Genomic DNA, 144179 nt, shown 5'->3' with positions numbered 1-144179 from the left:
TGCTACTTCAGATGTCTACTTTTCTCAAGGCAGAAAATTTCTATGCTTTGGAGCAGACTTCCCTTTCCAAGAATAGTGTGATGACTCCATCATGCCATCTAGTGTTAGGAATCTGTGATGATGTCTTGAGAAAGCGTCACCACGCAGAAAGATTTAAGTATTCCAATTCACAATTCTACAGGCAATTTGAGCAACATGAGTAGCTCTTTTAAAAGAACACTGAGATTTATTGTGCATGTACACTTAGGTCAAAGACCGAGTTGCAAGTTTGTAGCTATGTCCTTTCAACTCAGATGTAACTGAAGAAATGACAGAGAAATACCTAAAATTCAAGGTGGTTAATATTTACAGAGGTAAAGGAGGAGAGTGACTCTGTTCTTACTCTCACCTCACCCCTGCTCCTCTGATACACCTACCACCACTGTTCCCACCATCACCAAGAAAAGCTGAGAATCAACCAGTTTCTTTAAAAGGTTACAAAAACAATTCGATTTGAAGATATCCCCAGAGTCACCTTACTTTTGCTCTGAGGATAGAAAAGCAAAAAAGGTGAGTCACAGATTTATTTTCTTCTGTGCTACAGACACAAATTAGTACTCAAAGGAAGCTGATGTCCTGTTGATAGCTCAGCTCCAGGCTCATCTGGAAATAACTAATACAGCTCCAAGTAGAACCCTATGTCAGCTCCACAAAAATACTTATTGAGTATCTGCATGCTGGGCTATTTTAAGTGTCAGAAAACTATACTAGGTATTAGGAAACAGTTGTCTAAAAAATATAACAAAGTCTCTCCAGGAACTTACAGACTAGTGTGGTTTTCTTAACTCAGTAAGATGTTTCTAATTCAAAACTATGCATCAAGTACCTTAAAATATGTCCTATCCTATCACTGGTCATTTGATACCTGAAAGCGTATCCTAAAGAAAAAAATACAAGAAACTCATCTCAGAAATAACAATAGTGACACATTGGAAACAACCTAAATGACCAAAAATAGAGTGTTAGTTAAAAACCGTTCGTGCAATGGAATATTATGCAGCCATTTAAAATAATGTGTCAAAGGATTTTTAATAGATTTTGCAAATATCTGTAATAAGAAAGGAAAAAAGAAGAAACAATAAAATGCAAAAGATCAGAAGCTCTTCTGCAAGTGGGGTGGGCAGTCATGGGTGATTTGACCTGTCAGGGTTTTGGTGACTCTCATGAACAATAGGCATGGCAAAATCCCAGGGCAAGCTTGAATGGTGGAGCTATCCAATTTGCAAGAGTCCCTAAAGAAAGCATCTAATACTTCGAGATATACAGACAACCAGGCTCCTTCACAGTCATTGGAAAGAAAGTTTGTACAGACAAGGTGTGGCTGTCCTTTATCAAACCTATTTCCCCAACTGAGGAAGACCTAGATGAGTCTGAAGTCTCTGAGAGCGCCCTCATATTAACAGCTTTCTGAAAACCAAGTATTGGGGTAACAGTAGACTTCCCTTCCCATTCCAGTTTTCTGGATATTTTATGTATTGAGTAGAAGGAAAGCAGAAGATACCACCCCAAAATAAGCCTCTCTGGATGATTTGGAGCTGGTTATTTTTAAGAAAGAGCAAACATAGAAAAAACACCCAACCTAAGAACTGAGTTAAAAACTACCCTTTTGTAACAATCACATTTATAAGGGACATCTTCATTTGCAAGGATGCCTCCCTCTCTGTGCCAGGAAGAAGCTGAGTAAATCTCTAGAAGCTCTTACCAGTGGAGAAGAAAGCGAATTCAAACTGCGTAACAACCACACCCCTACTGATTGTGCCTTTATGATAACCTCCCACAGCTGGCCTTCCCTTTGCCCCCAACACCTTTTGTCTTTAGCTTAAGAAGGTATTTAAGGTGGTAACTTGAGGTACTTAGAGGAGTTACTGAGTTTCCTAGACATCTCCCAAGTATACAGAAGACATACACGGCATGAAACTTCTGTTTGTTTTTCTCCCATCTGCCTTTTATTACAACGAGGTCTTAGCCAAGAACCTAGAAGGGTGAGGGGAAAATTATTTTTGTCCTCCATGCAGCAAGCAAGCAAGGCTTATATTCTGGTCTATGAGATGGATCGGTGGACCAGGAGCTTTAGAATGCCTTCTCCAGCTTCAACAGTCTATTGTAGTAGCCCTTCTGTGCTTACACTGGTGTGTTGTACCTGTCTGGGCCAAAGCACTGAAGAATGATCCCATGGGTGACAAAGCCAGCTATCACAAAGTCCAGACTAGCCATCAGCAGGGACCGTGAGTTAAACTAAGAAATAGACAAAGCTTGTCTCCTAAGCAGAAGTCAGTAGAGGGCTCCTTCTGTCTGTTCTTCCTACACATGGTTAGTAACTACAGCTTGACCCAGACTTCAACCACACCAAACCTGCCTCAGGGACAACAGAATATCCATCCACAACAGTCAGTTACTCAACAGCACATGTTAAGAATATGCTGTGTACCAAGCCATGCCTTTTCTGAGCTTCCAGTCCTCAGGGTAGAGGGGAAGAAGGGAGGATGACGGGCATGAACTGAATAAACAAATAAAAACGAGTAGCATGAGAGCCAGAGTGCGGTGAAGGGAGACTCTGGTTATGAGAAGCAGGGAGAGCTGGGCACATGAAGCCAGATTCAAAATTATGGTCTTTACTCTGTTATAAAGAAAACCACAGAACCAAAATGGAGTCACTTGTGCTAAGCCATGTCACCAGATGGGGGATTAATACCTGACCTAATTGCAGTTTCAACCTTCTCCAAAAAAGGTAATCTTAAAGGGTCACTCTGGAATTTCGTCAGCCTCAGTGACGTAATCCGCTTACTGACACCCTTTGTAACCCAAGACCTTGTCCCAAATTATTCCTTTTGTTTGTTTAAGACCTCCTTACTCGGCCTTTCAAAACCTGTCCCATTTGGGGTACTTGGGTGGTGCCGACGGTTAAGTAACCAAGTCTTGGTTCCAGCTCAGGTCATGATCTCAGGGTCGTGGGATTGAACCCGGAGTTGGGCTCTACACTCAGCAGAGAGTCTGCTTAGGATTCTCTTTCCCTTTGCCCCTCCCACTTGTGCTCTCTCTAAAATAAAGTAAAATAACATTAAAATAAAATAAATCTTAAAAAACCGGTCCCTTTCCATAGCCCTTTGGAGCTCCTTTCTATTGCTAGATGGGATGGAGCCTGATTCATGAATCACCAAATAAAGCCAATTCAATCTTCAAATTCACTAGGCTGAATTTTTGCTATTTAACAATTCCAAGAGTCAGAGGCTCTGGGGTCCATATAGAGCTCAGCTTCTGTCTTCTGCCTTGCTTCATGACAAACACATCGTCTTAGCAGTCACAGCTCCAATTATCTTTCTCTCCTTTGTAAAATTAAATGGTTTAATTAAATGAGCACTAGGTTTATTCCAGCCATGAACCTGTTCCTTTTACAAGCTCTGCAACTGACTACTGATTAAATCACTAGAATATTACGAAGATTCCCAAGGATTTGTTGTGCTCATGGAGTCATTAGCCTTTGTATACCCTTTCTTTTCAGAGCTTGACATATTCCCCATACAGGAGTTCCTACTGCAAAGCAAGTATTCGTAAACATCTCACAAAGCCAACTGATCAAGGGTAGTGAGACTTAATCACTATATTACCATTTGTTTCTTTAGTACGAAACACAATATAGTCAACTGCAAGAAAAGTTCCAGCAGCACAACCAATACACTCTAATGCTTTGTATACTAAAATATATTTGGGTTGATGCTATCAGTACTACACTTATCCATTTTCTTCTAGCTTTACCCTGTACTTCAGCAAAATAGGCTCAAATGAACAAAGAACATTCTTTAGAATTCTATGCTCCATGGTGTCATGTTTCTGCAACTAAGATGTTTAGTCTTCCTTTGGCTCTAACTCTAGTCTGTTATGCTTTTCTGGCACAGTTTTGAAGAGGGCTCAGTTTTGTTGTGCCCTCACAGTGGATTTCTAAATTCACATTCTAGTGTTTTATTAGCTGTGAAAGTCAAGAGCAGGGAGACTGCATATTAAATGGCAGCTCAGAAGAAAGCAATTAAACATTTTGCAAAACCAAGTGAGCATCACTACCCGTAATTATCACCTGTCTTGTTTGAAGACATTCTCGCCAACAAATTCAACTGAATCCTTTCAGGATGTTGCAAGTAATGGAAATGTATTATATGTAGACAATGGATTGAATTCAGTAAAATACACTAAATTTCTTTCTGCCTGCACAGCGATCTTATTATATCTCAAACAAGAAGTTGTGACTTGAGACTTGACTTTGAAGTGAAACAATTTCCCCGGATCTTTCAATTTTGTCTAAGTGGTTGGTATAACTCCACTGCTCTTATTGGAAGGGAGAGAAGGGCGGGTCTGCTCTGGGTAAAGAATCTGGAAGTTTAAGTTCAGAAAGCAGTGACTTTTTCAGTTGTCATGAAAAGTACATATATATTGAACAGAATGAAAATAGCATAAAAAGAAGCAAAAGTAATGCTATAAATATGAGAAACGGGTTTTTAAAATGAGGAGATAACAGAGCATTTTGGCTATTGAAGCCTAAACTTTTGTAGATTTCCCCCCTCTTTCATTAGTTGCAATTTTTTGTTTTTTACGTTTTTTAAATTTATTTTAAAAAGTAGGCATTTGTGGCCTTTCAGGGAAGCATGGAGGGGGAAGGCATCAGGTGGTGTAGTGACAGACCAAAGGTAGTGAAAACCACCACGCTGCCCACGGGAACCATGGTGTGGTGTATGGTGTGAATTCTCACATACATGAGCCAGCTCCAATGCCCACCTTGCCTCCCTTGATTTAGGCTCTGGGAGCCTTTTGTAAGTCTCTCAATGGTTCAGATTCTTCAGCTGGGGCACAGGTCGAATAGTACTTATGGCCTAGGGTTTTGTGAGGGTGGAGAGTGAACCAAGTAGCAATCTTCCCTGCAAATATGAGAGGATGACCAAGCAAAGTGAATATGCCCAAAGATGAGCTCTTTTTGGTCAAAGAAAAAGAATATTCCAATAATATACTGCTAGGCAGATTTTTTTTTCTGGATGGGTACTCAGGAAGCTGTTCATAATTCTTACCTCTGGAGATGAGAGGCCAGGAAAAGGGGTACAGAAATTTACTTACCATTCTGTTTTTTTTTAATACTCTTTTATTTTTTTATTAATTTTTTTAAAAATTTCTTTTCAGCGTAACAGTATTCATTGTTTTTGCACCACACCCAGTGCTCCATGCAATCGTGCCCTCTCTAATACGCACCACCTGGTTCCCCCAACCTCCCACCCCCCGCCCCTTCAAAACCCTCAGATTGTTTTTCAGAGTCCATAGTCTCTCATGGTTCACCTCCCCTTCCAATTTCCCTCAACTCCCTTCTCCTCTCCATCTCCCCTTGCCCTCCATGCTATTTGTTAATGCTCCACAAATAAGTGAAACCATATGATAATTGACTCTCTCTGCTTGACTTATTTCACTCAGCATAATCTCTTCCAGTCCTGTCCATGTTGCTACAAAAGTTGGGTATTCATCCTTTCTGATGGAGGCATAATACTCTATAGTGTATATGGACCACATCTTCCTTATCCATTCGTCCATTGAAGGACATCTTGGTTCTTTCCACAGTTTGGTGACCGTGGCCATTGCTGCTATAAACATTGGGGTACAGATGGCCCTTCTTTTCACTACATCTGTATCTTTGTTTTTATCACATGCATTGGAAAAAAAAAAACAGGGATTACCTAGGTATTGAGATAGTCAGTCATTCTCATTTTCTTCTTTATATTTGTCTGCATTTTAAAAAGAAAAGCACAGTTGCTGAAGCTTTTTAGAAAATAATAAAGAAATATGCCTCATAGCAATTAATTTTTTAAACCTTTTGCACAGTGAAAGAAACCATCATCAAAACAAAAAGGCAACCTACTGAATGGGAGAAGATATTTGCACTAAGCGATTAATAACCACAATATATAAAGAATTTCTACAACTCAACATAAAAGAACAAATACTTTGATTAAAAATGGGCAGAGGGCCTAAACAGACATTTCTTCAAAGAAGACATACAGATGGCCAATAGACACATGAAAAGATACTCAACATCACTCTCGCAGCTGACTGTATTAAGTTTCATACTAAAGAAACAAACAGAAATATAGTGATTGAGTCTCACTATTCTTGATTAGTTGTCTTTGTGAGATGCTTATGAATACTTACTTTGCAGTATAAGCTCCCATATATGGACTATGTCAAGCTCCTCAAAAAAAAGGCATATAAAGACTAATTGCTCCATGATCAGAAAGACAAGGCCACAGTACAGTAGATACCCAATAAACTTTACCAAATTGACTTCCAAGGCCCTGCCATGTACCCCACCACCATCTCGGAAGGAAGTCTAACTAAACTTGTGTAACTATGACTACTTATCTTGTTAGGTGCATAATATGCTCCAGAAGTGAAGATGAGGAAACAATAATGTCTTTAAGAATCAAGGAGAACCACTCAAGGTCAGTAGGTGACCACTGAGATGTGTATCAAAAAGTGAGGAGTTTCCCAAGGAAAATGGACATGAAAGGCATTCCACACAGTGAGGGTAACATAACCAAAGGCATGGGCTTAGAGCAAGTGCAGGATGTTATTCTAGAAAGAATATTCTGTCAGACAGCAAGCTCTCCAACGAAGCCTAGACTCAAGATTTTAAAACCTTATAAATGAGATTAAATCAAATTAAATATGGTAATAGATGCAAAACCACCTAACACGGTGCCCTACAGCACAGACTCAACAAATGTTGGTTTATTTCACTTTATCCTGTAGACCGGGACTGGGCAAATTTTTCCTGCAAGGGGCCAGATAAAAATTATAGGTTTTGCAGGCCATCAAGTTTCTGTTGCTACCAGTCAACACTGCTGTTGTACCATTTAAGCAGCCATTCCCAATAAACAGATGGATGTGAATGTGTTCTAATAGAATTTTATTTTTTTTTGTTATAGTGCCTTTTTATTTTTTTTAAGATTATTTATTTATTTATTTGACAGACAGAGATCACAAATAGGCAGAGAAGCAGGCAGAGAGAGAGGAGGAAGCAGGCTCCCTGCTGAGCAGAGAGCCCGATGTGGGGGCTCGATCCCAGGACCCTGGGATCATGACCCGAGCCGAAGGCAGAGGCTTTAACCCACTGAGCCACCCAGGCGCCCCTATTGTGCCTTTCTAAAACTAACTTTGCCCATCATCCATGGACATTAGGAGGGTAATTGTAGTTATGATCACTGGGTGTTGTATGTACGTGATGAATCACTAAATTCTATACCTGGAACTAATATTACACTGTATGTTATCTAATAGAATTTTATTTTATTAACAATTACAGGGGCTGGATTTGGCTTGCACACTACTATCTGCTGAGCTCTGCTGTCGATCAGTGTTTCCCAATGTTTGTATCAAAAAACCAAGCAAGAAAGCGCAGTATACATCATCATGATGATTCCCAGAAAGGAGCCATTTAATTTTTAGTACTCACTGATGGAGAAAATATGTAACACATGACTCATACATGTGCTCTCATGTTCAAGAAATTTCTATACATCTATGAAAAATAGTAGTACTTTACATATATATCATTTATTCAGCCTGGAGGTCATTGGAGTATCAAGTTTAGGGCTTTTGCAAAGACATGCAGCTTGTCACAGCTGTGATCAAATGGAAGAAGCAGCAGAATGCTCAATTTGTGCATTTAGAAGGGTAGGGTAGAGGAGAGACTGAGGAAGGGCACGATCGATATAAGGTTTTGCTTTCAGAGCATTTCCTGATACACAAGGGAATGCAGGAAACAAACAAGAGAGCGAATACCTCAGCAGTCCTTATAGCTAGGAGGTCATGTAAGTCAATGATTTCTGGGTCTATGAACTGGAAAGCCCCCAGAATTTGAATTTATAACACAAAGAATGAAGACGGAAGGAACCTAAGGGCACCTGGGTGGCTCAGTCAGTTAAGCCCCCACCTCTTGATTTTGGCTCAGGTCATGATCTCAGAGCAGTGAAATCAAGCCCCACATTGGGCTCTGTGCTTAGGACAGAGTCTCCTTGAGATTCTCTCTCTCCCTCTGCCCCTCCCCCTGCTCAAGCTTCCCAAATAAATAAACAAATAAATAATCTTAAAAAAGAGAGAGAGAGAGAGGAGGAGCCTTAAGATAGTAAGCCTGAGCTTCTCTGGCTTTAGGAAATCATACATCAAGGGAAGCAGAAACCAAGAGCCACCTGGTTCCATCTTCCACACCCAGAGAAAGTAACGATCATCTTTCCCATTTGATAATCACATACCTGAGGCTGCTAGCAGTCAGTTAACAGGTCTAAGGTCATGAAGGTGGGAAAACAAGAGGAATCTCTCAATACGGTACATGGCTTACTCTTCCTATTAAATCTGAATAGAGAGAAACTGAGGCAAAATCATATAGTGCTGGGGGTAGATAAGCCAGTGCTAATCTGAAGGAAAAAAAAGCCATCGCTGTTTAGTTGCCTTGGTCTAAAATAAACTCTCTTTTCTTGTTGTTGTTGGTTTGGGACAAATCCATGACCTTGAATTAGATGAGGACAGTGGATACACACGGAGGATAAGCAACTCACTGGGGCATACAGTCAATGTATGGGGGCGCCATCTGCCTCGGGAGCATGCGGTACTCTTATGCTAACAACCTCTGGAAGTGTCTGGGTTCCGTGTGACTTTGCAACCTTTTCTGTGCATGTTAGCTTAGTACTCGCAGGTATCAGATTCTCATCCACGCTACTCATGTCCCTTCAACATGCATCTGCATCTACAAATATATGACTGAATGAACATATAAAGAGGGGCGTCTGCAAGTCAGCAAGCCCCGTAAGCACTATTCTCGCAAATCCAAAGACAGAAGAACCTGTAGAACTCTACACAGCTGGAAAGAGTCTCCACTCCCAATGTCCCACTTCAACAGGATCCACTTCACATCCAGGCTCTGCTTGAAAATGAAGTCTTGGGGCACCTGGGTGGCTCAGTGGGTCAAAGCCTCTGCCTTCGGCTTAGGTCATGATCCCAGGGTGCTGGGATCAAGCCCCACATCAGGCTCTCTGCTCAGCAGGGAGGCTGCATCTGCCTCTCTCTCTCTGCCTGCCTCTCTGCCTACTTGTGATCTCTGTCAAATAAATAAAATCTTAAAAAAAAAAAAAGAAAGAAAGAAAGAAAAGAAAATGAACTCTTGTCCTGTTCTGTGCGTTACTACATGTGTTACAGTGGGGAGGACACAATAATGGTGAAAATATATCCAAGATGTTGGTGGGGTCTACATGTTTCTAACATAACCTGCTAAATTCTCTACCCATCTGAGAGCTGGTTGAATTCAAACAAGAGAAAACTGAAAGACTAATTGTGAAGGTTCTATTTAGACTCAATTCGGGTCTTTCCTGGTCCCAATTCCCTTGAACTTGAACCTGCACTCTGGACATCCACTCCATCCTGTTTCTACATGCACCACAGAGGGCGACTGACCTTCCCAGTTGCTCAGGATGCAGGACTTTGACTATTAAAACCAGGACTATCCCAGGCAAATCAGGACTGTTTGCCACACTGCCCATTTATTGAAGAAAAGGCTGGTAGAAATATGGCCACAGAGGTCCCTTCCCCAGGGAGCCTGATCCACAGAGCTCAGTCCCATTGCTGAGAAGGGAGCAGACTCACAGTGAAATGCTGAGATGAGAAAAGGAAAAAGTGCCTGGATTCCTGACAGTTTCCTGATTTCTGACTTTTTTCACAGGAGGACTGGCTGCATCTCTACCTCTAGTGACATAACAAATGCTTGCATAGCAAATTGTCTGGGTTTTATTTATGTATTATTTTGGTTTAAGTCAGTGGACGTAGGTTTCTGTTAGTCAGAACTAGAATAACCTTGGTAATTATAATATCCACCAGCAGCACTGTCCAATTAATTAAGAACTTTTTTTTTAAATCTCACGACCCACTGATGGTAGGTTAGTAGTACCGAGTTCGCGAACCAAAGGGAGAATTATTAATAGCTTCTGGAGCAGGAGCAAGGTCTATCCATTAATGCTTCAGAAAGAAAAGAACGAATGGAAAAGTGCCACCTTGTTTCCAATTTTCTTTGTTAATGAGCACATTTCATTCTTGGGCCAGCAATGACTGGTTCAGAGTCCCTGGTGCCACCAAAGCTCTCCTCTAAAGGTTATCTTGCTCTGTCGTGAAATCACAGTGCAGAGGAATGCTTAGATGTCCAGGCTTGAAAACAATCTGGAAATTACAACTACACAAAATGTTTTAGAAAGTCTTATCTCCTAAAATCTCAAGTCCAGTGCAGTGATTGGATGCAGGAGAAGACGACGACCATTTATGGGAAAGCTCAGGGTCTGTCTGAGCCCCGAGTCACCTCATACTCACCAGGGGGAAGGCTGGTTCTCCTCCTGGTCCCTGTTGCCTGCCTCGGTCTTTCCCCCATGAGGGTAGAAGAGTATGAGTCACAAAGAGACAAAGAGAAGGCCCAGGGTGGCTGAGCGAGCTCTCCCCTTGCTAGGATAAGGCACTAGGGAAATCAACACATTATGAAGCAGGAATCGTTCGTGAATCTCACCACTGGGCTGATACCAACCCAGTGCACAGCAGAACCATCCCCAGGTTTGACCTCCTGACTCGTTCCTCGGCTCTCTCCATTTCCCCTGGAGCCAAGTCCTCACAAAAGATGCAGACTATGATCAGACTATGCCTCTTGAGCTCAAACACTCTTGATTCCCCATCATAATCAGAATAAAATTCAAAGTCCTTACAATAGCTTATAAAGCCCTATGCCCTGGGGCCCCTACTCCCTGACCCCTACCACTCTGCCCCTGGCTCATGGAGCTTTAGCACCTGGCTTTGGTTGTCCTTGAACGTGCTGAACTCATCATTCTTCCAGGGCCTCTGCACGAGCTGTGCCTTCTGCCTGGAAGGCCGTCACCTCAATCTTCACAGACATTTTCAGTGAGGGCTCAACTCACCTGTCCCTTCCTCGGAGAGAACTTTCCCACCACCCTTATCTAAAACAAGCCACCTCTACCACAACCCAGTTACTCTCTTTCCCCTCTGCCTGCTTCTGGTTTACAGATAGCAGCATTTCCTGACTGCCTGTACAGAGACGTGTGTGTATCATCTACGACACAAACACACACACTTTTGGGGTCTGACCATACAAGGCACTGCCGTAACCCCAGTTCCCGCACACAGTAGGTCTGTGACTGAGGGAATGAATGAACACTTGGATGAACAAAGAAAACACACCTAAGTTCAAGGTCCGGCTCTTCCACTCCCAGGTTGTGTTACCTTTAACAAGTTACCCAGCTTCCCTGATCCCAATTTTCTTCACCTCTAAAGTGAGCATAATTACCTCCTCCTTCAAGAATTGTCAGGAGGATAAATTAAGATAATCCACCTAAATCCTCTAGAGAGTAGGCTAGAACTTTGTAGGTGCTCCACAAATGCCCTGTCCCCTCCCTCTCTCCTCCACCTTTCCAGGGATCCCAAATCAGAGTAAAGCAATGCTTTGCAAGTCAACAAGGTAGCCACTGGGTTTTGCGTCATGAATTCATGAATCCACCCAAGTACTGAAATTCTACCATTTATTTAATTAGAGTTCTGCATCCCTGCCTATTCCTATAAGAAATGCAGATATTCCTGGAAGAAAATATTTATAAGGTTATCTCCATCTTTTTTTTTAAGATTTTATTTATTTATTTGACAGAGATCACAAATAGGCAGAGAGGCAGGCAGAGAGAGAGGGAGAGAAGCAGGCTCCCCGCTGAGCAGAGAGCCCGATGTGGGGCTCAATCCCAGGATCCTGGGATCATGACCTGAGCTGAAAGCAAGGGGTTAACCCGCTGAGCCACCCAGGCGCCCTGGTTATCACCATCTTAATAAAAATAATTTTTCGAATGATTTTTCTTCATGACTAAAAGCACTGCAGAAGAAATAGAAACCAGAGACCAAAGATGCAGAAGAGAAGCTTCCTAGATGCCTAGAGGGTGTATCATCTACCATCTTAGCCTGAAATCTGAGTCACAGGTAATCATCAGAGATGACATAACTGGTTCTTGAACAGGAACAACGAAGAGATTTGTCTTCAACAAGGACATCCCTCGAGGTGGGCAGGTTTGCTGCTGCCTCACCGATGGGTGCTCCTGGTGGAAAATTCCTGAGTGGCCAAGCCAGACTCAAACTGCATTGTTTTATTGGCTACAGAAGTGATTGTATTAAGCTAATGATGATATCATTCCCAAAGACCTTATGCTTTGATTTAGCCAAGATGGCCCCATCCTGCTGTGATTCAGCTTCATACTGATGCCTTCTGTTCTGCTTTTACTCCTAGGGGCAGAAGCGGGAGGAAGAGGCCATAGTCAGCTACTTTCTTTCCTTCCACCATCCCTCCTACCAAGACGCACCAAAATAAGCTCACCTAAGCCCCTCGGGACATCACTGGAAACTTCGACATAGTCTGAACCTCGGATGTTGGTTCCGTCTCCCCTCATTTCCCTTCAGTGGCCCTGAAGTGTCTCACCAACCCTGTCTCTTCTGGCTTTATAGAGTCAGTAGCCTCGAAGTACCTGGGCTCCCTGGGTTATGGAGAATTTAGAATCTGGGAAAAGTCCCCAGACGCTATCACCTTGTGGGTCGGGTCTATGACCATTTCAAGAATGTTCCTTTTACTCATTTAACCTCCTTCAATGATATGTTTCCTTTCCCTACCTCCATCTGCCACCCTCAGTCCAGATAAGCTTTTGAAGTTGAAACGCTTTTAGAAAATAAATGAAATTCTATCATTTTATAAAATGTATTCAGTTTGGGCTCCAAGACATATTTTTAAGTCTATCATATCCAAGTATGCGCAGTCCTGGGTAGATCGTTACTGACCAACCTGGTTTGGCTGAGATGTTGTAGCTTACTTTTCCCTACATAACCCCTTGTGTAGTTTTAAGCCCACATTCCTAAAATAAATGGCTCTTGATTCAGTAAACAGACATAAATAAGACTGATCTTTGGATAAACACAAACTTTATTTTTATGGAAAGTGTTGTTCACTTTTTACACACCCATACCTGAAATCCAGCCAGGACAGTCTCTTCTCTTACAGAAATATGTGCTGCTGTTATTTCTTAGAGAAAGAATTCTAAATCAGGGAGCTCAGAGGAATGACCTAAAATCTCATCAGTGTCCTAAATTCTGTGCTAGTAATTTTGGAACCATAATTTTAGAACATGAGTTTGCGCTGAGAGCTAATAATACTACAGAACCTGTTGCTATCATTTCTAAGCCTAGATCAAAGGTTTTACAAGCAAAGAACATTAAATCTCTTTAAAAAATTAATCTACTATGCCATTTGCAGGACAACCCAGATTTATCTTTTGTTTTGAGGGGCCTTGTCCTCTCTGTGTACTAAAGGCAGAAGAAGCGAGGATGGACAGCAAAGTCTTGTTTAATAGCAGCTTACTTCAATGGTTAGAGAAAGATTTTCCACTAAAAATTTCCTGACCTGTGGCTTAATATAGTATAACAATCTTTCTTGCTGTTTAGACTTTGCTGATGAAGAGGAGAAGAAAACAGGAGACAGCTCCTGGGATCATCATTTATTTTAAACTCTTATGATACATCAGTGACAACTGTGCCCCATTGGTTGTTTTCTCTATTTTCAATTATTTCATCAGCAATTGAGTGTGTGCAAAAAGCCAAGCATTTTGCTAGGATCTGAGGGGCAATTTGACTCCATTCCTTCTCTCCACATAAGAGCTCTGTCTTAGGGCTCACTTGTTGTGACCAGTGCCCCAGTGAGAATGACGAAGTCATCATTATTTGCTTCTGGAACCCCTCCACCCTCCTCTCAGTGCTTTGCTCTCTCCAAAGACTCAGTTCCAAAGCATTGCTTAGAAAATAGTTCATATTTATATGAATAAATCCATCACTCATCCCTTTTCTCTTTATCTATAATTTGTCTTCCCTAATAGACTAAGAGTTTACCATTATGGAAGAAATAGAGTAATACGTGAGCATTGTATTTCAAGAATAACACTTTTTAAAGAAGACCCCAAGAGAGGATAAAATTTAGCTCAGATACCAAGCCTCCAGCAAAGAATTTTCAGGCTATGAGGCATCCATTTCCCTGGTCCCTTTCATCTCTTCTGGTTACAAGAAGTAGAAATATACTAATATCAACAAAGTAGCATTAATGAGTACACATCCTTCATGGACCAAGAGCAGGAAGTAAAGAACAGATGGCCATTCTGTGGCATCTTGACTGGAAACCGGAATGATCAAAGGTAGCATCGTTATCCATCCCTCTCTTTCTCTGACAGGGATGACAGGATGTCTAACTCCCGTTCCCCTGAGTTTAGTCCATCTTAGGTCCTCAACCAGCTTCTTCTGATGCACCTTGCACGTGGCTCCATGTGGCCAGCAGGCCTAACTCTGTACAGTTTCAGCCCTTCTACCCATCACCAACTATTATCAGTCTTAGTTCTTCAATCCAAGTATGAAGGAGGAATACAGGAAGAGAATAGTGAGCCAGAGTCTGGCTGGTCCAACTCATCTCTTCAAGTCAAGCTATAAAATTTGCTGACTAACCAATGTACAGACAGATACTGAATAAGGTATTCACTTCTAACCCAATTATCTGGACCCAGAAAGTATTAAGATACCAGAGTATGTAGGGCTGTCTACATGGGATCTGGACAGGACAGAATCTTCAAGAAATCTGGATAGGGACAGGGAAAAAAACATCCTTCCGTGGACCCAGCCTCTGTATCCCTAACCATGAAATATCTATAGGATGTTAGACACCAGGATAAGTCCCTCCTCACTTCCTCTTTTACAATTATTACAGATTTGTTGTTGTTGTTGTTTAAATCCATTTCACATCTGTTCACTTGCCTCCCACAACTCTTTTGTTCTCATTTACTTTAGGCTCTCAACCTTCAGAGCGTACTTAGTATTGAAACAAAGCAAAACCCACATGGATCATCTAGCAACCATGATTGCCCACTTCGGTGGCAATCATGAAAGAGGGTGCTCAGACAACCTCCATCTGTGGTTGGCTGTAACACTGAGTACCATTTAGACAAGTGGGCAAAGAGAATTGGGTGTCCCAAAATACCCTTCACAAAGGGTCAAGAGAGGAGCCCAGGGTCTCTGCATTGCCCTCTTTTCAGCTTGCAAGATTGGACTGACCCTGCCTCACAACAATATAATTTGGTTTCTTTTTCATACCTACATGATCTTTTAAAGTTTCCCTCCTCCCATATGTTAGCCCTTATCTCAGCTATAGGGGAAAAACAAATTCAATGCTGATAGCAAATTCTCCACCTGCACACAATACAGTGGCTGGAAAAACCATGCCATGGAAGATAGAAAATAAAATCTTCCCTGATATAAAGCTCCATTATAAACTCCATTATTCTACAAATTCAACTATCCTCTGGTTACATCACAAATGTCATGTAATATGATGTGTTTGATGGTGTGGAAAACTTGCAAAGTCAACATAATTTTTTTCCCCCTTCAGATAGGACTTTTTGACAGATAGGAGTCCCTTGAATATTAGAGGAATGCTGAACAAAGTAGAAGGAACTCCACCAAGTTCCTCCACCAAAAGCCACCCTGGTTCTATTATTGGATCTGCTTGCTGTTGACTAATCTTGTGACTTTGGACAAACTGCCTAACTCCTGCTGCAGCTCAGTTTCCTTGAAAGTCACGTGCCACGTTGCATGTTAAATCAAAGACTGCTGGTTTCCTGGAGTCATTCGTCTCCCCCTCCACCCTGCCCCTTTCTTGCTGGTGGAGCTCATCTCCCACAGTAGAGGCTAGAAATGACCCTCTCACTTCTGTAGCCTCCTCTGTAGTTAGGACATGAGCATGTAACCCGTCTTGGTCAAAGGAAACTCATCATTCTGCCTGGGATCTTCTGGGGAAGGTGCTCCTTACTACTGAAAATTAATTTCCCTTCTATATTTCTTTGGAAGCTCTCACGCCCAGAGCTGTGGTAGCCATCATGGCATAAGGACAAGGAAGATAAGAGGGTTAGATCTTAGAATCTGATCCATAGTGCCTCCTTTCAAGCTGCTGAATTACCAACCCTAGAACTTATTAAACAATTTGATCTCATTCTATTCTCAGCCATTTTCACTTGGGAATCCCATTATGTACAGCCAAAATACATTCTTGTTGAATAGATGCCTTGGTCTCTAAGACCCCTTCTAGCTTTAACAACATATGATCAGCTAAGAGACAAGGAAAGTTGTCCTCTTGATGGATAAACTACAGATCTTGATTTTAAGGATCAATAGTAAAGAAACTTTAGAAAGTGATACCAGGCCTAAAAACACCAAGTGCAGAGAGTGGTTGATATGTTGTGGCTTGAAGAGCACAGACATGAACACACCCCATCTCCACCCCAAACATCTCCCACTGTCTTTATACCCTGGTTGGGGAAGCAGCATCTATAAGTGCATATCCGTAATATTCTAACTGCCCATCATTTGCACACCCTTCCTATTTTAGGAATCTGCCTCCCACAATGGAAGCCCAAGGGAGGTTTACCCTCTTCCTATCCCTGACTGCTGGAGTAAGACAAGATGGCTAAGGCCTAGCCAGCTGAATGCTTCTACACAAAATTTCAAATCTTGGGAAGTGGTGGTGAAAGGTACCAAGGCAATACTAAAGCTACTGACCTCAGAGCCCTTGGCCTTGACAGGGAAATGAACCCATCTCAAGTGGGGGCTCCCCAACCAGACTATGTCTGTGGTGTGAACTTGAATAAGAATTCCAGACACCCAGTCTCCCTTGGTCCTGCCTGCATTTTAAGCCTGCTCCTTCCAAAAGCTTCTGGGAGCTATCCCCCATATATTTCAATAATACGGTCTCCTGGTTTCGGCTTTGTTTATCATAACCAAGAAACCCAACTGACAGAGAGTCAAAGTCTTGATTGTGAAGAAATGTATCTGCAAAACTCTAGATTTTGTACAAACCTGTGAAAATAGAATTTGGAGGAATAGCCGACGTGTTTGAAGGACATCTGGAACTTTCCATACCTCTGACCCTACCAAGAGAGGAGCATCAGCCTTCGGAGGCACTGAGGGAAGGAACTTTGACCATCCCTGAGAACAGCCTCCCCAGAGACTTTTGAATATTGTTAGTGGTCATTTATGATATCAGCAAACACTGTCATTTCTCATTGCCTTCCTTCAGCGACAATCATGATTGTCCCTCGAAAGTGTTTTTGACGTGTGCTCAGTGACGTGTGTGTTTGGGAACCAAACTGAGTAGAATATGACTTTTATTTTTATTTTAAAGATTTTATTTATTTATTTGACAGAAAGAGATCACATGTAGGCAGAGAGAGAGGGGGAAGCAGTCTCCCTGCTGAGCAGAGAGCCAGATGCAGGGCTCCATTCTAGGGCCCTGGGATCATGACCTGAGCTGAAGGCAGAGGCTTAACCCACTGAGCCACCCAGGCACCCCAGAATATGACTTTTATTAAGAGTGACACCTGTGGGGCGCCTGGGTGGCTCAGTGGGTTAAAGCCTCTGCCTTCGGCTCAGGTCATGATCCCAGGGTTCTGGGATCGAGCCCCGCATCGGGCTCTCTGCTCAGCGGGGAGCCTGCTTCCTCCTCTCTCTGCCTGCCTCTCTGCCTACTTGTGATCTCCGTCTGTCAAATAAATAAAATCTTTAAAAAAAAAAAAAAAAGAGTGACACCTGCAGTCAGTTGAGTGTCTGCCTTTGGCTCAGGTCATGATCCTGGGATCCTGGGACTGAGCCCCGTGTCAGGCTCCCTGCTCTGCAGGAAGTCTGTTTCTCCCTCTGTCAGCTGCTCCCCCTGTTTGTGCTCTGTCTGTCTGGCATATAAATAAAAACTTAAAAAAAAAAAAAGAGTGACACCTGCAGAATTAGCTGGGGACAGAAAAAGCCAACACCTTCTCCATTTGTGGTGGAGTAGTTTCCTTACCCCTAAAGACCAGAATTCCTGCTGCAATTATAAAAACAGATTACAAGATTAAATAAAACAAAAGGAAAGCATAAATGGGAGTTGTATCAAAACAAAGATAATAACTTCACTGTAGGCTAACATTGTTGCTAAAAAAATACAATGAACAAAATAAGAGAGAAAAATATTATCATTAGAGAGAAAACAGGAATCAGTACAGCTGAACTATAATATAGTGAAAGAAATATCAAAGATTCAAATCAATAAAAGAAATTGAAAGATCGGATTAAAATGAATAGTGAAAAGGAAAATAAGGTCACAAATAGAGATCAAAAAGGTAACCCCCCCCCAAAAAAGGTAACCCAAATCCAAACAGAAGCACTATATTTAAAAACTCTAATTCAAAATGAGAAAGTATACCAGTGGGTGCAAACCTCTAAAATGTGTGTGTTTTGTAAACAACTCCATTCTCAGTAAAGATAAGGAAACAGCAAACATCAAAACATTGTCTTTAGAGGAAGCTTTAGTCTCCTGAGTGGTGGTCAGGAACAGAGATCAAGAGGACAAGGAGCAAAGAGCAAAGTCCATCTATAACCTCTCGGGACAACTATCCTGTCCATTCTTCCCCAGTTAAGGTAACACTCTGTCTCAAACGGCGAGAAACAGCCCCAACAGTTAGGCAAGCATACAGCCCTCTTAATGTTTGCTTTTGCTGTCACCTTTCAGTGAGCCCCTACTGTATACATGTGAATGTGAAGCCAGTCACTTTCGTGTAAGTTCTCTTATGGGATTCCCTCAACAACCCTGGGGAGGATCAGGGATTCTCAAGCATTATGGTCACACCAGGGATTTGTTTCCTCTTGCCGCTGTCATAAATTACCACAAATATAGTGGCATAAGCAATACCATTTTTTTCCTTATACTCTGGAGGCCAAAAATCCAAAACGAGTCTTATAGGGCCAAAATCCAGGGGTTGGATATGCTGGTTCTTCCTTCTCGCCTTTTCCAGCTTCGAAAGACGGTCCTCATTCCTCTTTTCAGGACCCAGCATCAACATGTCTAACCTCTCTCTGCTCCCACCAGGACATTGTCTTCTCCGATGCCGAATTTTCTTCTTTCATCCCTTATAAGGGCCTTATAAGTGTATCGGGTCCATCCAGATAATCCAGGACAATCTCTCCATCTCCCAGTCTCTAACTTGGTACATTTATGTGGTTCCACTTTTCCTCAGCAGGGGACAACCACATGGTCTGGGGCTTAGCAGGTGGACATCTTTGGGGCCATCCTTCAGCCTCCCACACACCCATTGTGCCAGACTTTTTCGAGGGGTAGGTTGTTTAGTTCATAATCTTGTAACCTCACCACTCTGCCCTTTTTAGTGATTATATTAAAATGAGGTGAACAGTCAAGGTCAGGAGAAGCTGGGTGAGGGGCATACGTGAAGCCTAGTTTGGGTAACATTTCTGCATCTAAAATTAGGGAAAAACGAAAGGATGTGAAGGAAAAGAGCAACAACCAAGATTTTCCTGGGAGTTTTATGAAGAACAGAAGTCCTCAGGTCCCTCCCACGTGGACGGAACCCCATCTCTGAAGACAGAGCCTAAGGATCTGTGGTTGACACAAGCACGTGATCCGGTCTCACAAGAAGCTCTGAGAACTGCTCACTCAAGATCATGCCAGGACTCCTCAGAAGCCAACCTGGCATCTTTCAGAAATGTAAGTTCTCAGGCCTACCCCTGACCTACCAGTCAGAACCTCTCCTAGGCATGGAGTCTGGGAATCGTGTGTTTCTACATTTTCTCCAGGCGACTTTCTCACACAGCGTACTTGGATAAGCACCTGACTGCACGCTTTCGAACAGTGGGTTGTGACTCCTCTTATTAGCACTCACTTCCAGCCTGAGATCACTGAGGATCAGTAAATAAAATACTGAAAGTGAAAGGCACCTGGGTGGCTCAGTGGGTTAAAGCCTCTGCCTTCGGCTTGGGTCATGATCTCAGGGTCCTGGGATCGAACCTCCCATCAGGCTCTCTGCTCAGCGGGGAGCCTGCTTCCTCCTCTCTCTGTCTACTTGAGATCTCTGCCTATCAAATAAATAAACAAAATCTTAAAAAAAAATACTGAAAGTGAGGTAGCTACGAGGTGCCAAAGTTGGAAGAAAATTCCCCAATTTTCAGCAGAAACCCTCATCAAATTGTCCTTTAAGTCTGACAGTTCAATCTTCAAGTGTATAGCATGAGAAACTTTCCCAAAATTAAAATACATTATTCTGCATGAACAAATCATTAAGAGGAGCCAATCATGGGGCATGTGGGGGGTTCCGCTGGTTAAGTGTCTGACTTTGGGTTCGGCTCAAGTCATGATCTCAGGATCGTGAGACAGAGCCCGGTGTTGGTCTCGGCATTCTGCGTGGAGTCTGCTTAAGATTTTCTCTCTTCCTCTGCCCTTCTCCCCCCACTCATATTCTCTGTCTCTCTCTGAAATAAATAAGACCTTTTTAAAAAGATGAGCCAATTACGTTCATCAATCACACATGAATGATGTAACCTGCTACAACCAGACATGAATGAGACGCAGGATCATAGGTCTGACAGCCAGAGGGAAATCTGATATCACCGACCCAACCATATATGTCAAAACTATCAGCCCAAATAGTCCTTCCTGCAATTAATTATTCTACGATCTGCATAAGCACACTCACACTGCTCAGATATAACATCCCAGTGGTGAGATCCAGAAACCAGAAGAATCTTCTGGAGGGTTAGACAAGGATGCAGTTTATATGCATGCTGGAAGCAAGAGCTTGTTCCCACTCCAAACCCACTGCCTGCTTCTTCGGCCCAGCATACCGAAGGACCTAGAGAATAAAAAGGCACGTGATGATGCACCTCAAAGCAAAAAATGTGAACACAAAAAGGTGCTCTGAGAGACTGACTGGTGTAGCAGGTGCCACATCTGCTTGCCAGCTGGGAGCATACCGGCAGGGTCTGAGCCCCTCCTGGGTACCACTGTCCACCTTGGTCCCACGTGGGTGGAAAAGAATGACCCTGATGATTGGCAGCCAGGACCAGAAGTGAGGTGGGGCCCCAGGAAAGTGGGGACAGATATTTAAAAGCATCCAAAGGGGAGGAGTCAAAGTGGCGGGGAAGTAGCAGACTGAGACTATTTCAAGTAGCAGGAGATCAGCTAGACAGCTTATCTAAAGATTGCAAACACCTACAAATCCAACGGGAGATCGAAGAGAAGAAGAACAGCAATTCTATAAACAGAAAATCAACCACTTTCTGAAAGGTAGGACTGGCGGAGAAGTGAATCCATAGTGACGGGAAGATAGACCACGGCGGGGAGGGGCCGGCTCCCGGCGAGCGGCGGAGCAACGGAGCACAAAATCAGGACTTTTAAAAGTCTGTTCTGCTGAGGGACATAGCTCCAGAGGCTTAACTGGGGTGAAGCCCAGGCGGGGTCAGAGTGGCCTCAGGTCCCGCAGGGTCACAGAAGGATCGAGGGTGTCTGAGTGTGGCAGAGCTTACCGGTATTAGAACGGGGAAGCCGGCTACAGAGACAGAGCCGAGGAGTGACTTTCAGCTCGGGGTTACCTTGAACCGGTCGCAGGCTCAGTCAGCTCGGAGCGCGGCCGGAGGCCAGGGTGACGGGAGTCATTGGGCGCTGTTCGCTGAGGTTGCACTGAGGAGTGGGGCCCCGGGCTCTCGGCTCCTCCGGGCTGGAGACCGGGAGGCCGCCATCTTCATTCCCGCCCTCCGGAACTCTACGGAAAGCGCTCAGGGAACAAAAGCTCCCGAAAGCAAACCCAAGCGGTTTACTCAGCCCGGCCCCTGGTAAGGGCGGTGCAACTCCGCCTGGGGCAAAGACACTTGAGAATCACTACAACAGGCCCCTCCCGCAGAAGATCAACAAGAAACCCAGCCAGGACCAAGTTCACCTACCAAGGAGGGCAGTTTCAATACCAAGGAGAGCAGAGGAATCCAGAGGAGGAGAAAGCAAAGCACGGAACTCATGGCTTTCTCCCCATGATTCGTTAGCCTTGCGGTTAATTTAATTTTCTTTTCTTTTTCAATTTTTTTTTCTCTTCTTCTGCCAAATTTTTTTAACTTTTACCCTTTTCTTTTTTAACGTTTTTTAACTAGTTTATCTAATATATATATATTTTTTCTTTTTTATATTTTTTCTTTATTCATTTTCTTTTTTTAATTGTTTCTTTTTCTTTTTTTTTTTTTTTTTTGTCTTTCTGAACCTCTTTTTACCCCCTTTCTCCCCCCCTCACGATTTGGGATTGCTTCTGATTTGGTTAAAAACATTTTCCTGGGGTTGTTGCCACCCTTTTAGTATTTTACTTGCTCCTTCATATACTCTTATCTGGACAAAATGACAAGGCGGAAAAATTCATCACAAAAAAAAGAACAAGAGGCAGTACCGAAGGCTAGGGACCTAATCAATACAGACATTGGTAGTATATCAGATCTAGAGTTCAGAATGACGATTCTCAAGGTTCTAGCTGGGCTTGAAAAAGGCATGGAAGATATTAGAGAAACCCTCTTGGGAGATATAAAAGCCCTTTCTGGAGAAATAAAAGAACTAAAATCTAACCAAGTTGAAATCAAAAAAGCTATTAATGAGGTGCAATCAAAAATGGAGGCTCTCACTGCTAGGATAAATGAGGCAGAAGAAAGAATTAGCGATATAGAAGACCAAATGACAGAGAATAAAGAAGCTGAGCAAAAGAGGGACAAACAGCTACTGGACCACGAGGGCAGAATTCAAGAGATAAATGACACCATAAGATGAAACAACATTAGAATAATTGGGATTCCAGAAGAAGAAGAGAGAGGAGCAGAAGGTATATTGGAGAGAATTATTGGAGAGAATTTCCCCGATATGGCAAAGGGAACAAGCATCAAAATCCAGGAGGTGCAGAGAACCCCCCTCAAAATCAATAAGAATAGGTCCACACCCCCTCACCTAATACTAAAATTTACAAGTCTTAGTGACAAAGAGAAAATCCTGAAAGCAGCCCGGGAAAAGAAGTCTGTAACGTACAATGGTAAAAATATTAGATTGGCAGCAGACTTATCCACAGAGACCTGGCAGGCCAGAAAGAGCTGGCATGATATATTCAGAGCACTAAACGAGGAAAAACATGCAGCCAAGAATACTATATCCAGCTAGGCTATCATTGAAAAAGAAGGAGAGATTAAAAGCTTCCAGGACAAACAAAAACTGAAAGAATTTGCAAACACCAAACCAGCTCTACAGGAAATATTGAAAGGGGTCCTCTAAGCAAAGAGAGACCATAAAAGTAGTAGATCAGAAAGGAACAGAGACAATATACAATAACAGGCACCTTACAGGCAATACAATGACACTAAATTCATATCTCTCAATACTTACCCTGAATGTTAATGGGCTAAATGCCCCAATCAAAAGACACAGGGTATCAGAATGGATAAAAAAACAAAACCCGTCTATATGTTGCCTACAAGAACCTCATTTTAAACCCGAAGACACCTCCAGATTTAAAGTGAGGGGGTGGAAAAGATTTTACCATGCTAATGGACATCAGAAGAAAGCAGGAGTGGCAATCCTTATATCAGATCAATTAGATTTTAAGCCAAAGACTATAATAAGAGATGAGGAAGGACACTATATCATACTCAAAGGATCTGTCCAACAAGAAGATCTAACAATTTTAAATATCTATGCCCCTAACGTGGGAGCAGCCAACTATATAAACCAATTAATAACAAAATCAAAGAACCACATCAACAATAATACAATAATAGTAGGGGACTTTAACACTCGCCTCACGGAAATGGACGGATCATCCAAGCAAAAGATCAACAAGGAAATCAAGGCCTTAAATGACACACTGGACCAGATGGACATCACAGATATATTCAGAACATTTCATCCCAAAGCAACAGAATACACATTCTTCTCTAGTGCACATGGAACATTCTCCAGAATAGATCATATCCTCGGTCCTAAATCAGGTCTCAACTGGTATCAAAAGATTGGGATCATTCCCTGCATATTTTCAGACCACAATGCTCTGAAGCTAGAGCTCAATTACAAGAGGAAATTTGGAAAGAACCCTAATACATGGAGACTAAACAGCATCCTTCTAAAGAATGAATGGGTCAACCAGGAAATTAAAGAAGAATTGAAAAAATTCATGGAAACAAATGATAAGGAAAACACAACGGTTCAAAATCTGTGGGACACAACAAAGGCAGTCCTGAGAGGAAAATATATAGCGGTACAAGCCTTTCTCAAGAAACAAGAAAGGTCTCAGGTACACAACCTAACCCTACACCTAAAGGAGCTGGAGAAAGAACAAGAAAGAAACCCTAAACCCAGCAGGAGAAGAGAAATCATAAAGATCAGAGCAGAAATCAATGAAATAGAAACCAAAAAACAATAGAACAAATCAACAAAACTAGGAGCTGGTTCTTTGAAAGACTTAATAAGATCGATAAACCCCTGGCCAGACTTATCAAAAAGAAAAGAGAAAGGACCCAAATAAATAAAATCATGAATGAAAGAAGGAAGATCACAATCAACACCAAAGAAATACAAACAATTATAAGAACATACTATGAGCAACTCTATGCCAACAAATTTGACAATCTGGAAGAAATGGATGCATTCCTAGAGACCTATAAACTACCACAACTGAACCAGGCAGAAATAGAAAGCCTGAACAGACCCATAACCAGTAAGGAGATTGAAACAGTCATCAAAAATCTCCAAACAAACAAAGCCAGGGGCCAGATGGCTTCCCGGGGGAATTCTACCAAACATTTAAAGAAGAACTAATTCCTATTCTCCTGAAACTGTTCCAAAAAATAGAAATAGAAGGAAAACTTCCAAACTGATTTTATGAGGCCAGCATCACCTTGATCCCAAAACCAGACAAGGATCCCATCAAAAAAGAGAACTACAGACCAATATCCTTGATGAACACAGATGCAAAAATTCTCGCCAAAATACTAGCCAATAGGATTCAACAGTACATTAAAAGGATTATTCACCACGACCAAGTGGGATTTATTCCAGGGCTGCAAGATTGGTTCAACACCCGCAAATCAATCAATGTGATACAACACATTAATAAAAGAAAGAACAAGAACCATATGATACTCTCCATAGATGCTGAAAAAGCATTTGACAAAGTACAGCATCCCTTCCTGATCAAAACTCTTCAAAGTGTAGGGATAGACGGCACATACCTCAATATTATCAAAGCCATCTATGAAAAACCCACCACAAATATCATTCTCAATGGAGAAAAACTGAAACCTTTTCCGCTAAGGTCAGGAACACGGCAGGGATGTCCGTTATCACCACTGCTATTCAACATAGTACTAGAAGTCCTAGCCTCAGCAATCAGACAACAAAAGGAAATTAAAGGCATCCAAATCAGCAAAGAAGAAGTCAAACTATCACTCTTTGCAGATGATGTGATACTATATGTGGAAAACCCAACAGACTCCACTCCAAAACTGCTAGAACTTGTACAGGAATTCAGTAAAGTGTCAGGATACAAAATCAATGCACAGAAATCAGTTGCATTTCTCTACACCAACAACAAGACAGAAGAAAGAGAAATTAAGGAGTCAATCCCATTTACAATTGCACCCAAAACTATAAGATACCTAGGAATAAACCTAACCAAAGAGGCTAAGAATCTATACTCAGAAAACTATAAAGTACTCATGAAAGAAATTGAGGAAGACACAAAGAAATGGAAGAATGTTCCATGCTCCTGGATTGGAAGAATAAATATTGTGAAAATGTCTATGCTACCTAAAGCAATCTACACATTTAATGCAATTCCTATCAAAGTACCATCCATTTTTTTCAAAGAAATGGAACAAATAATCCTAAAATTTATATGGAACCAGAAAAGACCTCGAATAGCCAAAGGAATATTGAAAAAGAAAGCCAAAGTTGGTGGCATCACAATTCTGGACTTCAAGTTCTATTACAAAGCTGTCATCATCAAGACAGCATGGTACTGGCACAAAACAGACACACAGATCAATGGAACAGAATAGAGAGCCCAGAAATAGACCCTCAACTCTATGGTCAACTCATCTTCGACAAAGCAGGAAAGAATGTCCAATGGAACAAAGACAGCCTCTTCAATAAATGGTGTTGGGAAAACTGGACAGCCATATGCAGAAAAATGAAATTGGACCATTTCCTTACACCACACATGAAAATAGACTCAAAATGGATGAAGGACCTCAATGTGAGAAAGGAATCCATCACAATCCTTGAGGAGAACACAGGCAGCAACCTCTTCGACCTCAGCCGCAGCAACATCTTCCTAGGAACATCGCCAAAGGCAAGGGAAGTAAGGGCAAAAATGAACTATTGGGATTTTATCAAGATCAAAGGCTTTTGCACAGCAAAGGAAACAGTGAACAAAACCAAAAGACAACTGACAGAATGGGAGAAGATATTTGCAAATGACATATCAGATAAAGGGCTAGTGTCCAAAATCTATAAAGAACTTAGCAAACTCAACACCCAAAGAACAAATAACCCAATCAAGAAATGGGCAGAAGACATGAACAGACATTTCTGCAAAGAAGCCTTCCAGATGACCAACAGACACATGAAAAAGTGCTCCACATCACTCGGCATCAGGGAAATACAAATCAAAACCACAATGAGATATCACCTCACACCAGTCAGAATGGCTAAAATTAATAAGTCAGGAAATGACAGATGCTGGCAAGGATGCAGAGAAAGGGGAACCCTCCTACACTGTTGGTGGGAATGCAAGCTGGTGCAACCACTCTGGAAAACAGCATGGAGGTTCCTCAAAATGTTGAAAATAGAACTACCCTATGACCCAGCAATTGCACTACTGGGTATTTACCCTAAAGATACAAACATATTGATCTGAAGGGGCACATGCACCTGAATATTTATAGCAGCAATGTCTACAATAGCCAAACTATGGAAAGAACCTAGATGTCCATCAACAGACGAATGGATAAAGAAGATGTGGTATATATACACAATGGAATACTATGCAGCCATCAAAAGAAATGAAATCTTGCCATTTGCGACGATGTGGATGGAACTAGAGGGTATCATGCTAGCAAAATAAGTCAATCGGAGAAAGACAACTATCATATGATATCCCTGATATGAGGGAGAGGAGATGCAACATGGGGGGGTTAAGGGGGTAGGAGAAGAGTAAATGAAACAAGATGGGATTGGGAGGGAGACAAACCATAAGTGACTCTTAATCTCACAAAACAAACTGAGGGTTGATGGGGGGAGGGGGGTTGGGAGAGAGGGGTTGGGGTTATAGACATTGGGGAGGGTATGTGCTATGGTGAGTGCTGTGAAGTGTGTAAACCTGGTGATTCACAGACCTGTACCCCTGGGGATAAAAATATATGTTTATAAAAAATAAAATAAAATAAAATAAAATAAAATAAATAAAAGCATCCAAAGGAAGAAAGAAGTTTCCACCAGGACCTCAAGCAGAGTAGTTAGCTGGGGAGTGGGGTTCAAGAGGTGAGCCCATGAGCCACTCATACCCGCCACCTGCTTGCAGACGGCATCTGACTTAAAACGCACACATCAAGCCTCAGTTATGTTTTCCTGGACCCCTGAATGTGTCCAGCTGACTGCAAGGATGTTCACTAATGAGCCGATCCCCTATCACACTCGATGCAAAGACAGAACTCTAAATGGGCAGAAAGGCAGGCACAGGGGCCAAGCCCTGAGCGAGGCTTGGTGGGAGAAGAAAATCAGCATCTCCAGAGCCTAAAGAGCGTCCAGGGGTGAGCCCAGAGTCACCATGTGGACCTCAGTGCCAGGCTGTCCTCTTCCTCCAGATTCTAGAACTACATGGGAAGCTGACTGGCCACCCACTCCAAACACTTGCAAATACTAGAGATCTTTAAAAAACTTGCTGATTTCAGATCCTCATTTTTCGAGCCCATAAAACCTCAGGCTCTAAAGAAAATCTATTGATCTTTGAAAGAACAAAGGTGAATAAATTCCAGAAAGGATTCTAGGACCTGTTTGATGCTGGTTCAACAACTTTCTTCAAAACCACCTACAGCCTGATTTGAATTCATTTTAACGTGTTTTGTAAACCACTCAAGTCCTTAACATCTCTTGCTGAAGGATGGAGGCTAAGAGCCTCCATGCAGAATGCAAGGAGGAGGGAAACACACTCTCTCTGCTCTTTGAGCTGTCCTGATTTGCTGGCTGGCTTCCAGACCACAGGATGAAATCAGGACCTAAATTTGTCACTGACCTGTTTTCCCATCTCTGGTGTAGTCAGCTCATGTAAGTCCAGTGCTTGCCACTCATTTTTGTGTGAAACTCAGGCTTCACCTATTCTGTTTTTCATATCCGAATTTTGCCAATAGTAACCTAAACTTCTAGTTATCTTCAGAAGTGGGGAGCGGCACAATGGCATGGGGGCCAAAGACGCCCAGGACAGATCCAAGCCAAAAACACAAAATGTCCCCCCATGCATGAGCTCATACACGTGCTATTTCCAGATCCCTGCTGAGAACACAAAAGGCTAAGGAGAAATCAGGAAAATGACAGAGCTGACCTGATTCCATTCAGCATTTTTGAAAGCTGTTGCTCTGCACTGATTGAGAACAAATCTCACCCAGGCCCTGCCCAGCCCCTGGCATTGAGAGCTCTTTGGTGAGGTGTTCAATGCCTAGAATCCTAGAACAGGGCACACAAAAACAATACACACAGCTCCTGGCCCCCCAAAATGCCCAGTCCATTGGAGGAAAGATGCATGAGCGTTGACTATGGAGCAGAGCAAGTGCCTTGTTGGAGGGGAGCCCTGGCTGGTGGAGCAGAGACAACAGGCGTCCAACCCAGCAAGAGCCGAGAGGAAGGTTAGGGAGGGAAGGCTACTTGGAGGGAGTGAAAGGGACAGAAAAGGAGAGCAGTCCTATACCAGGAGGACACTGGTTGCCAAGCTTCAGTGAGCAGAAGACCCACCAGAGGGCTTCTGTTGAAATGCAGATTCCCAGCCACCCCCTCCAAGGGTATTGTCCACTGGGACCACAGTGGACCCCCAGAATCTGATTTTTCACAGCATTTCCGGGTGATTCTCTTGACACCTGGTCCTAGTCCCCATTTTGAGAATCATATTCCCTAAGCCAAGCAAAAGTCACGGCCAGTCTGGAAAGGCCCTGCTCCAGCGCCCCACGGAAAAGGCCTCGGGACTGACTCTGCCTATTTTTTCTGGTCTTTCAGCTGCCACCGGCTTGCACCCAGCTCCTGTTCTCCTGGGAACCCTCAGGCCCTCCTCTGCGGAAACAAGCTCTCTGGAAAGTACGCCCTCAACTCCCCAAGGTCAAGCGAAGTTCTTGAGTTACCGTGACCAGGAAGAATTCGCTTTCCATCCTGACATCCAAAGAACAAAAAATCTTGGTCTTTAATGAAAACATTGTGAAACATCCTCAGGGAGGCCGGGTTATTCACAGCAGAGTACGGGAACCTTTCCTAGGGAGCTGCTAGATTGTGTCTTGTGGGGGTGGCGGTGGGGGGAGCCCCCCCAGGGCCCTGCAAGCCAGTTCTTGAAGGGCTCACCCTATCCCACTCCTGCCTCTCATAGCAGATGCGTTCGGATCAGGGCTTCATCTCCCTGCAGTCCAGTGAGTTTTACGCTTCCCTCCCTATTTTCAGAAGATAAGGTGTGACAGCCTCTGATAAGGCCCCAGGGATTCTCACCAAAGGATTCTCTGAAGCATCCAGAAGAAGTTCTGAAGGGCTGATGGCGCCTGGAGCCTCCCGGAATGGACAGAGCTTGGTAAGACAATTCACAACCATCACACACCCTCTGACGGAAAAGTGCTCAGGACACACCCCTCGTCACTCGATTCCCCAACCAGACTGGTCTCATTTCTTCTGTCCCCTGAGGTCCCTTTTTGCATCGTGTCCCTCCAGGGCTGATGCATTCCCTGACTCAGATGTGTCCGCCTTCCCAGTCTCTCCCATCCTTTTGCTTACGTTCCCTACAGAACCCACTCAGAGCCTCCTTATAGGTGCCCGGGTGACCCACAGTCACCACAGGCTCGGAACCAGCCTCCTGACTCTAATCCCTCCCGCCAAGGTCTGCCAAACGTGGCTACTGTCTGGGGAACCCTCCACGCACCGGCCCCCCAACACCTCCGCGAAAGATCTTCTTCAACACGGGGTCCCCCTTCACCCCACGCAACAGCCAAACAGACCTTCACGCTGGATCCTTTCAAGGCTTTGAGTTGCGGCTGCTTTTAAACTTTGTTTTCTGAAATGTTCTAAGTACACGTGGTCAGCATTCAACCAATGCAAGAGGCGGGAGGGGAAAACCAGGTCTCCCTTTGCCAGTGACTCCCCTCTATGCACCCCTTCCCGGAGACAACAATGTTGCTGGTTTCAGAGCTCTTCACTGTGTCAGTGTCTGTGTGGATACACGCCGCCCCTCTTTTAAAATAAATAAGAGCACACTATAGACACTGTTCTGCACTTGGCTTTTGTTACCTGATGGTGTCGTAGGGATTGTTCTGCATCAATACATAGGATCAGATCGCCTTCATCCTGTTCAGCAGCGGTAGAATATTGCATCATAAAATTTATCATAATTTATGTCAGCAGTACTCGAGTACACAATTTGATGAGTGCAGACTTTAGGTACTAAAAACTATGCTAACCTATACATCTAGCTCTACTTAGAGGCACGCTGACACCAGAACTTCTGTGTCTCTCCCTTGCAGGGGCCCTTCCTTGAACTGTTTTTCCCAAAAAGGGAACCGTGAAATTACATATATATGGCAAGACCCATGAAATCTGGAACAGCACCTGGATGTGGCATAAATGGCCTATGAGAGCAGAGGCCAAGTGTGTACTTTACATTTCGAAGACTGTCACTGCATTCCAAACTCAAGTCCAAATTCACGTTCTCACCATCTCCCACAACGCCCTGGGCTTCTCCTAACACCTCGGGTAGGCTGCAACGCTTTGCACCTTGTTTCCTATACTCGGGTGCTTGCCCCTTCTTCTTCGTGGGGCTGCAAGCACCCTGAAGTCAGCACTCAAGTCCTCCATCTTCTCTGCCCAGCACCCATCGTAGGGCCTTTGCCCAGTGGACACTCAAAAATGTGTTCCATCTGTGTCAAGTCCTTTTCAGATGCAATGGTTATATAATCAGTCAACAAAATGCCGATTAGGTGAATATTAATATCCTGCCTCACCTTAAATACAATTTAATTTTAGATTGTTCCCCTGAGATACCAGCCCCGCCAACTCTGTAGATCTAATGACTGTGCTCTTTCTCATCATTAACGTCATGTAAAAAATAGTACAGAGTGGTGGCTTAAGGCCAAAGACCTACAAAATATTATCTAACATGTTCTTCCCACTCTGTTATTAATATTAAGCCACTGATAGTGCAGTCCAAATAGAACCTTGCAAAGAAATTTAATTTGCAAATATGAAGAAGAAAAGCTTATTGAGGCCACCACATGCTGGCTGCCTCATTCTTATTATCTTCTATTACTTTGCCACGGAGGCACATTTCATTTGTTAGACATAGTTGGTTCTTGACAAAACAGCAGTGGGAATTAGAAAGCTCTTCAAGTTATTTGCAGTGTCTGCTGATAAGTTTGGAGCCATTCAAGTTCAGGTGCCCAGAATATGTGGGCATTCAACGGGATGGGAGGCATCTTCTCTCATTTAAAGCGATATTAAGCTTGGCAATATTGGAATCTGTGCTGAAGGCCTCATTTTCTCTTGATCTAATAAAAGCTTATATTAGAGGACCCCCAAATTCAGTGTTAGCATTACTGTACATTACTCTGAACCTCTTTGACTATCATTAGATCTTTACTTGATTCCGACCCAGCTAGTCCCTCTGTGTTTCCTGTATCTCTGCTTCTTCATTAACCCCGGTATCCTATAACTATGATATGCCTCATCATCCCCTGGGAAGCTTATTAAAAACACAGACCACTAGTCCCACCCCTACCCTGTGTGACTCAATGATTTCTCTAGCCAAAGTTTAGTCCCTACCACATAGCCTTGACGTCACCAGAAATTCAGACTCTCGGGCCCCACCGCAGCCCCACTGAGTTAGACCCTGCCCTATTAACAAGATCCCCACCAGATTCATACGTGCCCTAAACTAGAGAGAAGCACTGAGCTGTACCCCCTTCCTTCCCCTCTTTTCTGTTTGTCTCCTTGACTCCATCCCCTCTCATCTAGTCAAAGACATTATTCCTTAAATCACATCTTTATTTTCTTCTGTCATCACCATATGAGACTCGGGGAACATCACAGTGAATGAGTCGAAGATGCTACCATTGTAGAGTTGATGTTCTCTTCTGGAGGACAGGTAATGAGTGAGAGCAACAACTGAAATAAAATAGGGAATGACTGGGATAGGTTAAGAAAGAAAGCAACACAGCAGAATGAGAATGAGGCAGGAATCCCCATTCCTACTTTACAGATGAGCTAATAAAAGTCAGAGGTGCCCAAGGCAGGACAGAGTCACACAGCCAGTAAATGGCAGGTCTCTCTAAAACCAGAGTCCACTGTTTTGACATCTCTGCAAATATGGCGTCATGGAAAACCAAGTGGGATTCCTCCATACCCCCCTTGTTGCTCTCTTTTCCCAGGATTTCTGACCCCTCTCCTCCCAATTCCACAGGGGGGAGGAAAAAAACTAACCTTTCACCCCAACCTCAGAAGGTCCAACTGTCCCTTATTCCTATGAATAAGGAAATGAATCATTTTGTCATCATTTTAGAATCCCATCATCTTCTCTCTGGGAAAACAAAAACAAAAACTAACACCTGCTTCTCTGTATCTACAGGTCACTGATAGTTTCTCCTTGAATCTTTCCCCAGAAGTGGCACAGGTAATAAACTAAAACACACACCTAGCTTACAGAACAGATCTCAAATCTTCTCTCTTCTCTCAAGACATGTGGCTGATGCAAGTCAACGTTCGGCAAACACCTGCCCAAAGAGCAGGGCTCAGTTTTCACAGGTACTACCCTAAAATATCCTCATCCAACTCTGATTCTGAAATGTTGTCATCTGTAATACAACAGAAATATTCAGGTTCTACAACATTTTAACAAACCACAAATACCATGCATTCGTTCCAAGAGAATCTTTTACAACTTTGCCTGTATTTAAATGTGACAACTACAAACAAATTTCATTTTGTACAAATACTTATAAGAAAATTTGGAGCTGGGATTGCCTGGGTGGCTCAGTTGGTTGAGCATCTGCCTTCCGTTCAGGTCATGATCCCAGGGTCCTGAGAACCAGCCCCATGTCAGGCTCCCTGCTCAGCGGAGAGCCTTCTTCTCCCTCTCTCTCTCTGCTCCTCCCTGTCCCACTTATTCTCTCCCTTCCCCTGTCTCTCTCAAATAAAATCTTTTAAAAAAGAAAGAAAAGACAATTTAGTGCTTGTTGAACCAGGTAATGGGAAAAGATTTTGTCTTCAACAATAATAATGAACTTTTTAAAAATTTGCCTTTGAAAAAAAGTGCCTTGGCACCATTAGTTTAATGCAAAGTAAAAGAAAAGCATTAAATACGTGCTTGCAACATTTTTTCCACCTTTCCCCCTTTGTGTGTGATGCCATATGGTATTCAAATTTGACCATGATTACTCTTAATCATGAGTATTGCCAATAACTGGCTTATAAAACCAGACATAAGCCATGCAGTAAAAGGCTTTTCCTACAGACAAAGGCTAACTGAGGAATGAGCCCATGAAGATCTTTCTCTTCCTCTGGGTTTTGCTGTGTGGGAATGTGAGACCTGAGCCCACCTATTGAGAATGAGACTGACACATTAAACCAATATTGTTGGCTAAAAAATGGACCCAAAATTTTTTTTAATTATTTTTATTAACATATAATGTACTATTTGCCCCAAGGGTACAGGTCTATGAATCATCAGGTTTACACACTTCACAGCACTCACCATAGCACATACCCTCCCCAACCACCCTCTCAACACCCGCCGGCCCCTGGCAATCCTCAGTTTGTTTTGTGAGATTAAGAGTCTCTTATGGTTTGTCTCCCTCCCGATCCCATCTTCTTTCATTTTTTTCCTTCCCTACCCCCCAAAACTCCCACCCTGTCTCTTAAATTCCTCATATCAGGGAGTTCATATGACAATTGTCTTTCTCTGATTGACTTATTTTTCTCAGCTTAATACCCTCTAGTTCCATCCACGTCACTGCAAATGGCAAGATTTCATTTCTTTTGATGGCTGCATAGTATTCCATTGTGTGTGTGTGTGTGTGTGTGTGTGTGTGTGTGTATATACACACACACATTTTATATACATTATAAAATATATATATTATCAAATATAAATATATTATTAAATATATATATATTTCATTCAGTGGTGTGTGTGTGTGTGTATAAAATGTGTGTGTGTATATATATACATATATACATATACTCTGTGTGTGTGTATATATATATATATACCACTCTTCTTTATCCATTCATCTATTGATGGACATCTAGGTTCTTTCTATAGTTTGGCTATTGTGGACACTGCTGCTATAAACATTGGGGTGTACGTGCCCCTTCAGATCACTATGTTTGTATCTTCAGGGTAAATACCCAGTAATGCAATTGCTGGGTCACAGGGTAGCTCTATTTTCAACTCTTTGAGGAACCTCCATGCTGTTTTCCAAAGTGGCTGCACCAGCTTGCATTCCCACTAACAGCGTAGGAGGGTTCCCCTTTCTCCGCATCCTCACCAATATCTATCATTTCCTTACTTGTTAATTTTAGCCATTCTGACTGGTGTGAGGTGGTATCTCATTGTGGTTTTGATTTGTATTTCCCTGATGCCGAGTGATGTGGAGCAATTTTTCATTTGTCTGTTGGCCATCTGGATGTCTTCTTTGCAGAAATGTCTGTTCATATCCTCTGCTCATTTCTTGATTAGATTATTTGTTCTTTTGGTGTTGAGTTTGATAAGTTCTTTATAGATTTTGGGTAACTGCCCTTTATCTGTCATTTGCAAATATCTTCTCCTGTTCTGTTGGCTATCTTTTGGTTTTATTGACTATTTCCTTTGCTGTGCAAAAGCTTTTGATCTCTATGAAGTCCCAATAGTTCATTTTTGCTCTTGCTTCACTTGCCTATGGCAATCTTTCTAGGAAGAAGGTGCTGCGGCTGAGGTCAAAGAGGTTGCTGCCTATGTTCTCCTCAAGGATTTTGATGGCTTCCTGTCTCACATTGAGGTCTTTCATCCATTTTGAGTCTATTTCTATGTGTGGTATAAGGAAATGGTCCAGTTTCATTCTTACGCATATGGCTGTCCAATTTTCCCAACACCATTTGTTGAAGAGATTGTCTTTTTTCCATTGGACGTTCTTTCTTGCTTTGTCAAAGATTAGTTGACCATAGAGTTGAGGGTCCATTTCTGGGCTCTGTATTCTATTCTGTTGATCTATGTGTCTGTTTTTGTGCCAGTACCATACTGTCTTGATGATGACAGTTTTGGAATAGAGCTTCAAGTCTAGAATTGTGATGCCACCAACTTTGGCTTTCTTTTTCAATATTCCTTTGGCTATTCAAGGTCTTTTCTGGTTCCATATAAATTTTAGGATTATTTGTTCCATTTCTTTGAAAAAAAAATTGATGGTGTTTTGACAGGGATTACATTAAACGTGTAGATTGCTTTAGATAGCATAGACATTTTCACATTTGTTCTTCCAATCCAGGAGCATGGAACATTTTTCCATTTCTTTGTGTCTTCCTCAATTTCTTTCATGAGTACTTTATAGTTTTCTGAGTACAGATTCTTTGCCTTTTTGGTTAGATTTATTCCTAGGTATCTTGTGGTTTGGGGGGCAATTGTAAATGGGATCAACTCCTTAATTTCTCTTTCTTCTGTCTTCTTCTGTGTAGAGAAATGCAACTGATTTCTGTGCATTGATTTTGTATCCTGACACTTTACTGAATTCCTGTACATGTTCTAACAGATTTGGAGTGGAGTCATTTGGGTTTTCCACATAAAGTATCATATCATCTGGAAAGAGTGAGAGTTTGACTTCTTCTTTGCCAATTTGCATGCCTTTTATTTTTTTTGTTGTCTGATTACCAAGGCTAGGATTTCTAGTACTATGTTGAATAGCAGTGGTGATAGTAGATATCCCTGCTGTGTTCCTGACCTTAGGGGGAAAGCTCTCAGTTTTTCCCCATTGAGAATGATATTCACTGTGAGTTTTTCATAGATAGCTTTGATGATATTGAGGAATGTGCCCTCTATCCCTACACTTTGAAAAGTTTTGATCAAGAAAGGATGCTGTACTTTGTCAAATGCTTTTTAAGCATCTAATGAGAGTATCATATGGTTCTTGTTCTTTATTTTATTAATATATTATATCACATTGATTGATTTGCAGATGTTGAACCAACCTTGAAGCCCAGGACTCAATCCCACTTGATCGTGGTGAATAATCCCTTTAATGTACTGTTGGATCCTATCGGCTAGTATTTTGAGGAGAATTTTTGCATCTGTGTTCATCAAGGATATTGGTCTGTATTTCTTTTTTTTTTAAGATTTTATTTGTTTATTTGACAGAGAGAGATCACAAGTAGGCAGAAAGGCAGGCAGAGAGAGAGAGAGGGAAGCAGGCTCCCTGATGAGCAGAGAGCCCGATGTGGGACTCGATCCCAGGACCCTGAGATCAAGACCTGAGCCGAAGGCAGAGGCTTAAACCACTGAGCCACCCAGGCGCCCTGTATTTCTCCTTTTTGATGGGATCTTTTTCTGGTTTTGGGATCAAGGTAATGTTGGCCTCATAAAATGAGTTTGGAAGTTTTCCTTCCATTTCTATTTTTTGGAACAGTTTCAGAAGAATAGGTATTAATTCTTCTTTGTTTGGTAGAATTCCCCTGGGAAGCCATCTGGCCTTGGGCTCTGGTTTTTTTGGGAGATTTTTGATGACTGCTTCAATTTCCTTACTGGTTATGGGTCTGTTCAGGTTTTCTCTTTCTTCCTGGTTCAGTTTTGGTAGTTTATATGTCTCTAGGAATGCATCTATTTCTTCCAGATTGTCAAATTTGGTGGCATATAGTTGCTTATAATATGTTCTTATAATTGTTTGTATTTCTTTGGTGTTGATTGTGATCTTCCTTCTTTCATTCATGGTTTTATTTATTTGGGTCCTTTCTCTTTTCTTTTTGATAAGTCTGACCAGGGGTTTATCAATCTTATTAATTCTTTCAAAGAACCAGCTTCTAGTTTTGTTGATTTGTTCTACTGTTCTTTTGGTTTCTATTTCATTGAGTTCTGATCTGATTGGTATTATTTCTCTTCTCCTGCTGGGTTTAGACTTTCTTTGTTGTTCTTTTTCTAGCTCCTTTAGGTGTAGGGTTAGGTTGTGTACTTGACCTTTTTTGTTTTTTGAGAAAGGCTTGTATCGCTATATACTTTCCTCTCAGGACCATCTTTGCTGTGTCCCACAGATTTTGAACAGTTGTGTTTTCATTTTCATTTGTTTACATAAATTTTTTTTAAATTATTCCTTAGTTTCCTGGTTGACCCATCCATTCTTTAATAGGATGCTCTTTAACCTCCATGTATTTGAGTTCTTTCCAGTTTTCCTCTTGTGATTGAGTTCTAACTTCAGAGCATCGTGGTCTGAAATATGCAGGGAATGATCCCAATCTTTTGGTACCAGTTGAGACCTGATTTGTGACCCAGGATGTGATCTGTTTTAGAGAATGTTCCATGTGCACTAGAGAAGACTGTATATTCTGTTGCTTTGGGATAGAATGTTCTGAATACAGGAGCCAGAATTTCTAAAACAAACTGAGAGCCTATGCTATCTGAGGACCACTGGCTACCACATTGCATCAAACCTAATATGCACCCATTGTAAGACATGCCATTATTTTACGCAGCACTAAGGAAAACCTCTATACCTGTGACATAATACTTTAGGTTTTTCAAATCTGTTATTGAAATAGTTCTTTTAGACTTATTTGGGTTTACATTTTCATTCTGTCTCCTTTTTAGACATAATAATAGGGCACATGGAAACAAATTTAAGATCAACTCAACACTTCACACTTAGTCTGACTCTCCTTAGATCTAGGATATGTCATCCTTTTCTGTGCCAGTAAGTCCACTGGTGATGGGTTTTTTTTTTAAAGGAATGGTCCAGTGTTCTCTTTAGGACATTCCTCAAACCCAGTGGCACCCATTCTTCAAACATCAATATGCATATCAAGCAATGACCATGTTGAAATTACAGCCTGGCCACCAGTGATTGTAAGACACATTGAAATATTACAATATAGAAAATGTGGAATACAGTGTATGTGCTATTCTTGTCCTTCTTGTTTCCATGGACTCTACCGATCAACCAGTGAACATGACCAGCAAGAGGCCACCCTACCTCCTGCTATCACAGGGCTAAGTGCAGCTTCGGAATCAGGTCCAACAACTGGAGAGAGGGGGCCAAAAAGAGGGTCTGAGTTGCAGGATCCTATAAGGCAAGAGTGATTGTTGAATGATGAATCATTGGTGAAACTTTATGCTGTATCAGAAAGCAATTCTTCAAGGCCATGGCAACTGGCTGGCAATTGGGATTATAGCCACATTATAATTCTTCGTCTGACACATCCAACCTGACTGAATAGTGTCTGACATTATTTGCCAAAATACAAAGAGGAATTCAGCATCAATGGTTTAGAATACAATGTTTTTAAGTTAGTGTAGTAAGTGATGGTCTATGTCCAGAGTCATTTAAAAAAAAAATGTGTTTGGGCGCCTGGGTGGCTCAGTGGGTTGGGCCGCTGCCTTCGGCTCAGGTCATGATCTCAGGGTCCTGGGATCGAGTCCCGCATCGGGCTCTCTGCTCAGTAGGGAGCCTGCTCCCTCCTCTCTCTCTGCCTGCCTCTCTCTCTACTTGTGATCTCTCTCTGTCAAATAAATAAATAAATAAAATCTTTAAAAAAAAATGTGTTTATCACAGAGTATGAGGGGGAGCTTGGAAGCAATCTTCATAAGTTAGAATACAATTTAAGAATAAATATATTCAAGATAATAATACATTTGCAAGGAAAGAGAGACTCATCTTGAAATTAAATGCCCTCTAAAATCAGTTGTGTACAGTGAATGAGTCCTCAGGATGAAGTGGGCACTTTGAATATCATCATTTCCTAAAGGAGAACGGGAGAATGCTGAGGCTTGCAAATGTTAGGGAACTTGTACAAGGTCTCTCATGCGGAAATGGCAGAGCTAAGATGGGTTAGACCTGGTCTTTTAATCGACTAAGCCTAGTTGCTTTCCCTTACACCTCACTGTCCATTGTCACTAATTTACAAGGTGATAAAATAAAACCTGGGGTCCCAACTGAGCCTTTAATGAAGATCAGAGGGGTGCTTTGTTCAACTCTCACCCAGATAGTAGAGTCCTCTGCATTGATTTAGACATGTAGCTTACTCAGATTTTGGAATTCCTCATGTGAATTGGTGCCGCGGACTGTCAGCGGTGAGTCTGCGGGGGGATCCTTGGATAAGCAGGTATGGGGTGGATTCGGCGCGACAGACAGAGAGGCGCACTCAAGGCGTGTATCAGCTGCTGCGATTTATTGCGGTGAGTATCAATTTTTATATGCATTGTACATGGAACATTGGCACAGGATCAAATATGATGTTTCTTACTCAGAATAGCCTAACATTTGGTTACGTATTAGCCTAAAGTTAGCCTAAACAATAGCTATTCAGCCTGAGGTTATACTTGCTGGACATGCGGTTTTGACTAGTTTCCTATTGCCTATTTAGTCCCTTCAGCGGGGCGAACCGACCTAACGGATATTGATTAATTGTACCTTTGTCCATCTATTTAGGGAACTATATTTTACTTTCCTTCCCTTATGAGTAACCCACAGCGTGAGGCTTGAATCATATATTCCTGTGTAAGGAATTAGTGCATTAGTGGGTTGCAATTTATAAGGACCTGTATACGTGCCAGGCGTCCATCATTTTCCCTCAATCTTTACTTGCAATGTGTGATTTCCCCGACGTACTTTTAATCCTAAATGTTTATAATAATCTTCATCCTTATCGTGTTTACTTTTAGTCTCACTTTGTGTGGATCTTTTATTCCTATTTCTTGTAAGTCTTCCTAGTTCTAACTTTTGTAAGGCGTCTAAAATTTCCCCAAAAGACCCCGAAGAATTCTTAAGCATAATGATTAAAGCTTGACCTAGATCAGAGTCTTTGTTTGTAACAGTTCTGTTGTTTGAGAGCGATTGCCAAGAAACAATAAGCCTAAAGCAATGGTGATAAGAAACACCCAGGTGCTGAATGCGGCCCAGCAGGTCCCCAGGAGTGGAACACAGCTTCTTGGGAGCTTCTGCGACCCAATACCAGAGGGCTTAGCCACTTCAGGCATGTACCCCTGGACTAGCAGCCATTGAAGCGATTTGCTTGCCATGCTGCACAGTCGCTGGTGCGGGTGCGGCAAATTGGGATATATGAGAAATGGTTGGAGGACCCATAATTTACACATTGAGGGAAGAATTGACAACATTTAAATATTTTCTTGAGATTTACACCAACTCTTTTGTTGCCATTGACAACAATGGACAGTACCTGGTTGTATGGAAGTATAAAGAGAAAGAGAAAGAGACAGGGAAAGAATGAATGATGACAGTGAGGACAGACACATGGATATAACCCATCATTGGACTTTTTGGAGAGCTTCATCATTTTTCTCAGTAGCCATATTCAGGGCTGCCAATAGGCATAAAGTGAGGCAACCTATAAAAGATGGAATAATATCTTCTTTTCAGCAGTTTAGGACTGGTATATATGATATGCCTTACATAGTATCTGACATTCATTCAGTCTTGGTTTTTTACTCTTCATATTAACTGAGCACATACTATGTTTCAAGAATGTCTCTAAGTACCAAGGATACAGCAGTAAATGATGAAACAAAATAAGACACATACCGTACTCTGATGAAGTTCATAGTTTTGTGAGGAAAACTACATTACATAAAGAATTAACTGTGAAGACTATACTCAAACAGAGCAACTAACTGAAAAGAGCTCCCAATGGCCAATTCTGGAGCAGCAGGAACAAGAAAACAGTCCTCAGTAATAATCCAAAGTATAAAATAAATATTCGTGAATCCATACAGATAGAAATGAATGAATGAGTAAATGGGGGAGAAGAGAGAAATCCCCCATGCCTAAGATTCCTAAATACGAGCACCTGGGTGGCTTAGTTGGTGAAGCAACCAACTCTTGATTTTGGCTCAGGTCATGATCTCAGGGTTTTGGGACCAAGCCACCATTGGGCTCTGTGTGGAGTCTGCTTGTCCCTCTCCCTCTGTTCCTCCCCCTCCCACCTCTCCCCTCTAAAATAAATAAATACACAGCACATTACCTCTGTGATCTTCCTAAAAAAAAATCATTCCAGTCTAATAATGAGGAAAACTTCAGATAAATTCCAATTAAGGGACATTCTACAAAATTCTTGATCAGTACTCCTCAAGACTGCCAAGGTCCTCAAAAAGAAGGAATATTAGAGAAACTGATTCAGCCAAGAAGTTAAGGAGACATGACGGGTAAATTTATTTGGTGTCCCTGGGTAGGATCCCATGACAGAGAGAAGATTAGGTCAAATTTAAGGAGATCGGAATGAAGTATTGATTTTCACTAGAAATAATTTATCAATATTGGTTTATCAACTATAACACATGGGCTATATTAATATAACATGCAAATAATAGTAAAATGGGTGCTGGATATACAGGAAGGTACTATCTTTACAACTTTCCCGAAATATAAAAACTGTTGTAAAAATAAAGTTTATTTTAAGGAAACATTTGTAAAAAAAAAAAAAAAAATCCAGAATGTGCTTGTTCTAAACTCTAATAATCATTCTTTTGAAAGTTTTTAAAAAACTGCTCTTAGTGACAGACCTCTGGCAGTAGGAGAGCAGGAAACTGCTAGATTTGACTTCTGAGTTCTGTTTTTGCACATTTATAAATGGTTTTCCTGAGGCAGTGTTGGAAGAGCTGAATTCAGGCTCATTAAAGAGTAGCTAATATTTTAATTCTAAGACTTGCTTATTAAAAAAAAAATTAAAGAAAGAAAAAGAAGAAAGGGGAAAAAAAAAGGATCTCCTTCCTTAGCCAGAAATCTATACCACGCACTGCTGGAGTCACTCCTGTGAGTCAGGCTTACCTGGGAACCGCTGCCTGGGGGAGCAGATATATCCCACCCAGAGCATGATGGTTTTCGTCCAAAATGCTTCCACCAGCCCATCAGCCTACAAAGGAAACTAACGTGCAGTAAACACCCACGTGCCCAGCATGGAGGTCAGGTCCTCAAACAGAAAATCCTTCCTCTTGTATAGCACTTCTGAAGATAAGTGTGGAAACACCCATTTCACCGATGAGGAAACTAAGGTTCAAAAATAATGTGGCAGACTGGCCAGAGCTGGTTCCCTGCTTTTTCTACCTGACATGGCGTAATTGTTTACTCTCTACAACACAGGAGAGTCCTAATGAGAGAGAATCATTTTTAAAGGTCTGTCCTAGCTACAGTCATATGAGAATGTACAAAGTTCACAGAATGGTAAAAATGTCAATCAACTTTTCCTGCTAAAAATTAAAAAAAGAAAGAAAAGAAAAGAAAAACAACTCTTCTGGCATAGTCAGTAGTCAGATGTTTGAACTCAAAGGAACTCAGCAAAGTAGGTCTTGGTGAATGAAATGTGCCTTTAATTGGTGTTTTGGTTGAATGTCCCTTTTGCAGCAGAAAAATCCCAAGTAAGTGCCATTAACATGGAGCTCGTTTTCCAACTGAGTGACCAGGATTGGGAGGAGGTTGTAAAGTTTGGTTTTTCTATTTTCAGTGGTGCTCTGTTGTGTGAAGTTAATGGGTTAGAAGTAATTTGTATGGACAGGCCAAAATATTTCCAGCAACCAAATCCAAAAATACTCTAGCTGGCCAAAGCAAACACAACCTGTTCTGCATTTTATGCTGCGAGTGGCCTTCTCCCAGCCCAGGGCTTGGACATCACAGTGCCCCCCATTCCCCCCGACCATCCCCCCCAACACCAAGCACACTGTTGTGTGTTTTGACACGAACTGCATATTCTGTGAGCCATGACACAGTCTCTTTTTATGTTAAGGGAACTCTTCCCTTCCCTCCTTCCTCAGTAAATCTTTCTGGATCGGGAAGTAAATCATTGGAACTCCTGTTTTGCTTCAGTAATCTATAGCTAACATCCTCTGAATATTTCAGAGTCTGCTAGACAAAGGTGAAGCACTTTATATAATTATTCTCAGACTGCCTTGTTTTAGAGAGAAGGAAACTAAGCATCAAGAATGGAGGGCCGGGGCGCCTGGGTGGCTCAGGGGGTTAAGCCTCCGCCTTCAGCTCAAGTCATGATCCTGGGGTCCTGGGATCGAGCCCCACATCCAGCAGAGAGTCTGCTTCTCCCTCTGCTGCTCCCTCCCCCTGCTTCTGCTTGCTTGTGCTCTCTTGTGCCTGTGCTCTCTCTCAAATAAATAAACAAATAAATAAAATAAAAAAGAAGGACGTAAATAATTTCACCAAGATTTCCCACCAGTGGGTGGGAGAGCTACAGTCATAGTGAGCCATTCCTGGGACAGGAACAAAATATAAAGCAAGACTTCCCACCCTTCTCTTTCCTTGACCCAGCTGCATTCCAACACAACAAATTCCGTTTTAATACATTTTTTTTAAAGATTTTTTATTTATTTGACAGAGAGAGAGAGAGAGAGAAATCACAAGTAGGCAGAGAGGCAGGCAGAGAGAGGGGGAAGCAGGCTCACTGCTGAGCAGAGAGCCCGATGCGGGGCTCGATCCCAGGACCCTGAGACCATGACCTGAGCCGAAGGCAGAGGCTTAACCCACTGAGCCACCCAGGCGCCCCAAATACATTTTTTTTTTCACTAACCAATGTATTCAGGGAGCACTTTACCAACAGCAGTATGTAGCTCTTACCTTAAAACTAATTACTATTATAAGCAATAACCAAATGCATTCTTATTATCAAAATGCAAGTGACACTTAAGTATTTTTAGCTGCCCATCATTTCTTTTCCATGGTAACCTATTCTTTGTTTTAATGAAGGCGAAGAGATTTCTATCAGATCTCTTTGAGGGCAGTAAGACTTGGCCATTCCAGGATCTGAATCTGCTGCTTCAGCAAGGAGCTGCCTCTTCTCAAATGCTTTTGGACCTTTACTGATCGTTTCTTAATTTCCTCATCCCTGGTTTATGATTATTGAATGTCTAATGCAGGTTGTATGGTAGCCTGCCTCTGGTGCACGTACGTGTGTGTGTACGTGAGTGAGTGTGAGCGCTGGCTGGTGGTGGTTCCTTAGTCTGTCCTCTGTCTCCCAGGCATAAGGTACTTGGGTCAGGTCTCTACTATTCTAGGGCCCACTCCCACTTGCTGAGGGTTTAGAGAGGGTCACACGCAGCTTTATCCTTTCCCCCTCAGAGTGATTTGCCACATCTGTCCAGCAGGATCTAGACCACCTCTCAACTTGTATCTTCCATGATCTTTAAACTGCATTAGTCATGGTTTGCCAGAGAAACAGAACCCACAAGACGGGTGCGTGCATATAAACATAATTGGAACTATACATATATACACACATACATATGTACACATACATATATGGGAGACAGAGAGAGATTTTAAGGAATGGGCTCATATGATCTTGGAGTTATGGCAGGTCCACAATCTTCAGTATAGACTCACAGGCTGGAGCCCAGGAGCGGTCAGCATTATGGCGGGTAGTCTGCTTGGCCCTAAGTCTACTGATCTAGACATTAATCTCATCTTAAAAAAAAAAAAATCCTCACAACAATATCTAGAATAATGTTCGACCAAATATCTGGGTACCATGGCCTAGCCAAGTTGACCTATGAAATTAACCACCACACACACACACACACAAAATCCCCCCTCCTTGTTTTTTTGATGGCTGCAGATAAGAGAAGTGAGATTTGGAGACAGGAAATTTCTCCCCAGTGATTAAGTTACTATGTATAGGACAGTATATCCCTCGGGATAAAAGTCTCATGACAGCCAAGGCTGCGGGACACCTGGGTGGCCCAGCTGGTTAAGCATCAGCCTTCAGCTCAGGTCATGATTTCAGGGTCCTTGGAAGGAGCCTTACATCAGGTTCTCTGCTCAGCGAGGAGCCTGCTTCTCCCCCTCCTTCTGCCTGCTGCTCCCCAACTTGTGCACTCTCTTTCTCTGTCAAATAAATTTAAAACATCTTTGAGGAAAAAAAAAGAAAGAAAGAAAGAAAGAAAACAGAGGCTGTGCCTGCTGGCTCTAGTAACCCCAGTATCAAGTGTGACGTAAGCACTCAGTGAAACTGTTCCTTCTGCAGGAATCCTATAGGCCAGACATCTTGATAAATTTCTCATTATGGAAAAGACTAGTTAGCCACCCAAATGTGTCTTCATAGTAAAAGAACATTATCTTATTTGGGGCAGCCTTGGAAGGACAGTACCCCCAAATAGAATCTGGGCAAGGCCATATGACCAAATTTTGACCAGTGAGATACAGCTGGAAGTGTTGAACGGGACTTTGAGGATTTAAGAGAGTGACACAATGTCTAGCCCCTACTTGCAGTCTGGATTACACAGATGATGATAAGCTCAGTCAGAATCCTGGGACAGGACACCACAGGTCACACCCCAGCTGAGGGCAGGAAGGAGGCTGGACCCCTGATCAAATCTCACAACCACTCTGCACCCCCAACCCCCCGTGACTGCTTCCTCTAGACTTACGTTACATAAGAGAGAAAGAGACTTTTATTCAGTTTAAATCCCTGCTCTTTCCTATTATAAGAAACCAAACAATTCAAATTAATATAATTCCCATTAAAAGATCTGGAAATGTGGATAGAACATAGCATATTCACATAAATGCATAGCTGATCTCATAAGACAGAACACAAATTTAAGGAGGTTAAAAAAAAAAAAAAGTCATGGAGCCAGGATGCTTAGATGAACTGCACCAACCAAAATGAAACATAGACTAGAAAATGTTTGCCCCTGGCAAAGGGAAATGAAAAATGGAATTTGCCTGTCTCCATTTTCACTATGGATGAAATAAAATTTCTGCTAATTTTAACCACGGACCTCTCCTTATACAAGTGTTAGGATATATATAAGATTTATCTTACATCTCTGTATAAAATATATACACTTACACATGCATTCACATAAACATACATCTCATCTACATTCCATGTTGTCTCAGAAAGCCCAAGGTAGGAAAATTAAGATAGAAATGTGTCCCAGAGGAGCGCCTGAGTGGCTCAGTCGTTAAGCATCTGCCTTGGGCTCAGGTCATGATCCCAGAGTCCTGGGATGGAGCCCCACATCAGGCTCCCTGCGGGGAGTCTGCTTCTCCCTCTCCCACTCCTCTGCTGGTGTTGCATCTCTCTCTGTGTCTCTCTGTCAAATAAATAAATAAAATCCTTTAAAAAAAAAAAAAAAGAAAAGAAAAGAAATGTGTCCCAGAGAAAGCAAATGTGAAACCTCTTTGGAGGGACCCTCCCTCACAACCCAGGAGGCAAATTCTGGTGACCCAGGATTCCCCCATCTGAAAAGCCTCTATTGAACATAACCTCGAAACCTAAAATAACAAACTTCAAGGACACAAGACACTTTCAGAGAGGGAGGACAGAAACAACAATTCGACCATGAATCACCTCCTAAACTATAATTACCATGCATAGTCCATAAAAGAAAGATGTTTGCCATGTTTATGAAATAAAAGGTGGAATTTAAAACAAAGGCAAACAAGACTGCACAGCTCTGTCAAAAGAAACCAAACAGAACTTCTAACACACTACACACATGCATCTACGTTCGTGCATATTTATTCAGCCAAGTTTAAAAACTCCATGGATGGATTAAATGGATGGTTCTAAGGCAGATTAGGGCATGGAGAAGGAAATTCATGACCTGGAAGCTGTAGCTAAAGAAGTTACCAAAATGTATCTAATCCGAGTTGTAAAGAGACGAGAGAAGCTTGGTCCAGGGACACATGAAGCTGTGAAGGTCAAGAAAGTTAGAGAAATGAGGGAAGACGCGTGTCGGCAGGTGCAGGAAGCAGAAGGCTTCTCTAACAGTCTGTGTGGAAACAGGTCTGGCAGTGGGGAGCCATGCGAGAACCAGGTCTGCCCTGCCTGCATGGACCGTGGTGCAGCACAGCGTGTCCTAGAGAAGAAAAGGAATGTACCAAGTGCCAGGCATGGCACAAACACATCGCTCATTTAGTCGAAACAAAGTACAGTAAGCCAGAGATCATCACTCCCATCTCACAGAGAGAAGACCGATGTTCAAAGACAGTAAGGAACCTTCCAAAGCCACTCAGAATGAACAGTAAAAGCCCGTTCCTTTCTCTCCAACCCTGTGCCATTTCCCGGTGCGAGACCCCCTTGCACAAAACATAAAACCCCTTATTATCTCATCTTCTCTTCTTCGAAATGAGAGGAAATCACCCTCCTGCTCTAATCACTTCCCAGAGTGGCCACAAGGATAAAACACAAGTACAAGCAACATCTGAAATTCTAGAGATCTGTGATTCTCAAAGCACATTGACATTGCTGACCCTCCAGGGTTAACACATGGTGTTGCTACCCAACCGTGGCGATGACCTTGGAGCACCTCAAGGGAGGCACTGGTTTTCACAGTAGTGCATTTTGGGGTCTCATAAAAATCTCAGTTTTCTGGTCGGTGGGATATGGTAAGGACAGTTAAACTGCAAGATTCTTTATAAAACGGATTAATGTAAAATTAACATAGATAAAAATTTTCTATGAATCTGGCTCTGGGCTAAGCATTTTCTGCACCTTCTCTCCTGCGAGCCTCACCTAGACCTAGGTGGTAAGTGTCACTGTTGTCCTTATTTCCAGATGGGAACAGAGGGGCTCAGGAAAATCAGAAGACACACCTGAAGTTAGCTCGCTGGTCAACCGTTAGTTGATAAATCAACCCAAGTGACTGCATGGCAAGGTCCCAGCATGTTCTTAAACATTATACTTCACCGACTCCTAATACTGACATGGTTCTTGAGAAGAACCAACAAAAGTGCTTTGCAGGGCGCCTGGGTGGCTCAGTGGGTTAAGCTGCTGCCTTCAGCTCAGGTCATGATCTCAGGGTCCTGGGATCGAGTCCCGCATCGGGCTCTCTGCTTGGCAGGAAGCCTGCTTCCCTCTCTCTCTCTCTCTGCCTGCCTCTCCATCTACTTGTGATCTCTCTGTCAAATAAATAAATAAAATCTTTAAAAAAAAAAAAAAAGTGCTTTGCAAAGGACAAGAACACACTCCAAAGCTAAGTTTCCATTTTGTATAAACTACAATGAACACACACTAGGAATTAGGCCCATTTACAGCCACAACCTCAATTTTGTTTGAAAAGTTAATGTTCTCTTCACAATAATCTTGCCATTGACTTCAGCTTTATCATTTGAAAAGGTATTAATGCAGAGAATTAACGTTTTTTTTAAAGATTTTGTTTATTTATTTGACAGACAGAGATTACAAGTAGGCAGAGAGGCAGGCAGAGAGGAAGGGAAGCAGGCTCCCTGATGAGTAGAGAGCCGAATGTGGGGCTCGATCACGGGGCTCAATCTCAGGACCCTGGGATCATGACCTGAGCTGAAGGCAGAGGCTTTAACCCACTGAGCCACCCAAGCACCACCAAAATTAATATTTTATTATTCTACTTCTGTTATTAACTCCCAAGTCCTTCCAGTCTTTACAATAATTTTTTTTTTTAATTGATGAATGTTTTCTTACTTGGATGTGGAAAGCTTGGGTTTGCTGAGTTAGCCAGAGATGGTTTTATTGCAAAAAAATTCAATTTGCCCTAAATGATATCACATAGAACTTCTCAGGTTCTTCGTTCACCTGAAGAATTAAAAATGTCCGTTGAGAGTGAGGAGTAGTGTGCTTGTGTGAAAGGCGGGGAAACATCATGGTTAGGCCATTATTATTTTGTCTGGGGTGTGTGTATGTGTGTATATATATGTGTGTGTGTGTATATATACACACATACACACATACATACAGATATATAGATATATACAGATATATATATATTTTTTAAAGTAGAATTAAATCAAAAGTAAGGTAAACTCAAGGAAGTAGATAATAACATGATCATTAAAAAAGATGATCTGGGGCACCTGGGTGGCTCAGATGTTTAAGTGTCCGACTCTTGATCTCAGCTCAGGACTTGTCCTGAGTTTGAGCCCCATGTTGGGCTTCATGCTGGGCATGGAGACTACTGAAAAAGAGAGCAATTGAGAGAGAGATGATGTGATGACCCTTCTGAAGAAATTATCTGAAAGCAGAGATTTTTCTGTGGCAAGTTTTTCTTTACAGTAAAGAAAATAGAGCACAGCAAATTACGCAGATTAAAGACCAATGACTGGTGTTCTCGATTATTAATAAATGAAAATACTGCCTTGGTGCCAGATTTTTTTTTTTTCTAAAATTGTTCTTTTACAAAAAGCAGTATTTGCTTTTGCTTTGGGGCTGAAATAATATTGCTTTAAAAATAAAACAATGAGACTTCTGGAAACTCTAATTTCAAGATCATTCATCAAACCCAAGAATGACTATGAGAAGGAACAGGGACAGGGAAGAGGGAGCTACTCCATTCGTGTTTAAAGGACAGAGTGTGGAGGGTCCCTCTGGCAGCCATGATTTTTAGAGGGAAGCTGGACTAGATAAATTCTCGAGTCATTTTATCCTACAATTAGGTCATATTGAAAATACTATTCAAAGGTGTCAGGAGAACCAAATGCTATTTCCTAGAACATGATGCAAAAGAGTGTGTGTGTGTGTGTAGGCGCGCGCGCACGCACGTGCGTGCATATACACGTGTGCATGTTTTAGTCAGTTCAACACTAGATGGCTCTAGTTACAAAACCTGTACATATCACAAGTCTAAGATCCTGAGATGTGACAGCAGAGAACAGACGGTGTCTAACCTTGTGGATCAGATTCTGCTCTCCTCCCAAGTCTTGGAGGCATTAAGAATAGCACCAAGCTTTTATTTTTAATTTTTTAAACGACTTTATTTGACAGAGAGAGAGAGCACAAGCAGGCAGAGGGACAGGCAGAGGGAGAGGGAGAAGCAGACTCCGCTGAGCAGGGACCACACCGCGAGGCTCGATCCCAGGATCCTGGAATCATGACCTGAGCTGAAGTCAGCCGCTTAACCAACAGAGCCACTCAGGCGGTCTAAACACCAAATTTTTAGATTGAAATACTGTGCACCTCTGGAAGAGAGGGCTTACCTAGAAGTCCTTACATCACAGATTCAAATGCTACACTGACACAGCCTTGAGGATGGAGGTTTAATTTGCTCTGTAATTCTTCCTCTCCATGCTCTGACAGTATGCTATTATTTTCAAACCACTTTCACATATGCCAATTCATTTGATCCTCTCTCCAGCACCACGAGGGAGATGTTGTCCTCATCAAAGGCAAGGACACTGAGACTTCCACAAGGGACAGAAACTTGCTCAAGGTTACTCACAAGTAATAGCTCATACGTGATATAGCACCTAAATGATAATATTAGCACTGGATTCCCCAAGTACCAGCTCCCAGCTCTGAGTTCTTTCTACACCCTAGACAAGGAGAGAGGATTAGATGTTTGCCCTATGTAGTGTGTCTGGCATGGCCCTTTCACTTTCTAGAATACTCCATTCCAGTTCATTAAATACCCCCATCAAATACCCAAAATATATTTTGAATTCTTAAGAAATTGAGAACAGTGAAGAAAACTTTTATGGAGGTAGGAGAGGGAGGATTTGGGCTAGGAGGAAAACGTTTCATTCTTGGTAGTCTTTGGCTTTGAATTACCTTTGAAGTTTTTTTTAAGCTTCGTGTTTTACCTAAACCATCAATAAATAATCAACACTTTTTACCCAAATACGCAGCTCTGCTGGGTGGCAAAGTCAGTTTGATATTTAAGGCAAGATTAGTTAAAATCCATAAGCCAAATAATTCACATGCAAATAATTGCTGAAAACTAGCATTTAATGAGCGCTTATGATGGACCACTCCGCAAATCTTCCTTCATCCATTCTTTCTTGCTCCAATGCCACCACCCTAATCTCAAACCCATTACCTTCCATCTCCTCTCTAACTGGTCTGTCAAATATGTCACCTGCCTAAAATCCACATCACTGACTTATTTGAATATATATGCGACTACACAACTCTAAGACAAGAAAAGGGGAAAGGCAATGTTATCTCAAGACGATTTATTCTCAACCTTATACCCAAAATAGACAAATAGATCATGTGGTTCACTTCCTTAAAATCCTTCCAGTGACTTCCCACTGCCTGGGCACAGCACTGGAAATCCGTGGCTCTAGGCTCTTTTCCCCACTCACCCCTCACACCTGGCCTTCTACCGGATATTTGAATGTGCCGAAGTCATTCAAACTCAGGACGCCCACTGTGCTATTTCCACCTGCCGTGATGTCCAGTTCCACACTAGCTTAGGTCCCCACGGGGAATGCTTTGTGTACCATCCGGTCGGTACCCCTCTGTAATACTTATTCCAACTCCATTTAATGAAGTATCACGAGGAGTATTTGCTTGATCTACTTTGTCTGCTCCTGAATCCCTGAAGACTAACGTATTATTTTGAAGCTTTTAAAATTGTGCTTCACAATCAATTTTAGATCATAACGGGTACACATACACAGAGAGAGAGAGAGAGACACAAAACTGAGGAGTTTCATGAACATGCCCCTTCTGCATGCAATTCACTTGATAATTTCTACTCTGTTTTAAAAATGTTGGCTGCAACCCAGTTTATTGAGTCTACAGCCACTAAGAGACTCAGACCTCATGTGAAATAACCACTCATCTAACACAGTTCTCAGCCAATAGTAGGGCCTTGGTGATTATTTACAGAACAGACAAATGAAAAAAATACTCACCAACCGCTACTTAAAATGATTTGTGTTTGTCTGCATTGTATAACAGGGGATTGATTATGACTTTGTCCCTCCCCAGAGAATGGGGCCCCAGAAGGGCTAACCCCGGCCATTCTGGGTACAGTTATTTCCCTTGACTGGACTGATGAGATCAGGTCATGGGGTGATCTCCTCCTGTCCCCATGCCCCAGACTATCCCCTTAAGTACCCTCCAAAAAGAGAGACTGTTCATTATTTCCCTGTTTACGGCAGACCGTTATATCCCTATCCCTGCAAAAAAGAGAGGACTTAGAAAATAAAGAACTTTCCAGCAATATCTTTTTTTTTTTTAAGATTTTATTTATTTGACAGAGATCACAAGTAGGCAGAAAGGCAGAGAGGGGGTGGAGAATCAGGCTCCCTGCTGAGCAGAGACCCCCCCCCCGATGCGGGATTCGATCCCAGGACCCTGGGATCATGACCTGAGCTGAAGGCAGCAGCTTAACCCACTGAGCCACCCAGGCACCCCAGTTCCAGCAATATCTTAATGACACCAAATGCCCAGAATGAGCTTTCTCCAGAAAAACCAGGGAAACTGCTCAGTGGGGGCCCAGTCCCAGGGGCTTGTCCAAGGGTGTGTCCTTCATGCATCTGTAGGTCTGCAGGGAACTTGAGTGCCCCCCTCACCCCCATGAGCTCACTCCCAGGGCACAACTCCAGAGCAAAGCACGTGTTCTGTCACCCCAGTCATGCAACACTTTGGAAGACGTGGAGATGAACCGACGCTTCCACGCGTCTGAGAACTGAAAACCGGTTAGTAGAACGAACATTCTAGCAATAAGCATTATGTCCTGCATTTTAGATTCCTGTGTGCTCAGTTGATGCCTCTTTCTCTACGTTGATAGGATGGAAGGATTGTTCATTCTGTGCGTTTTCGTGGCCCACAAGCTTCTGTTAATAGTTGGCTCCTAGAAAATCTGACTCCTCTTACTTGAACTGAAGCCAGGTGAGGGTAGCCTCTATTCTACGGGGCCTGCGCTTTCTAAACCCTTAAGGCAAAATGTACTCAAAATTGGGAGGGCTTTGGGTTTTTTTTAATTTTTTTTAAAGTGGGCTTTATACCTTTAAGATCTTCCTCTATAGACTAGAGCTCATAACGAAGAACTTAGAATCTCAAGGTTAGATCTTTGAAAACGTCCCTTCCTTTATTCTTCAAGAATCACAGTTACCACTGAGGTTTCAAACCAGAAACAACAGCTTTGGATCTCACATAACCCAGTCCACGGCTGGTGCCCTCTTAAAACCCAGATGAGCAGCTTGCATAAAAAAGAAGCCCATTTCCCCAGCCGGATCAGACCCTATTTCGTAGTTATGTAAATGATTTGTGTATTTCGGGTTTTATAAGCCAGTGTTTATCTGCATACTTGACCTGAAACTCCACACTTTACTCCCTGTAAAACAGTGATCTAAAACAGCATGAACAAAAGGAAGAAAGATAGACTCTCCCAGATTTACCCTTAGACTTAATATCCCTTCCAAGGAACAGAGAACAGGGGAGCTAACGTAAATAAAAGCTGAGCTACCCAAACTACAGTGAGTTCTGCTTTTTAAAACACGTAACTCATGACAACAGCTTCAAAGGCAATATTCACATCAACGGTTTTTAACACAAAATATATTTTAATGTCGTCCACTAAGGAGCCTGGCCCTTTTGTAGATTCTGCGGCCCCGTGACCCAGTTATCTGGTCAAAGGGCTGTATGGATGCAAGGGACAGGGCGAGTTAAAGTTTAACTCCCAGGAATTGTAAACCAAACCTAAAGCCACTGAACCTTTGGAGTTTGATATGTTGATTAGAGCATAACCAGAGTGACACGTTGAACTCGCCACAATCAAGGAAACCTTTTCCGGGTGGGGACCTCTGCAATCACTCAGGTACGGTCCATGTGTTTGGCTATTTCTTGCTTCAACTTTGTGAAACTGTGCATTGTGGCTCAGTGGGAACACAGCGAGAAGAGCGTCTGTCTATCCTATTGCCTGATGCAGGGAGCTTTCTGGCTGGGTTTATGCTAATGGAGCAACCTGAAAACAAGAGAATATACTTCAAGAGTCACATAATCTCAGAATGAAATGGCTGCTATCTTCTGGTCCTTGATTTAATCCATTTCTGAGCTAAAAAAGTAGATTTACTGCCTTGGGTTAAAGAGTACGGCTAATGTTTCTGAGAAGTTTATTTAGCTGGGAGCGTTGTGGTTGACTGTGGGCTGTGGTCCTAGGACCCCCGGAAATATACAAAATGTAATTACAGGAAGAGCATTAACATCAGTGGTAGATTTTGATTTCTCTGTGTAGGTCGTAATTCCTATCATACCTTAGCTTTCGTATTTTCAATTCTCTCTTTCCCTCTCCTTTGCCCTTTGCAACCACCTAAAATCTCAAACACAAAACCCTGGAGAAAAGAAACCCACCCAAAGTCATCCTGATGGATTCTTGCTATCTCTTTGGCCAGAATCCTACTCACCAAAGGAATGCCTTAAGCTATTCCTTTTTCATTCTAGCAAAAGAAAAAAAGGAAGGAAGGAAGAGAGGAAGGGAGGGAGGGAGGGAGGGAGGGAGGGAGGAAGGGAGGGAGGAAGGAGAAAGAAGGAAGGAAGGAAGGAAGGAAGGAAGGAAGGAAGGAAAGAAAGAAAGAAAGAAAGAAAGAAAGAAAGAAAGAAAGAAAGAAAGAAGAAAAACAGACATGGAAAATAACTGGCTTTGAATGTGTTAAAATCTCAGCCTTGGGCATAGCTAATTATTAGAGCTTTTTCTCGGGCTGGTTTGGGCGACGGTACTGCAGTGGATATATTTTCCAGTGATCATTTTGTTCACTCCAGAAAGGCAATTTGCAACCAAAACAGGCTACGATTGTATCTTAAGAAAGGTGTCAGAGCACGTAACAGGAATATCCATTCCTGCCCGAAATCTTAAACTCTGATTGAAATACTTTTGTTCCACAATTACGAAAATGAATTCCAAGGAGAACGGGCTCCAAGTTAAACAAGTGTGTTTACAGGGGGACTGTTGAGCTATGTCTTGCTTATTTTCCAGAAGGGAAGGAACACGGAATTATTTGTGCCCTGTGCAAGATTAGTGTTTTGCAAAATATACACTGACAAGCTCAACTTTCGTTAGAATTTAGAAGCTTCAAAGGTGTGTTGTTCTGGTCTGAAACATCCTTCATGATTATGTGCTGGAGCATACACAGTAGGAAGAGAGGTCTGGGGAGAACAGTGAGTACTAGAATAAACATGGACCTGTTGCAGGGCAAAGACCTTCCCCTGCTAAATACAGAATAATGGACAGACGACTTATGGGTTCACATTTTAGGGCCATATTTTCTGGAATTTTATTGATAGTGCCCATTTGAGATAATTCTCACATTTTGCTGTTCCAATTTATTATTTATCAGGTATAAGGGAAGGGGAAGGAAATTTGGAAAAAGAGAGGAAAAGAAAAAAAAATCTTAGTGGGCAAATACAAACTGACATGATGGATAGGAATACACTGAATATTTAGTTCTTATTTTTAAGTGGGCTAATCCCAAATTGTTTTGTGCTGTTTCAAACATGACATTTCCTACCCTATAGTCAGTGGATGTTCATCAGTGTGGCTCAAAAAAAATGACCCCGTTGTTGAGTGGAGGAAAGGCAGTCAGATACTGTAAAGCAGGTCTTGTTATCACGTGGACGTCTGGAGTGAAACTAACAATGACAGATGTTGGTTGAGCCTTATATGGGCAAGTATAGTCCTCAGCACCTTCCAGGGGTTCGTCTATATTATTCTTAAAATAGTCCTATAAGGTAGATACTATTATATCATTTTACTAATGAGAAAATTGAGCAGGGATTAGTTACCTCGCAGACTCAGCATCACCCAGGCGGGGAACAATGAGCCAGATTCCCCAGCCAGGTGGACGGACCCCAGAGCCCAAGCGTGTCACCATCGTAACTGTCTTCACAGGCACTGGGGAGTTACTGTGTGTGTACGTGTATGCATTTCTTGTGAGCGTCGGGCAGTGCGAAATGTCTTGTTTCCTTGCTTCGTTTACAACAGAACGGCTTTCAGGAACGTCTATTAACGTGTCTCAGAAAGGGATTCCTCAGAATGCAGATTAAGAAAGAATAAATCCTTTCGAGACCTCACACCCAGTGTTCATAAAACCAGAACCCACTGAAATCACCAGTGAGACCATCTGAGGGACCTGAAGGTCTAGCTGTCTTCCATCAAACAGGACCATGCCTCTTTTAGACACTTTCCAAATTCATTCTAGAAAGAACACTGGACTCCTCTCCTGACAGAGGGTGGCTGGAAGGTGGGTTCCCAAGCCCCTGAGCTCTGTGGCCTGGGGCACACTACTTAATGTCCCTGAATCTCAATTTCCTTGAGTTTACCATGGGGGTAGAAGCCACCTTGAAGAATTCGGTGAAGATTAAATGAGATGACACAGCAAAACAGTTCAAGAGGGTCCCTGGCATTCGGTAGGAATTCAGCAAAACTCTCTTCCCCTTCCCATTTCTCTATTTGTAACAATCTCCAGAAAAATGTCCAGAGGCTTTCCAAACTTACCCAGTAGCTGCTCTTTGTCAAAACTCTACTGATAGAATAATAATAAAAAACTCTACTGATACAGTCAATCAAAAACTATACACAATAATAAAAGTTCTGATTAGTCACCAAGAGTAACCGTGTTCTAGACAAAAAGACAGAACCTCTTATTTTCTCTTATTCTGAAAAGATAGCAGCAACAAAAACACAATGTAGCATGCTTTTATTTTAGAGAATGTTGCTCAAGGAAACTCTTAGCTAAAGTAGCCCAATGCCCTTTTCCCCGAAACCCACCGGGCAGCCTGTGGTGGCGTGTGTTCATTTCATCACACAGCCAGTTGATGTTACAAATCTGTTTCAATAACTGTCTTTTAAAATACTGTCATCCCTCAGCAGGCTGGGGAGGACGCTGGGTACTGTTGCACAATTGTTGTCATTACCTTATGTGTCTCTAAATGACTCAATCAGTTCAAACAAGACGGTATTGATCGATGGAGGATAAACACCATTTGATCTTACTCATGGAAACAGTAACCAGGCTCCTCTGAAGTGTAGTTCTAACAGCCCAATGCCCGTCCCCCCAACCCGGGGGAAAGCATCTGGAAAAGGGGAGACACCACTGCAGTGACATTACCTATTAGAAATCTGAATCCCATCTGCTCCTTGCAGATCCTATAAGATGCAGGTGGTTGTTAGCGAGTGTTTCCTGCTGACTGGATCAAGAGAGAGAGCTCATCTATCATTTGAGTCCATCAGACTTAATCTAATCAGAATCTCAGTCTTAAAAACTACATAGAACCTTTTAATTGGATAAATTAAGGTTTTGTGTTGAATATTTTTGATTCATCCAAATCAAAAATTTAAATATTGCCTTTTATAATAATGGCTGCTTTGACTAAAATATGCTGGTAAGTTGAGCTCCCTAATTTGATTTTTTTGAAAGGCTTTATTTATTTGAGAGAGAAAAAGAGAACACAAGTCGGGGGAGTAGGAGAGGGAGAAACAGTCTCCTTGCTAAACAGGGAACCACCCTCCGCTCCATGCAGGGCTCAATCCAGGACCCCAGGTTCATGACCTGAGCCAAAGACACACACTTAACCAGCTGAGCCACCCAGGCCACCAAGGCTCCCCACTAATTTAATTTTTTAAAGATATATAAACCCAGCTTTTTTCTTTTCCTTATACAGCTATGTCTGTGGAATTTTATAGGGTATTAGCAATCCTGTGGAAAATATTTACCAGGTTTATTTCAACAGGGCTCCATCCCTGGTAAAAGGAGTAGGAAGGCCATACTTCGGACTGAGATAATCCCCTCCAGTCTGCAAGGGTGTGCACAGTGATCTACCCCCAGCAACAATATGGCTATGGAATCAGCACATGACAATTTGGCCAGACAGAATGACCAAGAGAGCAAACTGGTTTGGAATTCTATAAAATCTCGCCTTTGGTGATGTAGTAATGTCCCCTCTTCTTCCAGTAGTTAAAAATGAGCATTGTTTTGGGGTGCCCAACCGATTCAGAGAGCACTATACTTAACATAGCAGAATCCACTACTGTTGCTACCTTATTTCTATAGAATATTCTAGTTTACAAAGCATTTTAGACAGAAGCATTTAGACTTTTCTTTAAAAGATTTATTTATTTATTTGAGAGAGAGAGTGTGTGAGAGAGAGAGAGAGAGAGAGCATGAGAGGCAAAGAGAGAGGGAGAATCTGAAACAGACTACCCACTGAGTGCAGGGCCCAACCCAGGGCTCGATCTCACCACCCTGAGATCATGACCTGAGTCAAAATCAGAAGTCAGACACTTCAACACCTGTGCCATCAGGGACCCCTAGACTTTTTTAAAGCCAGATTTCCTCATGGTCAATGCAGCATGCCTACTTTTTTCAAGGTAGCTCAGCCATCACATCTCATTCCAACTGTGAGAAGCTGGTTAAATGCAAGACACTCACAGAGTCCAGAAGCCTCTCTGGGCTCTCGCAGTGGAGGCGCATTACGTCCGGAGCTTCACCTACTGTGCGGGACGTGACCGCCCCGGTGATGAGTAACTAAGAGGTTAGATGAAACTGGGAAGAGAGGGTGAGAATCCCTGCAGAAGGTGAGAGGAAAAACTTTTCCCGAAGGAAAGGATCCTACCAAGATTTCGAGCATGGCACATCAAAGAAGTGAAGGGAGGGAGCCGGGTTCCCTCCTGGAACATCGCTACGAGTTTGCAGGGTTTCTGTATTGAGGCAACTCTTCCTTCTTCCTCTCAAGTGATCTTTCATATTCTTCCATCCAGCTTTTCTGTTAGTGCTGGAATTAGGGCTCCTTTTTCCAGCTGGGGGCTTCTGTGTAAAGTAAACTGGCTTCTTAGATTTGTTTAAGCCCTAATCCCTCTGGTTACTTTCCCCGGCAGTCAGAGATCAGATCCTGGCACCATGCAGTGTGAGTCTGTGTTGGCACATGGACACGACCAGGTCAGGTACGCTCTTGCCTGAAGGTCCCCAGCAAAGCCTCACAAGGCAGGCATTGACTGTTAGAGTCAGTCCCCTATGATGATGATCATGACAATGACACAATTAATAGCTCATGTATGGCTGACATAGCTGACATAGCTCCTGCCACATGCTGAGCACAGAGATGGACTTGTTCAACCCTGTGGGATTCTGTGAAATGGGCTCTATGGCTATGCTGTTTTCCCAATAAAGAGGTCAAGTCTCAGGACCATGGAGAAACTTGCCCCAGGTCACAGGGCTGGAAAGTGGTGAAGACAGGAGTGAACACTAACAGTCTGGCGTACTCCACTGTGCTGACAGAGTGTGACCAGAGCATGGAGAAGCACTGGATCTTGGAACTGGAGCTAAATTTTGAGGTCCTCTATTGGACAGAGAAGAACTGAGTTTCACCAAGGACAAAAGATATTTTTGTTGTTAGGGAAAGAACCCAAGTGTAGACCCCCAGCCCTCAGTAATTGCCCTGAACGACTTGGCTTCCTAATGCCCAGATTCTGCGAACACAGGTCTGAACACAGCACCTCCCACCCGGAGGCCACGCCCTTCTCCCCAGGGAAAGAAGAACTGGGCTGCTGGGTCTGTAAATGCTCAGGGAGCCCCAGATTTAAACTGCCCTAATTTGGAGCTTTAAATGGAGACCCAGAAGTTCCCAAATAGCAGCTCTACCAGCCTCAATGGAATTATTCATTTAGGATAACAAGAGTGTGCTTCCAGAAGTTCCTTGTTAAAATACACATTATTTGGGAGACAGGGCATGAGTGATAGGAACACTGTGAGGTATTGAATTCAGGAACACATTAGCCTAAAATCGCTTAGCAAATCAACTAGCATGGCCAAGCCCACCGAGAAGGGCGTTTAGGACAAGTCAATTGTAACGGTAGGGAAGAGAAGACAGGAGAAATGGCCAAGGATGGAGGTGTCATGGGGAACAAGAGTAAAATGTAAGGTATCTGAATGATGGCTATTTGTCTGATCTTTGAGGAAGAATTTACTTATTAATTTTGAATGATTATTAAAGACATTTGAGCATCACACTTACCAGATTCCTCCCTGTCTGCCCCTCACTACAGAACAGAGAGTTAAGACAGGTGTCCTGGCCAGAATTGGAATCATCCAATAATGTTAGTACATGGCCCTGCTTTTCCAAGGCAGAGATGTTCTCCATCACAGGCAAGGGCTCCTAATTAAGTTGGAATAAAATAATCTGAAGGAACTTGGGTCATTAACAAGGTAGCAGAATAGAAATCTGGATCTTCACACCAGAGGGCAAGCCTCTTGGCCTGTGTTGTTTTCATGGTCACTACGAAGAACAGAATGTCAGGACTCAAAGTCACTTGCAAATAGCAAGGTTACCAGCATGACAAAAACGCAGGTATGAGATAATATAACCTGTCCCCAAATCAGTCCCCTGCAGGGCACAGCAGAAGACCCCCGAAGAGAAAATTATGGGGGCAGGGGCTAAGCAGAGCATCAGGATGGAGGAGGAAGGGGCTAGGGATTAGCGTCTTCTTCAAGGGATTAGCTGCTGGCTGGAATGGAAGGAAGGCGATCCCTTGGGATTACCGTGTTAATCTGTCCGCTGGGACTGACTGATGGACTCCATGCCTGTATTCAGCATTATTCTAGACGCTGTGTTGGATACAAAGATGTATTGCACTTTTGTTCCTAACTTCAAGGGGCCCAGGAAGGGTTCCCCAGGTTTCCTATCTCAGTCTTAGGGTATTTATTCTCTCCCTTCTCCAAAGTCTCTTACTTTGCTGGAGAAGGAATACTATTTTCTGTGCTACATTGAGGGTTCCTGAAAGGCAAGAAAGTTATCCTACTTCTTTTTCAGTGTGCAGACCTACCACCTTGCTCTACACAGAACAGATTCACACTATTGTTTGCTGAATAACAGAGCCACCTAACTGGGGAGAGCAGGACAGGAGGTAGAAAAGGCCAAGAAAAACAGCACTGAGTGCCCGGTACCCCACTCTGGGCTGTTTACTTGTCCTATCCTTTTGCATCACTATGGCAACACCATGAGACAGGTATCCTGATCCTCAATGTCGAAAAGAAGAAGATGGGATCTGGTGAAAATAACTTGAGCCAAGTTTACAAAGTTCTTAAGGGTAGAGCCCCCCCCCCACATTAGAACCTGAGTTGGTCTGAATCCATGATCCCATGGTGTGTCTACTGGGCCACGATCCCCACTTGGGAATCAAAGAATGAACAACAAAGGGGAAAATACTGTGTGCTTTATTATTATGTGGTAAAACTAGAAAATTAGGAGAGAACCAAGTGTGGAGTAGTCTGAGAGGCTATATGAGATTCCCATTCAGTCCAGCAAATATGTATTAACTGTGTCTACTAAGTTCCAGGCTCAGTGGAAGGGCTGGAGATAAAAAGATGAGTGTCTGTCCTTGGCGAGGGGATGGTCCTCCCTCTCTTCGTTTTCCCACCTGTCCCTAAACTAACCCTTCTGCCTCCAACACATTCTCAGCAACACTCATGGAGTTTCCTTCCTAAAGTGCACAGGGGCCTGTTAGAGTTCTTCTGTGCTGACTTCGTAATAAAGAACACTCTGTCCTGCTGGGATGGACATCATTCTTGCCTGCCTCCCCAGTCTCACCTGTTGTCACTCCCACTCCTGATCCCCTCTGTTTCACTCATGTTCAGCATCCCAACCATACTCAACTCCTCCATTGTCCACACTGTTTTCGTTTCTGCCTCTGTTCCCTAGAGCCCCCTCTCCCTTCTTCTCCTGATTCCTAGGCTTCTGGACCAGTCTGAATAGAGAAAAGTTATCCCCTGGAAATTAATACAAAGTTGGGTACTTTTGATAGGTGGTGACATTGGTTGCTAGTGCTGCAGAATACAGGGCCATGGGAAGTCTTCAAATAGAAAAGTAACATAATAAAATGGTCGAGAAAATTAACGAGTGTTAACACAGAGGATGTTAGAGTTGGAAAAAAGGTCAGAGGTCAAGGTAAGACAACAACCCAGGTATGAAATGATAGTTGCATACATGGTAATTAATGGCCGTGGGAATTCAAAAGAAGGGCAAGTATCAGAACTCAGGGGCTGACTAGACATAATGAGAAAGAACTTAAAAGGACAGTTTAATGCCAAGGTGTGAAAATTAGCATACAATCAGAACTTCTGTCATCTGGTTTCAAGGATTTGAGCCCAGGCATTCTGGGTCTGGAAAGGGAATATAAAGCTGTCTTTCATTGCGTATGTCACATTCCCTCAGGGCTACTGCACTATAGAGCTCCAGAGAGTTGGACTTCTGTAAACTCCACTCAAGGATCAAAAATATTTTATTAATCAGTGGCTGGCCATCTTAGTGAGAATTGAGCGTTCGGCCTAATTTTTCCAAATTGGTCTCAGGAAACCAGATGCAGCAATTAAACTCAAAAGGACAATCTCAACTAGAAAAAAAGAGACATAATAACATGAATCCAAGAATGAATGAAATACAGCACTCACAGCTCATCAGGCCCCTGTAATCTGCCACACAAATAATTGGTCCCAGGCCTATGGAATAAACATCTGCTTTTAAGCTAAGACACATCTACAAGGCACGCTGGGATTACCTCTTTCCCAATTTGTAAGTCAACTTAGAAATTAAACATATATGCAAAGACTTTCTACTCTTCTTAGGATACGCCATTCTAGAATTTCTAACCTCTGCCAATCCTCTTTCCCAGGGATCCTCAAGAGAGTGGGGCACGGTGGGAAGAGTGGGGTATCATTACTAAGTGAAGAGAACACAGCCACCATCTGTAGCCTCATCTTACAGTTACGGGAACATGACCACACTGAAGCCATTTTTGTATAGGTATTAGCCAGGGTTCTCCAGAGAAGCAGAACTGGTATTCCAATCAGTGCCTATACAAAAATGGTTTTGTTGTTGTCATTGTTCTAGCACCTGTAAGATACCAGTACTGGCGACTAGCACCTCTAAGATATATCTATCTGTCTATATCTATCTGTCCATCTAAAGGGATTTATTGTAAGTGGTTGGCTTGCATGATTAAGGAGGCTGATAAGCCTCAAACCCTGAAGTTAGCAAGCCAGAGACCCAGGTCAGATGACGTATATTTCCAGCCTGAAAGCCAGCAGGCACGAGACACAAGAACCAGTGTTTCAGTCCCAGTGAGTCCAGAGAAGATGGATGTCCCTGGGAGGGCAGAGTTCTCTCTCACTCAACTTGTTTTTGTTCTATTCTTGTCTTCAAGTGATTGGATCAGTCTATATTTAAAGTTAATCTCATCCAGAGAGACGTTTACAGACACACCCAGAACAATATTTAGCCAAACATCCAGGCACCCCATGGGCCCATCCAGTTGAGACATAAAATTAGCCATCATAGTAGAACCTTAATGGAATAGAGTTCATATGTTGTCTGGTTGTAAAGCTCTGCATTTCTTCCCCAACACCCACTCCGCCCTCCAACACATGCCATTTCCACCTGCTGTTCAAGTTTTCCCAAATCATTTTTGGATTAAAAAAAAAAAGTGTTCATCTCTCAATCTTCAGTGTTACCAACAAATGATCGCATGTAAGGGTCTTTCAGAGTTTCTGATAGTCCTGTTCAAGCTGACTCGAGGCTGAAGGATTTGAGAAGGAGTTCACAGGGTCGGAACCAGTTACAAAGGGAAGGGGTGTATGGAGAGGTCTCCTGTGTGATATCGTGCTACCAACACTGGCCACCAGGTCAGTACAGACACCCGCGTGTCTATATGCATTCATGTCCTCACACGCAAGCTTGGGAGTTCAGAAATATATGTATACTCCTATAACTATGCACCCCCCAGAGGGAGCAGCTTGAGTTTGTCTCATTCAGGGAAACTGTGCAAAGCAGCAAGGAAACTAGGCACAGCAAGTCACAGCAGGAATATCAACAACTTATTGGTTCATCCTCATGGAAACAGAGTTGCAAACAGATCACTTGAGCCAGAATCTAGTTAGAAGGAGATTTTTTTTTTTTAATTTCTAAACACTATCATTAAGGAAAACACGTATTCATTAGGAATGATGAAAATGTAAACAATTACTAGAGAAAATATGGAATCATCCACACATTTTTCCTATCATCTAGTGTCAACCTTTCTTTTATAGGCTTTTTCTTCTCTTTAATACAATGTTCTTTACATGATATCTATCCCGTCTCTTTGGCAGGTGGGATAAATTCAATTACTGTCCATTGCTTTGTTTTGACATTTAACACGTATAGACTAGAGCTTCATTCAGCAGTTCCCAACTCAGCCACCAATTACGGTGACTTTGAAGGCTTACAAAGTAACCACTTCCAGGCCCTCCTCTCAGACAGGAGAATCTGGCCCCCTCTGGGGTGAGGAGGATCCTGCCCCAGTGCAGATGATTATAATGTAAAGCCAAGCAGGGAGTCTGTTCTTTCTCCATAGTTCCCGCTCTCTAATCTGCTGTCAGCCCTGTTGACTAAAGCTATTCTTAGATGATTTCTTTTTAGTGCCAGTTTGGAGTATGCTGAATAGTGGTACAATATTTTAAGGATAGGGCCCTGTTTAGCAAGTGATGGCAAGTCACGATTAAGGAAAGCATGCAAACTGGACACATCCTCTGAGAAGATTACAGTGAAGTTGTTTTTTAGATTATGATAAGGGGCGCCTGGGTGGCTCCGTTAGTTAGGCATCTGCCTTTAGATATGGTCACAATCCCTGGGTCCTGGGGTTCGAGCCCTACATCAGGGTCTCCAATCAGCAGGGTGTCTGCTTGTCCCTCTGCCCCTCCCACCCACACACTCCCACTTGTGCTCATGCATGCTCTCTCAAATAAATGAAATCTTTTTAAAAATTGAGGAAGGGGAGATTTAACAGAGTGCATGTGACTTGCTAAAATCCAGAACTGCTTGCGATGAAATCTGAAAGTTCTATTTTGACAAAGCATGTGTAGGTTAATGCTCTCTCTCCTGCATTTCCTTGTGCAATTTACAGTTTCAAGCTAAATCCCAGGGATTTAATGCCTTCTTGTTGATATTTAAAGGGCATTTTAAGCAAATAAGTGTGAAATGTCTTTTGAAGTGGATCAAATGTTCCTACTCTATTCGATCTACTTCAAAATATGCTAAAAAGCAGGAGGTGTTCCCATTGGACCACAAATTGTGCAGTTTTAAATACACTTTTTAAGTGAAAATACATGGCTCTATTTGAAATTAACTTTTCCGTCAAACAAAACAAAATGCTGGTCTAGATGTCAGGACTGGTTTGAAAGAATGATGATCTGGGCATCAGGTGGACATGCTTAACTCTCCCAAGAGTCTGGGGACCGTTTTGTTTTTTTTTTTTCCAAATGAAATTGTATCTGATTCCTGGTTTTGAATTTGTACTTGAAAAAAATTAAAAAGAAGAAAAAAGTTTGAAGGACACACCTTCTCACTCCTTGCATGTTTACAATGCTGAGATTTAGTCCGGGGGAGGTGTGTGTGGGGGTGTGTGTGTGTGCATAGATACGTATGTATATACATACCTGCACAGACAAGGACACACACAAAAACTACAATACAGTCATTTGTCTCTTGTACCTCTGCTCATTCCATTTCTCTGATAATGTTAAGTTAGTAGTTTCCCAATGGAATTTTGTCTGGTATAGTTTTATTTTCTTCATAGATATTTTTGCAGCAGTGCAATTTCCCTAGTGTCTTAGGTTTTGCTATTTTAAGTTACTCTGTCTAGGACTTCAAATGACTCCAAATAAGACGGCATATAGATTTAAGCGTCAACAAACAGTCCTCAAAGTATCAGCTGGCCCAAAGCATCTTTGCCAAAATAACTGTTTCTTGTCAAAATTACACCCATCAGCATTGCTGCATTACAGCTCTTAACACCTTTGTCTTAAAAGCAGGCGATACCTTCCAGGTGGAATCAGCCACTTCGCAAGTCAGGGCTATCACCAAGGGAGGAGAAAGAACAAAGTCAAGGATTAAAGAGAGTAAGAGATGGGAAAAGGAAAAGAGGAACTATATGGACATTTGAAGGTGGACGCAGAGGGACAGGGAGGAGACACGCCCCCAAAACTGTTATGTTTGGTGCCTACTGGAAGTACCTGTGTCTGTTAGCCATCAGTGCCCTACATCAGATGTTTGGCCCATAGCTGGCTCCCTCCTCGATGGCTGTCTACGATTCAGAAGAGCTAAAGGTCAAGGGGAAGAAGGAACCAACACTTCAAATGTAAGAATACAAATTAACATGGACTCCAAGTCACATCCTACCAAGTGACACGTCACCTGGTCATCTCTAAATGATGCTCCCCATTCTGCCAGGGAACACGAAGGCTGAGGTTTCAGGGGGGTATGATCAAGAGCATAGCAGAGAGCTGGCAATGACCAGGTATCCACTTTAGACCATGTGCAAAGTGGGTCAGACACTGAATGTGTCCAGGTGGAACTGTCACACAGTCTACCCACAGCACTACTCAGATGGTCATAGCTCATTTTCTTTCTAGCAAAGAGGCTAAGTTACTGTAGTGCTTTAGATGACCAAAACCATCTGTCCCTATGGAAGAAGATACAAACTCACAGTATCCACACTTCACCAGTTTTCTGTGATGGGGTTCTCCATAGAAACTCTTTAGGAAAAGCCGGAGAGATACTATATGTTCCCTACTTCTTCTGTGCCATTCACCTATTTCCAAATATAGTAATGAGGAGCACAGACTCTGACCCCAGAGTACCTGGATTCTAATTACGGGTCTCCCTCCAGTTACCTGGGTGACCTTGGACAGACATAATACCTACACCCACTGAGTTTTTATGAGGATTAAATGAATTAGGTTTAAAGTTTCTGGAATATAGCATATTAATAAATGTTCAGGAAAGGTTAGCTCTGTTATTATTTGAAATTTTTTCAAATTTTGCTGTGTAATAGGCAAAGCCAAGGTATCTTGGTTTTTTGTTTTAACTTACCTTTTCTGAGCTGATGACTACATTTAAATAAGTTTACAAACGCTTTTTGTTTCTTTTTTTCTGTGAATTGACTGCCTGTGTCCTTTGCTTATTTGTCCACTGATGTGGGAAAATCATTATTCAGTCAATTTTTACTCTTGACCTAAAAGTATTCATTGTATATTACAGATACTTATTCTTGGTCTATTACATAAAAACAGCAATCATTTTCTTCCTGTCGGTGGTTTCCTTTCAAATTTATTGTACAGAAGTTTATAATTTTTTTAAAGCTTTATTTATCTGAAAGAGAACGCATGTGATGGGGAGGAGGGGAGAGGGAGAGAGGGAGAATCCTGAGCAGACTCCCTGCTGAGCACGGAGCCTGAGGTCTGGCCCCATAGGTGCTCCAACCCACGACCCTGAGATCATGACCTGAGCTAAAACCAAGGGTCAGATGCTCAGCTGACTGCGTCCCCCAGGCACCCCAAATCTGTTAGTCTTTTCATTTGTGGTGGTAACTATGCCTGGTTAGGAAGCTCTTCTGCATCACAAGATTATAAAAATGTTCCCCCATCTTTCCTTCCAGTAGTTACACCATGTTTTTAAAGGCTTTTCCATTAATCCACTTAGAATTTCAGTATATGCTCTGATAGGGTGGGCCAACTTTTTTCTCAAGGTGTCTATGATCTATCCTTTGAAATAACACCTATTGGCAAATTCCAACATAAACAAAACTATAGGTCTAGGCTTCTTTGTTTCTTTCCATTTATCTATTTGTCCATTCCTATGCCTGTTTTAATTTTAACTTTAAATTAGGTGGGTTCATGGGAATACTATAATTCAGTCCACGTTGTGGCATTTACTGAATGTTTTTCCTGCCAGGTGAACTTCAGACTCATTTTGTCAAAAAAAATTTTTTTATTGATGTTTAAATTGGTTTGCATTAGATTAATCATATGGGAAGAACAGATCCTTTTTTTAAGATTTTATTTATTTATTTGACAGACAGAGATCACAAGTAGGCAGAGAGGCAGGCAGAGAGAGAGACGGATGCAGGCTCCCGGCTGAACAAAGATCCTGATGCGGGGCTCGATCCCAGAACCCTGGGATCATGACCTGAGCCGAAGGCAGAGGCTTTAACCCACTGAGCCACCCAGGCACCCCAAACAGATCCTTTTTAATAATAACACTTAGCATATATTCAGGCCTTAGATCCTTCAATGTAATTTTATCGTTTTCTTCGTAAGGAATTTGGGTACTTCTCCTTACATCTATTCTTACGAGTTTTGTTTCTATTGTTCAGATCCTCTCATTTCATCTGCTATTTCTGCTTCAATGATGAACTTGTTTTGACTGTTCTTGTGGTATTCCTTTATTCTAACTGTTCTGCACAAGAAGCCCCAGTAGCCTAATGGATAAGGCATTGGCCTCCTAAGTGTTCTGCAGAGTTGATTTACTTGTCTTTAATGGAATGATCTTAGGCACCTGGGTGACTCAGTGGGTTAAGCCTCTGCCTTCAGCTCAGGTTATGATCTCAGGGTCCTAGGAACAAGCCCCGTACTGGGCTTTCTGCTCAGTAGGGAGCATGCTTCCCTTCCTCTCTCTCTCTGCCTACTTTGTGATCTCTGTCCGTCAAATAAATAAATAAAATCTTTAAAAAAAAAGAATGAATGATCTCAGTGTTTCAGTACTAAGTATGTATTCTGTGTATTTCTGATGCTCTTCATCAAACTAAAGATTTTTATTCTATTACTAACTTAGCAAGTTTTTTTTTTCCTAAACCAATAGTGGGTGTCGAATTTTATTAAGTACCAGTTTTAATTTAATGGAATGATCATGTTTTTTCTTCCTTGTCACTGAAATGAATTAATAGAATCCCTAATGATTCTATTTTGGTATTAGTATTTTGGTGATAAATGCAATGTGTTTATTGTATATTAGTATTTTAATACCTTGCTGTATGTGGTTCATATCTAGAATTACATGTGATATTGGGGTTCACAGTTTTCTATTTTGTGATCTATTTGTCTGGCTTTATATCAGAGATAGGAAATTGACAGATTTAGTATAAGTCCTCCTTTATTTTCTATGCTTCAAAAGCTTTATATAATGAAAGAATTATTTGTTTCTTAAATGATTTGTAAAAACTGCCCAATAAAACCATCTTGGACCTTGCATTATTTAGGAAGAAGACAATGAGTTCTTTCATTACAGTGTGTGATTTTTAGCTCATTCAAATTATTATTTCACCCTCGAGTTTTCTAGGTAACTGATCACTGCATCCATATTTTTCAATGTATTAATAGAAATATTAAGAGTCAAGAGTCTCTTATCTGTGGTTACAACCATTTTTCCCACTTTTTTAATAAAAATATTTTGTGTAGTGTAAAAAAAAATAGAGAAGATAAAGAATAAAGCAAAATAAATGCATGATTTTATAGGTGAGAGAGAACTTCTGAACCCATTTGGACTATTTTCTTCCTGCCCCTTTTCCTAATATTTATGTATCACCTGTTTTTAAAATGGGTTTCTCTGTCTTACTTTGTCCAGGTGCCCAGAGGTGCTGATTCACCAACCTTTCAATCAGCCCTTACATTTATCAAGTCTGTGGATTTTTCTGTCCTACTGATTCACTTTATTTTATTTTATTTTTTATTGATTCCTTCTGATTTCATTATATCTATTGTGATTTGTCCCTGGCCTCTTTAGCCAGACCCTTGGAGTAATTTTCATCATTTTTCTCTAATTAGTGATCAACAGATTCCCCAGAATAGAACCATGACCACATCTCAGTCTTTGATGATTTGTTCTCATTGGCAATTCATTTATTAGGAAGATTTAACTTACTTTTTAAATTATTAGAGTGAGAGCTATAGATTATAGAAAGCTAAAAATAGTCAAAGGAGAGTGGCAAACTGATCTGTTTACCTAGTCAGCCTTTTATAATCCCTTACAAATATGAAAGTTAACACAAATGAAATCAGACTATGCTTGCTGCTTTCAGCCTGACCTTTAACTATTCTATTCTATTCACAAATATCGGTCTGAACTGTATGTTCTGCTAGAACAGTATTATTAGATGCATTGTACCACTACTTATTCAAATATTTCTTAATCACTGATTTTAGGTAGTGTCTAATTTTCACTACAACTCTAAGGTGCTCTGGGGCTCCTGGGTGGCTCAGTCATTAAGCATTTGCCTTTGGCTCAGGTCATGATCCCAGGATCCTGGTTTCAAGCCCTGCATCTGGCTCCCTGCTCAGTGGGAAGTCTGCTTCTCCCTTTCCCGCTTCCCCTGCTTGTGTTCCCTCTCTTGCTGTCTCTCTCTGTGTCAAATAAATAAATAAAATCTTAAAAAAAAACAAAAACTCTAACGTGCTCGCTCTTTCTCTCTCTCTCTCTCTCTCACACACACACACATACAAACACTGAAGACCTTAAGGATGTTTTCCTACTGAGAAGTGACAACAAACACAAGAAACCACCTGATCAAGTACTAAAGCAACATGAAAGAAGACAACATAACACATTCCAAAGAGCATTTCTGTGTCCCTTGGACAATTTCTAGAAAGGATAGCCTTGCAGAAGAACCCAGATGATGCTAAGATGAGTCAATCAAAGCAGGAGACAAGGAACAAGAAGGAAATATTTACTAAGTATCATCCAAATGCCTGGGAGTTTATTAAGTTCTCTCCTATCCATTACCTGATTGATTGATTGATTGATTGATTTGGTTCTCTCCTATTCAATATCTGATTTATCTTTGCTAAAAAATAGAAAGATAAAAAAAAAAAAACAAAAAAACCTTCAAGTTAGGTATCAGTGCTCCTATTCTTAGAATAAGAAGCAGAACCTCAGAGAACTTAAAATCGTGGTGGTGGGATGGAAATTTCAATGCAAGCTTATCTTTCTCTGAAGATGTGCAATCTACTATAGACAGAGGATATTTTCTGTAATTGTAAGTTAGTATATCTACTAAGAACAACTTTAATTTTTATTTTAAGCCTTGACAAGGCACAAACTGACTAGGCCCAAAATTAAGGTATGATTGATTACTACTGCCTTAATAACACAGAAGGTATTCTGGTCACCTTAATTTTTTGGCTGACAATATATTGATTTTTAAAAAGAAGGTGCCACATATTGGGACTTGGTGGGGTGTTTTTAGGCCACATTTTGGAATTTTATGTATGCATATTCTCTAATTTCGCTGTGGTTCACGATACATGGCCAACTACAGAGCTATCATATGACTTCACTTCCAAAGTAAACTTAAGACCGATTGTAAACATTCCCAGAGAGAACATTAGAGCTAGTTTCTCTTTCTTTATCAAGTAATGCACGATAGTATTTACTTAGCATCAGTAGGCAAATGCATAAACTCTGGTCATTAATCCTTCACAGACCATGTCGATATAATTGGAGCTCCTTCTGTGTAAAATTCCCAGGACATACTAAATGCTTGGAACTCCTTATAAAACCAGTTATACAACTTGCATGCTGGTAAGAGTTATCATGCAACGTCAGTGCACAAACAGTGGGGAAGCCTGTATTGGGTCTGGAGAGGTCCCATTGGCCCATGAAGCCATCATTGACCTTGCTGGCACCAACCCCAATGTCTCCCACCTGGTTACAAAAGAACATCTCTCCTCTGCTTACCAAGTCAGAAATAGTCTTTCCCCCCACTCTGTGTCCTTATTCCTCCTCTTTAGAGAAGTCCATAAAATACATACAGAAACTCTAGCAGTAACTAAATGACTCTATTTATGGACTAAACCATCTAGCACGGTGCCCAGCACATTGGAGATATTCCTTTAATACTCATGGCAGAGGGAGAAGCAGGCTCCCCGCTGAGCAGGGAGCCTAATACGGGACTCGATCCCTGGACCCCAGGATCATGACTTAAGCTGAAGGCAGGTGCTTAACCTACTGAGCCACCCAGGCACCCCCATTGCATTTTTAAACCAAGAAAGCTAATAACTTGAAACTCTGTTTTCCATCCCTCTTGGCCTCTTCTTCACACCATCACACCTGCCTTTGTTTTTCCAAGCTTCTCTTTCTGTGCATGTTCAGCGGGCCTGCCCTTCTCACCTTTGTCTGTCTTGCCCAATTTACTATTTTAAAAAACAAACCTGTTTTCCCACTTTCTCTGTTGCCACGGCCACCAACTGCTGTCCCGCTAGGGCACTCAACTTCCCACACTGCCTAACTTCGGGCAAATCTAGGTAAAAAAAATATCACTTACAATCCCCTCATAGTTTTCCTTCACAACGTGCAAGCCAATTTATATGTACAACTTTTCCATATGCTTTTCTTCTTTATAGCATAGGGGAATAAAGAAAGGGCAACTTCTACTATCCCCCTCGCAGCTGTGGAGGCAGAAATGCTGGCATTTGCTTCCCTACTGCTTCTCTCTCTTGCCTCCTTATCTTTGTCTCCCTGCCACCTTCTCCAAGTCAGGACCCACTGGTACCTGAGGCCACCAGGGTCAAGGGTCAGGAACAGCAACTCTGACCTTGCCCAACAGTGAACTCTGGAAATTTCTACTGAAAAGTCTCTACCGACGTGAGATGTTCATTCCAATCCACCTGTGACTTTTAGGAAGGCAGAAATCTTGAACCCTCAGTAACTTCTAGAACCCTTCTCTTCTTGATCAAGTAGGCTCCAATGTTGCAAATAGAAAACTGGAAAGGCACTGAAAAGAAGAAAAGTGAATTCAAATATTAACTCCTTTCAATCACTTTGCACTCTCAATTTTACTCTTCTTTGTCTCTCTCCCAAAGACAAGAACGTATATGTAAATGCAGTGAAACCACTGACATCCATCTTGCACGAAAGGTAGACTCACTACTCCAGGACAGAACTTTCTAGAAGTGACTGGAACAAGAAGAAGAATAAACAGTAGGAGATTAGATGCAGATTCAATTGACTTCAGAACAAGTGTAAGTTACTGTCATTTATAAAATGCCAGTCCAAGGTCTTTCATTTGTTCTCCAAGTTATTTACTGAGCACTTAGCATAATGCCAGGCTAAGCATTCTGGGCAAAGAAAGAGGAGTACAGCACAGTCCCCACACTGAGAGAGCTCACGGTGTAGCAAGAAAGATAGCCGTGCAAGCAGATAATTACATTATTGTATGCAACAGTACAAGGATGTACAGACTCAGTTGAGAGCATTAAGGCTGTGGCTCCAACATGACGCTGAGAGGATATCGAAGGAAGGCTCCCAGAGCAGACCTGGAAGGATAACATGGTCAGTGTAGTGAAGGTTAGATGTGGGAAGAGGAGGGGAAGGAATGACATTCCAAGCAGAGAGCCAAAAATACAAAGCAGCATGGGAGCCCCAACAGCAGGGAAGGGAATGAGATGCTAGAAGGGAATCTAGTCCTGGAGGGATGATGTATCGTGCTAAACACGTGAGATTTTATCTTCCCAGAAAGTGATTTTGAAATTTAACCCCTTGGAATTAGAGATTAATTATAATAAGAATTAAAACAGTATAATCAGTAACCCTCACCGGGCAATTATTAAATGCCAGGAACCACTTTAAGTATTTTAAATCTATTCATAGTTCGTCCTTAAAACAACCCTGTGAAGTAGGAATTGTTGTTATCCTCACACTTCATATGTAAGGAAATGGAGACTCTGAGTCTCCACCAGAATGACTGGAGGCAGAGGAACAGAGGAGGGAACCATCTCTAGACAGCAGGTTGGCTTTGGAGTGTCCATTTGAACCAAGCATCCCTTTGCTACGAAAACACACGCAGGACCGAGACACACCAATGGCCAAGGAGTAAGAGTTGGCAGAGCCAGGCGAGTCCTCCAGATCTCTGAATTAGGAGTCCCTCCCTCACCCTGTTCCAGACTGAATGCAAGGAGGAGGGAGAAGGGATGGGACCTGTGTAGGGTCCTGCCTCATCCAGTGGGGGTGGTGGCTTTCCCCCAAGTGGCTGTGCTGCCCCCGCTCCGTGCCTTCTTCTCTCCTCCAGCTGGAGTTACTGACAGTAACAGCAAGTTACTAAAAGATGTCAACTAAGCCCCGCATCCCCCCAGCAGCACTGCCTGTGAGCCCCATTCACATGTGAGCAAACTGATCAGGGACCCCGGGTCTTTCCTGTAGTGCTGGTGCCAGCAGTAACTTTCCTCCAGTGACTTCCATTCACTGCCCTGCTCTTCGCGCAGCCGTTCTCATCTGGGTAACAGCACCTTTGCACAAAACCGTGGGATGTCCTACTTACTGCAGAACCTGAGAAGTTGGGGTGCTCAGTCACTGTCCTGTCTCTCCCTTCCCCCCTTTTTCTAAATCACAAATATCTGCATCGAACACTAATCTCGCTAGGAGCCAGGAACTCTCTCAACGCTCTTTCAACGTATTTCTTCAGTAATACAACAACCCTGAGAGAAATATTACTGCTTCCTGAGTTGAGAATGCATGGACGCCATGAGGTTAAGGAACTTTCCGGGTACACAGTAAGAGGCAGGATGAGGATTTGAATCCAGATGTCTACATCCCTATTCAGGCTTCGTCTTACTTGACATGACAGAGCATGTACTTCGCATCACACCTTTGTTCTCAACAATCCTTTCTTCACTTGGATTTCCATCCACCTCCTGCTCCTGGCTGTTCTCGAACTTTCTGACTGTTCCAGTTCATTCTCCACTATGGCTTCTTCCTTGTCTCCCTGACTTCCAAGAGCTGGAGTGACCCAGAGATCCTTCTGAAGTAGGTCCTTGGACCTACTTTCTATCCTCCACTCATAGATGATCTCACCTGATTCCACAGCTTCAATGTCACCTCTAGGCCGATAGTGTCCCAACTAGTATCTCCTGCCTGGAACTCTCCCAGAAAATTGCAGCTCTTGGAACCAACTGTCCGCTCAGCCTCTCTGGGCTCATGTGGCTATCTGCTGGGCATCTCAAAATCAGCAAAGCCGACAGCAGAGCTCCTGGTCCTCCCCAAATCTGCTCTTCCCCATCTGAGCTAATAGGTCTATTCTTCTAGCTGCACAGACTAGAAAACTGGATGTCATCCCTGACTCCTTATTTTTTCCCTCATTTCCAGATGCATCCCATGCATCCCATGCATCTGGAAAGTAGATCCAAGATATCTGCTCTTCACCACCCCTGGTCCACCACTGCTCCCTCTTGCCCAGAAGGTGCGCTGGTTTCTGACTGGTCTCCCCACTTTGCCCCGTGAGCTTTCTGCTGACCAGAGTGAGGTCAAAGCTGAGCAGGGCCTTGCCTCCAACGCAACATGTAAGGGCATTGAAAAACTTAGGAATCAAGACAAGGAGTGTTTGCACACAGTATTTTTTTCAAATCAGAATCCATGCCAAAAATATCCTAATGAACAAAATAGCCAATTCTTGCACAAAAACAGAACTAGAGTGTCGGCATCAATCCCCTCCTTCCCAACCCTTCTCGACTCTCTTCAGTGGTAGACGGATCCTGCTAAGCATCTTGTTGATCCCCAAGCTTCCCATCTCAGAGCAAAAACCAAAGTCCTCACCTTGACCTGCAAGATCCTTTATGGCCTGGGCTATCATTATCTCTCTGCTAACTCCCACTTCTGACCTCGTTCACTCAGCTCCGTGCCCTCCACACAGGCCGGCTCCCTACTCCATCAAGGAGCTCCCACCTCAGGGGCTTAGGCTTGCAGGCTCCCTGCCCAGAATGGTCTCCCCTAGACACATGCCTCACGTCACCGGGTCTCCTCCCAAATCCACCCCCCTGGGATCACACCATCTAACATTTCACTCCCTCCTCCCACACACACACTTCATATTCCTTTTCTCTTCATTTTTTTTTCTCCTCAGGAACTACCTTTAGCACCTGCACATTTTACTAGTTTACAGTCTCTCTCACCCACTAGAAAACGCTGTGAGATTTTGGGGAGAGGGGTTTGTTTTGTTCTCTGCTATTTTCCTAGTATCTCAAAAAATTCTTGAATGACAGTAGGTACTCAGCAAATATTTTAATGAATAAGTGATACTTATTGAGAAGTATATTCGAATACTTACTACTCATGAGTGCCAATGTTCCTAATGCCTACTTTGTATTCGTTTTGAATCCTACTGCCTCCATAAATTACACTGGGAATGACTCTTTCAAAAGGCAGTGGTCTTGGATCTGAACAATTTTTGGATATTAGAAAATGTATTGCACAATCTTTCTTCTAAAGGGCCAAATTTAACAGAAGTTTGACTTGCTTAAAAAAATATTTATCTGGGATCCAAGTTCATCCCTCAGATCAAATCAATGTTGGGAGAGGGGATTGTTTTTGAGAACTAAACATTGAAGATGAGGTGTTTCTTGTAACAAATTCTGAATTTTATTTCTATTCTCTGACTTCTAATGACTTGACGCTATGTCAAGATGTTGTCGAGATTTTTCTCAGCAATGTCAGAGTGAGTTTCTTTGATCAAAAGACCTTTCTGATGTGAAAGTGTCTTCAGGTCCCTGTACTAATCATTAACCAAAACTAAAGGTAGGTCTTGCATAAAGCTTGTCGTTTCACCATGAACTGTTATGTTTTGATGGAAAAGATGAAGCTCAGCAAAGAGTAAAACTACAACTTGGCCAAAAAAACAAGAGACTTTGCCTCCAAACATCTGGGAGACACTTGATGACCAAAATGACTAAGCTCACCAGATCCCAATTCACTGGTGGCCTCCCTGCTTCTGCAGATTAAATCCATAAAGGGGCACCGGGTAGGGGGGCAGGGGAGGGTGGTGTTGAGAGTGTCCTGATGAAAAGACAATTTTAGCAACATCTGGAGAAAGTGCAAGAGTTACGTTTTGTCCTAAAGGCTCATTTTCTTCGGAAATCCTCCAAACGCCTTTTGTAGTTTTATTTTTTTAAGAGGATTTATATGGTCTCATAGAGATTTCTAGAACTGTAGTCAGCAGCCAGTTAGCCTTATAAGCTGAACACAGGTTTCCTTTCGCCCCCCCCCCCCCCCCACCCTGTAGCATCCCTAGGAAGATGGTTTACACTGCAAAGTTGTCAGGGAAGCTACAAGTCCCCACCTAGATATTAGAGGTCTATCCAATCACACTATCTAAAAAATGGTTTCAAATTTGTCTTAGCCAAGATACAAAGTTAGGATTAGAAAAGAAAGAAAGAAAGAAAGAAAGAAAGAAAGAAAGAAAGAAAGAAAGAAAGAAAGAAAGAAAGAATTGAAAACGATTGATTGAAGGATTGAAAATAAGCTCGCTCATTGCCTTTTGCAAAGGACAGCAACAGAAACTGGTACATTAACTTAATAGACATTCCCTAACAAACAGCGCCTTAAAACAAGGCGGAGGGCAAAAGGGGCAAGCTGGCACGGACTTAGTACCACTTGAGAGAATGACTTAGTAAGAGTGGAGCTGGCCAGGGCTGGAAGCAGGCAAAAATTACTAGAACAATCAAGGGCAGGAATGGCCATGCTTACATGGGAGGCATGAAATTTTTCTGTCCCGGTAACAGCTGATGAGTTGTCCCTCTGAAATCTCATTTTTCTCTTGTCCTCTATATTTTATTGGAAGTATTTACTTTCTAGACAATGCTGGATGCTGCTTGCCTATGCATTTGTTTATTAGTTATTACCTTAATAGAAGACTTTGAATCTCTTATTGACATGATCACCCCAGCTTCACTTTTCACTTTTTTACATGTTTCCTACACTATTAATGGCCCATTCATTCTGAATCTTTAAATGACCACCAGAGGTAGCGTAGGAAAGCTCAAGGCATAACACAGAAAAGTCTTAAAAGGGCCTATGTTGAAAGGCATTCAATCTGCATGTGATTCAGATCACTGAGAAACACCCTTCTTGGGTCTCGGCTGGCAGAGTGGAAGCCCAGCACAGAACCTTCCTGAGCCCTGACACTAAGTGAGGTCAGTGTAAGCCCCTCTGGGCATGGGAGCCCCCAGAGCCTCCCGCCACCATAGCCTGGACCACTCGGGATGGCCACACCCTCGCCCCATGAACCTCTAGGTAGGAACAATTATCCCATTTGCAATGGGGTTCAAATCATGTTCCCAAATAAAAGGTACAGATGAGAAAGTGCTGAAATTGCATCTTTATATCTACATAAGCATGGAGATGTGTAAACTTGTAGAATTCCTTACATTTTTTTTGCAAAGGGCTTCCTGTCCTCTCCTGAGTGGCCTAAGTGACAGATGATCCGAGTGTCAGTCGGCCCCTTCTAGCACCACTTAAAAAAATCTATTTTTCGGGCGCCTGGGTGGCTCAGTGGGTTAAGCCGCTGCCTTCGGCTCAGGTCATGATCTCAGGGTCCTGGGATCGAGTCCCGCTTCGGGTTCTCTGCTCAGCGGAGATCCTGCTTCCCTCTCTCTCTCTCTGCCTGCCTCTCCATCTACTTGTGATCTCTCTCTGTCAAATAAATAAATAAAATCTTAAAAAAATAATAAAAATAAAAAAAAATCTATTTTTCTTGTTTTATTAAAACCCATAGGACCCCTTTATTACACAAACTAATTTGCATGATGATTCCTATAGATGCAACAGAGCACACTCTGTTCTAGAAATTTATCTTTGGTGAATAAGTAGATAAAGGTTTTAGGTACCACATTGAGTAGAGAGAGAAAGCTCAATCTCTCAGGATTTTAATACTATATCCTAGTTGATTTGATTTAATCACCCAGTTCTCTTCCAACATCTGCAAAGACTGTTCTGCCTATTTTTAATCTACAGGAGCTAATTTGTTTTTGAGCATTTGATGACATTCCGAACTAATTGGATTGCAATTTACTGATCTGCATTCTAATTGGAGAAGAGGGATTATTCATTTGTGACTTCCGAATTCCAACTAAAATTGAACGTTTTTTTAAAAACGCTTTTTTAATAAGGACACTTCACCAGCCGTGTTTGTGTTTGGCTTGTTCGTTAACGCTAACTTAGTGACTTATTTACAGAGAATGTTTCCTAAAGATGTCCTTTGTGAGAAGGACAAGTTTGGCAATAGTAATTTACTTAATTTATCTTAAATTTGGTTTCAGTGAGCAACCCTAATTAACCTGATTTTTTGCTGATAATCACTCTCAATGGAATCAAATCACAAATCCGGGGACGGATTGAGCGGCACCCAGAAGGAAGCAGCCCTCCGCGCCCTGGTCCAGCGCACAGGATATAGCTTGGTCCAGGTAGGAACTTCTTGTGACCTCTGCTGAGATCCAGCACTGAGTGCTCTGAATGGCGGGAATATTCATGGTCCTAAGATGCAAAATGTGAATGGTCAGCTGTGTAACTCTTCATGGATGTTCGTTCCCGGGGGGATGAAGTTACATCATTTCAGTGTTTATAAGTGACCCTGCAGATGATTTTCTTTCCACTGTGGCTCTCAGCTTCATCTTAGCTGGTCCTTTAGAAGCCGAATCTGCATTCACAGTCACTGGGACTATCTTAGCTTTAAAAGACCACTTGGGTACATGAAAAGCCAATTGGAATTTACTACCCAAGGTATTCTATGAAGTGGAACCACGCTAGTGTTGCAAGAATCAGCAGAGAACAAGCTATCCTGGAACTAACCTTAGTTTCCCGAGAGATTCCCTACTTCTAGACTTCTAGGAGGATCCCAGGACTGACCCATTGGTCACTCGAGCTATTCCATGAAGCTTTTTCAGAACACCTCCCCAGCCAGCTTTAGGATCTGTAGTAGTTTCTCTCCATGTCCGGCATTTTTATTTATTTTTATTTATTTATTTTTAAAAGATTTTATTTATTTATTTGACAGATAGAGATCACAAGCAGGCAGAGAGGCAGACAGAGAGAGAGAGGGAAGCAGGCTCCCCGCTGAGCAGAGAGCCCGACGTGGGGCTCAATCCCAGGACCCCGGGATCATGATCCGAGCCGAAGGCAGAGGCTTTAACCGACTGAGCCACCCAGCGACCCCCATGTCTGGCATTTTTAAAAAGGAAAAAGTTCTACAACTGACTATTCATAGATGTTGGTTAAAAATTATCTATATAGATTATTGCTGTTTCTATGAAAGCCTCCTTTAGAGAGGTTAGGACACACTGAAAAGAAAGCTAATATTAAGCATATCTTACTTTAAGAAATAATGTTGCCCTTTTTACCATAAGACAAAGTATAATCTCACTACTTTTTACACTTGCTACAGTTTTTACACACACTACACTTTTCATTCCCAGCTGTAATCTTTCACCCACATACCTTCTGAACTTAATCAAACCCATGTGCTATTATAAGTTTCATTTGGATAACAATAAAACATGCAGCATGCTCTTATTACATAATCCTTTGTCAGATTGTTACAAAGTGTACTGCATTTAGTTATGTTAGATACGTTACCAAAAATACTTAATTTTTTTTTTCTTTTAACCTTCTTTGTATCTGAAACACTTATGCAAAGATAGTGGTAGTAGAAGCATTTAAACCCTTTTGAAAAGCAATTAATATTTATATATAAGGATGTTTGCCTTCTGAAGAATAAATCTGTAATGGCCCAAAATATAATGATAGGAATACATATAAACCTGTCTGGCATGGCATTATTTTTAACACCTCAATATCACACACCTAAATGGATAAAGGAAAATCTTTAAGCAAACTATGAATATATAATCATTACATTCAATAATCAGAACTTTATGAGAATTAACCACAAAACATGTAAATTGTCTGTTCAGTTTTATTCAAAGCACTAGTTCTTCCTTTTCCCCAGATGAAATTCAGGGCATGTCTCATGACTTTTCTGGTAACTCTCAGGTAATTAAAAAAAAAAAATCTTCCACTAAATAGTAGTATGTCCACTGCAGTATACTAAAAACTTCAAATTATAGCTATTTCCTTCCCCATGTATGTCAAGGTAGAGGGTGATTTCTATTTTCTTCCTTTATGCTTTCGGAAGCATAATTTCCCATGCCAGTCTGCTAACTATGCATTCGGACTCAGAGCTGAAACAGAAGGAAGGGATCAAAGCAAAGAGTGGGGGCAGCGTGTGCTTGACCCATAGCCAGCCCTGGGCTCTCTGGGCCCAGCAGGTAGGCAAGTAAGATCATCACAGACTTCCTTAATTCCATTGTTAGGCATCTCTCCCCTGCTTCACCCTCCTCTGGTGGGCCACTTTCCTGGGCCTCTGATCCCTTCTGCAGAGCTCTTTTTGACAATCTAAGCAGAGCTCCTGGGGAGGAGGGAAGATAACCCCTCTACATGGGGCCTACATGTGGCCAAACTCTAGCCCCCGATAGACTCACACATTCTCTGACCAGCAAAACCTGGAGGTACGGTTTCCACAAAGCAACCACCTCTCCTTCTCGCCAACATCAAAGCAGGAGAACCCACTGCTTTCACCATCAGGGATTTCAGGAGTGAGTTAGACCTACCAGCCTAGTATGCTCCCCAAAACAAGGGGTGCATCTCAAGCTCTCTGAGCAGTTTCCTTATTGCCCCTGCCACAGTTCATTGAGATGTACCTCTCAATTCCTCTCACATTGGGGAAATCAGAATCCACAACTCACCAGCAGGGGTGTCAAATAGCTCTGAATAGACTCCACAAACCCCTCACAGACTCCCCCACTGCTTTCCTAAACCCAGGGATGGGGAGAGGGGAGCAGCGAGGAGGTGTTGCATCAAGAACATAAACAATTACAGCAGTTTCTTCCTACCTCTTCCTGCCTCTTGGTGGTCCAGTAACTTGGCTCCATATCCAAGCCAGAGGCCAAAGAGAGTCCCATCCATCTTAAAATCCTGCTGCAAATTAAATAGCATTCGGTCATGAAGTAATCACTTTAAAAAATTCTGGACAGAAAATTGTAACGTCTTATTACAGCTGTGTGAAAAGTTTACAGATCGTATATTTTTTTAAAGACTCAAATAGCGAAGGAGATCATTTTACCAACCAAATGCAAGGATGTAAGATCATTTGCAGTATAGACAGAGGGAGACCAATACGGCTCTTTTCCTTTCATAATGAGAAGTAAGTTAGGGGAAATCAGAGGAGGAGACGAACCATGAGAGACTGTGGACTCTGAGAGACGAACTGAGGGTTTTGGAGAGGAGGTGGGGAGGGGGTTAGGGGAGCCTGGTGGTGGGTATTAAGGAGGGCACGAATTGCATGGAGCACTGGGTGTGGTGCATAAACAATGAGTTTTGGAACACTGAAAAAAAAAATGAAATGAAATGAAAAAAAAAAATGCTTCCCAATCAAATTACCCTAAAAACATATGGCCGATCTGCATATTACTTTGAATTTATATATTCAATTACATTTAGAAAAGGTCAATAATGGAACCACACATTAATAGCAATTAAATAACAACAGACATTTAGTAGGCACTTCTATTCTAGCTGCTTTGTATAAATTCATTCGCTGGATCCTTACAACAACACTATGATCATCTCCAGTTTCCAGGTAAGAAAAGGCACAAGGAGGTTAGGTACCTTGCTCATGATTTATAGGCTATAATTCCACTGCTACCAGCCAGAATTTCTGGCAAGATTTACAGAACTAAGAGAAGTTACAATATTATCTTTCTGATTGCAATTTTAGGCATTAGCATGACAGGGCATGCAAAAACTATTTTGTTGAGCCTAAACTTTATAATGGGATTAACTTTCAGTAGTACTATTTATTTACTAACAGAGTGACTGATTGGGTCAGAAATTCTTGCATAATGTAAAACCTAGAATGCTAAAACCTGGCTATCAGGACCAAACCCTCTAGTCAAGGTCTACATATATACAGGACTTGGTTCAATCATTTTGAATGAATTGGAAAATCCTTCCTGATTTTGGGTGCAAAGTATAGGAAGTCACCCAAGACTTTAAATGGGAGACCTGTGGTTTAACTTGTTCCTTGACACAAGTTGTATGATCTTCAACACGTCCCTTAAGCACTGTGGGTCGTAATTTCCAGAATACTGGCTAGGTCCTGCCCCCCATTCTACTAGTCATGATGTTGCCATCCTGGGATCTGCCCAGTCCAGTCACTGGTCCGCAGCCCAGATTAACTGGCTGGAAAAGGAGAGCAGGACATTGAAGGCACAGCCTCAGCGCTTTGGGACTTAGAAGAGACCTTTCAGCCTTCTCCATACTTTAGCCTTTGCAAAGAGGGCAACATTGGGTTTCCTTTTTTTAAAAATCTCTTTACAGGGGCACCTGGGTGGCTCAGTGGGTTAAAGCCTCTGCCTTCAGCTCAGGTAATGATCCCAGGGTCCTGGAATCAAGCCCCACATCGGGCTCTCTGCTCCGCAGGGAGCCTGCTTCTCTTCCTCTCTCTCTGCCTGCCTCTCTGCCTACTTGTGATCTCTCTGTCAAATAAATAAATAAAATATTTTTTAAAAATTTAAAAAAAAATCTCTTTACAAAAAATTAAGATAAAGAAACAGCTTAATACAATTCTGGGAGCATACCCATATAAAGATCATTTTAAACATGAAGGTATTTGCTATATTAGGTGTTGGAGAATTTATTTTGTCGCATCTTCACAGCCTCTGAGATTGAACATTGAACACTCGCAAAAGGAGAATTCAAAAACCAGAGGGTGACTAATTTGTGCTCTCTTATCACCAGCAGGACAAATACAGCTATCAAAAATAGAATTTTGCAGGTTACTTAATAACGTGAGCCAGTCTTTTATATTCCAACTGATGCAACACTTTGTGCCTGTGAGCATTTGAATTATTGTTAAAAAAAAAAAAAAGGAGAGAGAAAGAGAAAGAGATCACAAAGTACATCTTTGGATATTGATAGCTGGAAATTTCATCAAAGTACCTTAGAGAAAATAAAGGGAAGTTAATGCCATATCCTGCATTTAGTGGACATTCAATAAATATTGATAAAAATTGTGTAACATTGACAAGTTAGACCTTCAACTTCACACTTGTGTTAGCGCCACATAGCAATATTTTGGAAGGAAGTATGCTGCGATGTTGTTGCTTTGTCAACAGTCTTTTGTCTCCAGACAACAGAATTATGGGTGGTGATTTTGTTCCCCTACTCTTTCATTCTTAACTGAACTTGCCAGATTTTCTGAAAAAAGTATATTTTTGAGAGTGAAAATATACTTGAGAAAAAAATCAGATCATGCTGATCCTTTCTTCAAGAAAGCTTTAATGATATGGGTCATGAACTCTGACCTATGATGATCCTTCCATCTGGAATTTTCTCCTTTATGCCAGAAAAATCCATTTTCGTAGATCAACATTTTCCGCAAACTTCCCACCCAATATGTGATTAGTTTACATGAATTTTAATTCTAGTAAAACTAAAAACTAAAAATATATTTAATAAACATCACCCTAGAGTAGTCCAAATATTTTTAAAAGTAGGATACTTCTTCATGTATTATTTTAAAATACTTGTATTTATCATGTATTTTCCATACTTAAGTATTATTTTTAAATAGTTCAAAATATGCTGTGTATTAACACTGTTGTCTGATTACCCCGATAATCTATTTTCTAAAAATCATTACGACACACACTTTTATGAAGTATGACAGTCCCATTGTTTTCTTAATTCAGTGGTTGTCTTTAGTATGCATAAAGGATTTTTTGTTTTTCTGTTTTGTTTCTATAGTCCATCTCATTGAACACAGTGTGTTAGTAGGAGGCCTTGGGATTATAGAAGTAGAAGATGCAGCATCTGCCCTAAAATGCATATAAAGTAGTTGCAATGAAATTGAGTTTATCCAAAATTAAAAATGGTAACATAAGACCCAGTGAGTGAGCAATACAGCTGTGGGTGCCCCCTTTCTGTATGGAGCCATAAAACAGACCATTCCCTCACCTAATGAGTAGGGACAAATACTTAGACATAAGGATGTTCATCATAGTGGAATTTATAATGTCAAAAACAGATATATCCTAAATGTTCAATTAAAAAATTACTGGCCACAAAAAATATGGTCAACTTTCTATTTCCCAATTATGTAGTCAGGAACTAGGATTTCAAAGAAAGACATGGAGTGATGTCCAAGAATGAATGTTGACCTAAAAATGAGAATGCAAAGCTGTATACAGCTTCTAAATAATGTTCTGAGAAATTCTTTACACACGGTACAAATACTGGGAAAATAATAAAATGTAATCTCTGGTTAGAGTTAAGTTTTTATTGCTTGATGCTCTTTTTTCCCAAACTTTCTATAATGAGTATGGACTATTTTTATGATAAGGGAAAAAAAATTCTCATGAAGTGGAAAAATGTTCTAGGCAGCATTCAGTTGGCAATCAACAAATTGGGAAACTTTCATGGAGAAAACCTCACTATTAAAGGTGTAGGATAGTTCCCTGGGTTCATTAGACTGGTCTTTGAAATCTTTGTAGTGTTTGAAATTTGCTTAATATTGTTATCATCCAACCTTTTCATTTTGCAGTCAGAAAACAAACCCCAGCCTTCTACAATTCAGTAGACATAGGAGCCAGAGGTCAGCCAGCTGAGCTGAGACTCAACTTTGGCTACCGCCTGTTTTTGTCATTTTTTAGATTTTTTAGATTTCTAGATTTTTCAAGAGTCGTTTTTTAAGAAGCCAAAAATATCAACTACCTGGCCCTTTCCAGAAAAATTTGCTGACTTCAACTCTAATGTTTACTCTAGTACTTTGAGAAGCTAATTCACAGGTTTTAAAGAAAAGTCCCCATTGCATAAATGAGTGTTTAAACTCCCTTAATAGGAGCAGGCACACCCTCTTGGTCTTACCCCCTCCTGCCTGCTCTCACCTGAGCCTGGTTCACGCATCCATTCATTTGCTATCTCCACAAAGAAGGCCAGGGTTCCTGTCTTCATGAAGGTTAAGTTATCCTCAAGAGGAGGCAGAAAATAATCAAGTAAAGAAACCAAAAAAATTACCTATCATGGTAAGTGCCATGAGTATCATAAACTGGGCAGTGTGACAGAGCAGAGCAGGGAACTCTTCAAGCCAGGGGACAATGCAGCTGGAACTTGGAGGGTGAACACAAAAAAAGAACCTTGGAAGGAGCTGGAGACAAAGGAGCGTCTGTGGCCATAGCACCTGAACAGCAAAGACGTTAGTGTGCCTTAATTCCAAAGACCCAGTAAGATTGGGCCAGACAAGCCCTTCCCTTTCCCTATTAATCAGCCATGACTGGGTTTCTGGGAACAGTTCCCTCAGCCTACAAACAAAATGCGGTTTCATTCCCACCCCTCAAACTTGGCTTGCTGTGCCCATTCTCTTATGTGGAATTCCAATACAACCATGTATTTTAATTCCCATGTGCTCGTCTCCTCAACATATATGTACAAGTCAGAAGGCAGAAAGGCTGGTGCTAGGTTGGCATATAGGGACATTAGGATACCATCCTTCTCAGGGTGCCCCAAATTAACCCCCTTCCTCTCTCTGGTTTTGTATAATGTCCTCCACTAATTTCACTTGGGTACTGCTTAAGTTGCAATGTTCTTCTTATGAATAATGCAATGAAAATAAGCCACTTAGGATTCCCGTATTTACAACCAGCTCCGTCTACATGAGCGCAGGGAGAAGCAGATGGAAGAACACTGTGGCACGGACATTCTTTTCCAATCGCCACACAAAAATCCTAGGGACAAAAATAGGAATTTGACTTCATGGTAAAAGATAGCTCCTGGGTCCTACTTTTTCTTCCATTGCCTCGTACCACCTGCTCATGTCCCTGCTATCCAAGGACTTAAGTCATTCACCAAATGTGTTAATACTAATTCTTTAAATAGGTAGACTGAGCATGAGAACAGGATGGGGCCCGTAGATCATCACAGACATGTGTTTCCCTAAGCTTATCACCCCAGCCACCCACAGACCAGCTTTAAAACTCCTAAGAAGCCTTTGCTTTCACTTGCCAGAAATGCCAAAGCACAGAGTGGAAGACTCCAAAGGAAGGAAGAGCTCTGTGAATCTTTTTGTGGAAAACGTATGGCTGTATGCCTGACAGGTGATGGGAACTTCAGGATCCCAAGAAATGGAAACGGAGCCCTAAAGCTATATTCAAACAGTCATGAATTTCTCCTAAAATAGAGTAATAGGGAATTGATTATATAGGAGATCTTCAACTGAAGGTTGAAAATCTTCACAAACTAAGCCTGAGAGTGTTTTCCCTTTAACTAGAAGCACGTGGGGTTTTCCATTTAAAACTAGGTGTGAGTTTCATGATTTAAATAGGTGGAAACATGGACAGCTCTTTGGGACTATGGACTTTGCCTGTGGGCAACTTTAGCATTTCTTAAATTGTTACCTGTCTACTACTGATCAAGATAAATAGTCTTATCCAAATAAGTATTTTTAACAGGGAACCAAAAATAAATGATTCTTTATCTTCAGAACCCAAAACTTTATCAGGAGATTCAAAGATAGCTATCTAACATAGGCAAGGCCAAGAACAGTGAGATCACAATGCCGTACCATCATGAATTGCATATGAGGTCAGTATTATGACTCTTTTTCACATTGTTTCAGAGGCACAGGGTGGAGAGGAGAGACAATGTTGAATGGCATGTTGACACAGCATTAAATGACTCTAAATCTCAGAGTAAGGATTATTCTACAGCTGACCCCTGAACAATGTGGGAGTTTGGGTACTCTTCCCACACACACAGTCAGAACTCTGCCTGTTGACTTTTGACTCCCCAGCAACTTAATCACTAGTAGGTTACTGTTGACCGGAAGCCTTACCAATAACATAAACAGTTGATTAACACATACTTGGTATGTTGTATTATATACTGTCCTCTTAAAATAAAGCTAGAGAGATGTTAAGAAAATCATAGGGAAGAGAATATATATTTACAGCCCTGTAAAAAACTGGCATATAAGTGGGTCTGTGCAGTTCAAATCCATGTTCAAGAATCAACTGTACTTTGCATTCTCTTTCAAACCTTCTGATAAGAAAAGTTAGTTGTGGTGGGGCACCTGGGTGGCTCAGTAGGTTAAGCCTCTGCCTTCGGCTCAGGTCATGATCCCAGGGTCCTGGGATGGAGCCCCAACATCAGGCTTTCTGCTCAGCAGAGAGCCTGCTTCCCCCTCTCTCTCTGCCCGCCTCTCTGCCTACTTCTGCCTATTTGTGATTTCTCCATGTCAAATAAATAAATAAATCTTTAAAGTTAAAAAAAAAAAAGTTAGTTGTGGGAGGTACATCTTCAACACCTCCCCTTAAACACCTTCTTAAACACAGAGAACAGGACTTGGGCTCAGAGGTTTTAGAAAACAAGCCCAGCTAGAATGTGATCATGATTTCTCTCTTTGATCCCAATACTTCACTAACAAGAATGATTATATTTTTATATGTTTTTTTAAAAAAGGAAATTAATGCAAAGACTGCAAAGAAAATTGATTGATGCAAAGAAAGTAATAGAATAGGCATCAAGAGGACAAGCAACGGGAGACACATTGATTTTTTTTTAATCCCTACAACATTCCCTTTAAGGATCCTTTTAACTCACAAAACAGTCTCTGAACATTTTCCCACCTTCAACTGTGGGGTCAAGGGCGGCCTCCCTTTCACCAGCATCCTACCACCCTCACAAGATCTTTGCTAGTACGCAGTCAGCCCTGTCCCTTGATAATGAAGAATTTACATTCAGGAAAGGATACATGCCTTGCCATATCCCTCATCTCATCAGAAATTAAAATTCATGGGGGATTTAGTAAGGAGAGTAATTACTATATACAACTTCTCTTATGCCCCCCAAAAACAAGGGCACCTGGGTGGCTCAGTGGGTTAAAGCCTCTGCCTTTGGCTCGGGTCATGATCCCGGGGTCCCAGGATCGAGCCTGCATTGGGCTCTCTGCTCAGCGGGGAGCCTGCTTCCCCTTCTCTCTCTCTGCCTCTCTGTCTACTTGTGATCTCTTGTCAGATGAATAAATAAAATCTTTAAAAAAAAAAACAAAAACAAACAAACAAAAAAGGGCCTTAGATGGAATTCTTCTTGGGCCATGTTGAACTCAGTAGAATAAGAGGGCAAACATCCAAACCAACTATCTTCCTTGCACCAGGACAAGTGTCTTTATCTGTATGTGGACAGCTCTCCATAAGTTAACCAGATCTATTATAGTATTCCTCAATTCAAAAAGGCAGATTGTACGTATAATAAAAAGTTGGAGGGGCCTCTTGAATAAATTACACGTTCTGCAAGGTGAAAGCTCCCAGATGGATAAAGGAATCACCAAAGCTTTCACCCAGTTATTTCTTGGTTGGGCCGGAGAGGGTCCCGCAGGTGACAGCAATCGCCAACAGACATGCGCGAGTCGGAAGCCAGAAGCCGGAAGTGAGCGTGAGCACAGTGAATCTGGTCTCGTTCCAAAGGCTGCTGTGCGGTCCCTCGTTAAGTCGATTTCCTCGCAGAATGTGAACACAGGGTCTTAGAAGCGAGTTGGCATTTCACTTTCCCTCTTTTGGAAAAACAAACTCCAAAAATTTTTCCTGATTTTGAATTGTGTGTAAAGATATCCTTGAATTTAGAATTCCCATGAACTGGCCAGAAACTAGTATTTTAAAAAGCTTTACAAAATACAAGCTATGCTGAAAAGCCTGTTTGCTTTCAAACACTTCAAATATTGAGATGCTGAACTCCAGAAGTTTGCCACACATAATCCTTTAAGTGAAAGGACAAGTATTACAGATGTTAAATACATCATTTGATAACATAAATTAGTTCTGCCTCTAAAAGTGAACAACCTGAGATGTTATTAGGAATATTTTGCTGGGCAATAGGGTTTCAGTTGTTAGCTTTCCAAAGTGAAACAAACACGATTTCTAATTTCCTAAAAGTCATTTTTGTGGAAGAAATGTATCATACTTTTTTAAAAAATAAAATAAAATATAAGGGCTTGGTGGAGAGTAAAACAAATAATTGTTAAGAGCCAAAAGCTGGGTGCATTTTTCATTGTGATTTTTGCCATAAACACGTGCCAATAATACTGTTCAGTATTCAATAAATCAACTCTTTCTAGTCAAGTTAATTTTAAAAGTAAACTTTTTCTCACATACGTAAATGGAAAAGCCACGGGTTGTATATGGTAATTACATGTTTTCTAATGTACAATAAAATGCATACCTATTCAGATAAACCAATGGCCTCTAAACTACCTAGTATCACACACAGTGTACTTTCAGAAACACTAAGCTATAAGAGGATAAAGTGAAATTTATATCTGCCTATTACGTTCATGATTTAGCTTCTCCTCTCAGTTTCCGGACATAGTCTCACAGTTCTATAAATTTTAACATGCTATTTTTTCAGCCTTTACAATTATTATTGTTCCTCTATTTTTAGAAAAATAATACCTGACATGCCTATTGGATATGCCTTTTAAGGACTCTAAAAAATAGAGCTAATAAGGGTAATGTCAAGTTCCACAGTACATAAGTTAAATAGACTCTGCTTTCTAAAATTTCTCAGCCTAAAAGAGATTTCACCAACCTGAGCTCATTGATCTTATGATATAAAGGCAAATAAATAATATGAAGACAGATCGTTATCTTTACATAGAATTAACAAAATGAGTATTCCCCATAGCACTGTCTATTGGCATCAAGGAACAAAAAAGTTCATAAGCAGACCAATGGTAAAATCACATCTAGGAGAACCCTCTTGGTCCCTCTCATTTAAGTACTCTGAGATTCGGGTTGAACTCTACTACATATGAGATGTATAGGTGGTCTGTAGGTGAGAATAGAAATAATGTCTAATGGAGAATTTTATTCAATCTCACAAATCAATAACTGGGGAAATATGGTATTAAGTCACAAATTTCAAAAGACACAGTCCTGAAACCTGTTCTTGATACACTGATACCAGCTGTTGAGAAGAGTCTCCAAGGGTCTGGTCACAGGACCAGTGTCCTGGGCATAGCCCTGGTGACTACAATGCTTGTGAAGGTGACAAATGCCACTGAGCACAACTGGGTTGTCCAGCACCTGAACTAATAGGAACAGAAATAAATATAAACATAGCCAGTTGGAAAATGGGCAGGAGAACATCTGAAAGCAGTTTAGTAAGGGAACGTACACAGTTTCTTCCCCTTGGCAAGAAAAAACAAAGGACCAAAGAGAACCACAAAAGAGGATTACAGGTGATTTCCAAAGAATCATTCAAGGAATGGAAATCACTACTCAGGAAACTTTAAAAAAATGGACTATATAAAGGTTTATTAATTAATCTCCTTCTGTTTATAAAGGGGCTCACTTAGAGGAGAAAACAAACCATCTAGTCTCCATGTTTGGTGAAACTAAAAAGTAGGCAGAGCACAATACAACGAATTATGAAGATCATGAGCCTGAGAAAAATGCTGTCGTGACTTGGGACAGTATATAAGCCACAAAATTCACCAGACTGAGAATCAGAGTGTTCAATCTGGTGTTTCATGAATAAATTAAATCAATGTGACTTTAAGCAAGTCACATAATATCTCTGGTGTCAGTTTCCTTGTTTGTAAAACGAGCATACTGGGCTAATATAAAATCCAAAGAAAAATATTATTACAAGCATGGGCTTGGGTTTCAAATTGTGTCTTCATCATTTACAGTTTGAGTGACTTTGAACACAGTCTATGTGTTGGATTTCTCATCTATAAAATGAATAGCGTCACCCACAGAGATTTGTTGAGGAGATTAAACAAGTTAATAGGTCAAAAGCCCTTAGCACAGTATGTGATCCAATTAGGAATAACTGTTGAGGGGTTTTTTTGTTTTTCTTGCTATTTACATGTAACAGAAGTCCACTGTCCTCCATGATGCAGAAAAGGAGTTTATTAAAAGAATGTTTGTTTATGGAAACTCTGATTTGGAGAACTAAATTTAAGAGTAAGCCTTCAGGAAGGTTTTCAAGGTTTTGAGGGAGTAAGGTTTTAGGAAACCGCATCACAAATCCGGAATGAAAAGAAAATGCACCATGGGGTGTTGAACACTGAAGTTTGAACCATTATGATTTCTGCATCAGAACTCCATTTTACTTTATTGTAACCATGACTATCCCAACAGCAAAAGAAGCTGAAAGAGCAAGTATCTGGCCTTTTTTAACTCCTGTAGGAAAACACGTTTTGGCTCAGATTCCTCAATGTATAAAAAGGTCAGATGCCAGATGGCCAAAATAAACTCAGTCCATTTGGCCTCAAACTAAGATTTATTGCTTACAATCATTTATGAAAGTTGGGGTGGTTTTATTCATGTCAACAAGATGGTATACATCATTTCTTAGAGTCTATGATTCCATAATGAAAGGCTTAAAATAGCTGTGACAGAGGAACATCCAAATACTCTTGATATATAAACTGAGTTACTAGGCAGGCTCAGTGTCCAGTATGCGAATTACACCCACGGATTTTTAGTTAGAATTAGGTCTTCCCTTTTTAATTTACATGGTTGAAGGTTTCTATTTATGTGCTACAAGAAAGCCAATAGTTTCCAAGTCTTTGATTAGAAAAATACAAGTTCCCAGAATTTAATTAACATTCCCTCATGAAAAGCAAAAATCTATATTCTTTCTCTCGGAACTATTAATACATTTGTGCTACCGGGGGAATGCATCCCACGAGGAGGACATCAGCCAGGAGGGGAAAGAGCCATTATAACTGGGCTTTATCTATTTTAAACTCCTCGACTATAAAAACAGTGCCCAAAATACCAGCAATCCAGCTCCCAACTGTCCTTTCTGAGTAATGGACAGCTATTCTAATCCCATGACTAACGCCCCTCTCCCCTTGCTGTCTTAAATGGGCACAGATGACCACCCCTCTTGCGTACCGAGCCCAGCGGCTGGTGCGTAGAGCAGATCCCCCCATGAGTGAGCTTTGTGACGTCTCTGAACCAGCCAGACTCTGTGATCCCCCAGAAAAATACCCTTGGGGAATTTTTGTCCAGTGTTTATGGAAACCATAGAAAGACAATTAATAAGCTTTTCTGCACGATCATTTTGGCTCATAAGCAGATGAATCTTCCTTTCACAGTGACGAGCACAAAACAGTCCAGTGATATTTTTAGCAATTATAGCAAGAAAGAAAAACTTTAAAGGCCAGTCTGCCGGTTGCCTATTTTCAAACTATCAGACAAAGCCTGTCAAATCAGAAATTCTGGAATAGCTACTTTGGTATTATGGGAGGAAAGCTTGGTTTCTTCAACCTAAAAAATGAAAATGCTACCAAATTTATATTATGTTCATTCTAATAATCCACTGAACAGACCTCTAGACATTTAATATATACAAAAATGGCCTCGGAGGGATCATTAGCAACTAAATGGACATTTAAAAAGTGGACTTTAGCCCGGCAATAGAAATATGTCTCCTTATAAGCAACAGTTATCAGATCCGTCCTTCCAAAATTTGTGTAATAAAATGATTGGAAAATGGAAAGGATTTTAAATGTGGCAGAGTGTTTGCCATTTACTGGCATGATCATTTTTTTCACAACTGAATATGTAAAGGTATGAATCTGTTATAAACGATTACACTTCCATATTACAAGGCAAAATGTAGGGATTAAGCTGATGGTCTCGGTCCTGGGATCAAGCCCCGCATCGGGCTCTCTGCTCAGAAGCCTGCTTCTTCCTCTCTCTCTGCCTGCCTCTCTGCCTACTTGTGATCTCTCTCTGTCAAATGAATAAATAAAATCTTTAAAAAAAAAAAAAAAAGCTGATGGTCTCTAAAACCAGACAGTCTGAAGTCAAATCCTGGCTTTGCCTCTTCCCAACCATATGACCTCAGCAAAGTACTTACTCTCTCTGGACTTCAGGGTTTTCTGTAAAATGGGGACAGCAGTAGTCCTTAACCTCTGACACTGTTGAGGGTTATAGCAGTGTCCAGCCTGTGGCAAGTGTCATATAGGTTTTTGTTAGAAAATCAGTAACTTTTAATATATCTCTGAAAATGTCAACTTCATATTTTTCAGCAAATTCTTGGTTGAGATAGAGTTCATTCATTCTAGAATTCTTAAGGCATTTTTTTCTCTAGAAGTAATTCTCAGTGCTACAGAAGTTCTGCTGCTAGAAGATTCTGCAAGAATATAAGGGAAGGGGCGCCTGGGTGGCTCAGTGGGTTAAGCCGCTGCCTTCGGCTCAGGTCATGATCCCAGGTCCTGGGTTCGGGCCCCACATCAGGCTTTCTGCTCGGCGGGGAGCCTGCTTCCTCCTCTCTCTCTGCCTGCCTCTCTGCCTACTTGTGATTTCTCTCTGTCAAATAAATAAATAAAATCTTAAAAAAAAAAAAAGAATATAAGGGACAAAAAAAATACAAGAATTCTTGAGGCAAATATTTAAATAATTAGTAAAATAAATAAACACCCGATTGTTGGAGGCAAAAAATAATCAAGGCAAGGTAGAACACCCATCTGACACCTTTTTTTTTTTTAAATTTAAAACCATATTATATAAATTAGGAATAAAAAAAGCGATTGCAACCAGAGACATAGTTTATACCATGACCTAAAAGCCTTTGAGCTAATACTTATAGAATAATTGAGAAAGTCCCAAGTTGGTTTGTATAAAGATTTAACAGTGAAACTGGAGTGTCTTACCTTGGATTTTAAACATATAAAACAATGTCTTTAAACAACTGATATATGACTTTTTAGAACACACATAGAAAAATATTTGGAAAAGCAAATAAATTTAACAGAAACTGCTTCGATAGATGGGCAGAGTGACACACTGAGGAATGTTTCTCTTTACCTGATACATAATGATGTTTTCTGCCTTTTGCATTACAGTTTTTTCCAACAACATGTATCATTTTATAGTATACAACTCCTTAAAGTATTACGTGAAGAAGTTAGCGATAAATGCTGGTATTTGGTCCCTTATATTCACTTTTCTTCAAAAATCACAGTAAAGTCTAATGACCAAGAGCTCTGGCTATACCTATGTGGGAAGTAAGTGTACCTTTCCCCAGAAAGCACACTATTGCCAATTGGCAGCAATGGATCTGACCCATACTCCACTCAGAGCCCCTGAATTTGCTTTCAGGTCTTTAACCTCTAGAAAAAATAAAGATAGCACTGCTGTCTTTAATATCTAATCTCTAGTAATGAAAAGAACCAAACTCTTTCCCATAAAACGCCAAGTGTTTTTACCAAGGGTTGGTTGGTATTACCAAGGGTTGGTTGGTGTTAGCAAGGGTTGGTTGGTGTTAGCAAGGGTTGGTTGGCATTAGCAAGGGTTGGTTGGCGTTAGCAAGGGTTGGTTGGTGTTAGCAAGGGTTGGTATTCTATTTGGGTGGAGAACAGTATTGCTTCCCACAAAGAGAACTAACATCAGTAAACTCCCCTCGCCATATTGTCAACTTTGAAAACAGATTTAAGTCCCTCACGAGCTACCCCCAATATCAGCCAGTCCACTTCTTCAAATGTTAATCTTCATAATGTTTCTATTTAGGGGCTTACATGGACTTGCTTGGCACATGAGACAGCCCAAATCCAAGAAGGCAAGGAGAGAATTAATAACTATTGACTATATATCTCATGCCTGGAACAGTGCCAGACATATTTGATGTATTAGCTCCTTTAATCAAAAAGCCACTATTGGGGCGCCTGGGTGGCTCAGTGGGTTAAAGCCTCTGCCTTCTGCTCAGGTCATGATCCCAGGGTCCTGGCATCGAGCCCCGCATCAGGCTCTCTGCTCTGCAGGGAGTCTGCTTCCTCCCCTCTCTCTCTCTGCCTGCCTCTCTGCCTACTTGTGATTTCTCTCTGTCAAATAAATAAAATCTTTAAAAAAAAAAAGCCACTATTATCCCCACTCTGTGTATGATAATACTGGTTCTAAGAAGCTAAGTCATTTGCCCAAAGCCCCATAGCTAGTGAGTCAGAGAGTCAGGGAGCCCCACTCCTGAGCCCTCACTGCCATACCACAGATACTCCATGTTACAGCAGAGCCCTGGATTCAAAGTATAGTCAGATCCTCTGATGATCAGACATTGTTGAGACTGAATGACAAAACTCATAAGTAATTTGTCCAGCACTTTACATGTTCTCACAACACTTATCACAAGCCAGTGCTGAAGCACAGAGCTTGGTATTAACAAGTCAGGAAAGGACAGATGTTGGCAAGGTTGTGGAGAAAGGGGAACCCTCCTACGCTGTTGGTGGGAATGCAAGCTGGTGCGGCCACTCTGGAAAACAGTATGGCGGCTCCTCAAAAAGTTGAAAATAGAGCTATTCTCCAATGCAGCATTCACACTACTGGATATTTACCCCAAACATACAAACGTAGTGATCCGTAGGGGCACGTGCACCCAAATGTTTATAGCAGCAATGTCCACAATAACCAAACTATGGAAAGAACCTAGATGTCCATCAACAGATGAATGGATAAAGAAGATGTGGTGTATATATATACAATGGAATACTATGCAGCCATCAAAAGAAATGAAATCTTGCCATTTGCGACAACATGGATGGAACTAGAGGGTATTATGCTAAGTGAAATAAGTCAATTAGAGAAAAACAATTATCATATGATCTCTCTGATATGATGAATTTGAGAGGCAGGGTTGGGGGGGTCATCGGAAGTAGGGAAGGAAAAAATTAAACAAGATGGGACTGGGGAGGGAGACAAACCATAAGAGACTCTTAATCTCAGGAAACAAACTGAGGGTTGCTGGGGGTTGGGGAGGGGTGGGGTGGGATAGGATGGCTGGGTTATAGACATTGGGGTGGGTATGTGCTATGGTGAGTGCTGTGAAGTGTGTAAGCCTGACGATTCAGAGACCTGTATCCCTGAAGCAAGTAATACATTATATGTTAATAAAAAATAAATAAAACATAAATCCACATAAAGGAGACCTTGATTTTATCCTCTGCCCAGTTCACTATAATTTGTCAATGATAAATAAGTTCTTATCATGATTTTGAAAATAACTGAGGAACTCAAACTAAAAGTTTTATTGTTTTCTTCTCTGCCTCATATATTTCACCCGGGATTTGCAGGAAAATGGACAAAGGAAATATGGCGGCCCTCCACCGGGCTGGGATGCAGCACCCCCAGAAAGAGGCTGTGAAATTTTTATTGGAAAACTTCCCCGAGACCTTTTTGAGGATGAACTTATACCATTATGTGAAAAAGTAAGTCCAAATTTCATGTTTTCTTATCTCTCAAGGGAAAAATACTATACACTTTGTTAAAGTGCTCATTCTTGGCTGGGGATGGCTTCTCTTCCGATTGCCATTCCTCAACGTGGACAAACTCAAAACCTTGCTGTTAGTGGCTGTCCCCTTATTGTCAGTGCCTCGAGGTCACTCTTCCTATTCCTGATGGCTTGAACTAGGGCTGCTGCTCATTTTCAAGTTCTGATCCTTGATCTGCATAGGTGCACCAAGTTAGCAAAAGGTTAGCCATCATTCTATATTACTACTACAAGGATCTCTCCAAAATACGATATTGTTCCAACTTGACATTCGAATATGGTTTTCCCAAGTGCACCATTTCACATCCAAAGAGCATGTGTAGGTTTGCCAGCGTTCTTTGTGCACTTATACATAATGGTTCAGAATGAAATTTGCTTCTACAGGTTTCATTTGGCGGCCCTAATGCATCAGCAAGATTAAGAATGGGGTCTCTCCAAGTCATTACATAATTAAGGAACACATTTTCTCGGTTTTAATGCCAAGTCATATATTGTAGCTAAACCCAAATGTATAGGGAGAACAGAAAATTACAATCTGTTTTCAAGGTTTTACCAAGTGGTGTTTCAACAACCACATTCCTGAAAATTTTAGAAAAATTAGAGTCTAGCTATTTCTTTCCCTAAATGCCAAAATCAATTGTGTGTCTGTATAACTCAGCCTCTGATTCAGAACCGCTCCTAATTTTATACAAACAATCTCATTTGGCATGTGCACAAATTATGAGGATTTGATCCTGTAAGAATTTTATATCCTGACCTTGAAAATGAGCTCCGAGAAACACCTAAAACAGATGAAACATGCTTGAACTCTTTCCTGATGAGCCCTGGATTGACAGATGTCCAGCACTGAATACCGTGGGGAGGGGTGAGGAGGGTGCCGGTGGGGGAGGCTGAGCCGGCGGGTAACCAACCACCAAGAAGCACACACCTCTCCCTGCACATGCCTGTCCTATCTCTTAGGGCCACTGGTCATACAGCAGCCAGCAAGAATAAATTACTGAGCCTGGGTTGCTGGAGAACATCTGGGGTAGCAGGAAGAAAACAGAAGACCTGTAGTCAGAAGGATAGAGTGAGTGGCCTCCTGCTGTGAGCTTCTGATCTTGGGCTAATTATGTAAAACTAGCATCTACCTTCAGCCTACAGATGAAAACAGCAACAGAAAGCCCCAGATCATCCTCCAAAACACATCCTCCCTGGACATCTTGAGGTCATGGTGGGAGAAAGACACAAGAAATCAATTAGCAAGGTTCTAAGTGAAAGTCCCAGGTCACTGGTAGATTATGACCAAGTAAAGATAAAACTACGGAAATTTGAGAGGCCAAGGTAGAGGGCAAGGACAGATCTATTGTGAAATCATGCTTCTGATGACAGATGCGTCCTCTGGTCCCAAGGATGGTGGATAAATCCACAGACAATTGTGTGATGAAAGGCCATTTGCTCTATCGAAAACCTACTCTGTTAAGTCAAGCTGAAATGCACTTGTACGTGTTTTCTTTAGCTTGACTTTGACCATGAGTCAGATAACAGATCTGAACCCAGCATGAAAATATTCAAATAGAATGCAAATGCCGAATATGGTAGAGATGAGGCTTCAGAAAACTGTGTGTGTGTGTGTGTGTGTGTGTGTGTGTTTCCATTTGGAAGTACAAATGGACAAACATGGATTCTCTCTTTTATTTGTAGATTGGTAAAATTTATGAAATGAGGATGATGATGGATTTTAATGGCAACAATAGAGGGTATGCCTTTGTAACTTTCTCCAATAGACAGGAAGCCAAGGATGCAATCAAGCAACTTAACAACTACGAAATTAGGTAAGAGACACTTCTTCTGATTAAAAGTGAAGAGACAATGCACCTGTATCTTTCTTCCATCAAACTTATCTAATATATGGGACGCCTGGGTGGCTCAGTTGGTTAAGCAGCTGCCTTCGGCTCAGGTCATGATCCCAGCGTGCTGGGATCAAGTCCCGCATCGGGCTCCTTGCTCATCAGGGAACCTGCTTCTCCCTCTGCCTCTGCCTGCCATTCTGTCTGCCTGTGCTCACTCTCTCTCCCTCTCTCTCTCTGACAAATAAATAAATAAAATCTTTGAAGAAAAAAAAAAACTTATCTAATATAGTATATGAAATACACAGGTAGATCAGAAATAAAAAAGGTTTCTTTTCCTTGGTGAAAACCAATTTGATACAATACGTATTTAATGTTAACATTATATAAGGTGTCAAACTAAGGTTTGTGAAACACTCCAAGAAACAAACATCATTCTTTCATCTGTCATGAATATGATGATGGACACTGTTCAAAATATTGGAAATATCCAGATTTCTTTTCCTAGCCTCAGAGTAAGCAGATGGGTATATTTTTATGAGTATGTAAATCATACAAGGACTCTAAAAACGCAAATAAACAAAAAGCAGAACCAGACCAATAAACATAGGAAACAGCGTGATGGTTACCAGAGGGGGTAGCCTCAAGGATGAGCAAGATGGGTGAAGGGGAGTGGGAGGTCCGACCTTCTGGTTCTGGAATGACTCGGTCACAGGGATGCAAGGCACAACCTATGGAAGGTAGTCAGTGGTATTGTAATAGTGTCGTACGGTGTTGAGCAGAGCATGACATACAGAGAAGTCAAATCACTGTGAAACTAAGGACACATTGTGTATCAGCTACACTCAAAAAAAAAAAAAAATTAGGTATGAAAAAATAAAACCACCTCTGAGGAGGTAGCTACCCTAATTTAGTGTATTTAAGAAGATACTCTCCAGGAAAGTACAATTTTACCTAAGACTTGAAAGAAGAGTCGGCTGTGACAGCCTGATCTGGAGGAAGATTATTCTAGAGAATAAGAACAGCATGTGCAAAGTTGCCCAAGTGAGAACAAGCTCGAGGTGTTAGAGAACAAAGCCAACGAGGTAGAAACAGGAGACCTGAAGGCAGTGCCCTCTGAGAGCCTTATATGCCATGATTCAAAAATTGCCTCTTCTTCTAATAAGGAGGAGAAAATGTTTCATTAGATTCATGCTTTTAGAAACATAACTCTGGCTGTTGGGTGAAGAATGGACTGTAGCAGGGAAAGAGGGAAGCCGAAGGGAAAGACACAGCAGAGAGTAGTCTAGTAGACAAGGGCTGATGGCAGGGGCACGGCGGCTGGTGGTGCAGGTGGCCAGACGGGTCAGACATGGGATACGTTCTGCAGGTTGAACAGACAAAACTAGCTAAACATTGGATTTGGAGTGAGAGCAAGGTTAAAATTCAGGGAGGAAGGCAAGGACGTGGTCCCCATGTCTGGGGAAGAGATAGTGTCCTTGCGATGGGAACACGAGGAGAATCACCAGAAACGTGAAGAGCTTAGTTTGGGGGAATTTACATTTGAGATTCACATTAGACATCCCCACGGGAGCTGTTGGAGAGGTGTCCATATGATACTGGAGCCAGGAGAGAGATCACAGGGCCTGCCAAACCCAGGTAATATTGCAAACCATGGGACTGGTGGTGGATTCTGGGGCATAATTGACCCTGTGCTATCAATAGCTGGTTTTAATCCACTAGAAACAGGGCTAACATCATGAAATTGTCTGAGTTCTAAAACCTCCAGCTAGAGAGGGAACTGTGCTCAGTCATTTCTTAAAGGAAGCCATGGGGTCCCTGGAAGAAAGGTCAATGAAACAGTTGGAAAACAACAGCCTTGGGGTCAGACAGGTTTTACCTGAGTGCCGGCCTCTCAGAGCCTCAGCGCGCTCATCCCCAAGTGGGGCTCCTCACACTCCCATCAGAGGCGTCCTGGTGTTTGGAACATGGTAATAGGTCAACAAATGATAGAACTCGTAGATCTTAGCACAGTTGGCAATTCTAAGATGTAATTGCCATATACGTCCTTTCTACATCTTAAAATTCATGTCATCCCCATGTGAGTACAAAGGGACTTCCTACCGTTTACTGGCTCTCACCTTCCTACAGGGCCCAGATAAGTCCTGCATTATGCAGAGAATTCTGTCAGTCCAACAGTTACTGGGTCATTTTCCTTAAACCCCTGAGCTACAGAAAGATGCACACAGTTGGTAACCTCAGTAGCTTACCCACTCAGTCCCAAGGTCGGATCCTGGAACAGAGTTTTGGAGGAGAGTATAAAGGAAGTTCCTCTCCCACACATGCCTCCACGAATCCAAAAGAACTCTGTCTGGTATGTGCAGGGTTGTCTGGCACGGGAACCAGGGGATCAGAGCCATGGGCTTCATCGGACAAATCCTGGGACCGTCAGCACCTACTAAATCACACCTTCTCAGCATCTGTCATAGGAGATGACAGACACTAAACTGTTTTTGGAAAGGGCTCCAGAAAGCTCTATTTTAATATAGCTTTGTCACAGGACACGTACGAGGTTTCAGGGATCAGCGGTGTCCCCATTCCTTGGTCCCTCGTGGAGCCTAGCTATCTGGAGAGAGAGGATTACTCTCAAAATGGCTTTTAGGTTAAGATGGACGGCGACTTGGCCACGCAGGGAATCAGCCCAGTTTGCTGTATGTACTCGACCCTTTGTTACACACTGGGGCCTGTCAGCGCTTTCCGAGAACAGATAGGGTGTAGAAAAGGAGCACAATCAATCCATGCCAGGCTCTGATAGGTAAGAGTACGCTCTGGGAATGTCAGTGTCTTCGTCTATAAAGGAGAGGAAGATATACTTATCTCATGAGGGTAGTATGAAAAATAAACAGATAATGCAGGCAAAGCTCACGTGGTCTAGGAGTGTTTGCTGATGATTACGGGGGAGGAGGGAGAGGAGGGCGGGAGGAGGAGCGGGAAGAGGGGGAGGGGAAATGTCATAAAGCATTTGGAAAGAGCAAGCTGGTGGCCACGTTCCAGTCAAAGACCAGGCTGGAAGCCAGAAACAAGGTGGGGGGCGGGGGAGGCAGAGCAGAGCAGTACTTTAAAAAATCAAGGTGTAGGATAAATAGGATATGAAATAATAGCAAAATAGATAACCCAGAGCCAAGCTCTCCTACTTCCACTCCGTCCTAGGTCAGTCCTGCTAGACAGAACCTGGCCTGCGGAGAAGACGATAATCTTCTATTCGCTTTAACCACTATTTCTCAGGAGATAGATGACGTTCTTATCCGGAAAAGACCCATAATTGTCCTCTCGTCCTCCTCATCATCAAATATTCACTGAGATTTGTCTAATTGTCTGGCTTCTGGAGACACTGGACCCGGGCCCTCAGCGTGTGAGGGATGGCTTTTTGTCTCCAAGCAGTTCTGGGAAAGTGCCGGACAAACCACACAGATTTAAAAATAGGACAGGAGACACCAGGCTCCACCTGCTGGTAAAGGATACCCGACCAGCCCTCCATCAAAAATAATAGAATTTCTAAAGAAATAATGTTTTGGAATAGAGGGGTTTCTTTAAAAAAAAAAAAAAAAAAAAAAAACCCTAAAAGAGGATTTTATCCACCCTTCCCTACTCACAAGGAAAAGCACATTCCTCAGGCGACAGTCACCAGACTATAAGGGACCTGTCACAGGTCTGCTAGGCGGTCCTCAGTTCTCCAGCAAAGCATGGAGGACAAGCAGGACAGGGACCAGTCCTGGGGAGCATGCCCGCCACCCCACTGAACGCCACTAGTTCCAAGAAATCAGAGTAGCCTCCACTCACCCGGCTGAGTACTTCTCTCTATGACATGCGAGTAATTTCTGTGAAAGGAATTTTACCCATTTTAACCACTTTAATAACTTTGTGCTATTACGAAAGTCACACAACAAAAGGCAAAAAAAAAAAAAAGGCGATAAAAATTCAAGCCACTCCTCCACAATCCCATTGCCCCAAGATAGCCACTGTGCTGGTGTTTTGCTTTTTAGTATCTTTCTAGATTTTCAGGACAGTGGTTATCAAAATGGTGTCCTCATATACTTATCTTGAAGTCTTTGTTTTTAAGCCCGTAGCCTCGGGCGAACTGGTTTTTTAACCAATGAATATTCTTCTTCATTACCATGTTGAAATGACTATCGAGAATTCTATGGTGTAAATTCCCAGGTTTTTAGTATCAGTGACTCTCAGCCAGGAATGGTAGCATCCACCCCAGGGAATATTTAGAAAGATGAAGAGGCATTTTTAGCTGACCTAACGGGTTGGGTTGAGAGCACAAGAACCCAGGGGTGACAGAGATATGACAGTGCACAAGGCAGAAAGACCCAGCCCCAGGGTCAGTATCATCTCAGCCAAGCTGCATTAAACTGGTTCTGGATGGTGGGATATTTTGGTTATTTCCAATCTGGGGACTATTTTTTTTTAAAGATTTTATTTATTTATTTGACAGAGAGAGAGAGAGGTCACAATTAGGCAGAGAGGTAGGCAGAGAGAGAGAACGGGATGCAGGCTCCCTGCCAAGCAGAGAGCCTGATGCAGGCCTTGATCCCAGGACTCTGAGATCATGACCTGAGCCGAAAGCAGAGCCACCCAGGCACCCCTGGGGACTATTTTAAATAATAGCAGTGAATATCCTGATACAAAAATGTTGGTTCATCCCTTTCCTAAAGACATTCTCCCAGAAGAGGCACTATTTGCCCCAAAATTATGTACAAAAGATTTTTGATACATTTTCCCAAATGTCCCCCAGAAAAGCCCGATCTGCCCTCTCCCAGGGAAGACAGACATGAACTTGTTCATCAGCAACCCTGGGCAGCAGACCCAGGAATGAACTGAGAGTCTGGAGGCCAATTTCATCCCTTAAAATCCACAAAACCTTAAGCAAGTCATTCAGTTTCTCGGGGTCTCAAGTTCTTCATCTATAAAATGGAAACAGCACCTGCTCTGCCCATCTTCCCTGGGCAGGTCAAGTAAGAGAGTATGTGAAAGTGTGTTCAGCATAAGGGACAATTTCTAAGAGCAGTCATGTCAGAATCGCTTCCCTACTTGGCTGGGAAGGAAAGGGAGCAGTGGGCTCACGACCTCACAGCCATGTGTGGCCAAGGGTTGGGGGGGACTATGTGAGTGACAGGGGCAAGGTGCGTGTGCGTTGGGATGGGGGGATTGTTCCTGGTGGTGAGGAAACACCAGGAAGACCAAACATCCCACGTCCACGGGCCAGATCAGGTCTGGAGTCAAAAGTTTTACAACCTCCCTCTTAAGCCTCAATCACACAAGGATTTCTTGCCAAGCAGAAAGAATGTCTTACCCCTCCCCCTTTATTTGTTTGCAGAAATGGGCGTCTCTTAGGGGTGTGCGCCAGTGTGGACAACTGCCGATTGTTTGTGGGGGGAATCCCAAAGACCAAGAAGAGAGAAGAAATCCTAGCAGAGATGAAAAAGGTCACCGAAGGAGTTGTCGACGTGATTGTGTACCCGAGCGCTGCCGACAAAACCAGAAACCGGGGCTTCGCCTTTGTGGAGTACGAGAGTCATCGGACAGCTGCCATGGCCCGAAGGAAGTTGCTGCCAGGTAAGCAGCCCCTCCTCAAAGAGGGAACACCCCCCCCCCCCCACTGTACTACCTGCCTGCCCCAGGCCGCTGTGTGCCTGAGAAAAGGAGACAGAGGCTGGGTGTTGTGTGTTTGCTCTTGGGCTTTGCTTCTGGGCCACTTTAAACCCCTTCCCCTTCTCATCTAGGTCACAGTAGCTGCAGCTCCTGGCAGGTTCTGCAGACTGGGTTCTGGAACACAGGCACGGAGGCTAACATTCATGCACTAACCCTGTGATGAAGGGTTGAAGAATATATCCACTGTTTTTCTGCACAGACGTTGTTACGAGGCTTCTAGGAACGGAGTAGATTGTCCATTATGATGTAGAGAGACCTATGATCCTGACGACAGCTAAGGGACATGAACTCCTATTAGGACTGCCTAGTGTCTGATATTCTCTAATTTGAGGGTAAAAGAATAGCCCTCCAACTACAACCATAATGTGGGTCCCATTTGGGCAATGCCCTTCAATCCCTGAGTTTTAGGGACTCCACACCAAGGCCCTGGTCAGCTTTAGGGAAATTGTTGAAAATCCTCTGCTCATTCTTAAACATTCACTAAAACTTAGACAAAGGTATTAAGATGAATCAATATTAACATAAGAGGATTTCAAGAATGACAGAGTGGCGACATTGGTATCCACGCTTCTCTTGAACCCCATGGGAGAGCCACCAGAATGAAAGACAAAACCAACAGCACCTAGATTTATCTCATATCGTCTCTGTACACAAGCTCACAAACAAACCATGAATGAGGAAGTCACAGGGATGAAAGGTACAGCGCGGGGAGATCGTTAATGATATTGTAATAGCATTGTATGGTGGCAGACGGGAGCAACACTCCTGAGCACAGCGTAATGCCCCGTGGGCCTATCGCTAGGTCGTGCCCCTGAGTCTAGTGTAACAGGTGTATGAGCTGTACTTCAACATAAAAGAAAATTTAACCCACTGAGAAGGTAAGCCCTCTAGAAGTTTTCAGAATTGGAAGATGACTTCTGATCTGCGGAAAGATTTATTTTTTATGATTTATTTATTGGGGAGGGCAGGGGCAGAGGGGGAGGTAGAGAATCCCAACCAGACTCCCCACTGAGCACGGAGCCCAGTGTGGAGCTTGATCTCAGGACCCTGAGATCGTGACCTGAGCCGAAATCAAGAGTCAGTCGGAAGCTCAACCACCTGAGCCCCCCAGGTGCCTCGGGGAAGATTTCTTCATTATTATTTTCATGAAGACAGCTCAAGTGAAAAGATAAGAGATCGCCCCCAAAGTTGCCAAATCCATTAGTGAGATGGGGATTTTTCAGGTTGACGCTTCCCTTCCCTACTCTGCTACCATCCCATGGTCAGACCCTGCGCTACGCAGGCACAGAAAACCCCCGACGCTCCTCCTGAGGTGTCCTTAGCCCCTCGTTGACCCGAATTTAATCTTTGGTATCCTTGATGACTCGTCCCTCTTCAACGGTTCTGCCATGAAAAAGTCCCTTGGATCCATCCTGATCTCAGACCATCACTGGAGTTGAAAAACATCTACCCAAACCGAGACAGTTTTCAAAAACTCCAGATTATCTCCCAACTCTGTTATCTTTTGGATTACCCCACTCTCTGCCTCCTTCTCGACAAACATCCCCCCCAGATCAGTGTTCCCCAAATACCAGGTCATCCTTTCGACGATTCTGGCCAATAATAGGACTTGGATCTCTCTGTGTCGGGCAGGGGGAAGGGGAGCTGAATGGTCCTGCTCACTCATTGGTTCAACAATAATCACCTGCTGGCTTGGGGCAGCGGAGACAGAGGGAAAAACTGAGCCTGTTACTCAAGGCTCTGGTCCTTTCCACACATACTGGCTACCTTCCATTTCCCCACAAAAGCCTTCTTTCCAGCAGGACCAACTCCCCTGTGTTCTAGACAACACCATGCTGATTGGTGACTCCTTTATTCTGAAAACTGTACCCCCCACCCCAAGAATGACCAGCAGCCTCCCCTCCCCCACGGCCCCATGGCATTCAAAGCCCCAGCTGAGCTGCCCTGGGGCTGAGAAACCAGCTGCCGCTCCCCAGCTCCCACTAACCGCTTCTCCCCATGACTGGTGCAACCAGATACGTGCCATATTTTGGGGGGTCAGGGAGGCTAGCGGTGAGAGAGGGTACAACATGGGGAAAAGATAGCTTTCAGGGGCTAATCAGCGTCCCTAGAGAACCAGAACTTTCGCTCGGCTTCCGCTCTTCCAAGAAAACCGCATACTGACCCACCAAAGAGTTTCTCTCCACTTGAACCGAGCGGACTAGTCCCACCAGGATGGGGTAGCCAGCCCTCAGGAATTCTCTGGAACTTGGTTATGCCTGCCCCCGAGGCCCTGACTTTTCCTTAGAGATGGTGCCTGCAGGAACCACCGGCATACAGGCCCCCTTGGTCTCCCCGGCCACTGCACCCCTTCGTGAGGACCGAGGCAGCCCCCTTCATCCCCCCTGGAGGGACACTCGACTGAGCTGAGTTTCTTGGGCTGCACGTGAGTCTAGGGGCGTCCTGGCCGTGGATCCGCCAGCCGGAGCCGACTGCTCGTTCCTGCTGCACCCCTCGAGCAAGACCGACGACCCACTGGGACAGCCTATTCCCTCACTGTAGATTCAACAGCAGCAAAGGGTTTGGGTCACTGGCAGTTCTCTGGGGAGCCTGGTTGGAAAGCAGGGATCTTTAGCAACCACGTAAGAGCCGCAAGCAGCTTTTCCTTCCTAACCCACCCAGACTTGGAGACAGAGACAACCACTGTCTAATGAATGTGACATGTGGGGCCCAGCCACTTACCTCCCTGCCAACAGTGGCCACTGCCTGCCGGCCCTGCGTCCTTCCAGAAGGGCGTGTGTGTCCCACAGCCCCGGTCGCGGCGTCCACCTCTGAAGCAAGCAGAGCGTGGTGAGGACACTGCGAGGCAAGTTCTCGCCGTGGCTCCACCCATCAGCCAGCGCGGCAGTCACCTGGAGGGCTCGTGAGAGCGCAGCCAGCGTGGCCCCACCCTGCAGTTCCAGGCTCAGTGGGTCTGGACAGGCACCCGCCATTTGCATTTGTAACGAGCTCCCAGGATGCCATGCTGTGGAGACCCAAGTTCGAGAACGCGAGATCTAAGTCAGCAGCTGTCCGCTGTGGGCTGCAGATGCAAATGGTATGAGGAGGTTTTGAAACAATACCAGGAACTAGATCAACCTCTGATCACCTGAATCGGCCTCTCTGGGGCCCTCGTGTTTTAAGTTTTCTAGGTTATTTTGTTGTGTGGCCCGTGTTGTCATTCACTGCTAACTCCATCGACTCAGGATACTGGCCATCACCTGAGGGGAGGTTGGTAAGAACGCCTGGAGGAATAAACAGGAGCCTTTACTACAGTGGGCATTGCTCCCTTCCAAAGGAAATGCTTAAAAAACAACAAACAACAACAACAACAAAAAATACTATCTATTTCACCCAAAGAGTAACTCTGAAGAAACTATGCCGCAAGGAAAGACCAAAAACCCCAAAACGGTCAAGGGAGAGCACATCCCTGGAAAGTGATTAGGTCCCTTACGTACACCATCTTTTATGTCCACGACACGAGGTAGTACTTCCATTATCCCCATTTTGTAGATGAGGAGATCAGTGTTTCGAAAGGTGACTTCCTAGTCAGAACTGTGATCTGACGTTTGAACTTGAACTTCAAAGTCTATGTTCCCAAATCCCTCAGCAGCCCCGACTTCCATGGGGATGTTGAAGGAGATCACTGTTTACCATACCTCCTCCAATTCCGTCCACCGCAGCCTTCTGCAGACCTTCCAGCTGGCCGATGGCCTCCTGCGGTCCCAGACCAGGATGGCAAAGGCCAACAGTGTTCTCTGAAAATGTAGCAGTCTAACAGCAAGTGGAAGGGGATTGGGTCCAGCACACCTATGAGTGGGACTCAGGTTGGGTATTTCTTTTTTTTTTTTTTTTTAAGATTTTATTTATTTATTTGACAGAGAGAGAGATCACAAGTACCAGGATGGCAAAGGCCAACAGTGTTCTCTGAAAATGTAGCAGTCTAACAGCAAGTGGAAGGGGATTGGGTCCAGCACACCTATGAGTGGGACTCAGGTTGGGTATTTCTTTTTTTTTTTTTTTAAGATTTTATTTATTTATTTGACAGAGAGAGAGATCACAAGTAGGCAGATAGGCAGGCAGAGAGAGAGGGGGAAGCAGGCTCACTGCCGAGCAGACAGCCCGATGTGGGGCTCCATCCCAGGACCCTGAGATCATGACCTGAGCCAAAGGCAGCAGCTTAACCCACTGAGCCAGCCAGGTGCCCCAGGTTGGGTGTTTCTTAAAACTCTTCCAAAACGACTCACAAAAAACACACAGAATTTCCAAATTTAGAAATTAAGTTGACTGCCCCTCCCCATGGAGTGACTGTGAGCGGGAACCGAGGTAGCGAATGGAAAACACATTCTATAGGGCAAGATACACAATAAATTGCAACTTCAGGAATCCAAGAATAGACGTAGTCATCACAAAGAATTCGGTTTCTCATCACAGACCCTTCCATTGCTCGGTCTTCTTGAACACGGTGAAATGTTTTTCTGCAGATTCCCAAGTTGTCCATGTGCCATCAGAGAAAGAGGAGGGGGCAGAGCTGATGAGAGCCCTAACGAATGTAAGGGACAGAGAACATACGAGGGGACCCTGTGTCCCCAGTTACTCTTGCCCACACAACAGTTTGTAGCTTGGTGGTGGCCACTGGTCACACAGATCCCAACAGCAGCAGACATACTTCCTACTGATCTTTTTAATGCTTCGTGAAGTCAGACTCTATGCAGAGCCCTAAATCCATTTTGCCCTTTCTCCCCTTCTGCCACCTCCCTTTCAACGACTATTTTCCTCCCCCTGTGAGAGCTGGAGCTAGAGAACCCAAACCTTCCCATTGCTGCCTCATTTCTATTGCATTTCAAACCACATCCCAGTTCCCTTTATGCTCCATCATTACGATAAGCCATCTGCCACAGAGAATCCCTTCTACCACCTCTTCCTTCTATTTGGAAGATTTCCTAAAATCAGTCATCACCTCTTGAATATCAGTCTTCATTCTCTACCAAGACCTCAAAACATCGGTTGCATTTAAAAGGCCTTCTCAGCAAATGGAGATGATGATTTCCTGATTTCTGCGTAACTAATCATACTTGTGATCCTTTTGAACAGGAAGGATTCAGTTATGGGGTCATCCTATCGCAGTAGACTGGGCGGAGCCCGAGGTGGAGGTGGACGAGGACACGATGTCCTCCGTGAAAATCCTGTACGTGAGAAACCTGATGCTGTCTACCTCGGAAGAGATGATTGAGAAAGAATTCAACAATATTAAACCAGGTAGGACATACCAGAGAAGATGAAGTTTTTGAGATGTACTTTAAAAACACTTGGGCTACCGATGACTTCCCATGACTTTAAACAGAATAGCTTTCCTTTAGCATTCTTCTAATTGCATGTAGACTACAAAAACCATAGACCAGCCCTAGGATTAGAGAAAAAGGGACACATGGTCCCAAAACATTCATTGACATCATTACTCTACAGTTATCTGTGTGATTACTTAATTAACACACAACTTCCTTTACTAAACTGTAAATCCCATGAGGGTTCTTTGGCTTCTGTCATCTCCTCAGCCCCAGTCTCTGGGCCTGGGTCATAGTAGATGCTCAGTAAATATTTACTGTGTTGAGGAATGTATAGCCAGAACTATATCAAAGTCAGGGTTTCTCACCCTCAGTGCTCTTAACATTTTAGGCCAGATAATCCTTGGTCGTGGGGGTTCTGTCCTGGGCATTATAGGAATTTTAACTCTATCCCATACCTCTACCCTTTAGATGCCAGTAACACCCCCTAAGATGTAATAGCCAAAAATGTCTCCAGACATTTACTCTGGAGGGCAAATTTGCCCCCATTTGAGAACCACTGGTTGAATGGAATATGATTGTTACTTCAGCTACATAAATAGGGAGATGAGAATTAATTCCAGGAAACTCATTTGGGTGAGGAGGAAGGGAAAGGAACAGAGGGAGATGGAGGAGGATAATTATTGCTGCTCATCTTGTCAGTACTTTGCAGTATCAGTTTTATACCATGAGATTCAGACCTCATTGCTTTTTTCTCCTGTAGGAACTACGATATTGAGACAGGTTAAGCATTTCAGGAAACAATGTCGAAATGAGAATTTTCAAAAGCCAGTTCTGCAGAACATTAATTCTGTGGACACTTAGTAGATGCTACTGATAAAAGGGGTCCATGGTCAAATAAATCCATAAACACAAGATTCGGGACAATTAAACAGATTCTTTTTTTCATTGCAGAACTTATCAGAGTCCTTAACCTTCTAATGTGCTTTGAAAGTCTCCAAAGGGAAATGTAGGATGGCTCCTTTCCCAAATTTTTGGACCATGGGTCTCTTTTTGGCCAACCATCTTGTGGAATTGACATGTTTGGGAACACACTCTGGCCTAAGTTTATCACTATGATAAAATTTTTCCACTTTCATGGCACAAGTCACCCTAGGATGTAGGTTACTGCAGCACTTCCATTACTGTAAAGGTGGGAAAACCAGAACACAGAGCAGTTACATTGCTTCCTCAGGGTCATACAACTATTAAGTGGCAAATCCCAGATTTGAATCCAGGTCTGGCTAAGACCACGTTCTTAGCCACTTGGAGATCTCCCTGCCCCATCCTCATTCCTCTCACTCACTCATTCATTCAACTATCATCACTTTAGTAGCTCCTATGTGCCAGGCACTGTGGGAGGAGTGAACAGGTGTAATGTATGTGTGGAAGGAGTTTAAGATGTTCCAGAAGAGTGGACACACACACCCCCCCTCCAGTGACTTAGCCAGTTAAGTGTCCAACTTTTGAATTTGGCTCAGGTCATGATCTCAGGGTTGTGAGATTGAGCCACGCATCAGGCTCCATGCTCAACAGGGAGCCTGTTTGAGATTCTCTTTCACCTTCTCCCTCTGCACCTCCCACCCCCACCCTGCCCAGCTAAATGATACTCCAGAAGAATAACAGCCATGACAGCCTACCCTTGGGGCACATACAAGATTCATGTTTAAGAGAAGTGACTTGTGAGCTAAAAAAAAATTAGAGGAATATACAGGGTAAAGCTTCTTGACACTGGATTTGGCAACAAATTCTCTGACCGTATTAAAATCCAGGCAACAAAGAAAAAATAGATTAATTGAACTACACCCAAATTAAAAACTGCACCAGAGGACACTCTCAACACTGACAAAGCAACCCACAGAATGGGAAACATCTGCAAACAATACATCTACCAAAAATTAAATAAAAATTCCAATGTACATTTGTCCAATGAACAATGTTGTGCGATTGCTGTAGACACAAAGTCAACACTCACATTAAAAGATGTTCAATGTCACTCGTTATTCACCTGGGAAATGCAACTCCAAAACATTGCCCACTGGCCAAGATAACAATCGCAGTAGTAGTAGCGATCATCAAAGATGACACAGATGCTGGGAGAAGTTAGAGCAGAGAGAACCACGTGCCCTATACATGGAAATACAAAATACGCCATCACTGGGGGAAACGACACCCTGGCTCCTGAAGAATAGATAATCATGGTGGCTACCCAAGGACAGGGGAGAAAGGACTCAGAAATGATTATTTAATAGATCCAGGGTTTCAGTTTTGGTTCACGAAGAGGTTCTAGAAACGCATGGTGATGACAGTTGCAAAATATATATCTCCCTTTTATCTAATTAAAACATTACCATTTTGCTTTGTTCTGTTTTTGCTTTTTGGAAAAAGCTGGAATGAGAAATGACTCAAAGACTGCTTCCTGTCCTAGTCCCCTGGTCATCAGTTTATCCCATTAAAGGGAGACATGAGCTCGTGTCGTCCTAGTTTATAGTGAAAATAATAAATGCAGGCTCTCTCTCCCTCTCTCCTCCTCTCCTCCTCTGGTGGCACAACTCAGGGCTCTATAGTGATGTGTGGCTGCTTCTTGGCACTCCACAAAAGAATATAAACTATAGAGGGTAGAGGACTAGCAGACACCTGCTGTATTAGGAAGAAAAAGTCAGAGCTGACTAGTTTATTTTCCAGTGGAAAGGGTGTGTTTATACTTACCTAGGAAAATTTCCAGAGAGAATAGGAAAATAACCCCTTAAAAACCGTATTGAAAGTTTGGATCCCTCAAAGGAGCCTAAATATTCCTGGCAAATATTTGACCCTATTATTTTAACCCTGATTAACCTAAAAATACTCTACTGACGTTCAGAGAAATAACTGACGATCAGGACAGAAACTGGGGCTGAAAACCTGTTTTTCCCCTGTGTAGCCTAAGGCTATCTGCTGAAATTCCAATTATAGTCATTCTACAAAATCTGATTTCCCTAAAATAGTTTCACATCCAAATCACCAAGAGGGCATAAAACAGATTACGGGCTCTTCCCCCGGGCGTTTCTGAATCAGTGGGTCCAGGGTGGGGGTTGGGGAGGCCGGGCATTGGCATTTCTCCTGAGTTCTGGGGGGGAAGCTGAAGCTGCTGCTCTGAGAACCATGGCCTTCGGATAGCAGCATGTTTCTCATCGGGTAATTGATGCATTGCTGACAAGTGGATCATGAATTGAGTAATATTTTTGCAGTTCCCTACATTACGACTTTAGAGTCTTTTACTTCGTTGCTGATGATGACCGCTGTTATTTTATGGCTTCTGCCCTCGGCCAAGTAATGATCCATCAGTAAACAAACTCCTACAGACTGAAGAAGGGCCATACCATCATAAGCCACGTGGTGAATATTATTGTAGGGAAAACCACGCTCCCTTTCTAACTTGTTTCATGAGGCTAGATCTTCATTCATTAAGATTTCCAAAGTCAGGTGCAGCTGAACAGCCTAGCTTAAAAATCCAAGCCAGGTTCGTTACCTGCAAGCAGAGCTGGGGGACATTTAGATCCATAACCACCCGAAATGCCACCAAACGAATATGAGTGCTGGAAGCTGGAGCGTGAATTGACTGGTAATATTTGCTCTTCCCATGTATTATTTGTAGAGCAGCCTCTGCACACACGGTACTAGGTAGGACCTGGTGATGATAATACCAGGATGCCCCTAAACCAGATCCTGTTCTAGGGGGGCTAACGGTCAAGAGGAGCCTTGATGAAGGACAGCACTGAAGAATGAATGGAGCCAAGACTGGAAAGATAGAGACCCTCATTGGCCTCCCCTTTCACTTCTCAATGACCAGGATAAGCCATGGGGTTAGGTCATGGTAGTTACCCTACCCGACCCTGAAGGACTAAAGAGACAGTGCTGGAAGGTCGGTTATTCCACGTCCCCTGCTTCATGGTCTCAAATACCTTCATGTACTTCCTTAGCCTCACCAGACAGTTGTGCCCTGGACAATGACTGCCATAAGAAGTCAAGGGTTGAACGCTGAGGGACGAGAGGATTACCCCAGGTTTTTCAATGATCCCTGCATTACAGCCCTGCCATCATTCCAAAAGACAACTTACAGCCGTCAAACCATTGTGGGAGAGTAAAAAGTCAAATTGCCTTTGTGATCTTGAATCTAAGAGGATAGATAACTGAACCTTGATAGGAGAGGACAAAGGAGAAACCTTATCTGCTCTTCTCGTCCTTCCTAGGGAAGGGTCCCATCGTAGGTTCTGTGTGGTGACTAGGATAAGAGAAGGAATCCAGTCTCTCGAGACACCCCCGAGTCAGAGTCACTAAAAGACAACTGGGAGCACCTGGATGGCTCAGTGGATTAAAGCCTCTGCCTTCAGCTCAGGTCATGATCCCAGGGTCCTGGGATCAAGCCCCGCATCAGGCTCTCTGCTCAGCAGGGAGCCTGCTTCCTCCTCTCTCCTCTCTCTCTGCCTGTCTCTCTGCCTACTTGTGATCTCTGTCTGTCAAATAAATAAAATCTTTAAAAAAAAATTTAAAAAAAGATGACAATTGGCATGCTAAACAGTTAACTGCTAACAAGTTACACAAGTGTCCATTTCACCTTCACTCCAAGAAGAATAACTTACTCTTGAGACTGTGTAATCAACAATATTCTCTAGCAACATTTTAATAATAAAATGTAAGTTTCAACTGTTCTGGTAAAACTTTTTTTATACATGTTACCATCAACATATGCAGCAGTTCCTCTATATAAAAATAGATTAGGGACGCCTGGGTGGCTCAGTTGGTTAAGCGGCTGCCTTCGGCTCAGGTCATGATCCCAGCGTCCTGGAATCGAGTCCCACCTCTGGCTTTCTGCTCAGCGGGGAGCCTGCTTCTCCCTCTGCCTCTACCTACCACTCTGTCTGCCTGTGCTCATGCTCGCTCCCTCTCTCTCTCTCTCTTTCTAACAAATAAATAAAATCTTTAAAAAAAATAGATTAGGTTGATTTGTTATTTTTTTATTACACAAATAATAAGCATTGCAAATTTTTGCAAAATACCAAGGCATATAAATTAAAATATGAAATTTCCCTTTATTCTCTCCAAATTTTCTCCCCATTCCTGACGTAATCTCTATTTTAACAGTTTGGTCTCTGTCTTTCCAGTTCTCTTTCTGTGTGTATATCCTTATTTATGTGTGCACATATGTGGGTTGGGATTTTAAAAACATAAATGTTAGAGTATTATACTTATTATTTTACAAACTTTTAAAATATAACAATAGGTCTTAAAGCTTTCCACATAAGTATACATAGGTCTGTCTATTCTTTTTTTTTTTTTTTGAAGATTTTATTTATTTATTTGACAGAGATCACAAGCAGGCAGAGAGGCAGGCAGAGAGAGAGAGGAGGAAGCAGGCTCCCCACTGAGCAGAAAGCCAGAGGCGGGACTCGATTCCAGGACCCTGAGATCATGACCTGAGCCGAAGGCAGAGGCTTTAACCCACTGAGCCACCCAGGCGCCCCCTATTTGTTCTCTTTAAATACTCACATTATTTGATATGAATGTATTGGGTATAATCAATCTCATGAAAATGGACTTTGAGTGGTTTTATTTTTGCTATTTTAACAGCGGTAAAGTTATGTCTTTATGCTGATCCTTTTGCTTCTCTAGCACTCCAGGAGTGCTTCTATAAAAGACATTTCTCAAGGTAGAGTTAGTGGATATCTACATTGTTTCCAACATTTAAATATTATGAACAGCATTGCAAGGAACTGTCTTGGTTTTCTGATATTCTTTCAGAAACCACTTTTTTATAAAACATATAATGTACTATTTGTTTCAGGGGTACAGGTCTGAGAATCTTCAGTCTTACATAATTCACAGCACTCACCATAGCACATACCCTCCCCAGTGTCCAGAATTACTTTTTTTTTTAAATCAAAAGAACATCAGATAAGCAGTTAAGAAATCTGCATTTGGGTTCCTAGTGGTGTCAACTCATGAATCTCACTTCCCTTGTCAGAACCCTAGGTTCCTAATCTAAGTTAAAAATACTTACATTAAGGCCAAATAAATTTTTTAAAAAGCTTAAAGTAAATCATCACTAAAGTCTTTCCTAATTCTAAAGTTTTCTAATTCTGGGGAAAAGCCATAAAATTTTAAGAGGTAATCGCCTAAGTAGAGATTAATAGGATGTCCACTAGTTAAGTTCAAATCAATTCAATGAATATTTCACTGAGTATAAGTTACTATCTTTTACATTTTATGCCAAAGTAAGATAGTACTTCTATCCTTAAGGATCTTATAACCTAGGAAGTGGGAAACACAATCCATAACTAACAATAAGGCAGAATATAGGGCATGTTAAAAAAATACAAATAAAACTTCTGTTGGATGTGTTGAATTGTAAACCTGGACCTAGTGAATATTCTCACTAAGAGCTTAGCTAAGTAGTGAGTCTCCCAGAAAAAAAAAATCAAATCATTCTCAGGGCTTTCTTGGTTTTTGCTAATGGGGCTATTCTCCATTTCTAGGTGCTGTGGAGAGAGTAAAGAAGATTCGAGACTATGCTTTTGTGCACTTCAGTAATCGAGAAGATGCAGTAGAGGCTATGAAGGCTTTAAATGGGAAGGTAAGGTAGGACAACACGTACACACACACACACACACACACACACACAGGTTTCACCCAAGTGTGTTGCGTAAATTTTATTCAGAAGAACAATCCCACAAGTCTGTGTCCCTCAGGCTTTCTCCACTTCTGACAAGACTGCCTGGGTCCATCAAAGATGAACACAAGAGAAGTGACAGAAACACAGTGCAGATGTGGCTCATGTATCTGGCTCTATCTCTAATTTGGGGTGATTTGAACCAAGTCCCTGGCTCTCAATTTTCCTACAAAGTGGGTGATTGGAGTACATTATTTCAAGGCATTTTTCTCATGCTCAGTTTTCTCTCATTACTTCAAGAGATTATCACCTCATTACTGCAGTATTTTGGAGGTTGAAGACCAGAAAACAGGCCAATTCTGTTGTCATTCTGCCCTCAGAGTCTGCCTTTCCTACTCTGGAAGGCTCTGGGTCTCTTCCCCTTGCCAAGAGTGGGGTAGGGGAAAATTAGCTTCTAAAAGCCTTTCTCCTGACTTGTACATAGAAACCAAGATCATATTTACTTGTCAATGCAATAAACATTAAAATCTTTCTATAGACCACTTACTTTGCTAAACAATGTCTGGGACCAAAAAAAAAAAAAAAAAAAAAAAAGATACTTGTCACCAAGGTAGAAGTCTACAGAGGAATAGAACGGGTCCACAAACATCTTTCATAGTTCAGCCAAATAAGTTCAGTTTCATTACATTTATAGATAGAGAGGTGAAAAAGTCCGAAGGAATCAGTAAATCTTCATGGAGATGAGACGATGGTATCCATGAGAAGCGATAAAAGTTGGACAGAATTCCCAAAGGGAAAAACCGCAGAAATGGAGAGGCAATCTCAGAGACACGGAATTTGGAAAAAGCAGGAGATGACTGAGGAACAGTGAAAATTGACCGATTCAGTTAGAACATCACGCACGTAGGGCCGTGTCGCCTGTCTGGCTTTGCACAGTTAGTCCTAACGGCAGACAGATGGTGAAGGGACTAAGAACAGAAGGGTGAGTGTGGGGGAGGGAACTCAAAAGAGGTGGAACCTAAGCTCAGAGCACCACCAGAGTCAAGGCAATGGGGTGGGGGGCAAGAAATGTAGTGGAAGCCTCACGGAGAGAGGGCTGTGTAGAGCAGGTCTCCTTGGGAGAAGTAGGGATCTTTGGCCACAGGACACAGCCAGGGGCTAAGGGAGCACCTCTGGAGCAGGTCCTTTAGTCACACGTGGCTGGGTTTAGGAGCCAATCATATGTTTGGGCCCTGGAGGAAAAAAAACACACCCACTGCCTCCAAAACACGAAAACTGTAAAGCAAAAATTGAATGCAAATTTAAATACATATCCATGAAGCAAAACATGATTTAGTCTTCATTGGTGATTACATTTAGTATCATAAAATTGTTACTACCTTGAAAACAATCTGTAGGTTCATTTCTCAATTTGAAAACATTCCTGAGGATACATGACAATTGCTGAGAAGGGACCGTCAGTCATAAATTACGTGCTAAATAATTACACTGAAATAATCACAATGGAAAAATATTCAAATAGTTCCCAGTTCTTACAGTTAGATATTTTTACAGCAATGTGTATATATCATGAGGTTAAATATATATTCAATATCTTAAAATATGTACCAAATATTATATCTAACTATAATGTTGTATGGGAAAATGAAAAGTAAGTTTGCCTAGGAACTTTGTAAGGCTTGAGTATACATATGCATATTAATAGTTGACCTATTAGGGTGAGACTCAAAAGCTTTTTGTGTATTGGAGTAATTATCACATACAATTTAGGGAAATGAATGTACTAAGAGTTGCAATTTTATGGAGTAGGAAGAGAGGTATCATTGGAACTTTTTGAAAAGCTATTACAGTCACGCAAATAGGAAGAAATAGGGCTTGATCAAGGGCAGGAATACAAAGTAGGAGAAAGCGCCACACAGGGCTATGGGGGATGAATTGAAATGACTGGATGTTGAAGTGAGCAAGAGTCATTGGTTTTCAATATGGGAGACCAGGATGACGTGGTCAGGGAAGGCAGGAAAGGAAACCTATTTAGAGAGAAAGTTGATGAACTGAGCTTTGCATTTGATTGTTCATTTGTTCTGGAAATCCTTGTGGATGTCTGTGATGTGCAAGGAATTTTGCTGGGCTTGGGGATACACCGATTAATAAAATGTCGTCCTATCTCTTGAAACATCTAGACCAAAAAACTAAAATACAATAGTGAGTTTAAAACACTATTACAGGGACAGATAAATGCAAAACAAAATCTATTACAACACTAAATCTGACTTTGCAGTAAAGAAACATTCCAATAAAATGTCTCTTAATATGGAAGGACCTAGAAGCAGAGATCTATTTGGGTGTCTCACCTTCCTCCAGACAGGACTGAAGATAAATTATTTTTTATTATTTTTTATTTTTTTAATAAACATATAATGTATTATTAGCCCCAGGGGTATAGGTCTGTGAGTCGCCAGGTTTACACACTTCATAGCACTCGCCATAGCACATACCCTCTCCAATGTCCATAACCCCATCACCCTCTCCCTACTCCCTTCCCCACGGCAACCCTCAGTTTGTTTTGTGAGATTAGAGTCTCTTATGGTTTGTCTCCCTCCCGATCCCATCTTGTTTCATTTATTCTTTTCCTAGCTCCAAACCCCTCATGTTGCATTTCCACTTCCTCATATCATGGAGATCATATGATAGTTATCTTTCTCTAATTGACTTATTTTGCTAAGCATAATACCCTCTAGTTCCATCCACATCATCTCAAATGGCAAGATTTCATTTCTTTTGATGGCTGCATAGTATTCCATTGTATATATATACCACTTGAAGATAAAAATTCTTATATGTAAGACCTCTCTGTTCCTTTGGACACTCAGATCTGTTTCTTCTAATAACATCGACACCAGTGTGAGATAGTTGAATTTCATCAGGATTCTCTCTCTCAATGTATTCTAGCTAATATGTTAAATACTGGCTCCTGCTCCTAGAAAATCAGGCTGATATATGAAACTAGGAACAAGTGACAACCGGGAAGCACAACTTTGGCCAGCAAACCTCAATGGTCTCAGAATCACTGAGCACTCACAAAATGGCGAGCAGCCATGACAGGGAATTCTGGAGGGAATGCTTCATATTACTTGCTTTGTTTATAAAAATAGCTAGCTTATACTAGTCTTACACAGAAGAAGCTACACCTTGTCCCATCAATAAGAACCACCTCAATCCTTCAAGCATTTGTTGAGAGACATCTTTGACTCTTACGCACGCAAGCCGTATGGAAAAGTGAGTCATGCGTGTATCTCTCCCCGCAGCCCTTCCTGCCAATATCTGGATCTGTTTGCAAACTGTCCAAAACTTGCATTAGGAAAACAAACAAGCAAAACCTCTCCAATAATCCTTGAGGACAAGTTTTAAGAACTGTGTGACTTGAGAAATCTCAGTACTGCCCCTGCCATCCCAGCCAGTTCCCACCTCTTTTAAGCCTGTCTTCTCTTCCAGTGAAAACTTACCTTTCAAGTGGCTGCTCTAAGGAGTAAATCATCTAGCTGGCAGGTGGCCCAAAAGATCTGACAAGGCTATCCCTGCCACAGTGTTATCGACAAGATTTCCTTACTGGTTTCCTACCAACTTCCCTGTGCTGTGCTAAGTAGTAGACATTATATTCCACCCATTATTAACCTAAAATTTCTTAAAATTATGTAATATGTAACTTAAAACATATATCACATAAAACTTTCACATAATTCTCTGTCACAGGGACTGTATCACATAATTTACAACCTGAATGTCAGGGTTCGGTGCCCAGTTTGTTCCCATCAAAACTGTCACATATCATATGCAATTTTCCAACAAAACCACTCAGGAAAACTCAACTGGCACATGAACATGAACCCATGAAGAGACAAGATATGTATAAGTGAGAACGTGACCAGACCATCAAATTGACTAACATCCAAGAGACCACGGCTCAGGCACAGTTGGCTGTCTTTATATCTTCTCATGTTCCTTCTTCTTTGTTCTCTACAACAGGTGCTGGATGGGTCCCCCATTGAAGTGACGCTAGCCAAACCAGTGGATAAAGACAGTTATGTTAGGTACACCCGAGGCACGGGTGGAAGAGGCACCATGCTGCAAGGAGAGTACACTTACTCTCTGGGCCATGTTTATGATCCCGCCACAACCTACCTTGGAGCTCCTGTCTTCTATGCTCCTCAGGCCTATACAGCAATCCCCGGCCTTCATTTCCCAGCCACCAAAGGACACCTTGGAAACAGGGCCATTATCCGAGCCCCTTCTGTTAGAGGTAATGCTCATCAATTCTTGCTCTAGAATAACTCTACAATTTCAAATGATGTGTATTGCCACAGCCTTAGACAAATGGGATGGACCCACTGGAAGAAAAGGACTGGGAAATCATTTATGAAAAATCAAGAATTATTATATCAGTAGTTTCCTTCCATAAAAATCTTTTTTCACATTACAACTGGTTATTGAAAAAACTTGGTCAGAACATAGCACAAATGGGTCTAATGCATACATTTGATCATTGTCTGGGCCCATAAAATTTGTGCAGACTAAGTAGTTAGCTTCTCCCTTATCACTGGACCACCATACTGCAGTCATATGGGACTCATTAGAAAACCCAAGTGAAAGCAGGATGGTCCAATGGAAACCAATTATCTCAAATAGCAAAAAACAGGTCAAGGCACATGTATATTTGAGGGTAACTCAGTGGCATCAAATTCATACATAATCACAAAATATCATACGTATTCTAACAGATATATGAGATACTTTCAGCTGACCTCGCCCCAGAAATACATGCTGTGCCTTCTAAAAGGCCACACTGTCAAGAAAATCAACCTATTTCTCCAGGATATGGGGAACTAAATAGTAAAGTCCAAATAGAAGAAAGACTGACTACCAAACAATAAATCTTTCCTATATAAACCTACAGAAATTCCAAGTGTTCACCCAGTTCTCTGGGCTCAGTTCAAACAATATAGACATTAAGGAAAGCATTTTTATTTTGAATAAACTACCTTGTCTCTGCCTAATGGGATCCTTCTGAATGGTTCTGCTAGGATAGAGTTAATGCCAAAAGAATGCCAGTTCTATCTTCCAAATAGGACACCACTCTGGGCAATTTGGCAATGAATTGTATTTAACTCTATCCTTGGGTTTTACTTAGAAGCAAAAGGGCATATCCAGATTACTGTGAAAACAATTATCTTACTGTGTTTTGCTATTTTTCAGGAAAACTGAATTGACCATCCTAGAAGCTCTAGTCTTCAACAGCCTTAAAAGTTCCATAATCATAATAAAATCACTCCACCCAAAATTATAATCATCAGGTCTTCCTCCAGGATATTTCTCTATGTGATAACAAATTATGGCATTGAAGTATTGTGCATTTATAATCTGAAATCATATTGTTAAATAATCCATACATTAAATATAAATTGTCAACCAGTTGTAATGTAGGAAAAAAAAATTTTTTCACTCTAAGGGGAAAAACATCTTATAACAAGAAAGGAATCAAAGAATGATATTCATGGATGAAGGGTAATCAATTTAATTTTTTTATCACTTTACACCACCAATAGGAAATCAAAGTAGTAACATGGCAAAACAAAAAATCAAAAGGAATCTACTAATGAAACTCAGTGGAAATAAAAGCCTCAAATTGTCCAAACATAAAACAGAAAATAGTGAACCAATAAACATGGTTTCTAAATGGTCAATGTTTCCCAACCGATCATTGGGGTTGGGATTATTGGGGAAGCTAGAATTCATTTCTGATCTACTGATCAATGATAAAAAAATGCAAGACTTATTTTAATACATGTGGTCATACCATGCTGGGATGTTTAAATACCTTCCCAACATTTATTAGTCTATAGAGAAATGTCAACAAAAGGTCAACTGAAGATAGAAATTACAATTTTTTTCTCTGGGCCAAAGTTTTAAAGTTGCTCATGTATTTATCAGTAGCTTTGACAATATGGCTTTCTTCCACAGATTTAAAAAACAAAAACAAAAACCAAGACACTTACTATGAACTCTATATTGAGTTTCATTACATTAGAATCCTAGAGTTTTCTATGCATCTTGAGGGCAATGATCAATGTGACTCGGGCTAACTTTTCCATTACAGTAAGATTCAGGGTGATCTTCTGGTGGTTTGATTCAGTTTAATGCCTTCTTACATTCCTAGAAATTTACATGAATGTACCTGTAGGGGCCGCGGGAGTGAGAGGACTGGCCGGCCGGGGCTATTTGGCCTATACAGGCCTGGGTCGTGGATACCAGGTCAAGGGAGACAAGAGAGAAGACAAACTCTATGACATGTTACCTGGAATGGAGCTCACCCCAATGAATCCTGTCACTTTAAAACCCCAAGGAATTAAACTTGCTCCCCAGGTAGGTAATGTTATTCCAGAGATAAGTTTCCTTCTGTTGGGCCAAAGACCATCCACATTTGCCTTTCATCAAATGATCTGACTTGATCACTCCTTGGGCTATTGTTTGGTTTGGTTGGGTTAAAGATGTCAAGTGGCCAATCAGCATAACATACAGCAAGAGAATGCTGCCCCTTGAGGGCCACTGTTCCATCACAGGCTTTCTTCTATTTCCTAAATAATCTGAACAAAATGGAATGTGAGGATTCTGAGAGCTATTAAGAATTATCAACTGATATCTGAAATGAAAATAAAATGAAGCAAAGACCCTATTTCAAAATAAACACCTGCTCTGTAGGAGTTGGCTAATGGCGAGTATCATGACAGGAAATGAATAGGACACTTAGGACATCTTCTATGGGAAACACTGTGTGAGAGAAAACATCATACCACCCCTGGTGATGTCGTGACTTGTATTAATGATAAGATGCCATCGGTCATATCCCATTAGGTCTCCCACAAGGATTTTGTTTGGGGAAGGACATGATGGTGAATTTGTAATGCTTTCATTCCACAGCCCCAAGTTTCCATGTTTCCACATGAGGCTGTGGTTTTTATTATTGGAAAATTAGAAGTTATAAAAGCTGTTCCAGGGTGGAAAGTGAATAACAGGGTTAAAAATAAAACAAAACAGTGTCTATGTGAACCCTGAGCCTGTTGCCTGGGGCTGTGCAGTCTATGCCAGGCTCTCTGTAGAGACACTGGCTGAGGAACCGATGCCAGTTGTTCAGAGATACAGTTAGGGGATCCCAAAGGAAACATCCTTACTCCAGCTCCAAAGGGGTAAGCCCCAAATTCATGGAAGTAGCCTTCTGATTGTGATCAAGCAGAAAGCATGGTTTTCTAAAAGCTCATCCTGACTCTTATTTTTGTAGGACCAATGGGGATCTTGTACATACAGATTAGTTCATCTAAGGTTTCTGCTAACCCTACCCAGTCAATTAAAAATAAGGATGCCTAGTAGAGTGGCACACAGCACTCATTTCTTTGATCAAAAACCATCTATTGGGAGAAGTCAAGATGGCGGAGAAGTTGCAGGCTGAGACTACTTCAGGTAGCAGGAGATCAGCTAGATAGCTTATCTAAAGATTGCAAACACCTACAAATCCAACGGGAGATCAAAGAGAAGAAGAACAGCAATTCTAGAAACAGAAAATCAACCACTTTCTGAAAGGTAGGACTGGCAGAAAAGTGAATCCAAAGCGACGGGAAGATAGACTGCGGGGGCGGGGGGCGGCTCCCGGCAGGCAGCGGAGCAACGGAACACAAAATCAGGACTTTTAAAAGTCTGTTCCACTGAGGGACATCGCTCCAGAGGCTAAACCGGGGTGAAGCCCATGCGGAGTCAGCGTGGCCTTGGTCCCTCAGGGTCACAGAAGGATTGGGAGGGTCTGAGTGTCGCAGACCTTGCAGGTATTAGAACGGGGAAGCCGGCTACAGAGACAGAGCCGAGGAGTGAGCTCTCAGCTCGGGGTTATCTGGAACTGATCGCAGGCTCGGTGAGCTCATAGCGCGGCCAGAGGCCAGGGAGACGGGAGTAATTGGGCGATGTTCTCTGAGGGCGCACTGAGGAATGGAGCCCCGAGCTCTCAGCTCCTCCGGGACGGAAACTGGGAGGCCGCCATCTTCACTCCCATCCTCCAGAACTCTACGGAAAGTGCTCAGGGAACAAAAGCTCCCGAAAGCAAACCCGAGCGGATTACTCAGCCCGGCCCCTGGTAAGAGCGGTGCAATTCCGCCTGGGGCAAAGACACTTGAGAATCACTACAACAGGCCCCTCCCCCAGAAGATCAACAAGAAATCCAGCCAGGACCAAGTTCACCTACCAAGGAGTGCAGTTTCAATACCAAGGAGAGCAGCGGAATTCCAGAGGAGGAGAAAGCAAAGCATGGAACTCATGGCTTTCTCCCCAAGATTCTTTAGTCTTGCAGTTAATAAAATTTTTTTTTCTTTTTTCAATTTTTTTCTCTCTTCTTCTGCCAAATTTTTTTTAACTTTTACCCGTTTCTTTTTTTTTTACGTGTTTTAACTAGATTATCTAATATATATATTTTTTTTCTTTTTTATATTTTTTCTTTATTCCTTTTTTTTTTTTTTCTTACTGAACCTCTTTTTATCCCCTCACTCCCCTCTCACGATTTGGGATCTCTTCTGATTTGGTTAAAGCATATTTTCCTGGGGTCCTTGCCACCGTTTTAGTATTTTACTTGCTCCTTCATATACTCTTATCTGGACAAAATGACAAGGCGGAAAAATTCACCACAAAAAAAAGCACAAGAGGCAGTACCAAAGGCTAGGGACCTAATCAATACAGACATTGGTAATATGTCAGATCTAGAGTTCAGAATGACGATTCTCAAAGTTCTAGCCGGGCTCAAAAAAGGCATGGAAGATATTAGAGAAACCCTCTCGGGAGATATAAAAGCCCTTTCTGGAGAAATAAAAGAACTAAAATCTAACCAAGTTGAAATCAAAAAAGCTATTAATGAGGTGCAATCAAAAATGGAGGCTCTCACTGCTAGGATAAATGAGGCAGAAGAAAGAATTAGCGATATAGAAGACCAAATGACAGAGAATAAAGAAGCTGAGCAAAAGAGGGACAAACAGCTACTGGACCACGAGGGCAGAATTCGAGAGATAAGTGACATCATAAGACGAAACAACATTAGAATAATTGGGATTCCAGAAGAAGAAGAAAGAGAGAGAGGAGCAGAATGTATATTGGAGAGAATTATTGGAGAGAATTTCCCCAATATGGCAAAGGGAATAAGAATCAAAATCCAGGAGGTGCAGAGAACCCCCCTCAAAATCCATAAGAATAGGTCCACACCCCCTCACCTAATACTAAAATTTACAAGTCTTAGTGACAAAGAGAAAATCCTGAAAGCAGCCCGGGAAAAGAAGTCTGTAACGTACAATGGTAAAAATATTAGATTGGCAGCAGACTTATCCACAGAGACCTGGCAGGCCAGAAAGAGCTGGCATGATATATTCAGAGCACTAAACGAGAAAAACATGCAGCCAAGAATACTATATCCAGCTAGGCTATCATTGAAGAAGAAGGAGAGATTAGAAGCTTCCAGGACAAACAAAAACTGAAAGAATTTGCAAACACCAAACCAGCTCTACAGGAAATATTGAAAGGGGGTCTCTAAGCAAAGAGAGACCATAAAAGTAGTAGATCAGAAAGGAACAGACACAATATACAATAACAGTCACCTTACAGGCAATACAATGGCACTAAATTCATATCTCTCAATAGTTACCCTGAATGTTAATGGGCTAAATGCCCCAATCAAAACACACAGGGTATCAGAATGGATAAAAAAACAAAACCCGTCTATATGTTGCCTACAAGAACCTCATTTTAAACCCGAAGACACCTCCAGATTTAAAGTGAGGGGGTGGAAAAGAATTTACCATGCTAATGGACATCAGAAGAAAGCAGGAGTGGCAATCCTTATATCAGATCAATTAGATTTTAAGCCAAAGACTATAATAAGAGATGAGGAAGGACACTATATCATACTCAAAGGATCTATCCAACAAGAAGATCTAACAATTTTAAATATCTATGCCCCTAATGTGGGAGCAGCCAACTATATAAACCAATTAATAACAAAATCAAAGAAACACATCGACAAGAATACAATAATAGTAGGGGACTTTAACACTCGCCTCACGGAAATGACGGATCATCCAAGCAAAAGATCAACAAGGAAATCAAGGCCTTAAATGACACACTGGACCAGATGGACATCACAGATATATTCAGAACATTTCATCCCAAAGCAACAGAATACACATTCTTCTCTAGTGCACATGGAACATTCTCCAGAATAGATCATATCCTCGGTCCTAAATCAGGTCTCAACTGGTATCAAAAGATTGGGATCATTCCCTGCATATTTTCAGACCACAGTGCTCTGAAGCTAGAGCTCAATTACAAGAGGAAATTTGGAAAGAACCCTAATACATGGAGACTAAACAGCATCCTTCTAAAGAATGAATGGGTCAACCAGGAAATTAAAGAAGAATTGAAAAAATTCATGGAAACAAATGATAAGGAAAACACAACGGTTCAAAATCTGTGGGACACAACAAAGGCAGTCCTGAGAGGAAAATATATAGCGGTACAAGCCTTTCTCAAGAAACAAGAAAGGTCTCAGGTACACAACCTAACCCTACACCTAAAGGAGCTGGAGAAAGAACAAGAAAGAAACCCTAAACCCAGCAGGAGAAGAGAAATCAAAAAGATCAGAGCAGAAATTGATGAAATAGAAACCAAAAAAAAACAGAACAAATCAACGAAACTAGGAGCTGGTTCTTTGAAAGAATTAATAAGATTGATAAACCCCTGGCCAGACTTATCAAAAAGAAGAGAGAAAGGACCCAAATAAATAAAATCATGAATGAAAGAAGGAAGATCACAATCAACACCAAAGAAATACAGACAATTATAAGAACATACTATGAGCAACTCTATGCCAACAAATTTGACAATCTGGAAGAAATGGATGCATTCCTAGAGACCTATAAACTACCACAACTGAACCAGGAAGAAATAGAAAGCCTGAACAGACCCATAACCAGTAAGGAGATTGAAACAGTCATCAAAAATCTCCAAACAAACAAAAGCCCAGGGCCAGACGGCTTCCCGGGGGAATTCTACCAAACATTTAAAGAAGAACTAATTCCTATTCTCCTGAAACTGTTCCAAAAAATAGAAATAGAAGGAAAACTTCCAAACTCATTTATGAGGCCAGCATCACCTTGATCCCAAAACCAGACAAGGATCCAATCAAAAAAGAGAACTACAGACCAATATCCTTGATGAACACAGATGCGAAAATTCTCGCCAAAATACTAGCCAATAGGATTCAACAGTACATTAAAAGGATTATTCACCACGACCAAGTGGGATTTATTCCAGGGCTGCAAGGTTGGTTCAACACCCGCAAATCAATCAATGTGATACAACACATTAATAAAAGAAAGAACAAGAACCATATGATCCTCTCACTAGATGCTGAAAAAACATTTGACAAAGTACAGCATCCCTTCCTGATCAAAACTCTTCAAAATGTAGGGATAGAGGGCACATACCTCAATATTGTCAAAGCCATCTATGAAAAACCCACCGCAAATATCATTCTCAATGGAGAAAAACTGAAAGCTTTTCCGCTAAGGTCAGGAACACGGCAGGGATGTCCGTTAGCACCACTGCTATTCAACATAGTATTAGAAGTCCTAGCCTCAGCAATCAGACAACAAAGGGAAATTAAAGGCATCCAAACCGGCAAAGAAGAAGTCAAACTATCACTCTTTGCAGATGATATGATACTATATGTGGAAAACCCAAAAGACTCCACTCCAAAACTGCTAGAACTTGTACAGGAATTCAGTAAAGTGTCAGGATATAAAATCAATGCACAGAAATCAGTTGCATTTCTCTACACCAACAACAAGACAGAAGAAAGAGAAATTAAGGAGTCAATCCCATTTACAATTGCACCCAAAACTGTAAGATACCTAGGAATAAACCTAACCAAAGAGGCTAAGAATCTATACTCAGAAAACTATAAAGTACTCATGAAAGAAATTGAGGAAGACACAAAGAAATGGAAAAATGTTCCATGCTCCTGGATTGGAAGAATAAACATTGTGAAAATGTCTATGCCACCTAAAGCAATCTACACATTTAATGCAATTCCTATCAAAGTACCATCCATTTTTTTCAAAGAAATGGAACAAATAATCCTAAAATTTATATGGAACCAGAAAAGACCTCGAATAGTCAAAGGAATATTGAAAAAGAAAGCCAAAGTTGGTGGCATCACAATTCCGGACTTCAAGCTCTATTACAAAGCTGTCATCATCAAGACAGCATGGTACTGGCACAAAAACAGACACATAGATCAATGGAACAGAATAGAGAGCCCAGAAATAGACCCTCAACTCTATGGTCAACTCATCTTCGACAAAGCAGGAAAGACTGTCCAATGGAAAAAAGACAGCCTCTTCAATAAATGGTGTTGGGAAAATTGGATAGCCACATGCAGAAAAAATGAAATTGGACCATTTCCTTATACCACACACGAAAATAGACTCAAAATGGATGAAGGACCTCAATGTGAGAAAGGAATCCATCAAAATCCTTGAGGAGAACACAGGCAGCAACCTCTTCGACCTCAGCCGCAACAACATCTTCCTAGGAACATCACCAAAGGCAAGGGAAGTAAGGGCAAAAATGAACTATTGGGATTTTGTCAAGATCAAAAGTTTTTGCACAGCAAAGGAAACAGTTAACAAACCAAAAGATAACTGACAGAATGGGAGAAGATATTTGCAAATGACATATCAGATAAAGGACTAGTGTCCAAAATCTATAAAGAACTTAGCAAACTCAACACCCAAAGAACAAATAATCCAATCAAGAAATGGGCAGAAGACATGAACAGACATTTCTGCAAAGAAGACATCCAGATGGCCAACAGACACATGAAAAAGTGCTCCACATCACTCGGCATCAGGGAAATACAAATCAAAACCACGATGAGATACCACCTCACATCAGTCAGAATGGCTAAAATTAACAAGTCAGGAAATGACAGATGCTGGTGAGGATGCGGAGAAAGGGGAAACCTCCTACACTGTTGGTGGGAATGCAAGCTGGTGCAACCACTCTGGAAAACTGCATGGAGGTTCCTCAAAATGTTGAAAATAGAACTACCCTATGACCCAGCAATTGCACTACTGGGTATTTACCCTAAAGATACAAACGTAGTGATCCGAAGTGGCACGTGCACCCAAATGTTTATAGCAGCAATGTCTACAATAGCCAAACTATGGAAAGAACCTAGATGTCCATCAACAGATGAATGGATAAAGATGATGTGGTATATATACACAGTGGAAAACTATTCAGCCATCAAAAGAAATGAAGTCTTGCCATTTGCAATGACATGGATGGAACTAGATGGTATTATGCTCAACGAAATAAGTCAATCAGAGAAAGACAATCATCATATGATCTCCCTAATATGAGGAATTTGAGAGGCAACATGGGGGGTTTGGGAGGTAGAGAAGGAAAAATTGTAATAAGATGGGATCAGGAGGGAGATAAACCATAAGAGACTCTTAATCTCACAAAACAAACGAGGGTTGCCAGGGGGAGGGGATAGGGAGAGGGCGATTGGCTTATAGACATTGGGGAGGGTATATGCTATAGTGAGTGGTGTGAAGTGTGTAAGCCTGACGATTCACAGACCTGTACCCCTGGGGCTAATAATATATTATATATTAATAAAAAATTAAAAATTTTTAAAAAAAGGAAATTGGTCATGGTTTATAGAGATATGTAAGGAACTACCACTCCCAACTAACTAATGAAAGTTCTTTATTTAGTCTCTGAATCTCTACAAGGACAGCTTAGAAATTGCAGGTGATGCCACTGCATACAAACACAGATAGAGCTTTAACAACCCCATGGCGGGGTCAAGGTCATCAGACAAGAGCCAGGAGACCAGGTGTGCCCAACAGAGTCAGGAGTTAGAGTCCATACTCTCTGTGCACGTGTTTGCATGACAGGCTCAAAGAGGCAAGCAGAATGTCTGCCAGCTAAAGCAGTCTACTGGTGCCCAGGACCCTCCGGGAAGATTTTGTAGACAACAAGAGACGCTACAGAGCCAAGAGTCGTAACAAGCAAAAGTCATCAGAGGGTATAAGAGCAATCTACAAATGTAATAATCTGGAAAATGCCTGTGATTGCAGCTGGATTCGTGTCAGAACCAATGAGATAAGAAGTTCCATGGAGTCAGCCCGGGGCACTGTTCTGTCCCCAAGTCTTATTCCTTTCACAGTTAGGCCCTGTTTTTCAGTTTCCTGAACCTGCTGACTCATGGGAGCACTGGGGCTGGTGGGTCACTGAAAATGACTGCGGGATGAAAAAAAAAAAAAATGGGTGCCTTGAGACAAGATTCAGCTTAGAGTAGTGAAAAAGGCAGAAAAAAGCATGCAGGAAGATTCTAAAACTCAGATCTTTGTGAAAACAGCCAGAAGTGGTATTTTGCCAAATAAAGACATTGCAGCTGTCCACATCCAACTATTAATGCTCACCAGTAACTAATAACCATTAAACTTTTTAACTCAATTTTTTATGAAAATGTGAAGTTAAAACCCTATGACAAACAACATGAAGTAAGTATATTCTTAGGTTATTTTCTCTAAAACATTATAAATAGAAGGATTGACGGTAGTCATGAGGAAATGCAGCCACAGAAGTGCTTGAAATGTCCACTGTTTTTAATGGAATAAATTCATCAAACAAATCGTAAAGTTAAACTATTGGTAAAAAAAGTTATAGCTAATGAACTCAACTAAAAACATATTAGAATAAATGGTGTGAAAATGATTTTTGTGAATTAATCGACATAACATTTTAAATGGAGTTCAAGTTGAGTTCATCTTAAATTTTATGACTCATTAAACCCTGTGGCATTTTCTATTTTCTTAACATTAGCTTAAATGCTGAAGATTAGAGTTTAAAACCCTGAAAGCTGGAGAAATCATGCAAATGTGACATTTGAAAGGGAAATCACTTTTTTTTTTTTCACTCTTGTAGATATTAGAAGAAGTTTGTCAGAAAAACAACTGGGGACAACCAGTGTATCAGCTGCACTCGGCCACTGGACAAGATCAAAGACAACTTTTCTTATACAAAATAACCATTCCTGCCCTGGCCAGCCAGAATCCTGCAATGTGGGTAACATCTCCAAATTCCTAATCTTTAACGCTTTTTAGAGTAAGAGTCTCTTGTAGATCAAGTGTATTTTATCACTACCCCAATAAGCAAAACACTTGGGTCTACTGCTCGCTCATGTTTCATTAAACACAAACGCTGAGATGTGTAGTTGGGACGTACGTGCCCAGGGGGGTCTGACATCTCAGAGGCCCTGAATTTCACACAATGTAGACTGCGCAGTGTAAGCAACCAGTAAAAAAGTGCAGACATAAAATGCAACAGGAATTGGAACTAGAGTCCATTCTTTTATCTGCATAGTATTTAGATTGAACCATATGAAATTGCCATTTTATCCATGACCACAGCCTATTAGAGGTCACTTACATTTTGGATCAAAGTCCTCTCTGTGGGTGAGTATTGCCGCCTGGAGCCTGACTGGGTACACGTTTTAGAAACCATCCTGTTTCACGTGTACCTTAGAAAAGCCATGTGGTGAGTTCCAGGTGTGCTCCAGGAATGTCCTCTCAGCCCCCGCTGTCGTCCGCGCGTACACCCGTAGAGGTCTTCAATGCAAAGAGAATGAAAACCACTCGGATAAAATTCCATCATCTGCAGCTCTTAGCCCACGAACAGCGACTTGGGTTTTGTCCCATCTCAGCCCCTCAAAGGTAACGCCTGACTCTGCCTTGCAGCCACCCCTTCACGCCTCCGAAGCTCAGTGCTTACGTGGATGAAGCAAGGACCTACGCGGCCGAGTACACCCTGCAGACGCTGGGCATTCCCACCGACGCGGCCGATGCCCCCACCGCGGCGGCTGCCGCCACCGCCTTCCCAGGTGGGGAACATGGCACCCTGCCCGGGGTGTTTGAAAAACAGCCCCCCCACCCCGGTACCCTGAACTCTGAGAGTTTTTTTTGAACTCCACCACAATAAATCCGGTTACACATTCTGTGACCAAACACAAGGGGCAGATGCGGGAACCATCAAGGTAGGAGAGAAGAGTGAGCTGGGAGTAGAGGAGGGGTCTAGCCAGCTGCGTGACCTTGAAAGAACCAGTCTCTGTCCCTGGATGAGTGGGGTTTTGACTGTCTCAGTCAGAGAGTTCGGAACTACCTAGCCATAGTTGTTTATCTGCCTGCAAGGTGTTTCCCTAAAAGCTCAGTGTGGTTAATTACGCCAGGAATAGTCTGACGCTGCAAGGAGTAGGCTGTAGCGTAATGGCTGGGTGCAGCGGATGGAACCCAGGACAGGAATGATGAAGGAAAGGGGCCAAGTCAACTGGCTTTTAAGGAGTCCTGGAACTCGAATCTTTGACTCAACCTGACTTTTATTGCTTTGCTTTCTGAAAGAAATGTGTAGATCACATTTCTTTTTTTTTTTTTAAGATTTTATTTATTTATTTGAGAGAGAGAGAGAGAGAGAGAGCACAAGCACAAGTGGGATGAGGGCCAGAGGGAGAAGCAGACCCCCTGCTGAGCAGGGAGCCCAGTGTGGGACTCGATCCCGGCACTCTGGGATCATAACCTGAGCTGAAGGCAGACGCCCAACGACTGAACCACCCAGGCACCCTAGATCACGCATTTCTTAAATTGTTTTAAGTCAAAAACTGTGAGTATGAGAGAGACAGAGAGCTAGCAAGAACCTTTTAGTATGTAGATAATCAGCTTTCATTTATCTGTCCTATAATTTTGGACTGGAGCCTATGCTGTTTGTTCAGAATAAAGCCTCTCTAGATCGGCATGCCTTCAGGGTCCTATTTAAAAGGATTTTCCCTGGGGGAGGAGTCAAGATGGCGGAGAAGTAGCAGGCTGAGACTACTTCGGGTAGCGGGAGATCAGCTAAATAGCTTATCTAAAGATTGCAAACACCTACAAATCCAACGGGAGATTGAAGAGAAGAAGAACAGCAATTCCAGAAACAGAAAATCAACCACTTTCTGCAAGGTAGGACTGGCGGAGAAGTGAATCCAAAGCGACGGGAAGATAGACCGCGGGGGGAGGGGCCGGCTCCCGGCGAGCGGCGGAGCAACGGAGCAAAATCAGGACTTTTAAAAGTCTGTTCTGCTGAGGGACATCGCTCCAGAGGCTTAACTGGGGTGAAGCCCAGGCGGGGTAAGCGCGGCCTTAGGTCCCGCAGGGTCGCAGAAGGATCGGGGGTGTCTCAGTGTCGCAGAGCTTACCGGTATTAGAACGGGGAAGCCGGCTGCAGAGACAGAGCCGAGGAGTGACTCTCAGCTCAGGGTTGCCTTGAACCGGTCGCAGGCTCGGTCAGCTCGGAGCGCGGCCGGAGGCCAGGGTGACGAGAGTCATTTGGCACTGTTCTCTGAGGGCGCACTGAGGAGTGGGGCCCCGGGCTCTCGGCTCCTCCGGGCCGGAGACCGGGAGGCCGCCATCTTTATTCCCGTCCTCCGGACTCTACGGAAAGCGCTCAGGGAACAAAAGCTCCCGAAAGCGAACCCGAGCGGATGACTCAGCGCGGCCCGGGGTAAGGGCGGTGCAACTCCGCCTGGGGCAAAGACGCTTGAGAATCACTACAACAGGCCCCTCCCCCAGAAGATCTACGGGAAACCCAGCCAGGACCAAGTTCACCTACCAAGGAGAACGGCGGAATTCCAGAGGAGAAGAAAGCAAAGCACGGAACTCATGGCTTTCTCCCCATGATTTTTTAGCCTTGCAGTTAATTTAATTTTTTTTTCTTTTTCAATTTTTTTTTCTTTTTCTCTTCTTCTGCTAAATTTTTTTTAACTTTTACCATTTTCTTTTTTTTAACGTTTTTTAAATAGTTTATCTAATATATATATATTTTTTCCTCTTTTTATATTTATTTCTTTATCGGCTTTCTTTTTTTTAATAGTTTTTTTTTTCTTTCTTTCTGAGCCCCTTTTTATCCCCTTTCTCCCCCCTCACAATTCAGGATCTCTTCTGATTTGGCTAAAGCATATTTTCCTGGGGCTGTTGCCACCCTTTTAGTATTTTACTTGCTCCTTCATAAACTCTTATCTGGACAAAATGACAAGGCGGAAAAATTCACAACAAAAAAAAGAACAAGAGGCAGTACCAAAGGCTAGGGACCTAATCAATACAGACATTGGTAATATGTCAGATATAGAGTTCAGAATGATGATTCTCAAGGTTCTAGCCGGGCTTGAAAAAGGCATGGAAGATATTAAAGCAACCCTCTCGGGAGATATAAAAGCCCTTTCTGGAGAAATAAAAGAACTAAAATCTAACCAAGTTGAAATCAAAAAAGCTATTAATGAGGTGCAATCAAAAATGGAGGCTCTCACTGCTAGGATAAATGAGGCAGAAGAAAGAATTAGCGATATAGAAGACCAAATGACAGAGAATAAAGAAGCTGAGCAAAAGAGGGACAAACAGCTACTGGACCACGAGGGCAGAATTCGAGAGATAAGTGACACCATAAGACGAAACAACATTAGAATAATTGGGATTCCAGAAGAAGAGGAAACAGAGAGGGGAGCAGAAGGTATATTGGAGAGAATTATTGGAGAGAATTTCCCCAATATGGCAAAGGGAACAAGCATCAAAATCCAGGAGGTTCAGAGAACCCCCCTCAAAATCAATAAGAATAGGTCTACACCCCGTCACCTAATAGTAAAATTGACAAGTCTTAGTGACAAAGAAAAGATCCTGAAAGCAGCCCGGGAAAAGAAGTCTGTAACGTACAATGGTAAAAATATTAGATTGGCAGCAGACTTATCCACAGAGACCTGGCAGGCCAGAAAGAGCTGGCATGATATATTCAGAGTACTAAATGAGAAAAACATGCAGCCAAGAATACTATATCCAGCTAGGCTATCATTGAAAATAGACGGAGAGATTAAAAGCTTCCAGGACAAACAAAAACTGAAAGAATTTGCAAATACCAAACCAGCTCTACAGGAAATATTGAAAGGGGTCCTCTAAGCAAAGAGAGACGCTCAAAGTAGTAGATCAGAAAGAAACAGAGACAATATACAATAACAGTCACCTTACAGGCAATACAATGGCACTAAATTCATATCTCTCAATACTTACCCTGAATGTGAATGGGCTAAATGCCCCAATCAAAAGACACAGGGTATCAGAATGGATTAAAAAAACAAAAACCATCTATATGTTGCCTACAAGAAACTCATCTTACACCCGAAGACACCTCCAGGTTTAAAGTGAGGGGGTGGAAAAGAATTTACCATGCTAATGGACATCAGAAGAAAGCAGGAGTGGCAATCCTTATATCAGATCAATTAGATTTTAAGCCAAAGATTATAATAAGAGATGAGGAAGGACACTATATCATACTCAAAGGAACTGTCCAACAAGAAGATCTAACAATTTTAAATATCTATGCCCCTAACGTGGGAGCAGCCAACTATATAAACCAATTAATAACAAAATCAAAGAAACACATCGACAAGAATACAATCATAGTAGGGGATTTTAACACTCCCCTCACTGAAATGGACAGATCATCCAAGCAAAAGATCAACAAGGAAATCAAGGCCTTAAATGACACACTGGACCAGATGGACATCACAGATATATTCAGAACATTTCATCCCAAAGCAACAGAATACACATTCTTCTCTAGTGCACATGGAACGTTCTCCAGAATAGATCACATTCTTGGTCCTAAATCAAGTCTCAACCGGTATCAAAAGATTGGGATCATTCCCTGCATATTTTCAGACCACAATGCTCTAAAGCTAGAACTCAATCACAAGAGGAAATTTGGAAAGAACCCAAATACATGGAGACTAAACAGCATCCTTCTAAAGAATGAATGGGTCAACCAGGAAATCAAAGAAGAATTGAAAAAAATTATGGAAACAAATGATAATGAAAACACAACAGTTCAGAATCTGTGGGACACAACAAAGGCAGTCCTGAGAGGAAAATATATAGCGGTACAAGCCTTTCTCAAGAAACAAGAAAGGTCTCAGGTACACAACCTAACCCTACACCTAAAGGAGCTGGAGAAAGAACAAGAAAGAAACCCTAAACCCAGCAGGAGAAGAGAAATCATAAAGATCAGAGCAGAAATCAATGAAATAGAAACCAAAAAAACAATAGAACAAATCAACGAAACTAGGAGCTGGTTCTTTGAAAGAATTAATAAGATTGATAAACCCCTGGCCAGACTTATCAAAAAGAAAAGAGAGAGGACCCAAATAAATAAAATCATGAATGAAAGAGGACAGATCACAACGAACACCAAAGAAATACAGACAATTATAAGAACATACTATGAGCAACTCTACGCCAACAAATTTGACAATCTGGAAGAAATGGATGCATTCCTAGAGACATATAAACTACCACAACTGAACCAGGAAGAAATAGAAAGCCTGAACAGACCCATAACCAGTAAGGAGATTGAAACAGTCATCAAAAATCTCCAAACAAACAAAAGCCCAGGGCCAGACGGCTTCCCGGGGGAATTCTACCAAACATTTAAAGAAGAACTAATTCCTATTCTCCTGAAACTGTTCCAAAAAATAGAAATAGAAGGAAAACTTCCAAACTCATTTTATGAGGCCAGCATCACCTTGATCCCAAAACCAGACAAGGATCCCAACAAAAAAGAGAACTACAGACCAATATCCTTGATGAACACAGATGCAAAAATTCTCGCCAAAATACTAGCCAATAGGATTCAACAGTACATTAAAAGGATTATTCACCACGACCAAGTGGGATTTATTCCAGGGCTGCAAGGCTGGTTCAACATCCGCAAATCAATCAATGTGATACAACACATTAATAAAAGAAAGAACAAGAACCATATGATACTCTCCATAGATGCTGAAAAAGCATTTGACAAAGTACAGCATCCCTTCCTGATCAAAACTCTTCAAAGTGTAGGGATAGACGGCACATACCTCAATATTATCAAAGCCATCTATGAAAAACCCACTGCAAATATCATTCTCAATGGAGAAAAACTGAAAGCTTTTCCGCTAAGGTCAGGAACACGGCAGGGATGTCCGTTAGCACCACTGCTATTCAACATAGTACTAGAAGTCCTAGCCTCAGCAATCAGACAACAAAAGGAAATTAAAGGCATCCAAATCGGCAAAGAAGAAGTCAAACTATCACTCTTCGCAGATGATATGATACTCTATGTGGAAAACCCAAAAGACTCCACTCCAAAACTGCTAGAACTTGTACAGGAATTCAGTAAAGTGTCAGGATATAAAATCAATGCACAGAAATCAGTTGCATTTCTCTACACCAACAACAAGACAGAAGAAAGAGAAATTAAGGAGTCCATCCCATTTACAATTGCACCCAAAACTATAAGATACCTAGGAATAAACCTAACCAAAGAGACTAAGAATCTATACTCAGAAAACTATAAAGTACTCATGAAAGAAATTGAGGAAGACACAAAGAAATGGAAAAATGTTCCATGCTCCTGGATTGGAAGAATAAATATTGTGAAAATGTCTATGCTACCTAAAGCAATCTACACATTTAATGCAATTCCTATCAAAATACCATCCATTTTTTTCAAAGAAATAGAACAAATAATCCTCAAATTTATATGGAACCAGAAAAGACCTCGAATAGCCAAAGGAATATTGAAAAAGAAAGCCAAAGTTGGTGGCATCACAATTCCGGACTTCAAGCTCTATTACAAAGCTGTCATCATCAAGACAGCATGGTACTGGCACAAAAACAGACACATAGATCAATGGAACAGAATAGAGAGCCCAGAAATGGACCCTCAACTCTATGGTCAACTCATCTTCGACAAAGCAGGAAAGAATGTCCAATGGAACAAAGACAGCCTCTTCAATAAATGGTGTTGGGAAAATTGGACAGCCACATGCAGAAAAATGAAATTGGATCATTTCCTTACACCACACACGAAAATAGACTCAAAATGGATGAAGGATCTCAATGTGAGAAAGGAATCCATCAAAATCCTCAAGGAAAACACAGGCAGCAACCTCTTCGACGTCAGCCGCAGCAACATCTTCCTAGGAACATCACCAAAGGCAAGGGAAGCAAGGGCAAAAATGAACTTTTGGGATTTTATCAAGATCAAAAGCTTTTGCACAGCAAAGGAAACAGTGAACAAAACCAAAAGACAACTGACAGAATGGGAGAAGATATTTGCAAATGACATATCAGATAAAGGGCTAGTGTCTAAAATCTATAAAGAACTTAGCAAACTCAACACCCAAAGAACAAATAATCCAATCAAGAAATGGGCAGAGGACATGAACAGACATTTCTGCAAAGAAGACATCCAGATGGCCAACAGACACATGAAAAAGTGCTCCATATCACTCGGCATCAGGGAAATACAAATCAAAACCACCATGAGATATCACCTCACACCAGTCAGAATGGCTAAAATTAACAAGTCAGGAAATGACAGATGCTGGCGAGGATGCGGAGAAAGGGGAACCCTCCTACACTGTTGGTGGGAATGCAAGCTGGTGCAACCACTCTGGAAAACAGCATGGAGGTTCCTCAAAATGTTGAAAATAGAACTACCCTATGACCCAGCAATTGCACTGCTGGGTATTTACCCTAAAGATACAAACATAGTGATCCGAAGGGGCATGTGCACCCGAATGTTTATAGCAGCAATGTCTACAATAGCCAAACTATGGAAAGAACCTAGATGTCCATCTACAGACGAATGGATAAAGAAGATGTGGTATATATACACAATGGAATACTATGCAGCCATCAAAAGAAATGAAATCTTGCCATTTGCGACGACGTGGATGGAACTAGAGGGTATCATGCTTAGCGAAATCAGTCAATCGGAGAAAGACAACTATCATATGATCTCCCTGATATGAGGGAGAGGAGATGCAACATGGGGGGTCAAGGGGGTAGGAGAAGAGTAAATGAAACAAGATGGGATTGGGAGGGAGACAAACCATAAGTGACTCTTAATCTCACAAAACAAACTGAGGGTTGATGGGGGGAGGGGGTTGGGAGAGGGGGTGGGGTTATGGATATCGGGGAGGGTATGTGCTATGGTGAGTGTTGTGAAGTGTGTAAACCTGGCGATTCGCAGACCTGTACCCCTGGGGATAAAAATATATGTTTATAAAGCTGTAAAAAAAATAAAAAAAAATAAAAAAAATAAAAAAAATTAAAAAAATTAAAAAAATAAAAAAAATTAAAAAATAAAAAAATAAAAAAATAAAAAAAATAAAAAAAATAAAAAAATAAAAAAAATAAAAAAATAAAAAATAAAAAAAAATAAAAAAAATAAAAAATAAAAAAAAAGAAAGAAAGGATGAATCCCCAAGTTTTGTAGCAACATGGACGGGACTGGAAGAGATTATGCTGAGTGAAATAAGTCAAGCAGAGAGAGTCAATTATCATATGGTTTCACTTATTTGTGGAGCATAACAAATAGCATGGAGGACAAGGGGAGATGGAGAGGAGAAGGGAGTTGAGGGAAATTGGAAGGGGAGGTGAACCATGAGAGACTATGGACTCTGAAAAACGATCTGAGAATTTTGAAGGGGTGGGGGGTGGGAGGTTGGTGGCACCAGGTGGTGGGTATTGTAGAGGGCACGGATTGCATGGAGCACTGGGTGTGGTGCAAAAATAATGAATACTGTTATGCTGAAAAAAATAAAAAAATTAAAAAAAAAATAAAATAAAATAAAATTCTTCACAAAAAAAAAAAATAAAAATAAAAGGCTTTTCCCCATTTGTTACGTACCTACAACAAATGCTAATAATTTAAAAAATGAACCCTCTAGAGATTAAAAGTGACCAGATAAGAAATTTGTTTTGTAGATCCTTCCTTAGCAGTTAGCTTGAATAATCCCATTCTTTTTTAGCAACCAAAGTTCATTTCTTTTGAAGACATTGGTCACTCCAACGTGTCACTATGTCAACGGACCTCCCTTAAGACCAATTCAAAGATCTGGCTGGACCCAGACACAGGGCGTTTCTTTCAGTCCATTCTGTCATGTGCTGGTCACGTTCAGGCATGAGAACTGCTGTATTCCTCTCATCTGTAACACCTGGGCTCACTCTCACTTTCTTTTGTTTCTCAAAAACTGCAAATATGCTTTCCATCCCGGCAACTAAACACGTTTCACACATGAACACGACCTCAATTCCAGCTTTGTTCCAGAGAACATAGGGAGGATGGGTCATGTGCCCCCAGGAGGTTACCAAGGCAACAGCTGCCACCACAGAGGGCAGGTCCCCTGGGCTGGACTGGGGCCATCAGTCCCAGGCTTGCTTTCCACAGAATGTGGTGTTGACATGTCCGTCTACTGGGGACCTATGCCAGGGTCTCTCGGTTCCTGGAGGAGGTTGAATCCCTGTCTCATGGAAAGCTGCTCCCCAAAGACAGCTAACTAATGTATTATAAAAATAAATGAGCCCCTGTCAGAATGTTACAGTTTGCTTGCACGTTGGAAAGGATTCGCTTTCACCTAAGAATGTTTGATCTTGTCCTCTCTCCTGTTTGCTCCTGCAAGAAGTAGAAAATATTTAGGGCATGAGAGTTGTTCTGGGAATGCCTAAGAATTTGAGAGCCTCTCTTAAAACTTTGCTGTGGAGTCAAGCAAAGAATAATAGGTTCCAAGGGAAGAATCTGTTTAAAGTCCAAATACTCTTGCACTTAAGAAAGTAGCCAAATTGAAAAAGAAAATTCAAAATTCCCAAAGATAAAATCCACATGACACACACACACATACACACACACTCTCGCACGTGGGTCTTTCTTACTCACTCATTTAGAAATACTCTTTCCAAAATCATGAAAGTAATTGGTAACACATTTCTCACATCCTTGGAAAACATACCAAACTTCAGTAGTGCGTTAGTCAACATTACTGGCCAAAGTGCCCAAGCCAGCGAGTGGATTTAATTTTTTAAAATATAGTCCAGCCAGCTTCCTGCCACCACTTCCTGAGAAGCGACCAGAAAGAAATCAGTGCGTCTGGGCTTGGGATGACTGCCATAGCACATAATCCAAATGGATGGTTTTGTTGTTTTAAATCAGGACCCCATTGGTTGCTTAAGTAAATTTTTCCCCTTTTTCTTGTCATCCTCACACTTTTTGGATTATCTCAGAATTAGCTTAATTTTGATCTTAAACATTACCAGGGAAACATCGCTTTTGTACAATAGCTGTTATGCCCTTTTCTCTAAAAGTGAATGTCCCTCGGCCACACATGATCCTAACGTGTGATCCTCCTTACCATGCAAAGCCCTAAAGCAAAGGTCCTGGCCCTTCACGGTCGGGTCTACATATAAACAGACCAGGTATTTGCTTGCATGGTGCTATGCAGAAACACGTTAAAACTTTCCAAATTGTTCCTACTGGTCTACCCACTCCTTATATGTCTTCGGTAAAAGCAATGGTTTTTAACATTTCATTTAGGTGGAGGGCATGGGTCCAGCAGCAGACCCACAGAGCCCCACCCCTCAGCCCGGCCAACCGGTCAGTCACCTCCCCTCCATTATAAACTCTGAGATCCTCTGCAAAAGTTCTCAATCTCAAGCTTTAACCAACTTGGCATCCTCTTAAGTTTCCATGTCTTGGACTCTCTCCCCAGGGTTTCCAGTTTTCTAAGCATGAAGCGGTTCTGGTACACGCAGCTGACCTCACTTTGAGGCATGCTGTCCCCTAATCGAAGAGTCTAGGTATTAGGTCCCCTGAGTTCACTTTTTAAAAACCTACATTTTAACTTTTGGCTTTAAGTGAGGTTAACTTTTGGTCTTCCCAAGAGAAGACAATAAAGCAGGAGGGAGCAAATGTGCATGGCTTCTGATAAAGTTTTCTCCACCTCCTCCTCCAGGATACGCTGTCCCCAGTGCAACGGCGCCTGTGTCCGCAGCCCAGCTCAAGCAAGCGGTGACCCTTGGACAGGATTTGGCAGCATATACAACGTATGAGGTCTACCCCACTTTTGCAGTGACTGCCCGAGGGGATGGATATGGAACCTTCTGAAGATAGTTTTAAGTTAAGAAATACACAGAACTCTATCCAGAAGAAATAAACCTCTCGTTCAGTTTCCTTATATGATCACAAGTCCTACTTTTCCTAAAGAGATGCCTTTCTGGAGACTGCTCAGCTTATGCTAATGGTAGAATCAAGACATGAGGACATATTCCTGGTGAAATCAAGTATCAAGAAGCCTCTTGTCCACCATAAAGCTTAAGAGCCATTGTCCCCAAAAGTTGGTTCTCCCAGGTTCCTGAGGGTCTTGGGCGTGTGTTTATGCTCCCTGACGACGAGAAGAGAGGGTTTTTAACCAGCAAGTGTTCAGGGGCTGAGCCGACCCAGCCAGTCAGGAGCAACAAAGGGAGGCAAGCAAACTCCAGAGCCTTAACCCCAGCTCACAGTTGCTTCTGTAATACACAAAGTCATGACCAGGCAGCGGTAGGGTGAGAGGATGATTTTATAGAAATGCTTTCCCTGTTGCCCACCACATGGGGTATGTTCTCAGGCCCAAGTCTGTGAAAGACAGCCCAAGGTTTGATGGGACCAGCATCACTTCCATCTGAAAATAACCCATCAATCTGTCCTGGGTGTCCATCTCCCCGCCCTTTCCATCTCCCGGGGACCCCTTGGAAATCCATGTGATGTGTTGCAGATAAGAATAAAATTAGTCCAGATCCAGTGTTTATTAAACTTATCAGCCCACACCTCTCCTTCCCTGGACCCCCCCATCCTTCCGAAGCATCCCCCAACACAGTAAGCACCCCAACTTAAAATGGACTCTTCTCCCTTTAAACATTTTGACTTTGCCCACTTGGATTTATTTTCACATCAGTCTCATTTTGATCATGTCAAATACCATAAAAATGTACACCCAACCTACAGGAATATCACTTAGAATGCTTTTTCCTATTCCACAAATGGGCTGAAAAGTCATTTCAAGGAAAGAAGTGAAGGTCTACTCTCATTTCTTTGGTGTTTTTGCCACACCCTGACCACCATCCAGCATTCAGAGACAGTTATCTTAGTGTGGGGTTGGCCTTGGATTGTCTAACCCACTCACAGTCAGTCTGCCAAGAAATCTACCTTCCCTTCCTTCCACTTTCCACAAGTATCAGATGGCTTTATCATATCTAAGCCTTTTGGTCTTGAAATGGACACAGAAAACCTTACAAACACACACCCTACTACTGATTAGAAGTGGATTCTTTTTTTTTTTTTTTTTTTTTTTTTTAAATATTTTTTTATTTATTTATTTGACAGACAGATCACAAGTAGGCAGAGAGGCAGGCAGAGAGAGAGAGAGGAGGAAGCAGGCTCCCTGCGGAGCAGAGAGCCCGATGTGGGACTCGATCCCAGGACCCTGAGATCAGGACCTGAGCCGAAGGCAGAGGCTTAACCCACTGAGCCACCCAGGTGCCCTAGAAGTGGATTCTTAGACACCCAGCAAGGGTGTTTGTGAC

General features: G+C 42.0%; 1 protein-coding gene across 4 annotated transcripts; it reads left to right on the top strand.

Moving 5' to 3' along the window:
- Nucleotides 1-53858: 53858 nt before the first annotated feature.
- On the top strand, nucleotides 53859-143916 carry A1CF (APOBEC1 complementation factor). Of its 4 annotated transcripts, none has more exons than XM_047703036.1 (12): nucleotides 53859-53939; nucleotides 79000-79143; nucleotides 96864-96998; nucleotides 98744-98874; nucleotides 104252-104490; nucleotides 109699-109863; nucleotides 116441-116538; nucleotides 120598-120871; nucleotides 122810-122991; nucleotides 131653-131789; nucleotides 132465-132607; nucleotides 142574-143916. In XM_047703036.1, exons 2-12 carry the CDS (start codon nucleotides 79045-79047, stop codon nucleotides 142723-142725), a joined length of 1755 nt encoding a protein of 584 aa, XP_047558992.1. In that variant the 5' UTR covers nucleotides 53859-53939; nucleotides 79000-79044; the 3' UTR covers nucleotides 142726-143916. The 4 variants fall into 4 exon arrangements, with proteins under 4 accessions (XP_047558992.1, XP_047558990.1, XP_047558991.1 ...); XM_047703034.1 differs by having other exon boundaries at nucleotides 122786-122991; XM_047703035.1 differs by lacking the exon at nucleotides 53859-53939 and adding an exon at nucleotides 64250-64374 and having other exon boundaries at nucleotides 122786-122991.
- The last annotated feature ends 263 nt before the right edge of the window (nucleotides 143917-144179 follow it).

Source organism: Lutra lutra, chromosome 14 (genome assembly GCF_902655055.1).
Source record: "Lutra lutra chromosome 14, mLutLut1.2, whole genome shotgun sequence".
NCBI classification, from domain to species: Eukaryota; Metazoa; Chordata; class Mammalia; order Carnivora; family Mustelidae; genus Lutra; species Lutra lutra.
The sequence above is the reverse complement of the archived record's forward strand: the minus strand, read 5'-3'. Positions and strand labels throughout refer to the sequence as shown.

Bases quoted from the DNA above. Each gene is read 5' to 3' on its own strand.
- A1CF (XM_047703034.1), top strand. From the start codon at position 79,045: ATGGAATCAAATCACAAATCCGGGGACGGATTGAGCGGCACCCAGAAG. The intron at 96,999-98,743 runs GTAAGTCCAAAT...TTTTATTTGTAG, and splicing joins TTATACCATTATGTGAAAAA to ATTGGTAAAATTTATGAAAT. The intron at 120,872-122,785 runs GTAATGCTCATC...TTACATTCCTAG, and splicing joins CCGAGCCCCTTCTGTTAGAG to AAATTTACATGAATGTACCT.